General features: G+C 48.6%; 4 protein-coding genes and 1 long non-coding RNA gene across 18 annotated transcripts in view; 2 read left to right on the top strand and 3 right to left on the bottom strand.

The window, feature by feature from the left end:
- Window positions 1-1,928, bottom strand: part of LOC144143084 (neprilysin-1-like) — a 4,976-nt gene extending 3,048 nt beyond the window's left edge. Inside the window, exon 1 of the mRNA XM_077674900.1 lies at window positions 1,787-1,928. Coding sequence (XP_077531026.1) covers window positions 1,787-1,928 — 142 coding nt within the window. The remainder of the gene's footprint in view (window positions 1-1,786) is intronic.
- Window positions 1,929-24,214: 22,286 nt separating this feature from the next.
- LOC144143517 (alpha-(1,3)-fucosyltransferase C-like) lies at window positions 24,215-41,377 on the bottom strand. 3 transcript variants are annotated; one of them, XR_013317106.1, is made up of 3 exons: window positions 36,157-38,300; window positions 25,078-25,140; window positions 24,215-24,532 (listed from the first exon to the last, which is right to left on the bottom strand). XR_013317106.1 is itself a non-coding variant. In XM_077675296.1 (2 exons), exon 2 carries the CDS (start codon window positions 37,980-37,982, stop codon window positions 36,855-36,857), a length of 1,128 nt encoding a protein of 375 aa, XP_077531422.1. In that variant the 5' UTR covers window positions 37,983-38,088; window positions 38,345-41,377; the 3' UTR covers window positions 35,218-36,854. The 3 variants fall into 3 exon arrangements, 1 of the variants encoding a protein (XP_077531422.1); XR_013317107.1 differs by lacking the exon at window positions 25,078-25,140; XM_077675296.1 differs by lacking the exons at window positions 24,215-24,532; window positions 25,078-25,140 and adding an exon at window positions 38,345-41,377 and having other exon boundaries at window positions 35,218-38,088.
- A 6,948-nt stretch (window positions 41,378-48,325) lies between these two features.
- On the top strand, window positions 48,326-57,689 carry LOC144143516 (uncharacterized). Of its 7 annotated transcripts, none has more exons than XM_077675295.1 (4): window positions 48,326-48,733; window positions 50,645-50,973; window positions 51,091-51,219; window positions 57,584-57,689. In XM_077675295.1, the coding sequence occupies exons 1-3, from the start codon at window positions 48,676-48,678 to the stop codon at window positions 51,181-51,183; spliced, it is 480 nt and encodes a 159-aa protein (XP_077531421.1). In that variant the 5' UTR covers window positions 48,326-48,675; the 3' UTR covers window positions 51,184-51,219; window positions 57,584-57,689. The 7 variants fall into 7 exon arrangements, 2 of the variants coding, with proteins under 2 accessions (XP_077531421.1, XP_077531420.1); XR_013317102.1 differs by having other exon boundaries at window positions 48,338-48,733; window positions 51,041-51,219; XR_013317101.1 differs by having other exon boundaries at window positions 48,338-48,733; window positions 51,038-51,219.
- Window positions 57,690-65,032: 7,343 nt separating this feature from the next.
- On the bottom strand, window positions 65,033-66,552 carry LOC144143515 (uncharacterized). Of its 6 annotated transcripts, none has more exons than XR_013317100.1 (3): window positions 66,048-66,552; window positions 65,458-65,983; window positions 65,033-65,353 (listed from the first exon to the last, which is right to left on the bottom strand). It is a non-coding gene; the product is annotated as an uncharacterized LOC144143515 (long non-coding RNA). The 6 variants fall into 6 exon arrangements; XR_013317098.1 differs by having other exon boundaries at window positions 65,033-65,516; window positions 65,604-65,983; XR_013317099.1 differs by having other exon boundaries at window positions 65,033-65,670; window positions 65,757-65,983.
- Window positions 66,553-68,449: 1,897 nt separating this feature from the next.
- On the top strand, window positions 68,450-140,741 carry LOC144141688 (uncharacterized). Its single transcript, XM_077673210.1, has 3 exons — window positions 68,450-68,634; window positions 138,276-138,440; window positions 140,459-140,741. Exons 1-3 carry the CDS (start codon window positions 68,462-68,464, stop codon window positions 140,739-140,741), a joined length of 621 nt encoding a protein of 206 aa, XP_077529336.1. The 5' UTR covers window positions 68,450-68,461.
- Window positions 140,742-143,592: the final 2,851 nt, after the last annotated feature.

Genomic DNA, 143,592 nt, shown 5'->3' with positions numbered 1-143,592 from the left:
CCGTATGTTCGACGTTTCGGTGCGCATTAAAGATTCCCAGGTGGTCAAATTTAATACGGTGTCCTCCACTACCTGCCTCATCGCCTGTGAAGCGTCGGCGCGTTAAACCCCACCATCAATCAAACAATTACAGATATAAAGAGAAAAAAAAGGAAGAAAATGAGAAAAAAACATAAGGCGTGGTCATGGTAAGTACAAAGAGAGTACAAAGCACGCACAAAAATGAAAATGCACGAAACTAATGCGGTAAACTGACAAAATTGGCGAACGAAGGACGGTGCACTGTAGTAACGTCCCTACAATCATTCAATTTTCAAGTAACGATCAGGGCGCAAGTAGCGGGTTTCAGATCTCATTTTTTTAGGTATATGTACTGACAAAAGCTAAGATACTCAGCTAGAGGACTTTCTTTTTTCGGAAGACTGCTTTAATGCAGCTGCTGCGCATGCTCACACATCACGATACTACTTTTTTTACAGCACAGCCTTATGGCATTTACTTGTTGATTACAACAAAAATTGCAGCACAGAAATACATGGTTTACATAGAAAACTAGTTGATTCCTCTGTCATACGAATCGGTAAAACACGAAAAAGAAATGTGCAGCGAAATCTGCAGCTGAGCATGATTTGCGGGTCCGTGGCTGTCTTGGCGAGCGACGTCCTGCTAGCGGGTCGCTTCGGCAAAGGTGTACTGGCGTCATTTCCGTCACGGATATGACGTCAGTGAAATCTTGGTGTATCCCGGCATAAAACACTTTCGTGTCAAAATATAAAACCCGAAAACGAACAAGCCTAAGTATAACGTACTCTTTAGTACTAAAGTTTGCTTCTCCGCGAGAAGGCCCTGTGTGCAGGGATGCGCCCTTTACAGGCCGCTTGCTTTGTTGTAGTGGCGTCATTTCCGTGACGGATAGGACGTCAGTGATATATTCGTGTATCTCGGAATAAAACACTTTCGGGTTAAAAAGGTACAGAAATTCTGAAAATTCACCAATATGGAGGCCACCTTACACGGCTCCTCCTACTGTCACTAGATAAGGTATCAGAGTACGCCACTGATGCACGCAAGTCAGAAACGGCGGCCATTTTGGTGGTTATCAGTGTTGCGCGATTGCCGCTTCTGCAGCCTCGCCGGTAACTTCGACAGAGGGGTCGTTTGTTAACCCTACCGAGGATGCAGCAAAACGGCATTTTCGGGCACAGTTCTGCTGCCGAAATGCTGTTACACGCGTTATCGTTTATTTAGAGTCGCGCGCAGCCGCAGAGCAGGGAGGACAAGTCAATCTACCAGAGTTGACCGAGTAAAACGCATCAACAGCAACATGGCATCGCCCAAGAACCGTCGCAGTGTAAACAAATGTCACGTGATGCGAACTGACCAATCATCATGGCGGCGGGAAGCAACAAAAGAGAAATGAGTGCCGATAGTCTGTGCCCTTATCTAGTCACACTAGCTCTTCCGTTTCAGCAGCCTTGTAGACATCCCTTGTAGACATCTCTTGTAGACATTCGCGACACATTGCCGAAGAGTGCAGTCATATAAAACTACCATTGAACCTCTACCTTACGAAACACAACTTTAAAAACTTTCCGAACTAACGAACAAATTTATATTTCCCCGCAGTTGCCCACAGGCGCAATCCAGTCTAAAATGACAACAGGAATACCTATAACAATTATTCCTGTCGTACGACAAAAAAACGTCCGTGTGACAACAGAAGCCCTGTTGTTACGACAGTGGGACGACCGCAGATGGCCAATACCATGCTTGTGCGTAAACTTACTCTTGGAGACGAGTACACTGGCTTCACCCAACTTGCGCGAGCCCCGAGACAAGAGCACGGGACCGCTGCTGGTTGAGGGATCCCCCGTCCTGGGCGATTCAGTGGACAGGGAGAACGGCTCCGTGCCAAGCGGCAGGGACATGGCTGCAGCTGACATGAACGGCGCTTCTTCTTCTTCTTCTTCTTCTTCTTCTTCTTCAGGGGCTGCTACCGCGTGCTGGGGTGATTCATCTTCTTCATCTCCCTGTTCCTCTTCTCCTTCTTAAAGTAATAACTCATTCCCACAGATAGGGATTGGCCAGGGCCTTTGAGCAGGCATATTTAGTCAGGCAACCGATTTTTGCCAAGAAGGCTACACCTCATATTCCCGGAGCAGTAGTCGGCCGAATGCAAATTTGATTAAAAACCTGGATCACTCCGCGACATAATTGGGGAGTGCGTAAGCTAGTGAGAAACTCTACGCCTTCTCTATCCCACACCCCCTCTTTTAGGGAGCAATGTGAGATTTGATGTTCAGCTCCTCACTGGCGCCCCAGCTGCCGCTGGTCGACGGCACGCCGGCCGCCATGACGTCATACGTGCTCCAGTGAATAAGGAACCACTCCCAATGGGCCACAATATCCACTTTAGACGCTCAATAAATGTGTTCTCTCTCTCCCTTCTCTCTCCCCTCTCTGTCTCTCGAGTATATTTTCTTTATCCCAAATGAAAGGACATCATTTAAAACACCTTAACCCGAAACGGTCTTGCTGATAGCTCCCTAGAACTAGAGAGAAACTAAAACGTTTTATGGTTGTTTCTTTTTCAGGCGCGAAGCAACTTAGGGGCTCGGGCTGTCGGCGTCTCATGTAGTCACGGTACTAAAACACCGGGGCACTCGTTTTCCAACGCCTCGAGCTACTTCTTAGCATACTTCCTAGCATGCTACGGAGTGTGACACGAAGACAACTTACGGCCAGTCTGCCCCTCATTTAACTGCTTAAATCCGGTTCAACGCAAGAGAGGGCGCCACCACCTCAGCAAGCGCGCGATTGCTCCTCCCTCTGGCGCCCAATTACCGCGCGCCGTGCCGCAAGAGATGCATGCAATCTTTAAATACACTTATACACTGCATGCTTCGCCTCTCCCCAGGTTTCACGTTAGTGGAGATGGGGAGTTCTTTATTTCGCCAAGGGGGTGGGTCCCTTAGTACAGAACCGCCTGTATCCTGACCCCCTCCAGTACCCGGTATAACAGCGTTCGCTGAGGAATCAAGATGGACATTTTCTCGAACTAAGGAGATATCTTCGTAAGCGTGCCGCATCCAGCACATCCACCTAAAGCAAGAACCGCGAAAGAATCCGCAGTATCGTTGAGGCTTGAGCACGATACCAGCATTTCCATGGACCCACACAACGCGCACAGTGATTAAAAGATTTGAGAAAAAAAAAAAAAAAAAAACATGCTGCAGGCATTTTCAAAAAAGTTGCTTCGCTCGCTCGCCGAAAATATTTAGAATAATAGATCGGTGCTCGATGATCATGATCACATGTTCGTAGTGCGCGCGGGCGCATTTAGGTTGTTATCCGGGGCTCGCTAATTATCGCTCATGGAAGTGAACTATGGAGGCAATAAGCAAATAATGTAGGAGATGTTGGATAGAGAAAACAAAAATTCGACTTTGAAGGTTCCTTAATCACAACGTTCATGAGGCACGAAAGAAAGAAAAAACTGATTGATTCCTCTTCATAGGAATCGCTAAAACAAGAAAGTGAATTGTGCAGCGAAATCTGCAGCTGAGCATGATTTGCGGGTCGGCGGATGTCTTCTGGGTGGGCTTGGCGAGTGACGTCCTGCTTGCAGGTCGCTTCGGCAAAGGTTTACTCGCGTCATTTCCGTGACGGATATGACGTCAGCTAAATCTTGGCGTATCCCGGCATAAAACACTTTCGTGCTGAAATGTAAAACCCGAAAACGAGCAACCCTAAGTATAACGTATATACTCTTTAGAACTAAACGTTACTTCCCCGCAAGAAGACCCTGTGTGCAAGGTTCACCCTTTACAGGCCGCTTGCTTCGTTGTACTGCGTCATTTCCGTGACGGATATGACGTCATTGAAATCTTGGCGTATCCCGGCATAAAACACTTTCGTGCTGAAATGTAAAACCCGAAAACGAGCAACCCTAAGTATAACGTATATACTCTTTAGAACTAAACGTTACTTCCCCGCAAGAAGACCCTGCGTGCAAGGTTCACCCTTTACAGGCCGCTTGCTTCGTTGTACTGCGTCATTTCCGTGACGGATATGACGTCATTGAAATCTTGGTGTATCCGGGAATAAAACACTTTCGTGTTAAAATTGGCCTGGAAAACAGCAGAGCTGGCGGCCCCTCTCCCTCCGTCGGAGAACCGGCTGTTGCACGGCGCATGGATTTCCGATCGAACTTGCCGCTGAAAGTTCTCCATGAGTGGCAGGCTGAGCTCGTTTTGTCCGCAGGCTTTCCCATCTCTCCCAAGGTGGACCGCGTTAGCACGCGCTAGAACCGGCGGCAACCGGCTGCGCGAACTCCGCGTCTGTAGCGCGAATTCGGCGTCTGTGCTCCACACTTCAGGCGCGAAAGCACGTGAACTGGCGCAGAGAAGAGCACGCGAGAAATCACGCCACGAATGCTGGGGGGGAGAGTGTTCTCGAATGCCGCCGGGCCAAGCTCAAGCTTGGAAAGCTCTCCTGTAAGAAGTAAGGGGCGTACAGCAGCGTGCTTTTAGTACTTTAAACTCTGTGCTAGAATTTTTCGAACACAAGTCCTGAGCTCGCTAGAACCATAGAGAGTAACGGATGTGTTTATGGGAACCATTTCTGCAGGGGGCGGGGAGTACTGGCAACATTAACGACGCTCTAGTTGACAGAGCTTTGCGCAGCAGTGTATGGTGGGGACACGAACAGGCAACCGAGCGACGTGTCTTCGGCGAGCCGCTTTCACAGAGAACGAAAAAAAAAAAAAAAATTGGCCGCGTATCTGCTCCTTTCGTTGCAAATGCCGTCAAAAGACGATAGTCTTTATCGGCTTTTGCGAAGTAAATGCCTCCCTTCACTTCCCTGCTCACCTCTCATGTTGTTCCTCTTGCGTAGCGCTCCTCCCAAGGTAAAGACGCCAAAGGTTTGCTCAAATCACTTTAAATTTCCCGCGTTCCACTGGTCCAAACCGGGTGTATCGATGCGAACGCTGCCGTACGGCGAAGACGTACGGCGAAGACGCGCGTTAATCGAGGCGCTCTACTTCAACGTTTATAGAACCGCGTTTCCCTACTCCACGTGCGTTGCAAGCAGAACGTGGAACCTATCTAGTGGAACCTTGCGTAACTCTTGCCACTTGATTTCTTCAAATGCCGCCAGAAGCTATATGGCGCGAGCGACAGCAGGTGACGGCGGAGTGACATTTTCTTCTTCAGTTGATGAAGTATTTAATCTCACCAATATCAAACATGTACGATTTTTTATAAAGGAACGCTGCAAATATCACTTCTGTATCAATTTGTTGTCTTACATATGCGTAATGTCTTGTTGTTCTTCAACAATATTGACAAGTATGAACATTACACCGGACTTTGACGGGCGCATTTAGCTATGACTATATAAGACTATTGCGCAGGCATTGAATTACTTTGGCCGGGTGGCTGAATTGAGTCACAGACAGACAGACGGACAGACATACAGACACACAGACATACAGACAGACCAAAATTTCTGGGTTTAAGGAGCCCAAGAAAGACTATCGTCTTTAAAAATTAGCAGCGGCTTAGCTCGGCTATGCCAGGATACACGCAGCGTGAGCTTAGGTTCAGCTGGTTATTCTTAGGTTTCATGGTTGTCTAAGATTAGCTGGTAATCACGCTTACTGCTGCTAAAACGATTTCCAATCCAATCCAGTCCAGTCCAGTCCGATCCAGTCGCTGCTCCTCGCGCACGTGCAGCACGGCTCTCCAGGAGCCACGCGATCATCTATCAAGCGGCATCGGGGCACCGTCAGACTTGGCTACTGCGCAACGGAGGCGCACAGCTGGGCACGCGCCGGCGCCAGTGCGTCTGCCGCGGCTCTGACGTCACTCTTCTGCAATGCGCAGGCCGGCGAATGTGCAGACCCAATTCTCTACACACCCGTACTCCAATTGGAATGGATCATCCATTCCAATTGGAGCATTGTATTGGATTGGATTGAATTCAATACAATCGAATTTAATCCAATCCAATCCCATTCAATCCAATCCAATACAATGCTCCTCGCGCTTGCGCAGCACGGCCCTTCAAGGTCCACGCGAAACTGCTAAACCTCGGCCACTGTAGCTTACGCTACAAAAATTAAAGCCGTTCCACTCAATGTGAAAGCTGTCGGAAGGGCAGAGCAGTGATTCGTCATAATGGGCTGCAACGCCAATATGCGGCCACTGCTGCCATCGAATGCATTTAAAATTTCCCGCCTTCGCTAGAATTCCTCTATATAGCTATATACAGGAACTCTAGCCTTCGCAGTCCTCGCGCGCCCCCTGCCTGAAACTGTGCCAGCGGGAGTTGTTATTTTTGCGCCTGATTTAATTTCGTATGCTGGAGCCTTTTTGCGTCGTGTCCGACTCGCCATTTCTTTCTTGCGCGGCCGCTTTTTTCTCTTCTTTTCGTAAAAACCAACCCAGCGAGCGTTCCCAACTAAATTAACGTGGGCGCTGCCGGTTATATACAGAGATTTTGTCTAAATGTACCAAGTTTTCTTCGCGCTAAACGGGGAGATGCATGACAAGCGCCAGCGGTGCAGGAGGTTCGAACGGTTATTACTAACGTCACTAAATAAAGGCTTTTAAAGAATCGACACTCTTTTCTCTCATTGTTATGTGCCACCTAGATTTTCATTGGTCGGTCGGCACCACGTGATATTTGTTTACTTACGGACGCAGCCATTTTGTTTCTGGGTGCCTCTCCTCTCGCTCTCTCTGCTGCGCGGACGCTAGAGCGGCCGGTCACACTCTGCCCGTCCCAACCGGCGGCGGTTTCGTTGGGGAAGACGGCAACCCGGCAAGCCAGAAACAAAATGGCCCCAGACGCTTCCGGGAGCACGAAATGGCGGTACTCTTAAGCGTAGCTTATTTAGTGACGCTAGTTATTTCTATTTGAGCCGCGTGGCTTTCGAAGCCTCAGCGTGACCCCCTAACGACGGTACACCATGGCTCTGCTTGGGTCCGTTATCTCGCTGCGCCGCCTGATTCCGGCAGTCGCATCGACCGTTAGCGAGCTACGACGACAGGGCGAGCCCATAAAGTGCTCTGCACATAAAAGATGTCCCGCATCACGTGTGGAATGCGCCACCCACGTGGACAAACTGAAGCATGCTGGGGAGGGGGGGAGGGGGGGGGGAGTAGGGGGAGGAACACGTGCAGTTTAGCCACGTAGCCCTAGCATCCACTGCTCTCGCCCACTGGTTAAAGGTGCAGAAACGCTCCAAAGGGTATTTCTAGCATCAGTTTTAACCTAAAACGCACTGCACACAGAGAAAGGCTGGTTGTGACAAAAGTAAGTAAGACACGTCACACGTTTTTATGCCCAGTATTCTTGTCAGTGTCGAACGTGCCACCGGTGAAATTTAACCAGTCGAGGTGAAAAGCTCCTCTCGCGATCTATAATTTGTATTCGCCCGGGTCTTTCTGCACAAGAAGTAGTAAGTTTTCTCCCTTTTTTTAGTGGAGGGACTACGCAGTAATGTACACGCCCAATTTTTGGGAGGCCTTGCCCGTTTGGGCGAGGCCTAATACCTAAATCCAAAATAAGATTACTTCTTGCGGCGGCGTCTCTCGAAGCGCTCGCAGTGCCCCTAGCGACGCGTCGGTGCTTACGTACAGTGCATTGCAACAATGAACGAGCCACTTTGTAATTTTATGCAGAAATGCATTATAGTCGGGGGTTGTCGTGCGTCCCTTGGCCGGCGTGCGCAGCGCGTCTGTGGCATGACTGTGACATGATGCTCCTAGGGATTGGCCAACCAAACAATCCATCACGAGATAGCTTCGCGTTCAACCACCATCGTCATCTTCCCGTAGGGGAACCGCTGAAGAAGAAGAAGGAGAAGAAGACAAAGCTGCCAAGAGGAGGGCTGCGTGAGTTTTGGCTACCGTTATCCTCCTCGGCCGGCGCATCTTCCCGATCTGAACCCGGTCGAAGAGCGGCTCATCGCGCCTCGACTCCCCTTCATGAGCATCAGGCGGCTGACTCGAGCGCACGGGCAGTTTGGAATCAAGGGACAGGCGGTGAACGTGCCCATCGACGTATCGAAGGTTGTGCGGTGCCTTCCTCGCATGGTACCCGAGGACGTTGCGTTCGACGTTCACATCAAGCGGAGGCTGATGAGTCCGGCAACGTACAAGCGCGGGTTGGTGAAGCGCGGCAACATCCTGGCTTGGCTCAAGCACCTGGAACACACCCCGCTGTATCGCGCCATCAACGTTCGGGTCGATTGGAGTCGGCTCGATCACTTCGATGACGGCGGCGAACGAGAGGAACCGCAGGAAGACGACGTCGATGATGCTGACGGTGAGTTCGAAACGATTCCCGACGACTTTGACGTGAACGATCCTCTGCAGTTGGAGGTTGCGTTCAACGCGGTCTCGAAGACGCTTCTCTATAACGAAGCGGAAATGACGGGTGTGGGAAAAGAAAAAAATAAATGATTACGCTCACACTCTCGCCTCTCTCTTCGCCATTAATCGCATCACACTCATCGGTGCACCCAATGCATTTCTGCATCCTCACAATCCCCCTCGGGGAGGTGCGGGGATTTTTATTTATGATGGTAATGATGCTACTTATACCCATGCCACACATACACGAAAAATGACATTATGTGCTTAATGCCTTAAGATAACGAATGACATTAATTTGGCGGGCCGTGCTACTCGCGAAAACGCAAAGGCATTATTAGATGCGAAGTATCTCTGATTGATTGTAGGGTTTAACGCGCCGCCGCAACGCAGGCGACGAGGCGCGCCGTAGTAATGGCCGATTACCTGGGGATCGTTAACGTGCGCCGAAATCTCGTACACACGGGCGTTTTTGCTTTTCGCCTCCATCAGAAAAGCGGCCGCCGCGGCCGGGAATCGAACCCGCGACCTCGTGCTCAGTAGTTCAACGCCTTAGCCACTGAGCCACCGCGGCGGGTGCGAAGCATCTCTTCCTCGGGGGCATGTCACTCGTGCCCCGTCCGCAGCGCCTCTGATGATGATGATTGTGGCAGGATACCTCTAGGGATTGGCCAACCAAACAATCCATCACGAGATAGCTTCGCGTTCAACCACCGTCGTCATCTTCCCGTAGGAGAACCGCTGAAGAAGAAGAAGGAGAAGAAGACAAAGCTGCGAAGAGGAGGGCGTGTACGTTGCTCTCCCCCTCCCTCCCTCGCCTGCTACGTCGTTTTATGAGTTCGACCGGAACCAACAGTCCCGTCAGCGTGGGGTGTGACGCAATTACAAGCAACAGCATCACTCCCAACGCTCACGGCAACGTTAGCCCTAACGTAGAAGAAAAAGAAGAAGACAAGGCTGTGAAGAGGAGGGCGCGTGAAGCTGAACGTAAGCGTCAGCGTCGAGCAGCAGATCCCGAAATCCGTCTTTGCAAATTTCAAGATGGAGCCACTACTGCCGCACCCACTGACACTGCACTTCACGGACCACAAAGCCGTCATACTGAAGGCGAAACGGCAGCCCCAAATAGATGTTACTTACATTGCCTGAATAAAGAGACACATTCATTCATGCCCCCCACTACCACTCGTCGGTCCTCCTCCTTACACCCCCCCCCCCCCCCCACACGCTCAATAAAATTAAAATTATTTCCAGAAGGTTATGCTGACGGGCCAGTTGGTACATTGTTTAGACTAAGAAAAACAGCGCAAACGAAAGGGTCGAAGAAAGGTTAATTACACCATCTTCCCGCGGGGACCCTGGGGAGATGTGAAGCATCATGGGGGGTGCACATTACGTTCCCATTCGGGCTCCGATAAACGAAACAACACAATGGAACCACACGGAACCCCCATTATGCTTCGCATCCTCCTCATGGTTCCCCACGGGAAGATGGTGTAATTTTTTTTACAGCGAAGCTGTTAGCCTCTCGTTGGTCGGGAAATTTCGTGTCGTAAACAAAAAACCCAGGCGGGAACCAGCATTTCTCGCCCAAGACACCGAGCGTATGCGTCAGGTCAATCAGGCGTGCAGCATAAAGCTCAGTATCCATGTAAAGAAAAAAACACAAAACAAGCATAGAAACCGCATGACGGATGTTAAGGCGCCGTTGAACAATGAGTGCCCCCCCCCCCCCCCCCCCCCCCCCCCCATGTGTTCTGGTAAAGATTAGGTTTGCAGCTGCTCTCGAAAGGGGAGGGGGGTTGACGTCATTCGAGGGCTAGCGCACATGCGGCAGGCTAGGCAGGACCCCGCAGTTCCCGCCCAAGACGCCGCTTGTATGCGTCAGGATCCAGCATTTGCCGCCAGAGAAGCCGAGTGAGTGCAAGTGACAAGTACGCCGAGACAACGAGGAAAATTTCATACCTTCCCGCATCAGCATGTGTTGTGGCTTACAACAGCTGCACTGGGCAACTTTCGTAGGGCGGGATGGCGACCTTTTTTTAACGTCTTTATTTCGGCATTGTACAGGTTATAAACCTTGCGACAGAAATGGGGGGAATTTATGGTGGAGGGGGAGGGTGGCCGCTGTCCACGTCTTCGAGGTGGGGTGGTCCCGAGGTCGGCTCTGCAAAGAAACGGCCGGGTCCTTTCTCGTCCTTAAAAGGCATTAAATGATGGTGATCATGACCAAAACGAGAAATTCACTCATATTTTAGAAGTCTTTAACGTGCAGAAAAACTTAGAAGGGTTAGAAATATTTTTGTGAAAGAAAACGTTATGAGAAATAGTGTTTTTTTTTTTTTTAATGGTGGGAGCTGTTTCTAAAAGTGGCTTCAGCAGCTGCGGTCGCCTCCCAGTGGTAGCCAAATCCGAAAAATTTAACACGACGAGTAACCCGATGTTTTGCCTTTTGCCGCTGTTCTAGTGTACTTTTGTCTTCTTCAAAACTTCGCCAACAAGAGTGCACAAAAAAATCGCCTTATTTCGAAGTTCACCTATGTTTCCGCGTCAACACTTTGGTGTTGGGAGTTTCGTTGGTTTCATTCGGTGCTCATCGCATTCGAGAGTAGGCAGATTTAGGGCGTTCGTGAAGGTGAGTGAGTTGTGCGGAACTCCTTAAACCAAAAATGACATTAGAGCGAATATCATTCGATTTTTTTTGCGTGTAGCAGCGAATCAATGGCAATAAAACGTAAGGCATTAAGCACTCAATATCATTTTTCATGTGCGTGTGGCACGGGTATTAGTCATTTTTGTGGGCAAACCTATTTCTCCTTTGTGCTGAAAATGAGCCCGAAGGTGGCGTTTCGTGTGATCTGTTAAGTAAACACGTCTGGGCTTAGGGCTGGTGAGGCCTGACATTAAAAAATAGCAGTGTCATAGCTCGGCTATGCCAGGATATACGTAGCGTGAGCTAAGCTTCAGCAATCCAATCCAATCCAGTCCAGTTCGTTCCAGTCCAGTCCAGTCACTGCTCCTCGCGCATGCGCAGCACGGCTCTCCAGGAGCCGCGCGAAACGGCTATCAAGCGGCTCCTGCGCAGCGTCAGACTTGGCTACTGCGCAACGGAGGTGCACAGCTGGGAACGTGCCGGCGCCAGTGCGTCTGCCGCGGCTATGACGTCACTCCTCTGGAATGTGCAGACCCAATTCTCTACACACTCATACTCCAATTAGATTGGAGTTCCTATTCAATCCAATCCAATCCAGTTTAATCCAATCCAATCAAATCCAATCCAATGCTTCTCGCGCTTGCGCAGCACGGCCCTTCAAGGTCCACGCGAAACTGCTCAACCTCGGCCAGTGTAGCTTACGCTACGAAATATGGCTCCGCTTTCTTTTCGTCAATGGCGCATTCGTGTCTCCGGGACACGCAGTGTAGTGCGCACGATGCTGCTCGGTGAAGCGAGGTGCTAATTGCAGATGCAAAATATTTGTGACAGGCGCACCAAAACTTCGGGCGCGTTTCAATTTCCCCTTTAGACGGCTTCGTTGCCGTAATCGCGGACAGTCCGCCGTGTTGAGCCCCGTTCCAATTCGAACGAAGCAGTCCGCAAAGACTGCTTCGAGGAGACAGCATCAAAATAAGCAACGATGCAGGCTACCTTCCTGCCTAAACATATAAGTGACGCCAGCGCCACCTTTCTGCGTATTAATGTTGTAACAAAAGCACCTGTTCTTTTATTGAAATGATTAGTATAATTTACAAGTGGTGAAAATGATTTTGCCTAATTTTTAAATCCCTTAATGTTTGTACTTAAAACGGTTATATTATATACGAAACCTGTGGCTTGCGCTTCTCAACATGTCTGCTGCGAGTTTGTCGTCTGCGTTGGTGCTGCGTTCGAGACATCTGTGCCGTTCCAATTATTATTCCTTTAGATGTCTAGTTAGACTGCTTCGTAAGCTGTCTACCAAGCTGTCCGCGAATTGGAACGCAGCCTTCCTCATGTGATGCCGATGGTTTGTTTCGGATTAGACCGAGTTGGATTTTGGGAGGAGTTCGGGTCCATGGCAGGGTTGCTGGCCGCTTTGACGCCAAATTAGGTTTTAAGCCCGATTGTAACGCGCAGAGAAATTGGAAGGCTGGTTCGTGAAAAAAAAAATGGTGCGCGTTAGAATCGCGCAAATACGGTACGCCAGGACCAGCCCTTGTAGTGTCGTTTTCCTCTATCCCGTCCTTTCCCAAGCTGTAGAAATAAATAAACGAGATAAAAAGTAAACAACAAACAAAAAAATATCCCGGGCCACCTCCACTAACGTGAAACCTGGGTAGGGGTGGGGCGTGTTTGGGGCGTGTGGGGCGTGTTTGAAAGGCGCACGTAGTGGCTGCGCCGCACAGCCGAGGAGTGATGAAACGAAGCCCGACGGCGGGCCGATTCGTAACACCACATAAACCCACACGTCGGCACAGCACGGATCAACCCGGACAATGTATCCATCATGGGAGCCCAATATCACCGTATTCTCAATATTACTTCAACGGACACGGAGCTCATCGCTATCCACGATTATCTGGACTACTTCATGTACGATTGCCATCTCCCCATTCCCCCCAACCTTCGCATAACGGGCTCATATGAAGCTCTCCAAGAACTTTGTCATCCCAGGTCCACCCACCCTTCTGTCCACCACATTATTCATCAAATCACTGCGCTCCAAACATCAGGCTGCCACAGTGGCGGTCCGGGGGGGGGGGGGGGGGGGGGGGGGGGGACGTTGTATAGACTGGAACTAGGACGGGTTGCTTTATGAAAGACTTCATTGTAGTGACTTTTGGTTTGGTTTGTTGGCTTTTCTGGTTTGTTGTTAGGGAGTTTTAGATGCGACGCTGAGAGCATCTCTTGTCGGCGGCCCTGTCCTTCCTGCCTGCGTCCGTCGTCGGCGTCCGCACTCTCCTCCGCTCACCCCCCTCTCCTCTCCGATAGCGAACTCTCTCTCGCGAGGGGCATTGGATTGCATTCGCTTGGCTTGGCTTGGATTGGATTTGGATTGGATTGGATTAAAGTGGATTGTGTTGGATTGTGTCGCGTCATAGCCGCGGCAGACGCACTGGCGCCGGCGCGTGCTCAGGTGAGAGCGAACACTCTCTCTCAACATCTGCGGGTGTGCGGCCCAGCGCGCTCTCACTCCGCTGCGCATGTGCAGTACTCTCTCTCTCCGCGGTCTCCTCTCCTTCGTGCGCGCTGCGCATATAACCGGTGTGCCGCTCTCCGGCGGCCTTTCGGTCGACGGTTGCTCTCCGCTTGCGCTTGAACCCCCCTCAGCGTCGCATCACACCAGGGTTCCCGCGAGGGAGGTGGGCGTAATTTTTTAGGAATTTCTTTGGTTGAGTTCTTTGTTTGCTTTGTTGTTTATTTTGCTTGGAGGTTGTAGTTGTGCATAATAAATGTGTGTTGTGGTAAACGTAAACGTGTTGCGACCGTCAGAAATGCGGGCTCGAGCCAACCGTTGTACCGCCTAAGGAGGGCCAAAAACCACTGTGCCACCAAGTGATTGTGCGCAAGCGGGTTACTCCGCATACGCGCGCAAGCCGGCATGGTTATCACCTCCTCTGAAAAACTAGTGCAAGGAGGGGAGCAATACTCTGTTGCCCCCTCCCCATCCCCCCCCCAAAAAAAAAAAAAAAATTCGCCGCCTCAAAATTCGCCCCTCCAAAACCAATCTCTGGAACCGCTACTGGGCACTCACCCCTTCAGGCCACCTCACCTGCTTCCCCACCCTGACCCGGGCACAAGAAATCGTCTTGAACATGTTCCTGACCAACACCTGTACGGCACCAGCGACCACTCGACAATGGTATTATCCCCAGCACGCCCCCCGACGTCCCTACTGCCACCACTCCATCGCAGCCGATCTCCACCACCTCATCTGGCACTGCCCCGTTTTCTTGCTTTCGTACATTCACTCCCCCTGACCCCGACACCTCAACTTACATCGACCCAACACCCCTCTCACACGACACACTCTTCGAATTCATCATTTATGCCACAAAAAGCGGCCTAGTACGGGCAATTTAGCAGTGCTCTGCACGACTTCTGAAGAGATCCCTTGAAGACGACGTCATAAGGACTGTGCTCCACCCTCCCCATTCTTTTCCTCCCCCCCCCCCCCCGGCCTCTGGCCTTCCTTTTTAATAAACTTAACAACAACAACTGTCTTCTTCCGCCGTATAGGTGGCGACCAGGAGCCTTTGGACCGTGGCGGCGACTTCAGTCATCCGGACAAGTTGGACTTTCACGTCCGGGTCAGAACCGCTGTCCCCACTGCATCGTGGTTCTAATTTCTATGAGTATAATTTAAATGGATACTGGATGACGATGCTAGCAAAGCATGGCCAGAGGGAAGAACTCTGGCATGTCGTTTTAGCTTGGCCGATGCTTAGGCCTAACGGGACCGCGTGAATCGGTACACGCAGCCAGACGTAAATGGGCACTTTTTTCCAATGGCTATTCCGGTTGACGTTAGACCCCTAAGCATGACGTTAGGCCTAAATTCCCAAGTTCAGGCTTAACGGAAGGTAATCAAGTTAAGCCTTACGACTCGCCAATACATCGTACGTCTAGTTGCGTGTACCGGTTGACGAAGTTCGACCTCAAAACGTGACTTCAGGCCTAACGTTGGGCCGTCGCATATGCATGTCACATGTTCACTTTTCTGCGCATGAACCTTTGCGCAGGTGAGTTACAAACCGGATTATTTGGAAGGCTTCACAAATGAGGCTTCGCGAATGAGGCTTCGCCGAGTGAAATGAAGGAAGAGTCGTCAAAAGAGTTTACAACAAAGAAGCGAAAGCCAGCCAATCGAGAGAGCCGCGGCTTGCGATAGCCGCCTTCGCATCTTTTGCGCGGTTGATGAGCGTTCACGAGGCTGCCCCTCTGCAGTTGGCTGCTACGGCGCATGCGCATAAGCTCACCGACTCTCCCGGGCACTATCGTAGGCTGCCGCTATGGGCACAGGCTGGCGCCTCTTTCTTCGGTGTTGTTATCCCTTCTGACGATTGTATGCGCACAGTCTAGGAGAAATTAAATGAGAACCCGATAATCTGAATTAGAACACGTGAATCAAACAGTATGAATAGTGGAAATAAAATAATGGCTCGCTTGAAGGCTTGTGTAAATAGTAATATTTTAGTTTGAAGCGAATTCGAAGCGAATAGTGCTTGCGGTCGAACACGTTCGAAGCGAATTCGAATTTTAATTGTCACTGAGCTTCCTGTCACTGAGACACTGAGCTTCCGGGCCTGGTGGGACTTTAATAAAAAGTTTTACATCGGGGTGGCACCCGTGGACGCATTGGCCGTGTTACTTGACTGATTGAAGCAACTGATGCCATCCACTGAAGTTCAAGCGCGGAGTGCAATCAACACCTGCTAATTGCACGCGTGCCACACGGTAACCAAACAAATTGTTTCGTTACCGTTTCATTGTTTGAAACAATGAAACGGGAGCCTTGACTACCTTGACGAACGTGCGCGCGAAAGATGGCTACGACAACGCTCTGAATGTAGCTTAGCTTGTCTTGGCTGCACATGTAATCAAGATGCAGGCCTGATGTCAATGGCACTGCGACTTGCCTAACGAAACCGAAACTACTCATAGTACTTGAACGCAGTTTTGATATTCGTTCACCCCGAATTACTTCGAAATATCGGAAATTTTAAGTTCGGGTCGAAGCGAATTCGAATACTGTAATATTCGTTCGAATATTCGGCGCGCTCGAATATTCGCACAAGCCTACTCGCTAGTGGTTTATTTGGAAAGACACGTTTTCAATCTTTGGTACTGTAATAAAGCCACGCGACAATTTCACTTGCACGGCAAGGAAACGCGCTGTTTGTGTGCCCGGGTTCATAATTTCGTGTTCGCGTTTCATGTGTTCATGACTGCACATCCCCACGGTAACCGACCTAGGCATCAGCGGATGTAAACGCAACACCGAAGTTCAACGCAAAAGTGCAGTAACCGCATAGATGCCGAAGAAGGTTTTATGCAAGTGTCTCTTGCGTAACATGCCATCGACGGGAAGTTGCGTCATAGCACTAAAGCACTCCGCTTCTTCTACGGTTCATGCACTTGTCGTGCCGCGTTCATTCAAAGCAATCGTACACTCTCCCTACATTAAAGGGACCCTGCAACACTTGCCATCGACTACTAGTAATGTATTTTGGGATAAAGTCTATTGTCCCAGAAATCTCCTCCCGCAAGAATTATGAAAATCCGTTCACAATTAACGAAACTACGCGCGATGAGAAAGCGCGCATAATCGTTCCCTCTCAACTCGACCGCGGGCAACGCGACGAAAGCTGCGCGCTCTCTCCCGGAGAGGGGGGCGGCTCGCGGCGTTCTCTTCGGCGGCCATCGATATATCACATGCCGGGTAGTTTTCTCCTTTTCTCCGCAACGCGGAGGGGCCTATTTCCGGTCTGGTGCCACAAAAAAGCAGGCATGGGTGCCTGCTCGCAAGTGCGCGCTCGGGCTGGTAGGGCGTTTTTGAAGCAATAAACGTTTGTAGTCGAGTGGTTCCGTTGAAAGGGAAGTATTGAGCTCATCACTCAAACTCCGCGCGCACTCCAAACACAAAATAAACGGCAAAACTGTGCCTCCAGGTTCAGGCATAGAAGAGGTTCGTACACAGCGATGACGATGACGGAAATGGGGGAATCTAGCCGCGAAGTTGACCAGTGACAGCCGATCGGGCAGCCATGGCCTATGTGACGTCCCTCAGGCCATGCCAGGGGTTGCATAATGAGGACAACTGAAGAGAGAGCGGTTTGTTTTTCCGCGTCTTTCACATCGATTTGCGCGCTCACCGCTTCACGTGCAGGTGTAATATTTGGCTCAGGTATTCCTGGCAGTGTAATCTAAACGTCGCGCAGGTTTACTTGCACTGGTCAAAGAGTGTTGCAGGGTCCCTTTAATGTAAATAAATATACGCAAAAAAAGAAGGCGCGGCAAGGAAGCGCTTTGTCTTGTTTACACGAAATGAAACAGACCACAGAACTCTCTTCGAAGGACACTCCGCCAAACGGCAGTGGAATAGCTTCGAGCAGGAGAACCACCCACTAAGCTACAAACGCCGCACAACTGGTGCGGCCAGCTTGAAACCAGCCACACGATATCATAATGGCGCCGAGGTATGACCGCCGTATACGCGCTGAACTTTGAACTTTAAACTTTCCATTTTTACCAGAATTGCAGCCTTCGTTTCGGACGACGAACCACAGCCGAGGCTTTCTTCTCATATTGAAGGTGTTGACAGAAGCCGTGCATATCGCATGCTTGTACAGAATCCGCCGACGTGTTACACCAACCCCTCCCAGATGCAAAGAAAGCTTAAGGTGTCATCGTGGTGCGATCGACGACAGCCGACGCTCAGAGGTAAACAAAAACATGACCAAGGTATGAAAGGGTTGCTCAACCATCCAGCGATATAACTGGATTCAAGGAGCTAATGGCGGATGCATTCTCGTCTATTAGGTGTCGGTCACCAACACCTCTAACATGCGAAGAAAGCCTGCTCAAGGTGTCATCGCGGTGCCACCGATTACTGCCTACCAATTTCTCTCGCTATAAGAGGTAAACAAACACGCCATCAAGGTACGAAACGGTTAGTCAATCATTCGGTGTCATTATACGAGGAAAGGAGCAAGTGGCGATGCATTCTGATCTATCAGGTGTCGATCCCCAACATCTCCGAGATACGAAGATATTTCGCTCAAGGTTTCACCGTAGCGCGTTCGATGACACTCTGTCACTTTCCCTCGCTGTCAGATGGCAAGGCACGAACAGGGTTGCGCACTTCACCAACGATGTTATACGATGCGGGTAGCCGATGGTAGATGCATTCTCATCTATTGGGCGTCGATCACAAGCACCCAAGCCTGCCAAGTTAGCAAAAAGGCGGCAGAGGCGTCGTTCCTCCTTTGGGACGCGAGCACCCAGCGCTTGCTATGGAAATTCGCGGGCTTTCAGAAGCGAGGAACACGCTTCGTCGTGGCTCGTTCGTCGTGGCGCGAGGAGAGAGCGTCGAGGGATGATTAAACGAGCATGACGTCACTGGCGAGGCTCCGCGCGCCATTCGGCGTTCCTGCGCTCGGGCAATCTGTCAAGGGCCCCCCCCGGTTTTCCTCCGAGGGAAGATTCCACCACGGCTTGGCACGCGTCGAGAGCTGCTGAGGCGGCTGGTTGCTCGAAACGGTTGCAAACGTAACGAAACAAATACAATGGCAAAGTTTATTTATTTACTTGTTTTTATTTACCTATTTATTTTTTTTATTTATTAACACGAAAGTGTTTTATTCCCGGATACAAGAAGATTTTGCTGACGTCCCATCCGTCTCGAAAGTGACGCCAGTACAACGAACCAAGCGTCCTATAAAGGGTGCACCCCTGCACAGAGGGTCTTCTTGCGGGGAAGCAACCATTAGTACTAAAGAGTACGTTATACTTCGCGTTGTTGGTTGTCGGGTTTTATATTTTAACACGAAAGTGTTTTCTGCCGCGGCACCCCGAGATTTCACTGACGTCATATCCGTCACCGGAATGACGCCAGTACACCTTTGCCGAAGCGACCCGCGAGCAGGACATCGCTCGCCAAGACAGCCCCCGACCCGCAAATCATGCTCAGCTGCAGATTTCGCTGCTCATTTCTTTTTCGTGTCTTACCGATTCGTATGACAGAGGAATCAACTAGTTTTGGCGCGAATTGCGTCAGAAAGCAGACGGTCACACGCCACAGCTTTCGTAGAATCAGGTATTTGCGTGGCTGGTGCGCACCTGTTCCACTCCCATGCCGTTAAGTTCCTCGGTCACGCGCTAGGACGTAAGCGCCGCATGCACTGGAATGACTGTTTCTCGGCCGATGGCAATGCGCTGATGCATAGTGCGGCGGTAACTCACTCGGCTCTACACTTGAGGCTCGGGTTCATCCACGTATATGAACTCAAATGTGCTCTATTAGGGGCGAAGCTCCGTAGGGCCCTGGGCTCTCGGCGTCTCATGTCTTCGTCGTCTCATGTCATCGTAGTATTCTGTGGTCACGGTACTAAAACACCGGGACACTCGCCTTCCAACGCCTCGCGCTATAAAGTAATCCGTGCTAAAACACACCGGAACACTAATTTTCCAACGGCTCGCGCTAGAGCACTTCATCTCAGTGGGAAAAACGCGTACTAAAAGAACACAACGGAACACTCGTTTTCTAACTCCTCGCGCGAGAACGACTTACAGCAAAGCTGTATACCTCTACCCCCCAACGATTTCATCTCCGTGGTCAAAAACGCCAATTGGCCAAGAATACAATTATACACTGCATGCTTCACCCGTCCCAGGGGTTTCACGTTAGTGGGGATCGCCCGGAACTTTTTCTTTTCAAACTTATATAAATTGAAAGCTTTCTTGGTGAGACCGACGGCGATCTGCCAAAAAACTAAAGCATTTCCCCATAGACCGATTGGTTGACCGAAAAGCTCTCGTAACACCTCTGGACACACGGCACTCGTGTGAAACCGGGTTTCCATTGTGCCAAAACGGTTACTGGAAAATCGCGAAGAAGGAACGGTTTTATAGATAAGACAGTATACATGCATCGATCATGAACAAGAAGTACGATAGTATACCGTTATCTCATAAACCCCGTATCGGTGCACATTCATATCGTTCGTAGATGCGTGAACTTTGTGCGGGAAAAATGGTCGCATGGGTTCCTTCTTCGTTTGCGATTTGGGCCTTTGAAAGTTTGACGATCGATTGGACGCACTTCGAGCGAAGGTTGGACGCACTTTGAGCTTTCGCGCTTTTCTCAACTGGCTTCATGAAAGGACGGTAAATTTTTATTGATTTACTTCATTGAAATAAATTCAAATACGCGCTTTGGCGAAAATTTCGACACTTTTGTAAACGTTTTTCCTCTTTACAGCGGCGACCATTTTCTGCGCCAGAGAAGAACGCCGCTCAGTTTTCCGATAGTGGGGCGCTTCAGGCTTCCACCTAATTAATTATTTCGCGGAACACCGATTTTCTAGCTGAAATAGCTCACGAACTTCTTGCTTCCGCAGTTACCTCAAAAGAACAAAAAAAATCCCAGACCATCTCCACTAACGTGAAACCTGGGGAGGAGCGAAGCGTGCAGTGTATAAGTGTATTATTGGCGCCTTGGCGTTTTTGCCAACAGAGATTGAACCGTTTGGGGGTAAATGTAAACAGCTTTGCTGTAAAAGTCTCTTGTCTTTGAAGCACGAAGCTCTCTTGCGCGAGGCGTAAACGAGTGTCCCGGTGCTTTTTTTAGTACGCGTTACGAAGTGCTCCAGCGCGAGGCGTAAACGATCGAGTGTCCCGGTGTTTGTTTAGTATGCGTTACGTTCTAGCGCGAGGCGTAAACGAGTTTCCCGGTGTTTTAGTACCGTGACTGCATGAGGCGACGATTACGACTACGAGGACGACAGGAGGCGCCAACAGCTCCAGCCCCTAAGGGGCTATGCCCCTAAAATCTATTCACGTGCTAAAATACACCGGCAAGACATCGCACAGAGATCGCAGTCTCTTCGCCTCACCCTCTCGTGGTACAAGGCAAGCCTCCAATTGCAATTTTAACTTTCCCAAATGTAACAATGTATATGGTGAATGCCTGATCGAGTTCAGTGGACCAAGATATGCGACGAACTACCGATAGAGGTGAAAACAGCGAGAAAACATTAAAATGACAACTAAGCTGCACAAGCCTACTGAAATTTTATCTGAAGCTCTTGTCATGGGGATTCTGTTTTTTGATGTCATATTTTTTCTTCGATTTAGGTTGCAAACGTGTACAATTATAGTTGTATGATATGTAGTCTCGTATACATCTCAATTTTTCTTCAGCCCTCCACGCTCTGCGGTTGAATTGCTGGTAATTTTTATATCGGACCGGCCACTAGCCTTTGCAGCTGCCGGTATAAGCAGTGTCTTGTACATAATTCGTGTTTTATGAAATAAAGTTTTCCATTAAGAAAATGTGAATCATTGAAAATAAGAAACTCCCGATGATCTGCATAGTTGGCGAATATAGTGCGTTATTGGAACCCACAATTCGAGGTGTACAAACAATATTTGATTAAACAGAATATTTGAATTTGACCAACATCGTCTCAGGATTATTGGCTAGCTAGTTTGTCCCAGATTGTCAGACAGGTGAGGAAGCATCGCTTTAATCTGGTCCCGACGGCATCAGGCAAATCCCTGTGAGTTGATTCCCTCAAGCGGCTCAAGATAACTCTGGATCCTTCATGTCCCGTGCAAACGTCGTGCACGGGCACGGAATATTTTGTCTTCGCAGCAATCAGAAGTTCCGGGGTGGCGTGAAGAAATATATAAAGCTGTCGCTAGGGGCGCAGCGGGGTCGCGAAAAGAAATATAAAGCTTCCACTTCTGGCGCAGCGTATACGAACCCCTTAGCTAGTCACCCCGTAGGATAATGCATATCCGTATTTATTCACGCCTCGCCAGAAATATTGCGGGTGGGAGTGGATTTCGAAGTGTGTTCATATTTGGCGATAAAAAGTGGGGAGCCCACTACGCCGCCTTGCGGAACGCCGTGTTCTTACACGTGTGCGTGTTCTGGAAAGTGATGCTCCGGCTCTTACCGAGCGTGCGTATTCAAAATTCCTTCTCCGGCACTTCATTCGTGTGTTAACCAACGAATGCATTTTGACTACCGCAAACATCTTTGCACGACGCAGTGAAAGGGAAGGAGAAAGAAAGAACACCCCATCATCTTCGTCCGATCGGCTCGCAAAGCAGGTGCAATGATAAAACTAAAGCATTGGAGGTCTTCAAGCGCACGACGCAGTAGCAGTATGGAGGCAGTGCCAGAAGAGACACATAATCCCCGACCGCGCTCCAGCCTTCGACGTCCGTATCGAGCGTTAATCGCAGAAATCTTCAAGCGCGGCACGGCCAAGGTCTCCCCAACTGGACAGTCCGGTTTCCACCGGAATCGCACTTCGAAGCAACGATGCGAAAACAACACGAGCGTGAAGAAAGCGCGGAGGAGCAACGAAGGACCAGCGAGCCGAAATAGAGCGCTCCACGCCGACTGATCTTGCCGATCAAAACTTACGAACCCCGCCGTCTCTGCGTCCCGTATTCCGTTTTAATTAACGCGGGCTCCTCTGGCGCCAGACATTCTGCATTCTGGCGCGGGGAATGGATCTTTTCTTTCTAAGGCGCAAGCATTAAATGGCGAGTGGGGAAGCTGGCGTCGGCGTTGGTGCCTGTAACAGCGGAACGGCTCCTTGAGAAGCGCTCCATGCATAGCACGAGGCATTCCATAGCGGGAGCTTACGGGAACCATGATGACAAAAAAAAAATGACCACATCTTTTCGCGGGGGGAAACCATGGGGTGATGCGACGCATCTGGGCGGTGCTTGTTACGGTTGCGCCGACCATCGCGGTAGCAGACCTGTTAGTCTCCATTCAAATCATCGGTGGTCATCGGATGTCATCGGAGCGGCAGCGGTGGAGCGACTGAGCGGAGCGGCGCAGTTATCGCGTTTATATGTACCGCGCGTTAACGGTGAGGGGAATAAGAGAGAGAGTAGCGCATGCGCATGTGTTAACCGAGCGCTAACGCAAGATGGCACTGCGGTGAGAGCGGCGTTACCGCGTAGCTGGCGTGGCGAGGAGAATGGGGGAGGGATGCGGACTACGGATGGACGCCGGAGGGACAAGGCGAGTTAAAGAGATGCGTCGCATCTAATACGTTTGGGTCTTTAAAATAGGGTTTGTCAAGATAACAATGATCGCAATTTTTTTCGCAAACTTCTAACAAAGAAATCCAGGAAAGCTTGCACTCACGCGCAAGACTTGAATGGCGAAGTTGTTGTAGGTCAGCCTTCACAGACTCCTAGTTTTAGTATCATGTTTATTTACATAATGTGGTGCCAGCACTCGTTGTCATACACGAAGAAGAAGACGACGTATTGGATGTAATGGCTTCAGGAGATATGCGGTGGCCGCGGTGAGCTTTCCCGAGCAGGGTGTGAGCGCACGCGCACGGCGACACCAGGATGCACGAACAAGGGGCGTGCGCTATGACGCGTCTTTCTGGTTCCGAAAAAGTTGGCCACGATTACGGCAAACGCTGGAGTTATTTTTTTTTTAATGCAGAGCATTTCTTTAACTCACGATGTCACCCGTTCTAGTTGTCCGTAGTAGTCCGCACCCCTCCCCCTACACTATATAAAAAAAATAATACGTACCGGCGCCTGGTTTCGATCCCACGACCCTGCGGGCGGAACGCAAGGTACATGGTGCTCTACCCACTGCGCCACAAAGCCGACACAGAATGAAAGGCTACGAACGCGCCTTATATCCTTGACTCATTCAAACTATACGTCAAGAAGCTGCTGATACAACGCATTCACTACCACAAACTCCCCAAACACTAAACGTTAACGCAATACACCCACCCCCTATGCGACGCATTTACTCGAGTCCCCCTCGCGGGGAGATGGGCCCAATTTTTTTTCTAGAGCCACTGTGCGAGCCGGGGCTCAGCGGTCTACACGAGGCACGCGCTGACGAGCGCTGGGACATTTCTTGGTATTTTTTTTTCCGCCAAGGACGAACTTACGGCTTGCAAAAAGGCTCCGCTGTTAATAATGGAGATATTAAGAAAAAATGGCGAAGCTTGGACTAAGTTGACCAAGGCTTGAAGCATAGTCAAGCTGAAGGATTTATTTCTATGTAAGCACTGAAGGACACACCACGCATCGCATTAGGTTTGGAATTGTTTATTTACACGTTCCGTCGTCGCTTTTCACTGTGGTAGTAGTAGTCATCGTCATATCCATCTTTACCGTCGTTTTCCTCACGCATGACTGGCGGGCCCGGGTCGTTTCGTCCGCAGGCTTCCGCATTTCTCCCAAATTGGAACGCGTCAGCTCGCGCTAGAACCGGCAACAACTGTCTTCGCGAACTTGGCGTCTTTAGTGCGAATATCTAGCTGTCTTGTGCTTCCCCCCTTGAGGCGCAGATGCGCATGACCTGTTTTCTTGGTATTTTTTTTGCAAGCGCCACGCGCAAGCCTGGACGACGCCGGGCGCTCCTCGTAAAGGGCGTGCTCACCTGTGAGGTAAACGAGAGGAGTAACTATGACACAATTACCTGATGATTCCGCGCACATTACGGCCAGCAACAACAGCTTCGCTGTTGAAATTTATTAAGCAGTGGTTACTCCCCAGCCCAGGGCAAACAAAAAACGTAGAAAAGGAGATTCAAGGAAACGTATCAAGCAAAGTTTGAACAGATTGATTGATTGTGGGGGTTTAACGCGCTGACGCAACTAAGGCGATGAGGCGCGCCGTAGTGGAGGGCTCCGGATTAATTTTGACCACCTGGGGATCTTTAACGTGCGCCGAAATCTCGTACACACGGGCATTTTTGCTTTTCGCCTCCATCAGAAAAGCGACCGCCGCGGCCGGGAATCGAACCCGCGACCTCGTGCTCAGAACGCCTTAGCCACTGAGCCACCGCGGCGGGTAAAGTTTGAACAGAAACATAATTTGAAAAGAATACCGTAAAGGTAAACGCTGAATAAAATGCAAAGAAAGGGAAGAACACCAAACCAAGAAAGACCTCGCGTAAAATAACGGGCAACTAAGACTACGTACCCCGTAGACAAGGATAGAAGGGGTTGCGGGAGCACAAGTACTCTTGCAAAGCATGCGGCCGTCCTGAAACGGAGCACGAGCTTAAAACAAAATACAAAACAAAACAAACAAGCAAAAACAAATGAAAACCCTGATATCAGTCTCGTTGATGAGACTACAAGCACGCTTTTTGGTCTAGAGAGTGTTGCGGTTACGTGGCGAGCCTTACAACGCAGACAAAAAGAGGATACGCCTTGAAGCGAATCTCACCGCCTCACTATAGTCTGGCGTCGCCGGCCTTGACATTGTTATTGCTTCTACGCTTATGCTTCTCTTTTCAGTCATTTGGTCTCGGTTCCGCTTCGCCTAGTAGACGCTTTTCTCAGGACAGGTGCACTCTTGTTTCTAGTCGAGATAGCTCTCCTTTCGCTTCCGCTAGCGCCTTTAATTACGTCTCGTGTCTTGCCGCTTTCAAAAAGACAGTCCCCGACGGTGGCTGCGGAGCCCACGCGAAGAAGACTTTGAGGCCGACGGTTAAAATTTGCATAAACGCTCGGGTTGAGTTACGCTGCCGTGTTTTTCGTCTCGAAGGCGAGACGACCCGAGCTACAGGCGACGTGCCGCGAAACGCGTTTGACGCAGGCACGTTCTAAACGGACGACGGTATGTAAAGCGGTTTCCTTTCCTCTCTCGTCGCATTCAGGGGGGAAGAAGAAACGACGCAAAAAGAAACGACGCAAAGCGAGCCTGGATGGAATCATGACCTAGCTTTTTCCTGCGGCGTACGTGTTAAGAAAGCAGAAACAAAAATATTGCGGGGCGAATGCGTAAGCCACTCTGCTATACACCGACTCCCTTTAAAGTCGTCTTCACTACTACGCAATTACATTTCTGGGTGGGAATTTTTCAAGGTGTAATATAAGTATAATAATATCAAAGTACGCAGGCCCTTGGACGTTTTAATAAATGTTTCCATAAAACCCTGAGCACCAATCTTCATGAAAGTCGGCTTCGCTGCTGAACAGACACGCATTGCTGCAAAGCCATTTTAGACGCAATGTAAGCGGTATTGATATTCAAACATGACGCCCATAGGTAATTTTATTGATAAAATTTTCGTATCCGGCGAGAGTTTGACACATCAGGCGTTACAGACGCACGGACGGGTTTTATTCTTGAGTCCGCATCGAAATGCCTACGCGTCTAAAATTGGCCGCGTACCTGCTCGCGTAGCTGCAGATGACGTCAGAAGATGGTAGCTTTGCGGTCGCCCTGCCTTATAAAAACAGCTCTCTTTACCTCTTCTGCCCTTCCCACTTTCCGCCTCTATCCCTCCTGAGATTTGCCCCCCCCCCCCTCTCTCTCTCTCTCTCTCTCTCTCTCTCTCTCTCTCTCTCTCTCTCTCTCTCTCTCTCTCTCTCTCTCTCTCTCTCTCTCTCTCTCACCTGTCTCTCTCTCTCTCTCTCTCTCTCTCTCTCTCACCTGTCTCTCTCTCTCTCTCTCTCTCTCTCTCTCTCTCACCTGTCTCTACAACACCTGAATCAATCTCACCATTCCCGTCCCCTTATCTGCACCTCCCCTCCGATCCTTCTTTCCCTAGATTTCCCCTCCGCTTTCTCAGTCCCTCTCTATCTCCCGATGATCCCTGTTGTCATTCCTAAGGACGACGTTTCCCTAAGATGATTCGTATTGTCATTACTAGAGACGAAGTTTCCCCATAACAATTCCTACCTACGTTCATAGGGACGACGTTTCCCTAAGTTGATTCCTATTGCCATTCCTAGGGGCGACGTTTCCTTAAGATGATTCCTATGCCATTTCTAGGGATGGCGTTTCCCTGAGGAAAACGGGAGAGAGAAGTACCATCTTTATTTATTTCTCAGCAAACAAGGCATAGCTGGCGGTCGAACAAAAAGCCACGAAGATACAAAACGCGGGATCTTCCATGATGTTAATAAAGCAAGAAGTCATTCCGGTTAGAGGACACTAAAGATTAGAGGATTGTCCGTTTAGAGGGCAAATAATATTATTCGAACGTAAGGGATATATATAATTTTTTTTTTTTTGTAGAGGCAAATACGCTTTGTCAGGAACTACCAAGCTTCCTTTTTTTCTCGCTGGTTTACTCCTAGGAAGGCTATAGCCTTCTTAGCATTGACGCAGTAATAACTTTATTAATCGAGAGAAGTGGCTAAGCCGTTGTGCTGCTGAGCACGAGGGCGCGGGTTCGGTTCCTGGCCGCGGCGGCCGCTTTTCTGATGGAGGCGAAAAGAAAGAACGCCCGTGTGTACGGGATTTCGGCGCACGTTAAAGATCCCCAGGTGGTCAAAATTAATCCGGAGCCCTCAACTACGGCGCGCCTCACCGCATGCGTTGCGTCAATCAATCAATCAATCAATCAATCAATCAATCAATCAATCAATCAATCAATCAATCAATCAATCAATCAATCAATCAATCAATCAATCAATCAATCAATCAATCAATCAATCAAAATTAACCGAAAGAAGGCACAGACACCCTGTGGAGGGAGTGGAGGGAATTGAGGAGGATAAAACACCTCAGGAATTCGCAAGTTCACGTAAAAGTATATCGTTCATATTGTTGCGGAGCATGGGTGGACAATTGGTGGTACTCCATGGTGCCATGGCCCACCATTAACGACGACGCGGGGGTGGTTGGCGGGCAGCCTGCACGAGCTCCCTCTTGGCTGCTTTCTACATACTGTAAATACAGTGTAGCCCGCTTATAGCGAACCCGGTTGTATCAAAATCGCGGCTATAACGAACAAATCTTCGTTTCCCGTATACATGAATTTTATGCCCAGATATAGCGAAAAACGGATGCAGTCAAACCCTGCTATAACGAACCCGGATAGAGCGAATTATGCTATATATCGAACAAAAATAATTCAGTTACGGAAATACACGGGAAACATATTCCTTATAACGAAGTTCACATCCGATATATCGAACTCTGCGCGCCTAGAATGGCCGCCGAAATGCATGGTCTTGGAACGGCGATTGAGATGTGTATTGCCCGCGACAATGGAGCAAGAGTTGCGACTTAGACATTGCGTCTCGCAGGAGCCACATAACGCCCGACACTTTCCGTAACTGTTTCCGACGCGCGGGACTCACGACGGAACCCGCGCAGTCAGCGAGTCCGGACAAAGACAGCAGCATCGGTGAACTGTGAAAAGATCCCTTCCATATTCCCGATGATGTCGCGAGTGAAAGCCGTCCGACGCTTATAATGAAGCGCTTTCGGCAGTCAATGTGCTCCGCCAATGCTTCTTAGATTTTGGAGGACGCGGACTCGAACTGGTGCAAATAATGTTTCGTGTAGAAAATGCTATGCTAGTTGAAGCCGCCAAAACGAAAGTGAAAACAAAAATCACCGCTTTTTTCTTTGCAAAGTAGGCAGTTCAGGCGGAAAGTAGCTTTAATACTTGCACTAAATGGATTATTTTGGGTATGGTAACGGCTACTTTACTGTGTTCGTTTTTGCATGCGGGGATGGTGGAGTTGAGGAGGGGGAAGGGGGCTCCCGCGGATTGCGAACTTGTAACGATAAGTTCGTTATAGGCGGGTTCGGCTATATCGAACTATTGGATATATCGAACTAATCGCGGTGCATATTGCGATTCGCTATAAACGGGTTTGACTGTATAACGAACTGATTTCCGTTTCCCGATGTGTTCGTTATAAGCGCGCTGGACTGTGTATCGTTCACATCCTCCATAATTCGTCCCATTTGTTCTACCGCCACGTGACAACATTCAAGTCCACTCATCACTGGCAGGTCTCACATGGCTTCTCGTAGAGGAGCTAGAATACCACCGAACTATGTTTTTCCTGGGTTTCGTCAGGCGTCGGGTTAGAGCAGCAGCAGCAGCCACCAACACCGATTTAGTTGTCATGCAACGGAGGCACTATCGAGCGAAGCCAGTAATATCCTGCGCGGAAGCGAACGCGCTTGCGTGAATACATTATCCCGACATCCTATATGCGATATCCGCCCAGAACGGATGGCTGCGAGCCGCTCGCGGCCCACGCGCCCATATGCGATCACGTGTCCGCTTTGGTTATTTTCGTATTTCCCGCGCTTTGTCTCGCAGAGCGGACTCGCTCGCAGAGCGGACAGTCGCGTCATTGTCTTCCGTTCTCTCCTCCCGCGACTGTCTGAGATGCCGCCTCTCGCTCAAGTACGATATCGAGAGTTCAACGCCCTGACGTCAGGCCGCCTACGACGATAAAGAACAAAAACAGCGTATTAAAAACGCAAGAGCGCTTAAACAATAAAAAAAAAAGGACGGGAACAAAAAGAAATGACGGGAACACAAGATGGTGGTGCAACTAGCCCCCACTGACGCTTCACTAACGTCACAGTATAAGCACTGTGCCAAAAACGCTCGCAAGGCGCTAACTCACCCACTAAAAGCTTCGCTTATCGTTTTTTTTTATCGCTCATAGGGGAGTACTTTTGTGACAATCGGGGAATTCGGAGACTCCACTCGTATATAGTCTAGGAGATAATGGCTTTGTTGAGACCGCAGGATGAGCATGCTGAGTGAAATTAATATCAGCAGACAGCGTACCGATGGTCCTATGTCAATCGGCGTGCGTAGTGGGCAGCGAAGATTAAATTAATAAGTGCCTATACGCAGCTCAAAATGAAATACGCAAAAACGAACGAAAAAAAAATTGGCCACGTACCTGCTTCCTTGGCTGCCAATGTCGACAGACGATAGTTTACCGCTGTCCCTGTCATATAACTTCCCCTTCTCTCTCCCCTCTCCCACCTCTTATGATCTTCTCATCTCGTTCTTACAATGATGAATGCAGTGGAAGTTGGCGCAATTCAATTTTCCCGCGTTCTCACTTCTCGCCCGCCCTCTCCCCGGACCTTTTGTTTATGTTGTCCTTGGAACAGCTCTAGACGACACATTTATTTTAGTATTTGATTTTATCTCGCGTGCCTTCGGCAGCATTTTCATCGCGTTTTTTTTTACCTTAGCAAGGTGTCATGACGACCAATGCAATGCATACATTTAATTAAAACAACAGTGCACAGTAGTACCCTCTGTTAGGTTCTTGTTTATTGCCCTAATTATGCCGTATTTTTTTATTTGCCCTGTATAATATAGACATGTATGGCACATGGCTGCAGTTTCAATAGTTTGGAACGGTCTGGCATATATGTACTTCATGTTCAAGTACTCTTTCCCTTCGACTGGGTGGTCGAATTAATTGACAGACAGGCAGACAGGCGAGCCAAAATTTTCATGTTTAGATAGGAACCCCCCCCCCCCCTCAAAAAAAAGAAAAAAAAAATCTTTCGTTTCTTAAAGGGGCCATGAAAAAAAATGGCCGCGTATCTGCTCCTTTCGTTGCAAATGCCGTCAAAAGACGATAGTCTTTATCGGCTTTTGCGAAGTAAATGCCTCCCTTGGCTTTACCGCTCACCTCTCATGTTGTTCCTCTTGCGTCGCGTTCCTCCCAAGGTAAAGACGCCAAATGTTTGCTTAAATCATTTTAAATTTCCCGCGTTCCACTGCTCCAAAGCGGGTGTCTCGATGCGAACGCTGCCGTACGGCGAAGACGCGCGTTAATCGAGGCGCCCTACTTCAACGTTTATAGAACCGCGCTTCCCTACTCCACGTGCGTTGCAAGCAGAACGTGGAACCTATCTAGTGGAACCTTGCGTAACTGTTGCCGGTTGATTTCTTAAAATGGCACGAGAAGCTATAGTGGCGCTGGCGACAGCAGGCGACGGCGGAGTGAATTCTTTTTCTGCAGTTGATGAAGTATTTAATTTCGCAAAAGTCAAGCATGTTTGAACTTTTATAAAGGAACACTGCAAATATCACTTCTGTATTGATTTGTTGTCTCATATTTGCGTAATGCCTTGTTCTCCTTCAATAATGTTGACAAGTATGAACATTACACCGGACATAGACGGGTAGATTTAGCTGTGACTATATAAGACTATTGCGCAGGCATTGGTTTGCTTTGGCCGGGTGGCTGAATCGAGCCACAGACAGACAGACGGACAGACAGACAGACAGACAGACCAAAATTTCTGGGTTTAAGTAGCCCAAGAAAGACTATTTTAAAGGAACTTTCTTCAGTTTGAAATGACCGGCCTTTGATAACTGACTCGGCTCCATTCCAGCAACAAAAGGCGTTTCAACAGCGGAGCTCTTGTACAAGCCGTAAGTTCGCCGTCGCAGGAAAAAATACCAACAAAATGCCGAGCACTCGTTAACGCTTCGTGCTGGAGTGCTTGGTAAGGCGTATTACAAAAACACCGGTACACTCATTGGCGCCTCGCGCTGGAGAGCTTCGTGCTTCAAAGACGAGAGACTTCTGCAGCAAAGCTGTATACCTCTACCCCAAACGGTTTCATCTCCGTGGGCAAAAGGCGCCAAGGCGCCATTAATACACTTATACACTGCATGCTTCGCCCCTCCCCAGGTTTCACGTTAGTGGAGATGGTCCGGGGCTCTTCTTTTCTTTCTTTCTTTTTTTTTTTCAACCGATAAAACGCACGCAACATTTGAAAACTTTCAAACGTTCCGCTATAGTGACGTAATACGACCAGGAGTGACGTAAAGTTGGCCATCCAGCGCTGATAGCATAGACATCAGGGTGTTGATTGATTGTAGGGTTTAACGTGCCGACGCAACACAGGCGACGAGGCACGCCGTAGTGGAGGGCTCCGGATTAATTTTGACCACCTGGGGATCTTTATCGTGCGCCGAAATCTCGTACACACGGGCGTTTTTGCTTTTCGCCTCCATCAGAAAAGCGACCGCCGCGGCCGGGAATCGAACCCGCGACCTCGTGCTCAGCAGCGCAACGCCTTAGCCACTGAGCCACCGCGGCGGGTAGATATCAGTGTGTTAACTGCACGTTCGAATTGAAGTGGTATACGCTCCAACAGAACCGGAGTCCCCGCTACAACCGCCGAGTAATAGAGAGTTCTAGCACTCCGTATGCTCCGTCTCATTCGTGGATATTGTATTGACCGGGACCCGCCAGGCCATTTGCGCATTCGTTTTGGTAGGGGGGATTACTTCCGCAGCCGGCACTCGCCATGCCCGCGCATTCGTTACCGTGGGGTGCACCCTCCTCGCCGTGCCTGCGCGCGCAGGCGCAGTCGGGTCCCTGTTAACACAGCAACCACGGAACTGACGGCGCATACGGAGTGCTAAAACTCTCTAATGTTCATTGGTGGGAACTTATGTCGGCGTCCGCCAATCGAAAGTATAGGATTCTGTGACGTCATAGCGAAGTAGCCAGAAAGGGGTTGGGAAGCCGCCATTGGTTTATTTGTTTTTTCAGCCTCCTCTCCCTCCCACCATTCCCTCACGCTACCACGACAACCTGCACCATTGTGGCAACCTTCGCTTGACCTTGCCTCAACCTCACCCTCAACTAACCAAGGAGGAAACAGTCATCTGGCGTCGATTGCAAACAAACACCTACAGTTGAACCTCGTTATAACGAAGTAGCATTGGGGCAGCAAATTAGTTCGTCACATCCGATATTTGTTGTAGCAGTAGAGGAAATATCGGCTCTAACAAATGGGCAATCTGGCTCGCACAAGAATACATCATACAAAAATGAATTTTTAGGCTTCTAATCCAGTATAAACAAGGTTACCGTCACCTTTCTCCTTGTTGCATTTCGACATCAATGAACCGCAACACGAGCACGTGAAATTACAACAGAGCAACGTTCACTTGACGAAGCACGGCTGCGTCCTTATTTATTTGATGAGGGATGTGATCTTTGTCTGGTGGCTACTCACAGCACTGAGCAGGATGAAGTTTTCCTCAGTAGTTACGAACAAAAGGGCCTTTATACTACTGCAGTTTCGGACGCCGGGAGTTTTTTTTTTTTTTGAGTAGCTCTTCAGACTCTGGGGCAAATATTTCTTCGTTATATCCGATATCGCGCACGGCTCTCACGGTTTCAGTTTCGTTATAAAGGAATAAGTGTCATCGAAATAAAGCGTGACCAACCAAAGTTTGTATTTAGTTCGCTACAGCCGATAACTCGCTATATCCGTGTTCGTTATGACGAGGTTCGACTGCATTGCAACGCACCCATCCTCCACGCTGTTTCGCCTACCCAATACACCATCACCTATCACTTCTTCTTCCCTCTTAATGCTACCCACATGATGTCGGTCTCTCAAAGCACGCACCGCTCACCCCCAATCCCAGGCCTTCCCCAGAGCAGTGGGAGGGCCTGCTGACCAGCTCCCATTACGCTGACCAGATCTTTCTGGTCACCCGTGCCAGGGCTGCAGCCAAGGCCCATGGGTAACAGGACTGAGGCGAACCTACCCCACCGAGTGAGTCGTGACAGCTCGACCACCACGATGCTCCATTCTCTCTCTCTCTCTCTCTCTCTCTCTCTCTCTCTCTCTCACAAATATCTCGATTATTTGCCGCACTTTGCGTTAAAAGTGGTATCATTGCTATAGGGACAAAGCAGGGTTTTTAACGAGCCAAAGCTGCATATTGTCTTCGTGGCGCCAATCTAAATAAAACGATAAAGCAGTAGGGGAACCACTACGGCAACCTTGTCGCGTGAGAGCAAAGCCCTCCGTGCCAAAGACGACTGTGATCGCTCATGTGTCGAAACAACTCCTGACAAGGGGCAAAGAGAAAGGAAGGTGTGCGCTTAGTTCTGCGAATCGTCGCTGTGACGTCATTTGCTCCCCCGTCGTTAGAAACCGTTGCTCCCACGGCTGCCGTATACGACTCCCCGATGGGCCTGCGCAGAATGAAGGGTCGGGAGTTGACAGCGCGCGGATACGTATACGTCAGCGCGAAGGCTCCCGAGTGAAAGTGGTGACAGGCCGAATAGGGGTATCTAGGTTAAGAGTTCCTCCGAAACGTTTCGGTGCCGCGAACACAAACGCTGAAGAAGGGAACACACACACCGAACGAGCGTTATGCCTTTTTTTTGCTTTTGGAGTACGAGTATTTTTTTAGTACAGCAGCAACTGTCAGGCCGACGTTCCGCGTCGTGATACAAGTTTCCCGACACGGCGAGGGTATAAAAAAATGAAGGAAGCTCACACTAACACGTAAGACTTGAAGGTAGCGAGCTCTACGCAACCTTTACAACCATGACGAAGTTAAAGTACACGATTGCAGCCGATTTGCTTCTTCGCTGCCGCAACGACCTTTACTCCATCATTGTTGCTATCAGTGTGAGCTTCTTCTTTTTTTTTTTTTGGAAGTGATAATCATTGGACATCACCTAGGACATCACATTGGACACCACATTTTACGCTATGATATGTCTTTCTCCTTCCGAGCAAGTGTTGCCGCGATTACGACGAACGCTGTTGTTTCTTTTTTTTCTCCAACCTTGGCCAATCTCCCTAAGTGGGTATGCTTGGCTTGACAAACGTGCGCCGGGGACGCTGGGAGGCCATCGCGAGGCACGCATACACGAGCGTTAGGAATTTTCTTGGTTTTGTTAACTGCCGGGCGGTCGCCTCGAGGCCCACGCTCACGTGGGCGCGCTCGGCAATTTATTGGTATTTTTAACTGTGCAGACGAAAAATACGACTCGCTAAACAGCTTCGCTGTTAAAAAATTTGCCATCCCTTTCTAAAGAAAGTTTAGAGAAGCGTGAAAGCTTTTCTAACATCAAAAATTCGTGAAAAGGGCGTAGAAACCTTCGTTAAAAGTGCAAGCCTTCAAAGACGCAAATCGCCGGCGAAGAACGAACCCATGCGTCGATTTTTTGCGCACTAAGCAAGCGCATCTATGAACGATCTAAATGCATATCGGTACGTAGTTCATGAAGTACTCCTTCTTCATAATCGATGTGGGCACTGTCTTCCTTTTTCGCCATTTTGAAGTGACCGCTTGGACACAACTTAAACCCGGTTTCGCGCACGCGCCGTGTGTACTGAGATCTTATCGGAGCTATTCTGTCGACCAACCGGTCTATGGGGAAACGCATTACATTTTATGGCAGGACGCCATCGGTTAATGCTATCGCACTAAAACCCAGCCACTGGAAGACATTCGTGCAGAAGGCGCAAGTGTATACCATACGGCGTTAAGTATAAAGTGCTTGAGTGAGTTGTGGTTGCTTGAGTGAAACAGCACAAAAACCAAGGAGAGAAAAGAAAAATTCAATTCCATTTCGCCCTTCGAATGTGGACGACACAGAACTGGTGTTTATTTAAACTCACACGAGTAGAATGAGGAAAAATGTTTGATACAATGGGATTAACAGCAGATTACGCGCCGCGTATCGTGACGTATCTTTCCGGTGGAGACAATCGCGACGCATCGCTCACTGGTGATGACAGCCTAATCTTTGTACAATTTTTAACGACAACGTGGGTTTAAAGATGCTTCCAAGTGAGGAGGAAAGTGGAAGGCTTCGGAACAACTTTTTATCAGACAACTTCTTATTTTATCAGAGAAATAAAATCTATACACTTAGTGTGCGTGAAGCCAAGGGAGTGTAGGTGCGCTGGAAGACGAGGAGATGACTGTCTTCCTGTGACAGTTTCCACCTTGTGACCAAAAATGGTGGCCGCGTACGAAAACTATAAAAACTTGTCACTACTCTCTCTATCGCTGGCTTACCACCATTTGCCTTTTGTTCACGCTGCCAGATGGTATCACATAATTACTACAGGGTATGGCACGCCGCAGAGTATTCAATTTTGCGTTCCAGTACCGGAGCAGTTCCACTTCTAATTTTCGCAGTCTAATTGTTCTTTCCCGAAGTAAGCAACTGGACCCAAGTATTCTTGATACCCGCATCGTTTACTCTGGTGTAACCGACTGGGTTTTTATATTTGTGGGTTGCATTAGTTACCATTTGTCACTTAAGAAAAATCATTACGATGGTTATTTTCAATGGTCATCGTTTAAATTTGTAAGCAAACAGAAAATGGCATTCATGTCGAGTTCACCTTCGTTTGTAAGTTCAGAAGATGAAGCACAAGTCACTGACCAAGTCAAAAAAATAAAAAATTGGCTGGCGATTACGATACTCCCCAGTGCGATATCTAGGCGCAGCAGCAGTGCGCTGAGGCAGCACTCACTTGTGGGTTCTCTCGACGGCAGCGATGATGAGCCTCTGCCACGGCGCCGCGAACTGCGCCTCAGGAAGGGACCGTGGACTGCGTGTTAAGCGAACGCACATCATAGTCACGCGCACTCCCCCCTCACATTTTCGCCGAGCGTCACGCCGTCGAGCGCCTCGTGCGGGCACAGCATACTGCCACCACCGCACACTTTCGGAGAGCGCTGGCTCGAGCCGCCACGGCGAACCGCCCTCCCCTCCCAATTTTGCAACACTCCCCTCCTTTGCTTTCTTTCATCGTTCGCTTGTTCGTTCACTCGGTTACGCCGAAAACGCGGCTCAGCTCAGAGAAGGCCGCGAAAGGGCTGCGCCCTTAAAATTGTGTTTCGGTAAACTACGGCTTTTATCTCACAAGGAGAACTTCAAGGGAAGGTCAATGACCTTTGCTTCATCTTCCATGCTACCTTACCAGACGATATGACACAAATATCAACCTCAAAAATCACTTCAAGCTTAAATATAAGGATCAGCTTGTATAGGTATACTGACGTTGTCTCCTCATGCACTGTCCAGTTATTTGACTCAACTGCCTCACTCCACACTGTGAAAAAAAAAAGTTCCACAGAATTATACAGCACGGTAACGGTATTATCTAGCGGTTCAGAATCCCAGAGCCGCAAACCACAAGCACGCTCTTTCGATGACCAGCACACCCTTTCACGGCGCACCTCCCCCACGTGACCACTTCCTTTTGAGCATGCCTTTCCAGGTCGTGCACTTGGCGTCCTCCCAGAGGAACTTGTACAAGCTTCGGGGAGGCCGCTTCACGGGCGCCGAAAACAGCCCGTGAATTTGTTCACACATGACACAGCTAAAAACGGGTCTTTCGATCGCGTATTCACTCTTCCATCGGAAGTACTTCTTGTACGATTCCGGGCTCCGCTGCACTTCTAGGAGGTACTCCCCCAACTCTCTAGGCGTCCTGAAGGCCGAGAAATCGATGTAGGAACCCGGTGGCGCCACCGCGGAATAATTTACTCCTCCCATCACGACGGGGACCATGTCGTTAAGGAGCGGATGAAAAAGCTTCTCCGTGCTGTAATCCTTGCATATGGAGTTCTCGAAGGCCAGGTAGAAGGAGTAATTTCCAGCGATTTCCTTGTAGCAACCAAAGCGTCCCTCACGGCAGCGATGGTGCCCGCATTTTCCGTAGATGTCAACGGGAACTGTCTTCTGGAGTTCCTCCACGTACTGCTCCCGACGGCTGAAGCTCTTGCAGTTGGACACGATCCAGGCCACCGGCTTTGGCTTCGGTTCAGGCGCTGGGATGAGCTGGCTACTTCGTCTTCGCACCGTTTTGAAGCTGTGCCGGTGCACAACGTCGGCGTCGAATCTGTACGACAAGGTCCAGTTGATTCCGAGCGTGTCCAGCTTCGAAGCGTTCGTGGGCAGCCTGTGTGGAGGCTCCATGGCGTACAGCAACCAGGCCTGGTTTGGCCTTCGACGAGGTGGCAGGCTTTTCCAGAACGTGTTGAAGAACGTCTGCAAGACGACGACGTGGCTCTGGTCTAGCTGCTTCCGGTCTTGGGTGAACTTGCAAGGGAAAGAGCACCTGGAGACGACGTCGTCCGCGAAGATGCGGTCGAAGAAGTCCTTCCCGAAGCTGTGCCAGATGAGAATGCGAAATGTCTTACTCGTTCTTGCCACGTTGTAGGCGGAGTGCACGCCTTCCGCTGATTCAGACGCTCCGCGGGCGTTCAGCACAAAGTAGATCACTGCACAAAGCACTGCGCATGGAATCACCGTTTTGAAGAACACTGTCTTGCTGTTTCTTAAGCGACGCATCTCGCGCCTATAGTCGCAGCAGAGAACGTTGTGTAGTCATCCCGTTCGGGGTCTTCGTAGAACTCAGTCGTGCCGATCAGCGGAGGCAAGAACAAACACTGGCGGCCTGCGGGGAAGAAGACACTGTTATGAATGGGCCAAGGACCACGCAGGCAGGCAGTAGACGAACACTGTTTAACACATCGAAGACTATATTTAAAAGGACGGAGGACAAGCACAGGACGTGAGCATAGTAGAGGTCGGGACGTAACAGAGGATGGGTTTCGGTCACACGTACACACAGTCTACAGTTCAAAGATACACAAAGTAACCTCGGAGTTCACAAGGTCCGAGAGCAATGCCTAATAGGCCAGTCTGCTCACTCTCAATCGATCACGCCGCGTTTCTAGGCGCTGCAACAGCAGGAACGGCAGCGCCCAACAGCCGGAATGGCGCGTCAGCAGTCGGCGCACCAGCACCTCAATGACGGCGCCCAGACGAGCTCTCGAGCCTTGGCGGAGGGTAGCGCGGTCCCGTCCAGGGTGGCCCAGGCGTCTCACGGGGTAGTTCCCACGGACTGCGCCCTGTTCCGCCGCTTCGCTTCCAGCCGTTGCCGCGATCACTTACGCCCGGTTGTTGTTGTTGTTGTTGTTGTTCCTTCACAAAATGGCGCATACCCAATCAGGGGATCGGCCAAACATCAGTTGCTAATTCGAATGAGATTGCTGCCTAGGTGGATGATTCAAGGAAAGTTAGAAAATTTTGGAAGCTTTTTCTTCTTGTTTTTGAGGAATCGAGATTGGAAATTAGTCAAAATTGAAACAAAATAAATAGAGAAAGAAAGAAAGAAAGACGAAGAAGAAGAAGAAGAAGAAGAAGAAGAAGAAGAAGAAGAAGAAGAAGGAGGAGGAGGAGGAGGAGGAGGAGGAGAAGGAAAATTCCTCTTCTTTGTCATCGTCGTTGTCTTTCTGCTGGCTCACTTTCATGGCCAATCACTCTCGTGGCCATTCGTCACAGACACTTCCACAACTTACGCCCGATGCGTGCGTGGAAAATGACTGGGACAGCGTAAGTTATATTCCACCTGGCGCACCAATATGCCGCAGCCGTCACGACGCACCGACGCGGCGCGAGTGTTCATGCTCGCGAATCGCAACTGAGATTCGCTTGTACGGAAGGTGAACTTCGAGCAACGGAGTCGCGTCACTCCCGTGCGCCGCGACAGAGCGTTGTCACTGCTCTCCCGCGACCAAAATGCCTAGTTATTCAACTCTTTCCCAGTTATTGAACCGTTCAATTTTCCCTATGCGGAGCCTCTCCCGTTCTTTTTTAATATGAGTATCGGCAAATCTGCTTGGTCCAAAATCACTGCTCTTGCGTGTTTTTTGCGGTTGCTTTTGCGGCTTCGTTAATTAGCTGCGGAGCGTAGTTGGCAGGGAAAGCGAACTTAGATGTGCCGGCGTGACGAAGACTTTGTTTGAATGACGGACAATGCTCCTTAAACAGTTAGCCAGTTAAAAAAAAAAGGGTAAGAGAGAAACGAAAATGAACTTTTTTGTTGTTAGTATGAACCGAGCTATGACAAATAAAAGGGCAAATATGATGGCCGATGTACAAAAACATAAAAAAATGGAAAGGCGACAGTCAATAACGGTGCGATTGAGGTAAGTCAGAAGTTCAAGCCATGTCCACAAATCTGTCTACACAAATTATCTACTCATGGACGTTACCTGGTTACTTTGCGCTTCTTCAGCTGCGTGCCTTTAGGATTCTGCGCTCGCCTTGATCACCCTTGCTGAATTATGGTGTTTCCACAGTGGTTTTAAAACTGTAAGAACCCTGGAACGTTCGCTTAGGTTCGCACATAGCCTAAGTTCTTTTTTTGACAATGGCCAAGACTGCTTGAAAAAGCACTAATGCAAACATACGCAATGCATTGGATGTAACCAGGGCTCAAGAGTTTACGGAGAGTTTGCATTGAAGCAAAGCTTTGCTAAACCACCGATTCCGAAGCTGTCATCTACACCCGATGCTGCCAATCAACAACGGACTTGACTAGCCGCATCACGTATCCTCTATTAAGCAAAGATGTTTGGATTGAATTAAACAACGCAAGGCACAAACATCTCCATTCAGGCTTTGCGACTCTCCCAACCACGGGTAACGTAAGGATCAATATCTTATGCGACTGCCGAACATTAGAGTCAACTATGTGAGAGAATGAATGCTCCAAGGAGTGACGGAAATTGGACAAGCATAATGAACAGATATCATTTAGCTAAGCCTAAATCATGCGTGTTCATGCAACAAAAAAGAAAAGCAACTTTGAGTTTCTACTGCACAAACTGCCCAAAAAGCACCTTGGAGTTTCTATTGCACAAAACCCTTGGAAAAGTAGCTCTGAGTTTTTCTTGCACAGAACTGCTCGAGAAATACCAAGTAATTAGTACTGCACAAAACAGCTCAAAAAGTACCTCGGAGTTCGTACCGCACAAAATTACTCAAAAAGTAGCTCTAGGGTTTGTTACTGCACAAAACTGCTCAAAAAGTACCTCGGAGTTTGCACTGCACAAAACTGCTCAAAAAGTACCTCGTAATTTCTGCTGAACAGAACTACTCAAAAAGTACCGCGGGGTTTGTACTGCACAAAACTGCTCAAAAAGTAGCTCAGAGTTCGCACTGCACAGGACTGCTCAAAAAGTACCTCGGAATTTCCGCTGAACAGAGCTATTCAAAAAGTACCGCGGGGTTTGTACTACATAAAACTGCTCCAAAATACTTCGGAGTTTGGACCGCACAAAACCGCTTAAAAAGTAGGTCGGAGTTTGGACCGCACAAAACCGCTTAAAAAGTAGCTCGGGGTGCGTACTGCACAAAACTGCAAAAAAAGTAACTTATACTGCTGAAGACTGATTAGAAAGTACCGATAGTCCATGGCACAAAACTGCGGAGATCAACAATGTCAGTTGTCTTGTAACTTTGAAATCCATCACAAGAGGAAGGATATCCACTGCTTCGCTTCCTCCCAGTCACAAGAATCCTTGCGCCAAGCTGTCCTTGTGCTGCTGTCCTTGAGCTGCTAGCTGACCTCAAGTAGATTTTTCTACTGCCACACAGTCGCCAGGGTCAACTACAGTGCAAGCTGCGTTAAGGTTCAAATGACAGGATCGAAGATATTAGCACAAACGTCAGCCTCCAGCAGCACCCACTAAAAACACGCACTCACACAGGCACACGAGTAACAACACTTGAATCACTGTCCGTAGCTGTTGAATAAAAACAGGCGGGAAATTCAAACAAGCAAAACAGCCCACGAACGGCAGGTGTAGGCCTCTACGGCGAGCCGCGCGTATCTCCTCGAAACAGACCCCGCCGTTAGGCCTAGACCGGAAGTGGGTGACCGCGCGTCACTTCCGTCTGGGGCAAACAAAAGGAAGCGAAGCGCGGCGGCGCGCCGCGCCGGTGAAACTCCCTGTTCTAACATTTCCCTCGCTATCTGGCTGGCATCCGGCTGGCTGCCGGTGCATTTGAGGAGCGGCGATGTGACTCCGTTCTGCCTGCACGGCCGGCGAAATGTGTCATGCTCCGCTATGCGTGCAGTTCGGCACAAATACGTGACCGGCTTGGATGCGACAGTGTTTGTTTTTCGCGAGTACGTTATGAATAGGTTAACTCAGTTGTGGCTGTATTTCGGTACGCTGGAAGCCGCTTTCGCTGGCTTCTTTGCTATACTAAATTTGACCCGGCACCAGAAATACTTCAGAGACACACTTAATGCTGATTGCTGATACAGTCGACTTCGACATGGTAAAAAGCGCACTAGACGGGGGCAGAAGAAAAACAGTGACACGGGATAAGCGCTAAACATCAACTCAGGCTTTATTGACAAGAAAGGCAACATACACATTAATTCTCAGAAATGCTAAAAAAGATACGTAAGGCGCAGCTTTCACAGATAATGTGATTGAAGCTGTAGATAGGCTTTTTCTTTTGTGTGGAAAGACAGAGAGTCAAAACAATTTCTTGCTTCCTAACATTCGAACTAATTATGGTAAGCATACAATAGTTTTCAGCGATATCTTTTTGGAATTCCTTACCCAGCAATATTAAAACAAATTCTTTTTATAAGTTCAATACTGTACTTAGGAACTACCTGCTTGACATTTAAATTTCTTGTGGTATATTAATGTTCCAACTCTTGATTGTATCCAGTTGCTTATATTTTGCTTTAAACCTTCTACTTGTTATTACTGTAGCTGGAGTTCTATTTAGTTTTATAGTTTGTGTCTGAATACGGAGTTATGTATTGTTCAATAGTTCTGTATAGAGGTAGTTCTTTATTGTTCAATAGTGCTGTATAGTTTGTTTTTTTTACGTCGCTCGTAATATTTTGTGTATCGTCATCGTAGGTCCCGCGTACGGCTTCGGCCTTGGGACCTCCGTCTGTATTACAACCCATATGTAAATATGTATACATCACTGAATAATAATTGAATTGAATTTTAAAAAGGGCCCATCTCCCCGCGAGGGGGACTCGAGTCAATGCGTCGCATAGGGGGTGGGTGTATTGCGTTAACGTTTAGTGTTTGGGGAGTTGGTGGTAGTGAATGCGTTGTATCAGCAGCTTCTTGACATAGTTTGAATGAGTCAAGGATATAAGGTGCGTTCGTAGCCTTTCATTCTGTGTCGGTTTTGTGGCGTAGTGGGAACAGCACCATGTACCTCGCGTTCCGCCCACAGGTAGTGAATGCGTTGTATCAGCAGCTTCTTGATGTAGTTTGAATGAGTCCAGGATATAAGGCGCGTTCGTAGCCTTTCATTCTGTGTCGGTTTTGTGGCGCAGTGGGAAGAGCACCATGTACCTCGCGTTCCGCCCCACAGGTAGTGAATGCGTTGTATCAGCAGCTTCTTGACGTAGTTTGAATGAGTCAAGGATATAAGGCGCGTTCGTAGCCTTCCATTCTGTGTCGGCTTTGTGGCGCAGTGGGTAGAGCACCATGTACCTTGCGTTCCGCCCGCAGGGTCGTGGGATCGAAACCAGGCGCCGGTAAGTATTATTTTTTTATATAGTGTAGGGGGAGGGGTGCGGACCTGTTGTTGAGAGCGAGGAGGGTAGCGTGATGCGGGAGAGGAGGAGTGGGGGAGAGGGCGCACCTGGAACGGCTGTTGCGGACGCCGAGGCACGCCAACGCCGACAACGCCGGGTGACATCGTGAGTTAAAGAAATGCTCTGCATTTAAAAGCCAGAGACGGGGAGCGTGAGCGCTCTGTCTGTGAGCGCTCAGTCTCTGGCTTTGCACACAAAAGCTTATCTACAGCTTCAATCCCATTGTCTGTGAAAGCTGCGCCTTACGTATATTTTATAGCGTTTCTCCGCATTTGTGTGTATGTTACCTTTCTTGGCAATAAAGCCCCAGTTGAAGTTTAGCGCTCGTCCCGTGTCTCTTCTTCTGTCCCCGTCTAGTGCGCTTTTTACCATGTCGAAGTCGTATCACCAACTAGACTAAATTTCTGCGTTGGATACAGTTGATCTTCGTTATAGTGAACACTGATATAGCGAATTATTGGACATAGCGAACTAAATTCGAAGTTTGTTTGGTTACACTTCATTTCAATGACACCTGTTCTTTTTATAACGAAACCGAAACATCGAAAGCTGCGCAATATCAGCTATAACAAAGAATATTTGGTTTCCGCGAGGCTCAAAACTCGACAGCCAGCATAATAAGAGCAAAATCTAAAGAAAGTGAGACAAAACAACCATTTTTTAGTAGCTTGAAAAACTGGAGAAGTAGAAACGGCCTTTTATTGCGCGGAATCTGTGAGAAACTTCATTCCGCTCAGGCTGTGAAAAGCCACCAGGCGAAGGCCACGTCCTCCTTCAAGTAAATGAGAACGAAGGCCTATTTTGCCGAACGAACTTTCTTCCGTTGTAATTTCACGTTCTCACGTTCGGGTATGTTTAGTTTGAAATGCCGCAAGGAGACAGATAAGGATTACCTCGTTTATAGGGGGTACGAAGCCTAGAACAATGCGTTTTAATCTATAGGATTGTTGCGCGAGCCAGATTGCAGATTTATTAGAGCCGATTTTTACCGCTACGGTTACAACAAATACCGGATATAACGAACTAATTTACTGCTTCGCTACAGCGAGGCTCAACTGAAATATCTTCTTAAGTGATGAAACTATGAAACATCAGTTGTTACAGGTCAGCAATTTCCTATTTGATTGCACGTACAAATGCTTATGCATCAAGAAATTCCAAACAGAAGCCATCTTCGGTGGCTGTCAAGGTGATACTCTTACCCCTCTTTTGGTTGTGTGACAGATGTGTGTTGATGAACTGCACACGTATCCAGATTTATTGATTTGATTGATTGTTCTGTTTAACACGCCGACGCAACGCAGGCGATGAGGCGCGCCGTTGTAGAGGGCTACAGAGTAATTTTGACCACCTGGGGATCTTTAACGCGCGCCGAAATCTCGGACATACGGACGTTTTTGCTTTCCGCCTCCATCAGAAAAGCGGCCGTCGCTAACGGGAATCGAACCCGCGACCTCGTGCTCATCAGGGCGACGCCTTAGCCACTGAGCCACCGCGACGGGTTGCACATGTTTCTCCATACCCTCCTTTCTACGATCTTCACGCCTTCCACCATCCTCGGTTAATTTTTGAAGATTGGATTTCTTCTGCACCCTCTTCCACCTTCCACCCTCTCCTTCGAGTACCTCCAACCAGCCTGCCCGGTTTGGATGACAAATTGATGCCCTAGCACAAGAAGGGGATCTCACGAATGCCGACGTACAAAAAAAAAAGTAGATGGGGCGCCTGTATGAATGTTCTCACGAGACCTCCGGTCGCCTCATTCATTCATAAATCTATTCAGAGCACTTTGTATTCCCCAACTAGAATACGCTGCTGCCGTGTGGAATGGAACCTATAGATCTAATTGTCAACTTACAGAGCGGCTCAGAATATTTATGAATCGTTTTCCCTCTAAGTCATCCAGTCTTCTTTAGTGTCGAGTGTCGCCCAGATTACCGATAGCTGTTTTTCTATAGATCCCGGCGAACCCATTCAGACCTTCTTCTCTTATACAAACTGCTTCATGGTGTTATTTCATGTGAACTCCTTGCATCAATCAGTTTTTGTGTTCCGCAAGGCAACAAGGCGTAACCACCCTTTTAACACAGCTGGAGCACGCAGCACACGTTCTCCTCTTCAAAGACTGCAGCGTGTATGTAACTTTCACTCCGGGAAACATATTTTTCAGAGTCCCCTTCGGGTTTTCGGCCGGGTTGTTAGCTGAGGCACACTAACATTATTTCGGCAGTACTCCTTTTCTTCACTTATCTTCCTCATGTGTGCATCGATTTCACAGAGTTTGTTCTAATTTGTTCATATTTTTGTTCAACGTTTGTTCATATTTGTTCAACGTTTTTTATTTTTATCTTGATCCTGTGGCTGTCATTGTTGTATGTATTCGATAATAACGTGCGCTGCATATTTGGACGGGGGACACGGACAGTGAAAAAGACAAACCATACGATGGTATGGTTTGTCTTTTTCACTGTCCCCCGTCCAAATATGCAGCGCACGTTATTATCGAATTCAAGACTGTACAAACTAGCCCCTAAACATGCCTTTATTAACTTTGTTGTATGTACTTATGCCACACTCTTATATGCCTTAAATCGCACATTTTTTAAGGTTTCCGGGGAAGCTACAGTAGCGTATTTGTCTATAATTTATTATTTTCGGTCATTATTATTCGTAAATGTTCTCCTGTACTTTGTATTTCATACATTCATGTGAAATTGAAGCCTCATGTTACCTCGCATTGGAGAGGTTCTTCTTCCATTTGCTTTCTCCTATTGCTATGCTTATTTTACGGTGTCTTTTTCAATGTACCAGACATTACAGTCTCTATTAATCGTGTTATGTAGGTTCGATGACATAATTTTATTTCAATTTCCGTAGTTTTTCCAGTTTTTTTTATTTTTATTTTGCAATCATTGGTCTTTCTTGCTGACTGTTTATCTGTCAGTCGCTTATCTATTTCAGTACTGCCATTAGTTTCCCTCTCAGTGCGCCAGCACGAAGGCTTCGGTGTTCCTGGGCACTTCAATAAAAATGGAGTGATTGATTCATTGATTATAACAACTATTTAGTTTGAAGTGGTTACTCAAGGTCTAGTCAGGGCTTGGAAAGACGCTAAAGCAGGTGAGAGCGTCTACATGCTCTTATGTATCTTCGTAGACGAATGACGAAGTTGATCACGCGATTTCACTCAAAACTTCGCTCTGCGCTGTCGCATCACGCAATGCAAGCATGACGTTGTGCACTTCGCAGTGATACAGAGCAGATATATGACATTTTTGAGTCAAATGGTGCGTACGTTGCGCTCATTCGCCGAATTCGCTTTGTTGGCTACGTGGATTGGTTCAATCGAGTGCATCTCGGCGAAGTTAAACCACAAGATTGCCTTAAAATGCAGCGATAGGCTAAGTTTCACTCCGTGTACTTTTCCATGCGACGTCACAGCCGAGGCCAGCAAATCAGCGTGGAGATTAATGCCTCAAGGGAAACGCGCGACTTTCGAACGTACTTTTTGTCGTTAAAAGGTTTGCATGAACAGACCGAAACAAACTAGCAACACGCCCTACGCATCCGAGATTTTTATCTGGTGAGATAGTTAAGTTGTCTCATTGCAGTGTCACAAATACTCGCAAAAAAACAACTGTTTACTGACGCGAGGAGTTAAAAAGCGCTGTAAGTAGGTGTGTACGAGATAATGGCGACACCATGTTTATAGCTTGCTAGCTTGTTTGCTTAATAATTGCGTTGTTTAAATTGTCAGTATTTGAAGTTAAAGCAAAAGCAGGATCACCTGAAATGTTTAGGGAATGGGTTTTGCTGTGTTCTGTTTGATCTTATTTTAGGGACGAAGCCCCTTAGCGGCTCGGGCTGTCGCCGTCTCATGTCGTCGTCGTAACCGTTGTCTCATGTAGTCACGGTACTAATTACAACACCGGAGCACTCGTTTACGCCTCGCGATAGAGCGTAACGCGTACTAAAAAAACACCGGGACACTCGTTTACGACTCGCTTCAGAACGCTTCGTGCTTCAGAGACACGAGAACTTTACAGGAAAGATTTGTGTGTACCTGTGCCCCCCAAAGGTTTTATCTCCGTTGGCAAAAACGCCAAGGCGCCAAGAATACACTTATACACTGCACGCTTCGCTCCACCTCAGGTTTCACGTTATAATATATTTTTTACCATTTTCTTTTACCCAGTGACGAGTATAAACAGTCACTCTATGATGACACGCACACATTTACAGCATGCCATCAAAGGAAACGCCAAAAGATAAGAGCATGTCGGACTCTCCTATAGCTAGCGGGTGACTTCCCTCGTTAACTTCCAGGCTTAACTGATGAATAAGTGAGTCATTACAGGGCTCCAGAAGATTCACCCCACAACAGTTCAACCATAATCTATTACGAACAAGGTCATTAGAAGGCTGTGGGAGATACACACGCTCAAATACAGGAACCTCAAAGAAGCGTCATTTTGAAGGGCTCATTTGGCCGGACGTTTGCGAACAAATGCAAGAGGGTGACGCCACGCCAAACAGCGCTGCGTGCCCGACATGGCCAGCTCGTATTTCTGTACAACAGCACGAGGCGGTGCGTCGACGCGTCTGCCTCGTCCGCGTCACCGTTTTTTTTTTTTTTTTTCCTTTCTGTCTGCGCCGTCTGCGTTCCAGGCTGTGGAAGCGCGGCCGCAACTCTTCCCAGGGCTATCCCATTTCTCGTCCCACGAATGTCATCAGACGCAGCTGGAGCGGTGCTCGTCCGACGGCCTGGCTAACGCGAGGCACCATGCAGGGCTGCGTCCCCGTGGACACCGCCCATCGCGCTACTTCGCTGTTTTGTAGCGTAAGCTACATTGGCCGAGGTTGAGCAGTTTTGCGTGGACCCTGAAGGGCCGTGCTGCGCGAGCGCGAGGAGCATTGAATGGGATTGGATTGGATCGGATTGGAAATCCAGTCCAATTGGAGTACGGGTGTGTAGAGAATTGGGTCTGCACATTCGCCGGTCTGCGCATTCCAGAGGAGTGACGTTATAGCCACGGCAGACACACCGGCGCCGGCGCGTGCCCAGCTGTGCGCCTCCGTTGTGCAGTAGCCAAGTCTGACGCTGCGCTGGAGCCGCTTCATAGCCGCTTCACGTGGCTCCTGGAGAGCCGTGCTGCGCATGCTCGAGGAGCAGGAACTGGATGGACTGGACCGGACTGAACCGGACCGGACCGGACTGAACCGGACCGGACTGGACTGGACTGGACTGGACTGACATCCGTATAGGGGGAGAAATGGCTGGAAATGCTGATTGGTCAATGTGTGTGACGTCATTAAAATATGCATGACGTCATTATTTTTTTGGCGTTAGATTTGTTTGTTTAGTTGTTGTTTCTCCCCAGAAATTTTTCCCTAGTCTTTGGTAAAGCGCTAGAATGCCTCCCTAGTCTGCCTAGTCCCCGCGCTTGGCCAAAATGGCGGAAAGCTCTTGCTTTTCAAGCGGGCTTCTTTGTGTTGAGATTGCAGAAGTTAGCTACTGAAGGGAAAATGTGTTAAAGACATGCATATACCTTAAAATTCGACCGATGCAATCGTCGCTTTCACGCAAGAAGAATCTGGTTATTCATCATGGTGTGGTGTGTTGAGTTTCAGCACACTGTAGATGCCACTGCCCGCAGTAAAAAAGGTGAGGCATCCATGTGCTCTGTTATTAGTGCTCGGTTATTTTTATTTTGGCCTTCTTGTTTACTTTAAACATTCCTTTTACGTGAACTTTTGGGTCCGGTTGTTTTTCTTTTGCAGAAGGTGCACGCTCCACGTGCGTCATTCCATGAACTCAGTGTGTTCAGGGGAAAAAAAAGGGAGATAAAACAAGTTTTGACGACAGATTTGTTCGTGGAGCGATCGCATTGTATTCCATATTTTTCCTGCGTGGCGTGTGCAGGTATTGTTGTGCCTGTGCACTGAAATGACGACCGTCCCTGTGGAAATGACGATCACCCCCTTTGTCCACCCTGTTCAGAGCCTCAACCTTAGCAGCAAGGCGTACTTTCTAATAACATTTCGAGACCGCTTCCAACATTCCACAAATAATAAGCCTAAGCGCTTGCCTATCGTGAAATTCCTGATAGCAGATTGAAATGTTGTGTTGACATGAGCAGTGCATGCTTTAACGGCGGCGTGAATCACGAAAAATGGGTTTAGATTGCGATGTGGTGTGGCTACGCAGCGCAAGTGTGAAGGCCCGTTCGCACTTGCGACTGGAGCGATAGAAGCGACGCGATTGCTGTCCGCGGCGACAAAAATTGGTCGAGACCAAACGAACAAGGAAAGCGGCAGAAATCTCGTCGCTTCTACCGCTCCAGTCGCAAGTGTGAACCACTTGCGACTGGAAAGAAACATATGTAGGTCATGTAATTGTCCTGTATTTCCCATGAAATACTCTGTGTTTGATGCCTAATAAAATAAGCTGTATCCAAAAGCTGAACCTAATCGGCGGGGGCTTACAGCGAATGTATGGCACGCTTCTATTTTTGTGCGCCTTCGGAAAACCCTGTTGCAGTAGACTATTACTTGTGGCTTCGCCGGAATGTTTTTTGTTGTTGTTTTACTCACAGAGCCTGCCTGACAGTACATCCGCCAGGTGGTAAGTGCGAGGCTCCTACAAAATAAGGCAAGAGCAACTCGCAAGCCTTGCCTAATTACCTGGCATAGCACAAAATCTGATATGGCTGCGGCAATTCTCATTGCATCCGTGATAATCCCTTGTATAAATTTTTCGCGTAAGTTGTTTCTCGTTAGCCGACTGGGGTCCGCATGACAACCTGCCAGTAAATTTCTTTTGAACCCACTCTTCCGGCATCCGTGAAAATTCCTTTTTAAAATTTCAGTCGGCTCCCGTTTGCTGTCTACAGAGATGTTTTTTCCACCAGCAAGACAGATAGATCTGCGCTGCTTTATGCACAAGCGATAAAACTATATGTTTCAATGGAGCCAGGCATACATCGCATTTTGTGATAATGTGCTCAGGCAGCCCGGACATGGGCCGCTTTAAATAAAGTTTGATCTCTCTCTCTCAGGCAAGCCGAACAACAAAGTGCATAGTGAAACTAGTAAGGCTTGAGCCTGGAGATTAGCTATGTTATGGCTAGCAAGAAATGAGCAACCGCGGGTAAATGTAACAAAAACGTTTTCAAGGAGGGACTTGCAATAATTTATGTGCACGCCGCCATTATTGCTGCTCACGAACTTCATGCCCCCATGGATGCAGCACTAACGTATCTGGTAATACTTCAGGGTCTTGGGCATCTTGCTATCAATCTTTACATCACGCTTTTTCACTCCTGTGATAGTTCTAGTGTCTCTCTTCCAAAGCTGCACGTGGTTTGCAGCGCGGTATGCAGACATTTTTGCCATGAGCTCATCAAATGTGGCAACCAATGGAAAGTACCTCGTGGCCAGTTTCCTTCATTCCTTGCGATGGAGCACGTTGGTTGTGGCATCAGTCATTAATTGAGGTGGTGTGGTGGAGCACTGAACGAGTGCAGGTGGATGCGCAGCTACTGCAGAGGAGGCCTCCCCCTTTGGCGCGCTGCAGCCAGTCGATGTGGCCCAGGGCCTGCTGCTCTACCGCCATCCCGATTGTCCACACCCCCGCCTTGGCCAGCGTCTTGTGGCACTGTGAGCTCCAAAGCAGGCACGGGCGCCTTTGCGGCAGTCACCCTCCAACTGCCACCAATTTGGTTTCGGCAAGGTGACCAGCGGCAGCGCACACATCAGCAGCCCTACAGCCAAAGGCTGTCTGTTGGGAGCAGCCACAGTCTTGGGCGGCCACCTTACTCACAGCCGAGGTGGCCATCCGGTCCTGGCACGGAGCTGCTTGGCGGCCTGGCAGAAGCCATCTCGGTGGTCCAGCATGAGCACCAGGTAGCGCACCCTGGTCTTCCACCCGAGCTGCTCGCTGTCAATTTGCAGGCATGTGACCCTGCAGCAGGCCTGGGTGTCCCAGTGAACAAGCATCGCCTCCATCTCGGTGCCCGACAGCTGCAGGCTGACATTGGCGAGCTTGGCCCGCACTGCATCCGGGGGTGCCTGCAGCTGCAGAACGACGCCTCGGCAGCCCGCCATGGGGCCTAGTGCCTACAGGGCTGCGGCTGCGGCGTACACATACAGGTACACCCTGTGCGCCCTTCTACTGTGCAGGCCGTCTGATAGTGCCACTGTGACCATGTTGAAGAGTAAGGGGCTGACGACTGTGCCCTACAGGGTGCCCACATCCACTGGTTGAGGCACCGACAGGGCGTTGCCTACCTGCCTTTGTGCCATGAGGCCCGTCACGAACGCCTCGACGGAGCCCCGCAGCTTGTCCGCAATGCCGGCCTCCTTTATGGCCAGGGAGATGACAGGGTGCTGGAGGTTGTTGAAGGCACCCTTTATTCCCCCCCCCCCCCCCCTCCTCTGATAGAAAAAAAAAGCGCGGAAGTTTGCAAGCGCCCTTAACCCTTTGAGGGTCGAATTTTTTTTAAAAGAACTTTCCCTGGTGGTCAAATTAGTTTATTGCGGATTTGGAATGTACAAAATGTCTAAAGTCATGATTAAATGGTAAAAAATTATCAGGAACAGTATTTTGGGGTCAGCATCACTTAGAACTGAAAAATGTTCAATAGTATTTCAGAGTGTGGTATTCCTTGAAACACGGGTCTATGCACAGTGCCTTATTGAAGTCTGCACACATACAGCGCATGTCCGAAAATGAGCTGTCTTCTTCCGAAAAAAGGCTGTCTTCCGATTCAGATTCGGTGAAAGGAGTAAACTCAGAGTCAGAAGAGTCATCGCGGTCGGTGTCATCAGAGCGGGCAGTTCGTTGGGCCATATCGCTGCTTTGCCGTGCATCTGAAGAACTCGAAGGCAACCCAGTAAACGAGGAGAGCGAGAAAACGCCGGTGATAAACAAGCTAATAGCAGCGCCAATATAGATAGAAATCAACTTCCGCCGCCCCCACAATGGAGTCTCCGATTAGGTTACTTCAGTTCCAAGCAAGGAGGGCAAGAATACCTAGTGAGCGTGGGTAATAAACAAGATAAGAGCAGCGCCAATATAGATCGAAATCAACTTCCGCCGCCCCTGATAGCGAGCGTCGATCAAGTTTCGCGCGCCTCCGATGCGATCACGTGGCGAAACTGAAACCACGAAACGCGTTAACACGTACAGACGCCGTAACGCGCTGAAGCCAGAGAGTTCTGTTTTTCACCGCAACAAGGTAGCACAATCAAATTTCAAACACTTCTTGTAAGTCCCAGGAGGTGGCAGCACCTCCCAGGGAGCATGCATCGTTAATATGGCGCGAAATTTCAAACGGATGCTCGAAATCGTACCCGTACGGCAAAGACCTTGCGGGACGGAAAACCACCGCAGTACACGTACGGCAAAAACCCTCAAAGGGTTAAAGGCTATGAAGATAAAATACATGTTTGGTTCATTAAAAAGACTTTCTTGTCTCGATAACAATGATATCAGTCTTACAGCAAACTTCGAAGGAATTATCGATATATTAAATTAAACATTTGAAGCAATGGCGAATCCCCGCCCACTTTCCGGCGGCGATTTCACTATGACAGCACAGGATCTTGTTGGATGATTGGTGCCCAACGACCTAAGTCATCGCCAAGGAACATGATTGCGTGATTTTTGAGGGGCCTTCATTGATCTTATCATTTGATCTTATCACGCGCAAGAACAGCGCTGTTAAGGGCGAAAATTACATGAACCTGGCAATATTAGTCCACACGCAAAGCGGAATAATTCAGCCATCGGCATTTGTTAAGTCATGCCAGTTTAAATTTGCGCTTCTGTTTTGTGTCTCATCGGGGCGGAGAAGCTTGTGCTTTTGTAACATAATGAATCTGGTTGACATTTCTGCACAACCCAACTTAGAGTCTGCTGTAATGAGCTTGGTGTTCTCAAGTAGTTGCATTCCTAGCGGTCACGTTTTCAATGCTTCGTGCATAAATGCCCTATAATCTGCCTGAAGGCGTGTACTATCAAGCTATACCTTTTCTGGAGCAGCCACCCCCTTTAGTTACCACTCCCAGATGAGGTAGAGCAAGTCACTGCAAAGTTCGCCATTCAATGCTGTATCGAACTTTATATTTAGCAAGAATAAATAACGCAAATACGGCGATGTCTGACCATACTCTTGCGGGCAGGCATGTTCTGTGCAAGCTGAGCAAAATATTGCTACGTTTTGAATTTTGTCGTGAGATCTGATGAAAGAGTTATAATGCGGTCCTACCATTTTGGTTTCAAACTTTAATGAAAGGACATACTTTTTTAGCTGACGCGTGCGCTGCCATTTTTCAGCCGAGTACACACTGCCGGTTTTAAAGCTAAACGATAAAAAAAGTATTTGCAGTTCATGAGCATGGGCGGTTCTGGAATGTATAGGGCGCACAGAAGTTTTGTAGTTTTCGTTGCAGACGCGGGAAATGGAAATTATGTTTGAAATCTTCTTTGTCCACCAGAAAACGGAGGATTGGGCAGCTGTGCAGAGCCAGCATGACCTTCGGGCATGGTGCGATGCCCGAAACAAGTCAGCATTTTGTTTCCCGGAGTGCACCAAGAAAACATGCGTATTGGCATGGCCCCGCATACAGAAAGACCAAAGACTACCATGCTTTAGCATGAAGCGGACAGTAATGACGCAGTTAAACTATTTCCTTGGTTGACAGCGACCGTGATGTTCAAACTAAAGCATGGTTTCAGGCTACAACAGGATAGATTTGTTTCCCGGAGTGCACCAAGAAAACATGCGTATTGGCATGGCCCCGCATACAGAAAGACCAAAGACTACCATGCTTTAGCGTGCAGCGGACAGTAATGACGCAGTTAAACTATTTCCTTGGTTGACAGCGACCGTGATGTTCAAACTAAAGCATGGTTTCAGGCTACGACAGAATAGATTGGCTAAAAATTGCAAAGTTGTTTACCGTGATAATTCCTTGGTTATTTCGGTTACTTAAGAAATGCTGACGATTGCTCAAAATGTGCTTCATGCAACATTTTAGAATGTATCAGTTGTGGATCCGGGAAGAATCACATTGGCGCGCACCCGTATGTGTGTGTGTGTGTGCGTGCGTCGAGGGGGGGGGGGGTGAGGGGAGGAGGCTGGCGGAGGTGTGCTGGTGCTCTTGAGAGGGCCTGTTGTATGTGGCCGTTTATTTAATTAGGAAATTCTGTTGTCATGCACGACCGATTGAGCCTTGAAAGAACGATAGTCCTGCGCCCACAGAACTTCAAAGGCCAGGAAGCATTAAAGGAAAATTCTACCAGAAAGGCACCCCCCCTACCCAGCGATGGAAGATCTTGATGTCCAGCCCCGACCTGTCGACGCAGCAAGAGCTCGCGTCCAGGGGCCAGGAGCTATTGGACTCATATGGGACTCGTGAATAGGGTTCCACCCCGTCTGACGCCTGCGAGCGTCACCTGAAATGGGCTCAGCGAAAGTTGCTTCTCTCTCTCTCTAGAGCTCTTCTTTGCCACCAGTACGAAAGTCCTTCACTTGCGCTGCGCACACTGCTATGGTTTTAAAATTGGGTGTAGCAGTGGATTGCAGCCAGAACAAATATATATTTCATTCTTCATGTACTGATGCTACGCTGTCCCGATACACTCTGAGTAATCCTCTCCAACTTCGTGCATAATAAAATATTTGGGCCTTTACAGGAGTTGAATTTACATTTTCCCTCATTAAAAGTCACCTATCCGCTCCACCGTGGGTGCATTCAATTACCAATTCAAACGCAAATACTGCATTCGGAATAAAACAAGATAGACATTTTTTAGCTCGGAGACACAAGGTACTGTGGCATCGTGTAAATATTACGAAGTGAATATTTAAATATCAAAGAATGCACAATTGATCTGCACCGCACAACTTAACGTACTATGCAACCTCCATCGTCAAAAGACATCAGTGATCATGTAAGGATTAGTGACTGGAAGAAAATGACTTACTATTCGATATCGCCGTTGTGACTCCGGCCCCTGAATATACACTGCTCTGGGCAGCCGAATATGGCTATCTGATCGTTGTTACTGTCGCTGATGATTGATTGATTGATTGATTGATTGTAGGGTTTTAACGCGCCGACGCAACGCAGGCGATGAGGCGCGCCGTAGTGGAGGGCTCCGGATTAATTTTGACCACCTGGGGATCTTTAACGTGCGCCGAAATCTCGTACACATGGGCGTTTTTGCTTTTTGCCTCCATCAGAAAAGCGGCCGCCGCGGCCGGGAATCGAACCCGCGACCTCGTGCTCAGTAGCGCAACGCCTTAGCCACTGAGCCACCGCGGCGGGTATTGTTACTGTTACTGTCGCGACGCCGTCTGCCTGTGGCAGGGCTGGTGACCGTCGTGCCTTCACATTTAGGATAAAGTCTGGAACTGGCTCGGGGAGCCGCAGCACGCCCTTTTGTCGACCCGCTGTTTTGCACTTTCCTAGGTTAGGGGAGAATACCGCCGAACAAATCTGCCTAATCGCGGGGGTGAAATTGACTGTCGCAACATCGCCGTCGGAAGGGGACAACACTCAGTGCGCGCAATCTGAGCCCACTCCAACAAAACCCTCCGGGCCTCGACAGAAACGTGAAAAAGGAAGAATGAAGGGCTGACGCGAGGAAGAGGGGCGTACCTTGCGGTGTGTCTCAATCGCAAAGGCCCTCTGCCCGCGCACGGCATTCATTCAGCTGGTGAAATGGGTGAAACTGCACGTTTCACCCATTACGTAGCCCATCGCATTCTTCAGTTATCTTGCACGAGTCTTGAATGTGTGCCCATGGCCACTTGATCTCCCCCTTTCTAGGAGAGGGAGCAGCCGTGATCAGCCACTGCCGCTTGCACATTGTTCTGCTTAACATACAAAGATCGTCTGTTCCCGTTCGGGCCTGCATTGTACCAGTCTTCAACCATCAATGGCCGGCGGTCCCTCTTTTTTTCCGCCGCGAGTTAGTGCGGACCGTGGTGCAGACCACTCCATGCTTCCCCGGACGAGTCAATCTCCTCTGCTGAGAACAACTCAGCCAACCAATTATTCTCGGTCTCGCCGCATGTCTCCACAAAGGGATACAACGCATGCCTTTGGCGTCCCATGCGCTGAGCTTACCCGAAGGCACCGTCGCTTTTGGGGCTGCACCCCTCCAAAATCATCCTTCAGCGGTTCGCACCCCTCAGGCGCTTCGTTTTGTCACGGCCGGACTCGGCTCCCTTCCATGCGAAGGGTAGACATGCACTTTCGTGGCATTTTCATAGCATTTCGTGGAAAGTGCCATTAGTGGCACTTTCAAAAATATGCCGCTTTGTTCACAGGCGACGTACCAGGCATACAGGCAGCATGGCGATGGCCGGAAAAATTTCGGGGGGAAGGGGGGGGTCCTGAAGCCCGGTCAGCCCCCCCTCCCCCCTGGCTACGGCACTGCATCAAGTAGCACGAGGGCTGCCACCTGCCTGGTAGTCTGGGTGTGCTCTAGCTCTGTCATTACGTTGGCAATGGAGTTCATCGCAGCCTGGTGCTGCCGGAAGCCTGTGAGCTGCTCTGAGATGTACATGTACTCCATTTCGTGTGCATGCTGCCAAAAACTTTTGCCCTTGCAACAGCACTACGATTGGACTCGGCTTATCCACATCAAGTTGGTTTTTATCACTCTGAGTGCTTACCGGAGTAACTTCTTGCACAAGAAGTTATTGCAGTAAATCCCACCTTGAAAGCTTTTTTATCGTATGGCTTTACGTGTGGTTGCTCATATTTTACTAGCTGTAGCATAGCCAACCGTAACATATCCAGAGGGGTGAGCTGGGCGAGTTGGTATGTGCCATCTTAACAACAGCACGAAAAAGACTGGGACGAACGAAGCAGACAAGTCGAGTGATGATTCACAACTAGTTTTTTGTGGAATGTGCACTAAACATAAACCTTGGCATCAACAGAAGAAAAGAGATGGAACACATTCCACTCGAACGTACTTCCTTGCCCTTCTCCCCCCGCCCCCTCACATGACAAACACTGGTAGAGCCTTTTACTTGACACACATGATCCTTCAGCTATGGACCACTGCCGAGCTGATAACAGAGTTTCATAAAGGAGGAACATCAAGTTCAATGCCGCACTTGTGTTTGGCGGCATGTACTGGTTAAGAAGGCGAACTCTGTCACAAAGTACTGGCAATGTAACACAATCGCCTCCCAGTTTTCAAATGTTGCACGCTTCGATTATCTCTCGGCCTGTCTGCCTGGCACGTCTGGAAAGAAGTACACAAATGGGTCCCACCGTTGGTGTGCATCGTATACACGACTATTGAGCTCTTCTTACAGAAGGTTCTCTGTGGGTCCACAATAGTACTGCATGAAACCTGCCCTGTTTCAGTGCCTTTTGTAGCAAAATGCCTTAGCAACCCATGCTGTTTCCTTGTCAATGAATGATAAGCTTGTCATTACAGAACACTTGTGGGTACCCTGTATTTTGTTTCCTTTCAACATTACAGGTTTGCAGCATGACGGGAAGGAGTGCAGAGACGCCTATGTTGCGATTGCTGGCGTTGTGCAAACAAGGGTACAATGAACTATTGCCTGCAAGAGGATGGCACTGCCTAAAGTTATTCTTTGTTAGAGTATAAATAAATTTCAAGGTCTGAACCCAATACCCATGTACCCTCGATAATAAAGTGTACCTCAATAATAAAGTGTGTCTGTTTACTTTTCATGCAAACCTGCAACCACTGAATATGTAGCCATGCATGCAAGCAAAAAAGAAACTACACTGAAAATGACTGTGACTAAAAGACGCATCCCGTTCCCATCAAGTGCAATTTTCAGTGCACTACCACTTCTAAACGTGCTGACTCCTGTTAATCATTTCAGTTTGCACCATGCTATAAATGGCTGGTCATACATGTGTTTAAGCGAAGTCCTGGGAACAAATAGAATTCTTTTATTCAATTTACAATTTCCTGTTGGCCTGAGTGGAAAAAAAAATACAAACCAACTGATTGGTATCAAAAAACCTGCGGTGTCCTTGGACGTATCCAACTGAAGAATGGTGTGCCACAAATGCGAAACTTCAAACAGAATTTTTTGCTTTTGAACACTGAATAGCATTATTGACAAATGGATTAAGTGAAAGTAACCTTGGCAGCAAAAATACGAACCTATTTTAGGAAAGATCATCAACACATGGTCAGAAGTAGAGTTCATCAAAGAGTACAATTTCCCAGCATCCACTATGGCATTCCCTGTAGCCATTTCTAGTTTCAGCGTGTAAAACTACCTTGGCTTTTTTATCCGAAGACGGCAATTACATTTTTGCACACAATGGAAGATCAGTGCAGTTCATACTTGCATATGAAATGAGTGAGTATATATACTGTTCTCTTCATGCCTGACCAGAAGAAAAGTGCAATTTGCTTCACTTCAAAGTAGGGGCTTTAGTCTGAAATATCCTGAATGAGTGGAAGCTGAATTGTCACACAATTATAGTTTTACTGCAGCGTCACAGAAGAGTTTAGGTTGTCGATTGGAAGCTCATCACTGCTGACTGAGGGCCATCTTTCAGGGAAACTTGCACAAATATTATGAGCTTCGTATCGTCTAAAGTCACACTAGTGTTTTCTAGTTTCGCTATGCTGCTGCATTCTTCAGAAATAACACTTCCCTGCAGAAACGTCTTACTGTCATTGAGAATACCCCCATGATGGTGGTTATGGCCATCCTAAGAGATTGTAAGAATTTTTAAAGGAAACTCTGCAGCGTACCATTTTCTTTGGGACTTTACAAGGCAAATTATAAATTATGCCTTCTATATCAAGCAAATGCGTACTCAGAATATGTACAGATGCTGTGAGTAGCCGTACTGGGAACTGTATGCAAATAAAATATAAGGCATATTTTATGACTGCAGTTTCATAGCACATTCACCATGACTGGCTTCATAGGTCATGATCTCAATGTATATTTTACATCTGTGCAAAAGGAACGTAGTGCACTGAACACACTTAAAATCAATTTTAACTCGGTTAAAGTAACTCACTTAAAATCAACTCTACAGTTTACTTATATGTTCAAGGTAGTAAACCCCTGAGTTTATGTTCGGTTGATTGATCAGTTGATGGACTAACTGAAAGAAACTGAAAGTAACTCAGCAAAAAAGTGCGAACCTATTTCAGCAAAAGCATAATGCATCATGGTCAACAGTACAGTTGTCATCCAATACTGCGATATCTCTAGCACTTTACTGAGGCATGCCTCATAGCCTGTACCTGGCTTCATCGCATAAAACTCCCTTAGTTTGATCCCAAGACTGCGGTCACATTTTCATACGCGTTACCTGATAGTGCATGTCATAATACGTGAACATGTATTACGTACCTCAAATAAATGGTGTCTAAATAAGTAAACCTCTAAATAAAAGCAAAATATTGCAATAACTGTAGCATTGTTTAAATGTAATCTGGTAGCTTTCGTGGCACAGAGCACCTGTATCAGTTCCCTGTGAAGAGGGAAGCAATTTATGTTATTACATGTCTTATTTTTGGTAACACAGGGGGTTTGGTGCCTCGGTTTGCCTCCCCCCTCCACACTTTTTTTACTCACATCCATAGGTGACAGTGATCGATTTGCTGTGGTGAGAGACCCAGGTGGTTCCCTCCATAGAGCAGCAGCATTTGCACATAGCTGCCCTTGTCTGTAAATTAGCAAATTGAATCGTGGTGCTTTTAATCAAACTTATCTTACAAGGATTATAATATAGTCCTCCTTGCTATAAATTGTTTGCATAGTTTTTGGTATGTATAGAGAATCGCATTTTGCTGACATCAGTGGGATAAACAGGATGAGGTAACAATCAATTACACATCCACAAAGCACACAGATTGTGCCTTAAACTGAATTAGCTTATAAAATAGCTAGCGAGAAGCATATATAGCACACTTTTTAAGTTGAAACTTCCTAATTAATCCACTCATGTTCAAACATAACGCCGAATGCAAGCTATGCAGGCTATGCAAGAGCTAAGCTAGCTCTTACCGTTTAGCATTTACACTTTATTTTTATCTGAGTAGAAGATTTTGGAGCTTTCTTTTTGCTGCAATTGTATTTGGTGCACTTGAGCCCCACGATGTGCATCATGGGACAAACTCTCGTATCATGATTTTAAGGAATATATGCGCAACCATGCATGTACGTTGGTAACTGAGGTATGTTTTGAAATGCTGATGTTTTGCCATCTGGCCCTTTTATCACGTTTTAATAGCGGTCGGTAGTACGGCTCATCTTTCGCCCCAAAAATAGAAGAATTATGCAGAACTGGGGCTTATTTTGCTGAGGCAATCGAATAAAATACAAAGCAAACACGTGCGCGCTCCGTGCTTGTTGACGAAAAGTCGGAAATGCTGATGAAAAGTGTCGTGTCAGCTCATAGGAACCCCAAAACTTGGAAAGCGATGTGCAGAGCACGCTTGACGCTCCTTTGGGGTGGGATGTATGCAGAAACGGAAATGTTATTATTCATTTTTTTGCGTTAGGCTTAAAACACGTGTGTTTACTCAGCGCCCCCAGTACCACAGCCGATAGTTTATTTTTTCACCTAATAGCTAGGAATGAAGGCGGTATTCTGTACACTGTTTATACCTCTCGAAATTACGATGCACGGCGACCACTGAAGGTCATCAGCTTCAAAATGAGTCAAGGAAGTTTAAACTGAACAAAGCAAACTCGATCATCCTGTCCAGACGCTTTTTGAATTTGTAAAAAGCTTGCATTGCACACTGCTAAGACGAGGGAGGACGGGGGGAGGCTAGGTTGGTGAGTTACAGTGTCATTACTAATACATTATAAGCGTCGCGAGCGATGAGCGAGCGATAGCTTCCGATCGATGCATTCGTGCACGAAGCGAAGCCGACTTTCTGGAAATCGGTGGGAGCGGTGGTTGTTGTATGCTACCAACTGTCCCTGTTCTCGGTTCATTCGATGTCCAAACTATTTAGGAGTCACTGGCTCTCCTTTCATCTAAAAATGGCTCCGTCTGGGAGTCCAGGCACCAGGTCAAACAAGCATCTGAACGACGTGGGTCCAAATTGGAACTAGTTTTGTTTTATATGGTCCCAGCAGATAGGTTTTGCTCGGGGATAACACCTGGCCCCTTAATTTTACAAATATTAGCTTTAGGAATTGTCATTCTCAGACAAAGCAGCTTAACTTTTTTACCAGCATTGTTAGCATATTTGCATTTTTTATTTCCCATATTCATTAGAAGTAATTCCAAACACTAGTTGATATTACGTTCCAGCCAGTTTGAGTTCAAACAGAAGGCACCGTTGCAGCGCTTACACAATAGGCAATTAAACAGCATTTGCGCACCTTGATTGTACTGTTAAACTTGCTCCACTTTCGTCAGAGTTTTTTTTTTTTATTGTGAATGATGCGGTCCCACAGCTGCAACCACTTGTGAAGGACCATGTCTAGGGCCATAACAATTGTATGATGAACTAGGTAGTAAAGATAAGAAATTGTAATATACAAAGGATAAAAAAAGGCAGGAAGTTAAGAAACATCTTTAGTTGGTGTGAGGTATACTACTACTCATTAACTTGGGGATCATAATTGAAGAGCAGGATCATGATGCTACGCTCATTTGGTGAACAGTGGTGTTTAACAATGATTTATCGTGTGATGAGTGGGATTCCCTTCTCAGCATCAAATAGGAAGAATCTGAGCCAGTTAATTGTTACATGTTGAATTCTACGACAGTCAGCCTGAAGACTCAGACAAAAGGAGAAAAAACAGAGCCGTGCACGGTGTTGCATGGTGCATATCATCCCTTCATTTCCTTGCCTTTTGTTTGTTATTCGAGGCTGACCATTAAAGAGTTGAACTGCTCCTCATGATGGACTTTGCATTTTACCCAACTCCTTGCTAGTATGATCAAGGAAGGAATTGAGGAGCAGGATCTTGCTTTTTGTGGTAAACAATGGTGCTTCGTCTTGTTCCTCACTTATGTGAAGAGTGGAATTCTCTTGATATTGCTCATCGGTAGCGTGAAGAACAGAATGAGCAGAGAGATCATGACCCTTCTCTTATGAGGCACAGAAATCATTCGGTGTGGAGTGCAATACTCATGTAAAGAATGGGATGATGCCCCTTCTGATTTGGTACCAAGAGATACGTGCGGATGCAGAGGCATAAATTTAACCTTTTGATAAGTACGATACCCAGAAATGCTTCAGCATCACAAGAGAAAAGAAAAAAACAGCCTACAGTTGTGCATGCTGCATTGAGACTAGGCGTTTCATCCTCTTCGACTGTTTCAGCTGTCGATAGCTGTGTGAGAAGGCGTTGTTTTTTTAACCGGCAAACGATTTCACGGGGGAAGTTCCAGAATCAGCTGTATTGACTTGAAAGGATGTGAAAAACAGATGGGAAGATTCCTGTCTACGTGGCCAAAACTGGATTTCCTTTCACTTCTGTACTTGTTCATCCCTATACGGTGAAAGGGAGCCAAGCAAGAAAGCCATTCATTGATGGCTTAAGGGGTGCGTGACCCTTCTCGTAGACAGCAGTCATGGACAAAGTCTCCTCACAGTTCAAGATTCAGAAAGAAAAGAAATGCACGTAAAATGCATGTTCAATAACTTGAGGAAGAAAGCATCACATACTTGTGACATGAACAAAAATTAGAAGTCAATGTGCCTTCTCGTAATTCCTGTTCCCTCACTTTCACTCCTATAAAATAAAGTTTTGATTTGATAATTGAATTCAAGAAGCTCTAGTCAAAGAGCGTATATAGGTGTTTTACAACGCATATGTTGTATGTTTTATTGTCTGAGCACACCTAGAAGCAAACATCCAGCTTCAGTACTGCTTTCACGCTTGAAGGCACAGTTGACTCCCAATAATACGAAGTCCACAGGGACCACAATTCAATTGAACAAAATGCACCTGAACAGCATTGTCATTAGTCCGCAAATCGATCTCTTTTTCATTTCGTTCAGAATATTGACTTTTGTTGTGAAGTGGAGCTTATATGTCATGGGTTGTCATGGTAGTGCAGACTTATCGCTAAAATCAAAGCCTCAAATGTTCACCTAACTGCTCACACAGTGCTGTGAGAAACAAAGAAGGTTGAGGGCCTCACAAGAGATGTGAACATTGGCGCGAGTCTGAACTAGCCTGCTGCTTTATCAACAGTGCACTACCTTAGTTGTGATGGCACCGACATCAGTAGAGAACAATTAGGGCGCTGTTTCGACACTTGAAAATGGTTTTTTATCGAGAAATGACAGTCACCTTGATGTTTCTATTCAATATAACTTCCAATTAACTAATATAATGGGTTCTAGCTTCAAATTATCGAGCAATTTCTTCCGTGGAATTGCATGTAAAATTGCCGGAACCAGCACATTACTTCCAATTAAGTGACTTCGAGTTAGTGAGAGCCTACTGTACTGTCAGTGACAAGATATGTCAGCCTGGGCGTTCTGTATCACCCAAAACTCCTTTTACTTGTTCAATATATAATTACAGCAGAACTGGAGCATTGTGTTTCAGTATGCATCAACATTATCTTTGTTAAAAGTACCATCCAACAGCAGGCAGTGCTCAACCGTGAATGTTCAAGAAAGCCAATTTGTGATACCGCAAAAAATTTCCATTGATTTGATTGATTAAAGGGTTTAATGCGCCGACGCAACACAGGCGATAAGGCATGCCGTAGTGAAGGGCTCCGGATTAATTTTGACCACCTGGGGATTTTGAACGTGCGCCGAAATCTTGTGCACACGGGCATTTTTGCTTATTGCCTCCATCAGAAAAGCGGCGGCGGCGGCCGGGAATCAAACCCATGACCTCGTGCTCAGCTGCACAACGCCCTAGCCACTGAGGCGGGTAAATTTCCATTGATGCTTAGCATTCACTTCTTATCGCATTTGGACAGTGGAGCCAGTAAATGTGCCAGGTTGGCCTTTTCGGAGTGTGCAAGATAACGTTAAACTGCCCTTGTTGGGGCACGGTGCCTGGCAATGTGCCAGCAGGAATGAAAACACAACACATGAAGGAGGGTGTCTACTACTCAGTGTTAAAAACTAATGACAACAAAAAAGAGGTGTGAGGTTATATGGGCAGATGCAAGCATTTTGGCTAGAAATGCTCCTCTGCAGTTATTAGCATACTCAGTCATGCATCTTGGTATCTGATGGCAGGTCATTTAATGGCAAGCTTCCCAAAAAAGACTCGTTATAACACGAAGCTTGCAAATTCTATGTCAAACAGTGCTATGAAACATTGCCAATTCTGCATTCATCACAGATGGCTAAATTAACTCCAAGGATTTGTGTTTAAGTCGTCAATGCAACAACCACATGCTATGAGCTTGTGTGGCATGCGCTTTGCACGATCAGGTACGTGTTGCGACTGAAGTACCGCTAGGTTGTGCACCAAGATGATGTTTTAGGTTCGACATGTTCAATGAAAACCTCTTATTGAACAAAAGAATTTAAATAAAAGGGGGGGTGGCTTGCCAGCTACGTTTTTGTGCTCTGTTCGGGACACCACAGGGACTAGGTGAAGTTGCAAGCCACCAACAAGCGATTGCATTATTGCAGTGGGGCATCTGGTTTCATTCGATAGCTCTGCCATAATGCTAGCATGAAGTTCACACGGTAACAGCATGCCTGCAGCCATCCTTCTGTGCCAGAATAAAGTGCAGCTGGCATTATTTTTCCTTGCCATGTTTATCCCATATAGAGCTGGCCGGGGGCCATGGGATAGAAACGGAAGCGCAATAGCTCGTTTGTTGGTAAGATTAAATTAGGCAAAAAAAAAAAGCATTGCAGCAGCTCATAAGTTCTTGCGGGAGTGAACTGCCTCTTCTGACTGTCATAATTATATGTGGAACATATAAACCCCCAGTGGGGCTCATCATACCACGAAGGAAAGACCACAGATAAGCACTTGACAGATTTATTGTTCTCAAGTACACCAAACAAGCAAACACACAAATTCATTCCGACTAACAAAAGTGCCACTTTGCCTAAATCGCCAGTTTTCAGCCTGCTTTCCAGAATTTTGTTGCGCGTAATACCAGTTGCTGGGGTGATAGCCGTACTCCAGGTGGCACCTTGAAAGGGAAGGAAAGCAATAAAACAAAAACAATATTGTGTACACACAGGAGTTTCCAGCAGCGCGGGCTGCTGTGTGGCTTAACTTTGTTTTCGGATTTTTGCGGTCCTTCGCTGGGGCTGCTTAGGGAACGCCACGTGCTATACCTTGAAAAGAAGAATTATCACCGCCACCAGCTCCACGCAAAAAAAAAAAAAAAAACTTCGTTCACAATGCCATGGTCAGTTTGCAGCAGCATAGCGTGCCTTACCTTGGTTTTTAGATTTTTGCGGTCCCCTGAGGCCGCCGATGGAACGCCACGTGCTACACCTGGAAAAGAACAAAAGATCACCGCCGCCAGGTCCACGCACAACGTCAATTTTTAAGCATATCGTTGCTGCGCAGGCTTTACTTTACCTCCGTCCTAGGTTTTTGGATTCTTGCGGTCCCCTGCGGCCGCCGATGGAAGGCCACGTGCTACACCCTGCAAAGAACAAGAGATCACCGCCACCAGGTCCAGGCACAACGTCCATTTTTAAGCAGATCGTTGCTGCGCAGGCTTTACTTTACCTCCGTCCTAGGTTTTTGGATTCTTGCGGTCCCCTGCGGCCGCCGATGGAACGCCACGTGCTGCACCTTGAAAAGAACAAAAGATAACTGCCACCAGCTTCACGCGCAACGTCCATTTTTTAGCAGATCACTGCTGCGCAGGCTTTACTTTACCTCCGTCCTTGCGGCTCAGGCTCAGCGCGCGAAAACCATCACGGCGTGCCATGGGGTGGCACGTTTTGCTGCAGCTGAAAAAAAAAAAAAAAAAAGGCAAAACACAAAACCCTTTCGACGGGAATATGTACTGCTTACCTTGAGATTGTTGTGCGTTTCCGGCAGAACCATAATTTCGTTCCGATGGGCTTTCGCGCCAAAAAAGGGGCACTGGCGAGCAGCACGTCGTGCACCTGCTGCAGCTGGAAAAAAAAAAAAAAAAGGGGGGGGGGCAAAACCCTTTTGCCGGGAATATGTACTGCTTACCTTGAGATTGCTGTGCGTTTCCTGCAGAACCACGATTTCGTTCCGACGGGCGATGACAAAGCAATTTTCGCGCCAAAAAAGCGGGCACCGGCGAGCAGCACGACGTGCACCCGCCCGCCGCAAGCACCGGAGCCGAATGAATGAACCGACCGGCAGGCCGGCAGGCTCGGCTCGTTCGCGGCCGCAGCGCGGTGGCGCCGCCGTACGGCCAGGGACCTTTCTGGGGACCTTTTTTGGTTCCCTAGGCACCCTGGGTCGCCTAGGGAGACGGATCGCCTTCTTGAGCGTTGATTTCTGTTAACCAATCAGCGTTTCCAGCCGTTCCTCCCCTTATACGCTACTCTGGACTGGACTGAACTGTACTGAATTGGATTGGATTGGATTGGATTGGATTATACTTGACTGGCTTGGATTGGATTAGATTGCTGAACCTTAGCTCACGCTCCGTATATCCTGGCATAGCCGAGCTAAGCGACTGCTAATTTTTGACGTGCTGAAATCCTGAAACGCTGTCACCGAGAGTATACTCTGCAGTCGCACGGGGCAAGAGAAATAGTTGCGAGTGGTTCAGCGCACTCAAAAAATTGCTCCAGCTTCGCTGACTTAACGGCGTGAACGCTGAAGTTACCACCGAAGCTGCCTGACGTTCCCTAATCGCAAGGCTAAGCTTCATAGAACTTTCAAAGCCAGCAGATTGATTCCTGTTTCCGCCAATTCTTTTGCAGTGTTCCCTGCTCACGCCATCTGCCGGAGCCTTTTGTTACGTTTGAACCTGAAACACTGCAACTAGAGGACGCCGCGAGCGCTTTTTTTCCCTGCGTATTTTTAACAGCAGAGCTGTTTTGCTTGAGCTTGGTCCGGACGGAAAGACAGACGGAAAGACGGACAGACAAACCGAACTTTTTGCGTTTAAGTAGCCCAAGCAAGACTATCAGCAGACTTTTTCTGAAATGACCATGTTACATAAAAACTGATTGTATAATTTTGCTGTTCTTAGGGCAGCGCTGTTTTCACTAGTAGCCGCGCCCTGATATGTGGGTTATAATAAATTCCCTATACCCCCCCCCCCCTCTCTTCGCAAGGCTATGCCCTCTCCACATCGCTGCAACCGCGTTGCCCCGTTCCGTGCCTTGAAAGCCTCTAACAGCTTCGCTGCTAAAATTGGCCGCGTATCTACTTGCTTTACTGCGAAAGTCGTTGAAAGACGATAGTCGTCTGCTGCCCCTGTCACGTGACTCCTTCTCCACTTCCACCACTCATGTTCTTCCCCTCCACTCTCTCTCCTCTTGTGATGAGTTGAATGGAATGTCGTTCAATGCGATTCAATTTTCCCGCTTTCCCACTGCTCGAACGCCGTCTGCTGGGAAGCACGCGTCTCTTTCTTTTCTGTTTCATTTGGTTCTGCCTGAACAGTACGAGCGGAAGCTCTGTTCTTTTTGTGCTTGCTTTTGTGTCGCACGAGCGCGAGCCTTTCTGCGCCATTTTTAACGCTTCGCTTTTTTTTCACTTGCCATCGCAAGAACCAACCCAACGTGTATTTTAACTCAAAGAACGCGATACTCACCGACTAAGTACTTACATTTTGCCAGACATGTGCTTGAGGTTAACTTTTCCCTTGCGGCCAACAACGGTGTCACACAGGACTTGAGCCGCGAGTTTCAGTAGCCTGGAACACTTCTGCCTGTATATACTGCTTTTTGACGAAACGTTGCAAGTTTTGGCAGGAAGACCGAGAGACAGATAGACAGACGAGGAGACAGACCAAAATTTTTGTGTTTAAGTAGCCCAAGAAAGATTATCGCGTTTAACAGACTTTTCTGAAGACACAAGCATAATTATGATCATGATGATGAACTCTGTCAGGGAACTGTCGCAACGTGTGTCCAGTCACCGTGTGATCAGCCAGCCGTAGCCCTACAAAATAGGTCAATGACAACACCACCGCGGAAACGACCCAGCTCGGAAAAAAGATACCCGCGTCTGTAAGGCTGACCTCAAAAAATTTTGCCGAGGGATGACTTCTGCATCCTGCCCAGCGAGCACATTATGTTTGTCCCGCACGAAATGCGTGCTAGTCTTGTGCTGTGACGTCACTTGTCAAGTTACAGCAGGCCTCCGTGGCTCCCCCAACACCAGACCTTCTTGTCGCGGCTACGTCTTCTGCTAACTTCATGATTTAAAAACCTTATTGATCTTCTGTCACTTAAAACGATGTGCTTGTCCCTTCCAGGTTTTCGAGAACGGTGATGATGACTCAGCCCTTGTTGGCGCGGCACGGGGGTGATGACACGGACACGAGAAAGAAAAAAGGCTTCGAGAACCGGCGATGCGGCGTCACGCGACACTGTTCCGGTTGTTCCACAAGGCCGGCCCGGCGAGCTTCCTGTTGCACGCTAACGACTTCCGGCGAGTCCGCCCGGTACGTGCCGCGGCGCGATCACGAGATCGATTATGTGCGGCTCTCCAGCGGCACCCAACGCAGCGCGCCCCGACAGTCCCCTGACTGCTGCCGCGAGTTATAATCACGCGCCCGGCGTCGCATGCCTGCACGTCCGCGGCAAATATAGGCCACAACACACCCGTGATGACGGATGCGGCGCTGTTTGTTAAGCGGTATGTCTCAATGCTGCGCGCTTTACTAAACCAAGCCCCGCAGCAGCCTGGCTAAACTTGTCAACGGCTTATCGCTTGACTTTGCCTTGCCCCAACGCACAAATGAGTTCACAGGAGAGAGAAAAAAATGGCCGCGGATCTGCTTCTCTCGTTGCAAATGTCGACAAAGACTAATTCGTCGACATTTGCCAAGTGCCAAATGCCTTCCTTCCCTTTCCCGCTCACCTCTCATGCTGTTCCTCTCCCGTCTCGTTCGTCCCAAGATAACACGTCAGAGGATTGCTCAAGTCGATTTAAATTTACCGCGTTCCACTGTTCCACGCCGGGTGCCTCGATGCCAGCGCTGCCGTACGACCGAGACGCGCGTGAATCTAGGCACTCTACTACAACGTTTATAGACCCACATTGCCCTACTCCACTAGCGTTCCAAGCGGAACGTGGAACCTATCTAGTGAAACCTTTCGTTGCTACGGCCGTTTGATTTCTTAAATGCCGCCAGGAGGTAGCGCTGGAAACAGCAGGCGACGTTTTTCTGCCGTTGATGTAGCATTTCATTTGCTATCGTAAAAAACCAGGCATCCATGAATTTCTTAATAAAGTAACACTGTAAATATCACTTGTGTATTGATTTTATGCCTTATATTTGCGTAATACCTAGTTCTTGTTCAAAAATGTTGACGAGTATGAACACTAACACCGGACTTAGACGTTTAGATTTGGCTGTGAGTATATAAGACTAATGTTGATTGATTGATTGTAGGGTTTAACGCGCCGACGCAACGCTGGCGATGAGGCGCGCCGTAGTGGAGGGCTCCGGATTAATTTTGACCACCTGTGGATCTTTAACGTGCGCCGAAATGTCGTACACACGGGCGTTTTTGCTTTTCGCCTCCATCAGAAAAGCGGCCGCCGCGGCCGGGAGTCGAACCCGCGACTTCGTGCTCAGCAGCGCAACGCCTTAGCCACTGAGCCACCGCGGCGGGTTATAAGACTAATGTACTGCTTTTGTTTCACTTTGACCGGGTGGCTGAATCGAGTCTCAGACAGGCAGCCAGACGTATACAGACAGAGAGACAGACATACGACAGGCTAAAATTTCTGCGTTTAGGTAGCTCAAGATAGACTATCGTCTTTAAAAAAAATAGCAGTGGCTTAGCTCGGCTATGCCAGGATATACGTAGCGTTAGCTAAGGTTCAGCAATCCAATCCATTCTAATCCAATCCAATCCTTTCTAGTCCAGTCCAGTCCAGTCCTGGAGAGCCGTGCTGCCTGCGCAGCACGGCTCTGCAGGAGCCACGCGAAACTGCTATCAAGCGGCTCCGGCGCAGCGTCAGACTTGGCTACTGCGCAACGGAGGCGCACAGTTGGGCACGCGCCGGCGCCAGTGCGTCTGCCACGGCTATGACGTCACTCGTCTGGAATGCGCAGACCAGCGAATATGCATACCCTATTCTCTGCACACCCGTACTCCAATTGGTTTGGATTTCCAATCGAATCCAATTTAATTCAATCCAATCAAATCCAATGCTCCTTGCGCTTGCGCAGCACGCCCCTTCAAGGTCCGCGTGAAACCTGAGCTTACGCTACAAAATGGCCGCTTATCTGCTCCCTTTGCTGCAGATGTCGTTGAAAGACGATAGTCTTCTCTCACCCCTGTCACGTAGCAGCCTCTCTTCTTCCCGCTCACCTCTTACGCTCTTGCAGGGTGGCGAGTTGGGCGAGTTGGTGTACTTGCATCTTGGGGATCAGCGCGAACTAACAGGGACACAAAAAGAAAGAAGTGGACAGGACTAGCGCTGACTTTCAACTACGCTCTTCCCGTTTCGCTCCTCCCACGATAAACACAGTGAAGTTTTAGCTGAAGTCAATTCAATTTGGCCGCGCTGCACTGCTCGCGCCGTCTATTGTTATATAACAGCATACCGAGTCCACGGCTCCTTTCTCGTTTTGCCGACTGTCGCGAACAAGCCTTCAAAACTGTAGGATTGGCAATCCCACCGAGCCTTAATGATTGGCTTTATCCAGGCAGTTCCAATCAGAGCGAAGAACGGCGCCTGCTCGACGCTCTAGGAAACTTCGTCGAGAACTCTGGTCTTCGCCATTTCCTTTAATTCCACACCCAATTGGATGTACCATTGGATGTTTCCTACTTTTTCCCCAACTCCCATTACCTAATCCCTCTCCCCTAGACACCAAAATTCGCTAAAGCGTAACATGGCGTCTTTGTATCCCTTCTACATAAAATAAATGCGTGTTACCACCACCTTCCTATAGTTACTTTTGAACTTGAAACACTGACACGAGGGGGCGCCGCGGGTTCTTTTCGTATATTGAGGTCAAAACATTTTTTTCCGATGCGTACTTTTTATTTGCCATCACAAAAATCAGGCAGCCGTGTATTTTAAATTAAAAGAAGGTCGCAAATATCACTTATGTATTGATATGCCTAATGTGTTTTTTTTACTGTATACGATGTTTACAAGTATGAAAATTGCCGCCACCGTCCCATAAGGGGGAGCTCTTTGAATAAATGTCATCTCTATCTCTCTCTCTCTCTCTCTCTCTCTCTCTCTCTCTCTCTCTCTCTCTCTCTCTCTCTCTCTCTCTCTCTCTCTCTCTCTCTCTCTTTCTCTCTCTCTTTCTCTCTCTCTCTCTCTCTCTCTCTCTCTCCCTCTCTCTCTCTCTCTCTCCTCGCGAGCAGAACGTCTTCTACACTAACAGAACTGGCACGCCAGACGAGTAAGGTTGTCTTCGCTGTGCCCCATGCCCTAACTATAAATTACGTCAGCCTTCTTTTTGTTCCGTCAGGATTTATGCACTGAACATCAATCAAAACGTTAGCTTCTTTAAACGCAAGAGAAACAACGATTATTTAAGAAATTGACATCATCTTACATCAGGACTGTTAGGTACAACTCTGGCAATTTACTCATATTTTTGTGCTTCGAAAGCCCTTTATATCTCATCTAAGCGAGTGGAGAGTGGGACTAAGGGCACAAGCGGCGTGGAAGTAAGAATCCTACACGGGCGTACATCTGTTCTATTAAACAGCACTCGCTAACCTTCGAGTCAATAACTTTCGGTTCGTGTTTGTGCGAGAATGTGACAGGCTACTCCGACGCACGCATTCAGTAACTCGTTCCTATAGCAGCTGCAGCATCGTCACGCGTTCAATAAGTCTATAACTGAAATAGCTGTCCTTGCCACGGCGCTTCAATTAAGTCCTACCGTAACGAGATTCTCCGCGATAATTTAGCTAGGGTGAACAAGTCCTGCAGTTTTAAATGCAGAGCATTTCAGTAACTCACGATGTCACCCGCGTTGTCCCGTCGTAGTCCGCACCGTCCTTGTCCGCACCCCTCCCCCTACACTATATAAAAGAAAATACTATCCGGCGCCAGGTTTCGATCCCTCGACCCTGCGGGCGGAACGCAATGTACATGGTGCTCTACCCACTGCACCACAAATCCGACACAGAATGGGACGATACGAACGCGCCTTATATCGTTGACTGCTGATTATATCGTTGACTGCTGCAAATTACTGCTGACGAGCGCTTTCTCGTCAGCAGTTGCCACAAGTGCAACAACATTAACGTAACGCAAACTACTTAACGTCGTGCGCCCCCGGAAATGCTCTGCATTTGATCGTGCCCCTCGCGAGGGGGATGTTTATAGGCATAGATGACACCTGCTCCTACGGGAGACGCGTAGTTGCCGAAGGTGTGTTCAACAGATGGCGACCGCTAAGCGAACGCGGGAAAACTCAACTGAATTTTTTGAAGGACACAAGCCTATGTGAAGTGATTTGCCGCCTATAGGTTTTAAAGGTGCTCATTGGACGGAGCAAGCACATACACACTTTGCAAGTCTACGTCCGCCCGTTAACTTACTAACTACAACAACAACGACAACGACAGCAACAGCGACAACACCACCAACAACAACACCGACAACAAAAACAACAACGATGACACCACCAACAACAACGACAGCAACACCGACAACACCCCCACCACTACCACCACCAAGAACACCGACAACAACAACACCACCACGAACAACAACAGCAGCCGACAACACAAACAACACGGACAACAGCCACGACAACGACAACACCGTCGATTCGCTTATTTTGTTAATCTTCCTAAGGGGGCCATGCAGACAAAATACAAGTTTGTTTCATTCGAAAGATTTCGTGTTTTATAATGCCCTCAGTGCGTGTCGGGCCGCGAAAGATGCCGTATTCACTGAGAAATTAATCATTCAGGGTAAACTTCCCGTACGTCATTCAGCTCTGCTGCCTTGCTTACCGTCAGTCCTCCCAGATGGCGCTACCATAGTCAGCCGCAGACCGTTGTCTGCCGTTGCTTTGTATTTTATTGTATTTGCTCCTGTGTTGTTCTTGTTACGGTAGAAAGTAATCGTCTTGTAAAACATGAGGTATGCTCGACAAAGAGGGTCAAGTAAGACAACGTCGCTTACGCCAATCAGCCAGTGCCGTGTAAGACAACTCCAAAGCGGCGGGCTGCTGTGCAGCTAAAACAAGCAGAGTGCGCCCAGTACCAACAGCAGTGCGCATCGGTACTTCTACGTTTACGTGTATTTTTGTAACTTTCGTTGTTTACCTCACCGTTCTTACCCGCCGCGGTGGCTCAGTGGCTAAGGCGTTGTGCTGCTGAGCGCGGGGACACGGGTTCGATTCCCGGCCGCGGCAGCCGCTTTTCTGCTGGATGCGAAAAGCAAAAACGCCCGTGCGTACGAGATTTCGGCGTACTTTAAAGATGCCCAGGTGGTCAAAATTAACCTGGAGCCCTCTACTACAGCGCGCCTCATCGCCTGCGTTGCGTCGGCGCGTTAAACCCTTAAATCAACCAATCAATCAATCACCGTTCTTACTGCTGTAAAATGAATATGCATTGCATTTAAGCGCAAATAGCTCCTTCAGCAAGCATATCAGCCCTGCCTTGTTTGCGTTTGCTTTTGCCGGCCTCAGCCAATCGCACAGCTGGGCATATGACATAGGTTCTGTTGCGGGAAATTAGCTGGTGGGTCGCATGGCCCTTCCCTTTTTTCCTAATCATATAACTTATTTGAGCGAAGTGTGCGTTAAAAGTGATGTCAGTATCATTCTAAAGAAACAATTTTTCGAACTTGTGTTTTGTCCGCATGGCTCTTTAAAGGGCCCCGCCACCCGCCCATGCACATTCTCACTCTTTATTTCGCGCTTGGAAGCACTGATAAAGCTACAGTCATCGCACGCGCAGAGCGGCACTGCGTGATTTTCTGACCGCAGCCGATACGCTCTACAGTTTCTGCTTTGCTTTTTTTTTTTTTTTTTTTTCTCTTTAAGCGGCTATCGAATGAGTTCATTACTGCCGCTGAAAATAAGCCTGCAAACAGACACAATACCGCTTGAATGACGTCGTCATTCAAGTGCGGGAACAAATAATGAGAAAATTATCTTCGAGCAAGTTTTCAAGTTATCTGCGCCAGTGTCACTGGGAGCCAGAGGTCAAGTCAGGCGACATTTACGTCGCCTTTAGCCTCGGCACCATGTACGCCATTCTGCCAAATAAACTCAAAATTTCAATAAAAAAAAAAAAAAAGAACATCTGGTTGGAGTACCGTGTGACCTCCTTATCTAAGCACCCGACAGATGGGAAAGTACATCGGCTCCTGAAAACAGTTGAAGAAAGCGTTTCAGGGTCCCTTTAATGAGCCGTGGCGCTTCTATTTTTTGCTCAATTCAGAACCCCCTTTTCAAAGGTTACTCCGCATACTATGTATAGCAATAGAGCTTTATATATATAACAATCGAGTAATTTTAAATTTCTGTATTTGAACGGTCTAGAAGTGTGTTGGCGGCATGAAGCTTATGGCATGTTGATAACAGCAAGACAGATAGAATACAGTACTAATGCCAGCATGATCGTGGCGCGCTCAACGTAAGAATTTGGAAGAATACACTATAGACAGAAAAAAGAAATGCGCGAATCCAAACATGAAGCGCCAACAATGCCATCCAAACGGTTATTACGGCAAGAAGGCGCGTATTTGAGCGTCCGCTGACGTCACCCGCAACACAGGTCTGCCGATGAGCCGTTCAGCGGCCCAACGCCAGCCGCTCATGCAATTACGGCTGCGCCTTTGTAGCCTTCCCGAACGCTTTCGTTCACACGAACCTCAACTAAACGGTGCGGGAGGCGGGAGATATAAACGGATGCAGCGACGATGACTCACCTTACATCATCCCATCAAAATATAATCGGCCCCACACTGCGCCACCGTTCACTGATAGGTAAGAGCCCCTTTTATCTCTCCTCCCCCGTGTCCCCGACCCCGGCGTCACGCCGCAACACAAGCAGCCGTTCTATGTAGTGGCGTGAAGGCTAGGTTAACGTGCGTATCCCACGCTCATTTTGCCTTCGTTCCTACCAGCGCGGATGGCGGAAGCGCAACAAAAGCGCGCGCCACGGACGTCGAACATCACCCGTCGGAAATGTTCCCCCACCTCGGAACGTCCCTTGCTACATCAACCGTCAAAAAGCGACCACCGATGAGTACTCGGAGTACGAAAGCCGCGTAAGTGGCGCAAAGCCAATTGAAAAGGCCAATTGCTGGCCAACACGTGCGTCCCACGCGCCCCCCTACAGGGGAGAAAAGATACACCTCTGACATAACAAGCCCTCTGTGCGTCCCCCTCTCCCTCCTTCAATTTTGTTCCGGTGTAAGGAAAGTATCAGTTCAGTCACGTGATACTGACGTTAGTTTTCACCCCCACTGCCCACTAATGCACGATCTGACGGATATGACGTTTTCTTCAGGCCGTGTTGTCTCTGGGGTGTCGACTCGAGTTGTGAGAGGGGATGATGGTTCGTTTAAGCCCACCCTTCAGGCGCGCACCTCCCACAAGCAGGGGAGCGTGCGGTGAAGCCTAGTTCCGCGGGAATTACAGACTACCGCCCGCGCCTGCCCCCAACCGCGGTGCGCCGTTGTCTAATAACGCACCCACGGCACCCGTCTCCCCCCGGTATAAAAAAAGCAAGAAATGTCATTTGGTTACTTTTTTTACATTTTCTTCATCCCGTGGGTCGTTTCCGCGATACGTAGACTGCGGCGACGAAGCGAACGACGGGCAACAAATGTTACTCGGCGGGGAGTGTTATTTGTAGCTCATTGGCTGACATTACGTCGGCCTTCGCTGACCGTGCAAACGCTTGGGGATGATGGCAAAGGCGATTAATGGCGGATGCGCGTTCTGGTGCCCTGTTTCACCTTCCTTTTGTGCGTGTGCGCGCAGTTCTCGTCGCTTGGGCGAGCAGTAACAACGAAACGGGCACTTTTTCTTTTTGTTGCGTTCTTTGTCCAGTTGCCTATTGAATGCGACGTTTTTTGAAGTACCAGCCAATTTAGTAAAAGAATCATGAGCCACTCCACTCTGTGGAGGTGGATGACCAGCGAAGCCTCTAAAAAAAACACAATGTAGATGGGACACAGAATTTAGGTTAAAGATGGGAGGCCATTTAATTTTCCTTAAGCGTTGACAGCGGTCTACCTTAAGAAAGACACATACAAACGCGCACAGAATTTTATTTTGTCTCTGCTGATCTTGAAAATGGCGCTAATTGATAGGTAATCTACTCAAAATGCATGTACAATACTCCAGCCGATCGATTTTGCGGAAATGGAGGGGAACGAAAAATAGTCCGAGTAAAAGAGGAGTCCAAAAAATCCGCGATTCTTGAGAACTAACCTTATTTCATTTAAATAGGGCTGAAGAAGTCACGAATGGTTCCTCTTCGTTTGAGAACGCCTGCTCGCATCTCTGCAAGCGGCGCGTTTTCTTCGTAAAAATTGGCTTTCGAAATTGCTTCTCCCCTAGACTACATGCAAAAGTATGGTATTGAAGATCAAAATTTGTCACCCCACCGGGAGTCAAGTCAATCCCCATCCAATCAGAAGCTAGCCAGGTGGCTTAGTATTCAAAATGGTGTCGTTCTAAAGTCGCACCGTGGCTCTGTCGCAGAAAATTGTGTCCTGAAAATCGAACTTTTTGGGTTTATTTTGACCGAAATATCCGGTGTTCGTGTACATTACTCCTATGGGGCGAGCGGCGGTTCCTCGGCTAAGTCCGGAATATTGGGCAAGTCCGAATTTTTGTAGTCCAAAAAAACGTCGGCAACCATGCAGACGAGACGCATAAGCTTGAGGTATACGTCATGTTTTTATCTTGCAAATGGTGCCTGTTATTAAATCTGCTGAGGATGTGCGTGTCAAAGTGAAGTGTTAGTGGGGTTTCGAATGGCGTGCGACTTTGGTGGCGAGTGGGTGTTAGTGTCATGCACGCCGGCGCGCTTGTTTTCCGACGCCTTCAAGGACACGCGGAACCCCCGGAGTTATTGTTTTCGGACATAAAAACGCAGTAGACTCCGGTTAAGACGAACTCGGTTAAGACGAACAACACTTTTACTCTTTCGTAACGTCCACAATGCAAAAAACCTCCGCTTAAAACGAATGTCTGGTAATACGAACAAATTTTCACGGTACCTTCGAGTTCGTCTTCACGGGAGTCTACTGTGCATGGAATCCTAGCCGTATAACCGTTGCTTATAAGAACTACTGCCATTAAGAACGTGCTCTGCCATTGCTACTGCCGTTAGTATCACTGAAGTAGTAGTAGTACCACAGCCATTAGTAGTACTGAACGTGCTACTGGCAGTAGTACTACTACCATTAGTAGTAGTGAAGCAGTAGTAGTACTACTGCCGTTAGTAGTACTGAGCATGCTACTGACAGTGGTACTACTGCCATTAGTAGTACTGAAGTAGTAGTACCACAGCCATTAGTAGTACTGAACGTGCTACTAGCAGTATTACTACTGCCATTAGTAGTACTGAAGTAGTAGTAGTAACACTGCCATTAGTAGTACTGAACGTGCTACTGGCAGTAGTAGTACTGCCATTACTAATATTGAAATAGAAGTAGAACCACTGCCATTAGTAGTAGTGAAGTAGTAGTAGTAGTGCCACTAGTAGTACTGAACGTGCTACTATGATCTTTGATCGTCCATTGTCCTTGAAAAAGAACATGCATTAAAGAAGAGTAAGACTAAAACATCATATTTTTTTATTCGAAAGTTTGCCCTGCGGCATAACGGTGCACGATTCACAGGTACACGAACAAGTTTGCTTCGCGTATAAAGTTCAGAAGGTGCCCATGAAATGGTCCATGAACCCAGCGCTGCAGGTCTAGAGGGCGGCCAGGGTGGAGGCCGGTTAGGTTGCACGAAGGTGCCGTAATCGGATCTGATGCAGGTCCACAGCAGATGCTGCACATTCACATTCTGTACGGCGGAGTCGCAGAATGGGCAGGTAGATTCGTATGGGCCGCGGTACTGCGATGGCCAAGAGGCAGTCACAGACGGCGTAGGGGCCATCCCAACGCGTATTCTCCGCAGCGCAACCTCCTCTCGGCGAGTTAAGTCACCAGGGAGGTTTGAACCACACGGGGGTATGAGGGCTCGCGTGGTGCGCCGGAGAATTTCCTTCTGTTGTGCCAGGTTTCCACTTGGATCTTCGGGGGAAAGTGGCAGTGGTCGCATCAAGGTATGCGGGCGACTAGCCGTGTCTGCCTCCCTACTGCCGGGTACAGCTGAACGGGGTACCCATTCATATTTCAACGGAAAACGCAGGCTGGTATTTGTTTTTGTATGTTATACTAGCGTCATAATGAGCTGTGAATAGACCAAATAAGTATTTCACCAGGAATTTACCTTTGCACACACAAAAAAAAATCAGCTCATCTTCGGAATGCTACGCCTGTTTAGAGCACAATCATGCGGTCGTACCTGAAATATTTTCACGGCGACTTATTTCAACGCCCGCTTTACTAACTTCTAAAAACAGTTTTAATGCGTGGAGATTCGCACGCTACTTCCCTTCAAAATCTTCCCCACTGTAACTTGTAACACGATGTGCTTCAGCGGCACAAGGTGTCTTACGGCGCTATTTCATACAAGGCCCTGGCGCCTCCATATTTTGATGCAGGACTACTTACACTTCGCCTGGAAGAACGTTTTCCAGCAGGGCATTTTGTCATAGCAGCTAAGCCGAAATTAAGGAGGCCCGGTGTATAAAAGTCAAGCCCACTCAGAGTGGCTTGGCCTGTGTGAAGTTGGCTTTTCCACAGTAATTTTGCGTATTATTTTAACAATGTCTTTCCACCTATTTTGATGTGTATGCATGTCCAGCCGGCCTTAAAGGGACACTGAAGTGATATGTAAACATTGCGGTATTACTAGCGCAAATTGTAGTCCGGAGTCCCCGGGCCATGTTTCGACCACTCTAGGCGCGTTTACGCGATTTTATTTAGTAGAAAAACTAATTCGAAAATGCTGTCCTCCTCTCTTTACGCTCGCCCATTTTCTGTGGCGTTTTCGTGTGATGTCAGGAGGGGATGAGCTGGCAATTGGCTGCGCCACGGCTGCGCTACTGCACGGCTCCCCGGCCGACAGAGTCAGTCGGCCCAGCGTTTCGTCTGCCGGCCGCCGGCGGGTCGTCGCAATCAAGGAGGTTAAAAAAAAAAATTGCTTGGTCGCAATTCGTTCGCTTAGTTGAAACGAAGCGAGGACACGTTTGTGAATGGAAGAATGTGCTTTTCTTTACTTGGTTTGTTTGTACACTGTATCCAGCTCCAAGTCAAGGTCGCTTCACACAAGCGCTGCACAAGCGCACATGCGACGCTTCGCTGACTGGTACGCCAGTAGGGAAATATAAGGCCTCTTGAAGGCGGGAGAAGAGTCAGCGAAGTCAATATAGGTACTAAGGAAATAAAATCAACTGATATTTTTACCGTACAGCGTAAAACTAGGGCGCGGGAAGCACTTTTTTGCGCTGGGCGAACAAGCACAGCGGTCAGCAGCACGACTACGCATCTGCGAACGCTTTTCCGTCTACGAAATGCAATTGCTAGACGTAAGCTACTGCGGAAACTCGGGCGACGCTTACTGCACGATCGCAGTACAACAAATAGTCACCTAAGCTGCTTTAAATGCCAAAACTAAATAAAAGTGTAAACCGGTTGTACAATATATACCCTATATTAGCACGGTCTCGCGTCCCGCTCCGTGGCTCAGTGGTCTGGGGCGCTGGGTATGTCACCGCAACTGTTTTGCAAGTCATGAGTTCGAATCCCCGCGGGTACGTGCTTTTTTTTTTGTAAGTTAGCTTTTTTGTTTTCCGCCGATGTTTTCTATATTGAGTTCACCTTTTTTTGGGCCGCAACGTTCATGGCTACACGAACTAGTCACAAAACGCGCGCAAGCTGGCACTGGCGCGCTAGCGAGTTCTCGTTGGCGTGCTGTTGCCATAAGCACCGACTGCTTGCAGGCAGTGGGCACAGGCCAGAATGAACAGACCCTTGGCCTGGTGCGAACACGCTTTCTACGATACAGGCATGAGGGAGGCAAGCTCCAAATATGGGGGAAAAGCGCATGACATTTGGGCGTCTGCGGGTACGCGGAGGGCGTTCATGCACTGCGTAGGTCTCGGCTAGTGAATGCTACGACTACAAGCCGTCCTGGGAGGCTTATCTTGTGCATTTTACAGCCGACAACATGGCAGAGCGCGGTACGATGATTACTGAGATATTGAGAATGCCCATCCAACAACGCCATTGGTTATGTTTTACAGAACCGAAACCGAAACCGAAACTTGTGTGATTGCTAACCTTGGGCATCGTCCAATCACGGCGCCCCTCCTCCCAACGTCACAGCCTTAGTTGGTGCGGCCGCCGCAAACCGCGCATGGTAGTTTTTCTTCTTTCGCGCTTTGTAAAATAATTACCGATTTGTCAACCGGATAAACTATGAAAAGTGTGCTAATTTGAGCCAGTCTACGCAGTGCAAGCAAAAGCGGGAGCTTGACAAATTCACTTCAGTGTCCCTTTAAGGTGTCCCGGTGCATAGTACTATACAACGGCTGGGTTTTTGTAAAGCTGTCTTTCCCACTTTTGATTTCGCGCCTTACGCTGAAGTCTGACAAAATCAGTCAGAACACCATAAAAGTTTTAGAAAGGAGTCACGTTATATCGTCGAGGCGCGCGCGCATGTGTGTGAGTGTGCGTGCGTGTGTGCGTGTGCGTGCATGTGCGCGGAGATCAGTGGCTGGAAATAAATTATTGCTCACTATCCGTCAACTATCACTTTGGTGCTTTTGCGAATTTTCGCACAGAGAAGGAAATGCGGGTACAATGTTCTCGTTATGTGCGAGGCTGTTTTCCCTTCGATCCGATGGAGCCATCCGATTCCAGAGGAGATGGTTGAAAATAATGCAGGACTTAATAAACGGGATTTCTGGAATTTGTGATATGGCTTTGTTTTCCAATGGGTCGCGCTAACATCTCAGCTTGCTCAAAAGTAGGCAGTTGAAAAGCAAGGCGTTAAATCCTGATTCGCATCGCCCACCCATGCTTTAGCATCGTCGGCTGAGTTTTCGGCGTGCAGTTACGGACCAGTAACGGACTTGATTTGTAATTCATTTACTCAGTCTATTTCGTCACCGTGGCATTCTTTTGGAACAAATAACCACAGAGACAGATTGGATTGGCGTGCTTGAGAGCCTACCGCATTTCCACCAGTCAATATCCGCGGATATGCCGCCATCAGTTGTCGCTCACAGCTCATTCAAGCGTCCGAAGTGAGGTCCTTCCACCTGCTCAAGGATTTCATCAGCACACACGACGGGCTGACCAAAGAAATCCGATGGTGTGTTAACAAAGGACGTTTTTGTTTGAAGACGAAATGGAACGGACAGAAAGCGTTTGCACACAGGACAAAACAAACAAAGAAAGCAAAACAAACTCGCAACCCTGGAGACACGTTTCCTTCTCAGATGGGACATTCAGCGTCGAGGCAGCAAGAAACATGGCTTTGCCGGCCACAGGGAATTACGCATGTCAGACGCCAAATCGCAACACCACGAACAGCTTGAAGTAGCGCCTTCCCGCCATTTCTTTCTACGCAGCCGAATCAGACAAGAATAGCAAAAGAAAACTAAAGCTGCGCGTTCCCCAAGCTTGCTTCTAGTGCGCAAACTGTCGAATGTAAACACGACTCCCATTTGCATTTACAAAAGGCAACCCACGCTGCTGTCGAGGGCGACCTCGCAGGCAGCGGCGTCGTCTGCTACGCCGCGCGCTTTAGCAGACGATCCGAAAGAGCGGACGACGCCGAAAGAAAAACAACCCTCGGGGAGCGAAAACGGTGAAGCAACGGAGGGGTGGGGGAGAGAGGACGCACAAAAAAGAAACACCGAACACGCGAATCGTAACAAGCCGAGGTTACGCAGAGGTAATAAGAAGCAAAAAAACGCCGAAGCAAGCAGGAGAGCGACGTCGACTGGCCTTGAATTCTGCTCGCGTGGAGCCAGCAGGGTCGAAGCACCTGGGAGTCCTTGGGGCGGGCGACGTTTCGGCTTCTCGCGGCCGATACCTGCGGGAGAAACTCGATTTTGGTGCCGTCAACGAGCGGCACTTGCAGGCAGGCAGGCAGATTCCCAGCGGATGCTTGTGTTTGCTTCGAACACTTGCCGAGATGGCGCTCGCGCGTACGGGCGCAACCGAGCCGAAGCCGAGCCTCACGATTGATCGTATTCTGGGCGCGCACGACCACGCCGGACCGCAGAAGATAGCGTGCGTGTACACCGCCGCCCGCAACGAGGGCTTGCGAGCGAAAGGAATCCTCCCGGCGAGCTCTTGAAAATAATCAATATGAAAAAGAAAAGAAGAGGAGAAAGAGCGCGTCATTGAGGGACGCCAGTGTGGGAGGCCTCTCACTCCTTCTTACTGGCTGGCAGTGGGGAGAGCTTAGAACACTGTACGTTAAAACCTACGAGGAAAAAAAAAAAAGAAACACCAGGAAAGTGATCAGAGCGCTGGATTTGAGGCTGCTTATACTCCGAGGGCTCCTTCTTAAAAACGTGTAGCTCTGGTCGCCTCCCCAGCTCGGTGGCATCTTTCCGATTCCATCGCCGTGGTTCGAAGTACATGCTAGCTGGATTACTGCGAGCCATCGCGTACGCAGACCGGCCGGATACTTTAATCTCTCTCGGCCGGCCAAAGGTTGTTCCTGCGCTAGGCCACTAGCCACCTTGATGTTTAAGAGGGACCCTCTATCCCCGCTAGCGAATACAGTCGCTGGTATTTACTTTATACTTAAGTGGGGGAAGCGAGAGGAACTTGTGTCCTCAGACGTGCCGGCTATCAGCGAAAGCCTGACTCCAAGGATTCCCCGGGAGGGGGTTCGCAGTATCCGCCTTATATCTCAGCAAAACTGTGTCACGAAGGGGATGATCAAGCGGCTTAAGCGCATAAATAACCAATAAATAAAACTGAGAAAGTAAAAAAAAAAGTATCCGTAAGCCGGATGTAAGACACACCGCTCTATGGCGCGGTCCACACAGTCCAGTTAAGATCACCACATTCCCCTACTCCCACGAACCGCAGTATCTTCGCTATCGCTTGCTGTTCCTCTGGCCGTTTCAGCGAAGACCCCTACGGACACATGCTCAGTGCGTGACAACGGCCAGCCTCCTTAAAGTGGCCATGCAGACAAAATACAAGTTTGTTTTATTCGAAAGATTTTGGGTTTTATAGTACCCCCAGCACCTGTCCGGAAGCAAACGATGCTTTACTCAGCGAGAAATTAATCAATTTAAGTTAAAATTTTGATTCTCCCGCCAAATCGTGTGTTTTCGCGACGTTTGCAATTACATCACAAGAACCGCTCTGCAGCCAATTTCGGAGCCTCGTTTTTAGTCAACCTAGACGGCGCCACCATACCGCGAAGGGCCGTTTTCTGGCTTTGCTTTGTTTTTGACGGTATTTTTAGCTGGCTGCTTTTCGTTAAGGTAGAAAATAATCGTTTCGTGAAACATGGTGTTCGCTCGGCGAGTATGGTCGCGTAAGACACCGTCGCTTACGCCAATCGGCCAGTGTCGTCTGAGACAACCCCAAAGCTCCGCAGTGCTGTGTAGCAAAAACAAGCATAGTGGGCGCAGTGCCAACAGCAGTACGCATCGGTACTTCTATATTTACGTGTACTTTCGTAAGTTCCGCTGTTCCCCCGCCATTCTTACTGCTATAAGAATAATGCGGCCTTAATTTAAGCGCAAATAGCTCGTTCGGCAGGCCTGTAAGCCCTGTATAATTTGCGTTTGCTTTTGGCGGCCTCAGCCAATCGCAGAGCTGGCTGGTATGACATCATAGCTTCTGTTGCGGGAAATGAGCTATTCGGTCGTATGACCATTCCCTTTTTTCCTAATTTTATAATTTATTTGAGCGAAGTTTATTTTGAAAGTGGTGTCTGTATGATTCTAATGACACAATCTTTCGAATGAATTAAACTTGTGTTTTGTCTGCATGGCCCCTTTAAAAGAAAAAAAAATGGAGACAAAAAGTTGTAACCTTTTGCCTAAACTGCAATCCCGTTTGCAGGAGGAGTGTAAGTTGGGCTTGTGGTGAGCACCGTGGTATAGGGAGCGAAGGAGACGTAGAAGAAACGAAGTTTAAAATCATGCTGCAATTGAGCGCCCTTCCTGAGTTTTAATTCCACTACATTCGTTCTTTTCGAACTGATTTGTGATATGTATAAGCTTACACCATGTCTCACCAAGCCTCACAGGCACGGGACATCCGCAGTGTAACAGTGTGCAGAACTGGGTCTAGAGCACAGCGTTTTTGTACTCCAGTGTACACTGGGTGCAGTTCCTGACCTTTTGGCAATTGGGTGCAATTGCACTAGTGTGAGGTGGAGTCGACTGAGGCTTGTTAGCAAACGTTACTTTCATTAGGATGCACCAGCACCGGCCAGGCGTGACTACGTTGATATACAGTCGAACCTCGTTATAACGAACATTTATATAGCGAATTATCGGCTATAGCGAACTAAATACGATCTTTGGTTGGTCATGCTGTGTTTTCGTGACACTTATTCTTTTTATAATGAAGCCAAAACCGCGAGAGCCGTGCGAGGTATCGGCTATACAACGAAGGAATGTATGGTTCGCGCGACGCTCGAAACTCGAAAGATAACTTTAAAAAGCAAAAAGAAGGAAACTAGGAAACTAGAAGATAGCAGTTTGTAGAACTACAGTCGAAAAGGACCGTTCGTGGGTAGACTGTGGAAAACTTCCTCTGCCGTGCTATGAAAAACCGCCAGACGAAGATCACATCCTTCTTAAAAAATAAGAACGCAGGCCTGTTTTGTCAAACGAACTTTGTTCTGTTGCAATTTCGCGTTGTCATGCTCCGGTCCATTTTGTTTGAAATGCCACAAGGATACAGATAAGGATTGCCTTTTTTATGGCGTGTTTGAAGTCTAGCATAATGCGTTTTAGTACCCAGGATTTTCGCGCGAGCCAGATTGCCGATTTGTTAGAGCCTATTGTTACCTCTGTATACTGTTACAACGAATATCGGATATAACGAGTAAATTTACACCCCGATAATACTACGTTTTAACGAGGTTCCACTATAGACCATTGCGGTGGTCCGTAAATTCTGTTGAAGCTTTCGTTTGAAAAGTGAATGAATGAGGAATGGTGAACTTGCACAGAAACTCTCTGAATCGCAAATGTATGGTTGGGGAATAAACTTATGGGGTAGAGACTCGGTGAAGGTTAAAACATTGTCAAAAGAAAAATAAAATGGGTCAAATGTGTCATCATGTAGAAAGTACTGGTTAAAAACTGGGTAGCGGAGGAGATAAGATACGATTTATTTAGCTAATAAATGTACAGCCATATAGTCGCGAGTAAGCCTAAGCTTTAATTTAAGCGTAAGCGTAAGCCTAAGCCTTAAGGCTTAGGTAAGCCTCCGCCGCAGGTAAGCGTAAGCCTAAGCCTAAGCCTAAGCCTAAGCCTAAGCCTAAGCCTTAATGCTTAGGTAAGCCTCCGCCGCGGGTAAGCGTAAGCCTAAGCCTTAACCCTAAGCCTTAAGATTAAGCTTCAGTATGCTTAAGCTTTGTGTGCTAACTCCATGCAGGATAGGTGTTTACATACAGCGTGCAGTTATAGCAAACCAGGGTTATCAGCTTACAATACTGATAACTCGCGTTACGTGTTATAAGTGTGCTATGTTCTCCCTTTCCTGTAAAGGTGATGTTGAACTCTTTTTGTGACCAGTAACGCAATAAAGAAAAAAAGAAGAGGGTTATCAGATTATCACGTTGTCATTTTTGTTAAGTTCTCAACACTCCAAAAGCGTTTAGCAAGAGACCGGAACCTCCTGCTCGAAAAAGTTAGATATGGCAGTTTCACGGTCGTTAAGATAAGCTTTAGTCACGCGCACCAACAATCGTGAGTTTTCATTAGGTCCTCGGTTCGATTCGCATGCAGTCACAAATTTCCCAATTTTTCTTTCCAACTCAATTAAATTCCCTATATCTTTGCGCCGCGGGAGGCCTAACAACACCACCTAACAATACCACCATCTGTTTTTTATTAAATGTTTTATGAACTCATCGATTCTATGCGCCATAGGCCGTTTTAACATCCGTTTCGCAGATACAGGTGTTAACGCCGCTAGGTGGCTTTTGAGGCCCAATGTATAGTTAATTCTTTTCGTATTAAAAACACTGCGCAAGGTAAAGGCGGAAGGCAGTTATGAAAAACGCGGCCATACGCGCCTAGCGCGCGGCGACCAAGCCTGACCCGCTGCAGTCGCGCCGGCGTTGTTTTGGCGGGAAACGTAAGGCCGGACGTAGAGGAGAGAAGCGAGGGAAAAACGCTAACTTTTGGCGGGAGAAAAGAGCGAAAGCGCTCCAAAGGCAGGAGAGAAGACAAGGCGGGAAAAGAAAAGCGCGCCTAACCAGCGGATGGCGAAATGGAAACAAAAAGAAAGCGCAAATGACGCCTGGTAACGACAACAAACAAAATGGCGAGAAGAAAGGGGGGCCAAAAGCGGCGGAAAGCAATTGTTCCGTGGAAACAATTGTTTTTGTTTTTAACTTCCCTCGGTGAGCGAGTGAGATAGAGGGAGAGATTTCCGCCATGAAGCGAAGTCGTTGTGCTTTTTTTTTTTCTTTTGCGCTCTTCGTTACCTCCTGCTCTGCTCTCTTGCTCGACTGGTCTTTTCACCAGTCTAGGTCGTGGCTGGCGTGGTACAGAAACGTGGTCGTCGGGCCGATTCCGTTCCCTCCGCTGTTCGCCCAGCTCTTTCCCGCCGCTCTCGTTCAACGTTCTCCGGCCGCCGCGGTGGCGCCATCTGTGGCAAGGCTTGGGCAACTCAGCACGTCACTTCCCCACGCAACGCGGTTCACTCACTGGTGACGGCGCGCATGCTACCAGTGGTAGCCGACCGTCGCGTGTGGTGTAAATAGCAGCCCGGTTCTTTCGGTTTATTTTCTTTTGGCGCAGCTGTGCGTACGAACGCATTCCTGCACAGCTCACCCCGTTCTTCTCTCGGGCTGTTTCCCCCCGTCCAAGAGCCGAGCAAGCAGCCACGAAAGAGACGCAAGTGCCTCGAGAGAAAGGGCAGTGGGCCCAAGGTCAGGCCCTTGAAATACGGAGCACACTTTTCGCGCCCATCTGTGTTGCGCCAAAGCTTGCGGCGTGTTTGCAGTCGGTCCCCATCCTTTCCGGTTTAGATTCGTGTTTTTACCGCCGTCGTTCCTGCGGGTGCTTCGCGGATTGCGTTCGGGGAGCAAGAGGGCAACACGTGTTTTCTGAACGCACGGCTGTCCCTAGAGTGAACGCTTTTATTTATTCCCTATGCTCTAGTCGGCCTGCCTGTTGCGGCACGCGCTATCTCGACGATAAGAAACACGATAGCCGTGTATGCGCGTAGGGTGCACCACTGCGGAGCCTTTGCAAGCCTTGCCTGCAGCCTGTGGATGTCCTCCAGAATATGGGTTGCCTTCAACGACGCTAGGGAGATGTCGCTAATGGGGCAACGTCGGAGAATTTTAGGCTTCCCACTTTACTCCGTTATTCTGCCTTACGGAGCAAAATCTATACAAAAAAACTGTGGTTGATTCCTTTGTCACAGGGATCGGTAAAACAGAAAAGCGAAATGTGGAGCGAAATCTGCAGCTGAGTGTGATTTGCGGGTCGGCGGCTGTCTTGTGGGTGTGCTTGGTGAGCGACGTCCTGCTGGCGGGTCGCTTCGGCAAAGGTGTACTGTAGTCATTTCCAAGACAGGTATGACGTCAGCAGGGGTTTCCCCAGGCATCGAATCAAGGGAGGGTGTCTCAATGGCTCTGGGGGGGGGGGGGGGGGGGGGGGGGCTCATAAACTAGAAAAGCTGTTTTTTTATCCCACTAGTTAAATAATAGACGTATTTTAACCAAACGCTCATCCCCGTGACGCACGTTTTTCATTTTCTATATATATACATACATATAGCAGAACAGAAAGATACGGGACGAGGGACTCGGTAAAGATACATATCAAGGTTGCAGTCGTCATATATATATATATTGTCACGAAGACAAGGACGATGCAGTGGTGTTGAATGATAAACACGTTTATTGGAGCGAACTTGTGCTCCCCTAACAACTCAAAAGAATACAGAGGCGGCGAAGCAGCGGTCAACAAAGTGACTTGCACAGGCGAGTGTCGTCGAATCGAATGCCCCGGCGTCCGCACTGCAGGCTTTTTATCTTTTGGCGCGCGTGGTTCTCGAAACGTCGATTCGCATCGAGAACATAGTAGATCCAAGAAGATTATTCTGGGCTGTTCACGTTAGATCGGAATGCTCTCCCTATCACAACAGATAACACATGCGGCACAGAAAGAAAGAATGGAACACGCGCTTCCCTTGGCGCAGAGATAACACAGACCGGCGCAGCCGGGCGGTAAAAGCAAAACACAAATAAACAAACCCAATGTATGGTTCGCGGCATTACCCCCCCCTCTAAGAGTGCATCGACCCGATGCTAACATAAGCGACAGTCCGAACAAATGAAAATAAAAGTTCGTCATCGTCCGTAGAAAGGTTTTAAGCGAACCACGTGGACGACTTCAGGCCGCGTGCGTCGTCGTGATGTACCGGAGTCACCATCGGGGATCACTTCGTAGGTAAGTTGGCCAACACGTCGTAGAATCTGGTAGGGTCCGAAATACCTTCGCAGGAGCTTCTCACTGAGTCCGCGTCGTCGGATGGGAGTCCAAACCCACACACGATCCCCTGGTTGGTACTCGGCGTTTCGGCGTCGGAGGTTGTAGCGGCCCGCATCCACCAGCTGCTGGTCCGTTATACGAACTCGAGCGAGCTGGCGGGCCTCCTCCGCACGTTGAAGATATCCGTGGACGTCGGCGTTGAGGTCGTCGTCGTCTACGTGCGGAAGCATGGCGTCGAGCATCGTAGTCGGCCTTCTACCGTAGACAAGCTCGAACGGCGTCAGCTGTGTCGTCTCCTGGATAGCCGTGTTGTACGCAAACGTGACATACGGGAGCACTTCGTCCCAAGTCTTATGTTCAACGTCAACGTACATTGACAGCATATCTGCGATTGTCTTGTTCAGACGTTCTGTTAGTCCGTTCGTTTGGGGGTGGTACGCCGTCGTTCTTCGGTGATCCGTGTTGCTGTAGCGTAATACTCCTTGCATCAGCTCCGCAGTAAATGCCGTTCCGCGGTCTGTGATTAGGACTTCCGGGGCTCCATGTCGCAGCACAACCTGGCTTATAAAGAACTTCGCCACTTCTTGTGCAGTCCCCCTCGGAAGAGCGGCGGTCTCTGCGTAGCGCGTCATGTAGTCTGTCGCTACGACAATCCACTTGTTCTGTGATCGTGACGTAGGGAACGGGCCTAAAAGGTCCATTCCAATCTGTTGAAATGGTCTCGATGGGACGGCGATCGGTTGTAGAAGTCCGGCGGGTCTTGTCGGCGGCGTTTTTCGTCGCTGGCAGTCACGGCAGCTCCGGACGTAGTGGGTGACGTCAGAGGTAAGGCCGGGCCAGTAGTACCTCGCCTTGATTTTTCCGATAGTGCGGGCTGTGCCCAGATGTCCGGAAGACGGGTCGTCGTGGCACGCTTCCAAAATTTCGTCACGAAGGTCCGCGGGGATGACGAGAAGGTAATTCGCTCTTGTTCCGGGGCTGAAATTCTTCTTCACAAGGACGGAGTTTCTCAGGCTGAATGCTGGTAAACTGCGTTTAAAGGTCCTAGGAACGGCAACGTTGCATCCCTCGAGGTACTCGATTATGACGCGTAAGTCGGGGTCGGCACGCTGCTGGGCGGCTAGGTCGCTCTCCGTCACGATCCCGAAGAACGCGCTGTCTTCATCAGAGTCTTGTGGTGGTGGGTCGACGGGGGCGCGGGACAGGCAGTCGGCGTCGGAGTGTTTCCTGCCGGATTTATAAACGACTGTAACGTCGAACTCCTGCAGGCGCAAGCTCCACCGCCCAAGACGGCCAGAGGGGTCCTTCAAATTGGCGAGCCAACACAGCGCATGGTGGTCTGTTACAACCTTGAATGGCCTTCCATACACGTATGGGCGAAATTTTGAAATCGCCCATATAATAGCCAGGCACTCTTTCTCAGAGGCAGAATAGTTTTTCTCCTCCTTCGACAGACCACGGCTAGCATAGGCGATTACCCTTTCGCAGCCGCTTTGCTTTTGGACAAGGACGGCACCCAAGCCTATATCACTGGCGTCCGTATGCATTTCCGTTTCGGCATTTCCGTCGAAATGAGCGAGCACGGGCGGGCTTTGCAGGCGTTTTTGCAGCTCGCCGAATGCTTTTTCTTGGTCGTTTTCCCAGCTGAAAGGGGTGCTATCTTTCGTCAAGCGCGTGAGTGGCTCTGCAATGCGTGCGAAGTTTGCGACGAAGCGCCGGTAGTATGCGCACAGCCCGAGAAATCTCCGCACGCCCTTCTTGTCTTTTGGCCTTGGGAAGTTCGCAATGGCTGAAGTTTTTGCCGGGTCAGGTAGGACTCCCGCGGCGTTGACGACGTGGCCCAAGAACTTGAGTTCCCCGTATGCGAAACGGCACTTTTCAGGCTTCAGCGTCAACCCCGACGTACGAATGGCCTCGAGTACAGACTCCAACCTTGCAAGGTGTTCGTCGAAAGTCCGGGCGAATACCACTACGTCGTCGAGGTATACGAGGCAGGTGTGCCACTTAAGGCCAGCTAGCACAGTGTCCATGACTCTTTGAAACGTCGCTGGTGCTGTGCACAGCCCAAACGGCATCACCTTGAACTCGTATAGGCCGTCTGGGGTTATAAATGCAGTCTTCTCTCGGTCTCTCTCGTCCACTTCAATTTGCCAGTAGCCGGTCTTCAGGTCCATCGATGAGAAGTACTTCGCGTGGCAGAGGTGGTCGAGGGCGTCGTCGATTCGGGGGAGGGGGTACACGTCCTTTTTCGTGATTTTGTTCAGTCGCCGGTAGTCAACGCAAAACCTTAATGTGCCGTCTTTTTTCTTTACGAGTACGACGGGCGCAGCCCAGGGGCTTTTCGATGGCTGTATAATGTCATCGCTCAGCATGTCGTCGACTTGAGTCCGGATGGCTTCCCGTTCGTGTGAAGAGACGCGGTACGGTGACTGTCGGGTAGGTCGGGCTCCATCTTCGGTTATTATTCGGTGCTTCGCTAGAGGGGTCTGACGTAGTTTTGCGCTCGACGAAAAACATTCGCTATAGCGACGCAGCAAAGCCAATAATTTTTTCCGTTGTTCTTGCGGTAGCGCCGGATTCACGTCGAATGGCTGCGGGAGCTTGAATGTTTCTACGGGTGTGCGTTCAAAGTCGGCGACTGCGATCACATCACTTGCTTCTTGCGTTTCTTCGAGGAACGCAATTGCAGCTCCCTTGTTTAAATGCTGGTACTCTTCGGTGAAATTAGTGACCAAAACGTGAGATTGGCGTTGCTTAAAGTGCGCAATGCCTCTTGCGACGGAGACACCGCGGTCGAGAAGCAACCTTCGATCACTCTCTACGATAGCGTCGATGTCAGAAGCAGCATCCTCACAGTAGACGGCGATCATCAAGCTTGCGCGGGGTGGCAGGGTGATGTGATCGTCGGCGATCCTGACAGCAGCACGGTGATCGGGGTTCGGCTGCGGCGTCGTGGAGTGATTGGAGGAAAATGTTATCGACTTGGTCTGCAGATCAATTATTGCGCCGTTGTCCATCAAAAAGTCCATTCCGAGAATCACGTCGCGGGAGCAGTTAGGCAGAACGACGAACGCCGCAGGGTACGTTGTGCCGTCTATGGTGACGCGCGATGTGCACGTTCCACTTGGCGTCACGAGGTGGCCTCCTGCTGTGCGTATGTGCGGACCGTCCCATCTGGTCATAACTTTCTTCAGTTTAGACGCAAATGGTCCGCTCATTACCGAATAGTCAGCTCCCGTGTCTACGAGGGCGACTACGTCAAAGCCGTCGATGGACACCTTGACGTCAGATGCAGTCGTCCTCGAGTTGCGGGTTCGTCGGGGCGTCGTATCTCTGCTTGTACGTGTTGATGGTCGGGCACTGTGCATCGTCGTTGTCGTCGTCTTCTCAACGGACGTCTTGGTCAGGTCGGGTACGCGTCGCGCCGTGTAGCTGTCGTCGTGTTCAGGAGTCTCGTTAGGGCTAGGTCGGGTCGTCGGGATGAGGACATGTCGTGAATGATGGTCTTCAGCGAGTCGCTGCGTCGTTGGAGGGTTTTCATTTTTCCGCCGTTGTGCAACTTTACCTCCCGAAGTTGCTGCTTTTAGTTTCCCCCGCGTGGGCTGGGGGACCTTCCACGTGAGAAGTCAGCAGTGCTGCGGCGGTTTGGTGACTGAGACGGGTAGGGCGACGGTGAACGGTTGAAGCGGGCTGGTCCTCGGTTGGTGTTGGAGAGGTATTCTTCGATCTCAGCAGGGCGCTGGCCGTATCGGGGGCGTGGGGCGTCGACGGAGAACCCTCGCAAACCGAGCCTCTTGTAGGGACAGCGACGGTAGATGTGGTCGGCCTCTCCGCAGTGGTAGCACAGCGGGCGATTATCGGGCGTTCGCCACACGTCGGTCTTCCTTGGCGTCTGGTATTGGACTACAGGGCGTCGGGCGGGCGGCGTTGGACGGCGGTATGGCTCAGCCTCTTGACGACGGGTTGGAGCAGGGCGGGGTTGACGAACAGCCGAGGAGTAGGTCATGGCTTGTGGTTCGCGGGGTGCTTCCGACGGCGTAGAAGTTCCCAGTGCGTTTTGGACTTCTCGGATTACGTCGGTCAGGGAAGCCACTTGAGGTTGCGGCGTCGTTGGAAAAAGCTTCCGAAGCTCCTCCCTGACCACTGCTCGGATGGTCTCTCGCAATGTATCGGAGCTTCCATTTGCAGCACCGATGGTCTCCGAGAACAGCGCGTTGACAGGGCGGTCGTACTGCCTGGTTCGAATTTCTAGCGTCTTCTCCATCGCGGCCGCCTCAGACGCGAATTCGGCCACTGTCTTCGGAGGGTTACGGACTAGACAAGCAAAAAGTTCTTGCTTCACTCCTCGCATTAGAAACCTGAGCTTCTTTTCCTCGGTCATTTCAGGGTCCGCACGACGAAAAAGTCGCTTCATCTCCTCAACGAAAATCACGACTCCTTCGTTGGGGTGCTGCGTTCGAGTTTCAAGCAAAAGCGCAGCTCGCTCTTTTCTCACCACGGTAGTGAAGGTCTTAAGGAACTCCCTCTTGAATTGAGTCCAGTCGGTCAAAGAGCTCTCATGGTTCTCGAACCAAGTTCGAGCAGCATCTTCTAAGTAAAAGAAGACATGCCGGAACGTTTCTTCATCGTCCCACCTGTTGAAGATGCGGACGCGCTCCAACTTCTCCAACCATTCTTCGGGGTCTTCAGCGGGGGCTCCCCGGAACGATGGCGGTTCTCGGGGCTGCTGCAGGATGATTGGCGACGTCGTTTCTTGCACCATGGTGTTGGTTGCAGCGTTCCTTCTCTTGGGCCCTTCTGGCAGAAGACCGAACTCGGGCGGTAAATCTTGCAGGCGGGGGCTGGCTCTTGTTGGACTGGCTTGGCGGCTTTTCGAGGTTGTAGTGGGCATGAAGGGTGCGTACCCAGCACCTCCACCAGATGTCACGAAGACAAGGACGATGCAGTGGTGTTGAATGATAAACACGTTTATTGGAGCGAACTTGTGCTCCCCTAACAACTCAAAAGAATACAGAGGCGGCGAAGCAGCGGTCAACAAAGTGACTTGCACAGGCGAGTGTCGTCGAATCGAATGCCCCGGCGTCCGCACTGCAGGCTTTTTATCTTTTGGCGCGCGTGGTTCTCGAAACGTCGATTCGCATCGAGAACATAGTAGATCCAAGAAGATTATTCTGGGCTGTTCACGTTAGATCGGAATGCTCTCCCTATCACAACAGATAACACATGCGGCACAGAAAGAAAGAATGGAACACGCGCTTCCCTTGGCGCAGAGATAACACAGACCGGCGCAGCCGGGCGGTAAAAGCAAAACACAAATAAACAAACCCAATGTATGGTTCGCGGCAATATATATATATACAGAAAGTTAGGTCAGCAGTCTACAACGCCAAAGGAGGCATAGGGGTGTGGTTAGGCTCTTTTCTTTTTCACTACGTTTAATGAAATAAACATTTTTTTTTAAATATACAGAAGAAAGAAAGAAAGAAAAACACGCGCCCAGAGTGGGGACCGAACCCACGCCTTTCGATTACATGCCGAATGCCTTACCAATTATATACACCTGAGAGGCGGTACTTTCTATTCAATCTAAGAAAAAACAAATTTAGAGAAATTCATTTTTTACCATGAAAGGTCCGTATTCAGTTTTTTTTAATTTCTCGCCATTTTTCAACGTATAAGGACATTTTCGAACTTGTTACCAGGGCCAGTGACGAAATTTGAGTTCTTGAAACAATGTTTAGGTAGTACACGAATTATGCAGCACTTATAAATCAGGCCCCGATTGTACGCTCCCGTTTTATTAAAACATCAGGATTAGCTTCTGTAGCGCTTTTCGCTACTCCCTGGCCGGTAGCAATGTGCTCGCAGCGTGGTCAGCCTCAAACCACTTTGCCCCTTTCCTTTGAAAGCCTTTTTTGTGTGCACATACGAACTTGCCACGAGCTGTCAAAAAAAAAAAAGGAAATAAATGCGTGCAACGCTAACAGCAAGCTCAGGGGGCGCACTCTTGTTTATTTTGCCCGAGGCTACTGCCAAGAATAGCAGACGGGCAGCCCGCGCATGCGCAGATCGATACTGAAAAAGGTCCATACAAGGACTGACAAGAGTGAAATTTGGGGATTCAAGGGGGGGTGTCCAGAAAAACTAGGGGGGGTCTACACACCCCCTAGGGGGGGTGTAGGGAAATCACTGGACGTCAGTGAAATCTTGGTGTATCACAGCATAAAACACTGTCGTGTTAAAATATAAAACCTGAAAACGAACAACCTTAAGTATAGCGTACTCTTTAGTGCTGAAGGTTGCTTCCCCGCAAGAGGACCCTGTGTGCAAGGGTGCACCCTTTACAGGCCGCTTGCTTCGTTGAACTGGCGTCACTTCCGTGACGGATATGACGTCATTCAAATGTTTGCGTATCCGGGAATAAAACACTTTCGTGATAAAAATTAAGCAGTTTCACTCAACGTGAAAGCTGTCAGAAGTGCAGAGCAGTGACTCGTCAGAGAGGCTGTGGCGCCGTTAGCAGCTCATTGCTACCACCCGTCACTCTCTTCCCTGCCTGTCTTACTCCTCTGTTGATGAATTGATTAAAGGTTTGTGCAACGCAATTCAAATTTCCCGCCTTCGAAGTGCTAGTGCGCCCCTCTGACTGGAACAGCAGGAGTGGGAGTTCTGTTCTTTTTGTGCTTTCTTTAATCTCGCACGTGCCAGAGCCTTACTGCGCAGCTTTGAACGCGTGTCTTCCGCGGCCACTTTTTTTTTTCGCTTACTATCGTAAACACCAAACCCAATGAGCGTTCCTAACTAAATGAACGTGGGCGCTGCCAGTTAACTACGCAGATTTTGCCTCAAATGTACATGCAGTTTTCTTTGCGCTTGGGGAGATGTATGACCAATACCAGCGGTTCAAGAGTATCAAAAAGTTATGACTATACAGACAGCTTGTTTTTCGAAGCTTCTGTGTTACGCCACTACGCCGTGGGGCTCTGCTTTACTAGTACGCGAACATGCAGTGCTGCGAAGGCTTCTACTTTTCAGGTGCCCATAAGCATTCTGATGCCAAAGTAGGAAGCCGCTGGGTACTTTTATCAAATACCTCCACAGTGCTTTACGTACTCCCATTAAACAGTATGTTTCTTGCCGTTTAATTTCGGCTTCACTAATAAGCACAAACGCTTTGCTGGAAAGACGTGTTTTCAGGGAAGTATTATAGGTCCTCTAGTACTAGTATACACTAGGGCCTTATAATAAGTACTTCCCTAAAACTAATGCATTCCTAAAATCGCTATACACCCCGCGCTCTTAGAAGTCGGCTTCACTTTTGTACACAAATGCGTTGCTGGAAGGTGGTGGTGGTAAAAAACATTTTTTTTATTGAGAACTTTTTTTTTTCAGAGGCAACATCTGATATCTAAGTATGAGAGGCCAGTGGCATTTTATTACAGGGGTCCTGGAAGAGGTTTTGCTGATACATGGGCGTACGCATTTTCAGGTAAATCAATGTCCTTGTAATCACCAACTTCGAGAATTTCCTAAAGGGATGAGTATTAGTGGAGTCATTGCAAATCAAAACATCGCATTCTCGCCCGCGCCGCGATTCTCCCTCGTTTCATTCACCTCCTCGCACCGCGCGAGCGTGACTGCCCATGATGCCTCGCTTCTCGGTGACGTCTGCAAGAACATCCGGTTGCGCGCGTCGTCTGCTTCTGCGATATTCTGCGCCGCAGCATCACCCAGGGACAGGGCCGTCTGACTTCTTGCGTTCCGTTTGGGCCTTTCTTTTATCATTTTGCTTATGAATCCTGCACTCCGCTCACGGCTGGAAAAACTGGTGGGAGGAATAGGGCAATGCTTAATAAAATGCCTTAGGTTATTCCCACTTAAATGTCAGACTGCTTGTATTTCTCCTTAAAAATGCCCTCCCAGCAATGCATTCGTGTGTAGTAGTGAAGACGACTTCAAAGGGGTTCTGTGTATAGCGCGGCATATTTCCGTCTTATGGAGGTGTTTAATATTAGGGTCTTTCTACTTGGATGTCAGACTACTTATATATTGCGCCTAAAAGACGTCGCCTCAGCAACGCATTACTGCGTAGTTGTGAAGCCCACTTTTGGGGCTCTGTATGCAGCATTTATCCGCATTCATCCGACAATATCCACTCGGGAATTTCTGCGGTATTGTAACGGCGTATTTTGGTTACTGCCTGCCGCTACGGTAGCATGTCGATCGGAATGAAGAAGTCAAGGCGTCGAAGAAGTTTTAAGGTTAACTGATTTAATTTACGGGTAACATTGAGGTCATTTAGCACATACAAACTTGAAACAATTACACTTATTACATAGATGAAAAAGGCAGTCGAAAGATTAAAAGTACTTAGCGGGACATGGCTGACTGGATCTCGGTCTCCCGGCGGGAGGGCACGACGACGGGCGGCAGAGTGTGGCTCTCCTGGTGTGCTCGCCCTCAATCACCGGAGGCGCCGCGTTATATTTACTTCAAGTGGTCCGGTGGGGGACGTATTGGGGGAAAAAGCGCATCCTGGCGTGTGCGGACTGCGTGGAAAAAGGCTAAGGCACACCCGCAGCCAATCAGGAAGACGCTTGTAAACACCAATCAGACATGTCCCCGCCAAAGTGAAAAGGAAAAAAATCACACACAGAAGACACAAAGTTCAAACTCGAAGGCGCCCGTTTCTGGCGAAAGAATTACTGGTGAGAATAAAGTAAAGCTATACAAACTCGAAAACGAGAAAAGACAGGCCTCCGTTTGAACGAGACCGAGGGTCGGAGAACATAGCGGCCCGCGTAGGCGCGCAACGGGGGGGTCGGAGACGCCAGTGCGCGCGGTAACAGAAGCCGAGGCGATGGTTCGCTTCCCCAACAGCCGCGACTCTCGGTTTCTCTCTCTCTCTCAGTCGGTCAGCGCTCAGAGACAAACTTCGCATGCTCTTATTAGAAAAAAAAAAAGGGGGGCCAAGGCATCGCCGCGTCCGAACCGCTTTCACACAAAACACTCGGGAGGAAGAGCCCCGGCGGCGGGAACAGAACTCCAAACAAACAGACAACATCAAGATACCTCGGCTTCGCGACAGTATTAAAACAAATTTACCATTTTCGTCCAGCAGTTTCGCCGCAGATGCGCAAGTTTGCCTTTTGACCGGAGACGTAACCCCTGCAACACATTCCTTGAAGCGCATCGCGTAATTCGCCGGGCCCACTTTTGGCGCTGCGCATAAGGCCCCGTTTTCAGTCGTTCTGTTGAACTAGCGGCAGCAGCCGCCGCGGTTGCGGGCGCTCAGCTGATTGGCAGCCGACCAACCCCGCCGCCTCCCACGCATGCGCCGCTGCGTCGTCTCGGGCTACGTGACTCGTCTTGCGCCCGCGAAGAGCAACGCCGCATTCGCCGTGAATGAAAGCGAGGCGGCCCTCCTATGAGCGTTGCGCGGGACCGAACGGCGTTGAGCCGTGGTCGGCAATAGAGCTAAATCAAAAATTAACGAAGCGAAAACAAGACTCAACCAGACTAAGCCAAGCTTTTGCTTTTCATATCCGAGGTTAGCCGAGCTAAGCCGCAGCCATTTTTTTATATATCCTCCCTTATACGAATATCCTCCCCTATACGAACCTATACGAATATCGTCTCAGCGCTCAATTTAAAGTAGAAACATCTAGGAACATTAATTACATCCGAAATCTGGTTATACTGGTTAACAGGGGGTTATACCCCACTAGTTAAAACTGGTTATACCACACTAGGCAAAGAGAACAATGGATTGTGCCTACGGCACGAACAAACTCCGGAAAGGCACTTGTACGACACACACTTCCATCCCCTTTAAATAAATACGTTGTTGAGAGTTTCAATTTATCTACATGCTCATTTCGTGAATTACGTAGTATATATGCGAAAATGTGACATTGTTCATTGCTCTTTGTGGTACTATACACGTGACGTAATTATACTCCAGATATAACTGTGTAAAAGTTCTTTGTATCTTTTTGTATCTTTTGTATCTTTGTATCTTTTTTCAATGAGGCACTTTGGGCCCCTTTTACAAATGTATCCTGATGCAACTGTGTTTCTTTTGTTGCGCTGCCCAACTGCTGCTAATAAAGGGAGCTGCGGCTTCGTCAAGCTGCTTTAGACAGCTTTTTTCTGCAGTTCCCCCTGTCTGTATCTACAAGGCCGAAATAAACATTCTATCTATCTATCACTCCCTCAAAGTTTCCTCTGATTCCTCCCTCGTTACCTTGTGCACTTTTCACATCTCTGAGATCATCCACCGAACAGGTAAGATTGCTCCAGAAAAAAAAAAAAAAAAACGCAGCGGCATTAGCCGAAACGAATTGCCCGAAATAAATGTATAGCTGCAAATTTCGAAGACTTTCCCACGCGTCGTAATGTATTAGGCGTCTCACCAGTCGCTGGTTTCTCGGCTATGAAGCAAATAATACACTACGCAAGCATCCATCGAAAACACTTCTCTTCACAGCGTTCCTGCCTCGCAGTCGGCCGGCTCGGATGGAAGACGCGACGCATGATTAGCGAGGCTGCCCAGTGACCCTCTAACGACGTCCTACAATCTTCCCTGCCTACCTGCGTGCAAGCCGGCCCGCGCAATTTAAATTGGTCATTACGCGTGGCGCGCTGGCTGCTTGCCTACTTTCCAGGTACGCCTAAGTGGCTGGACCGGTAGTTACGACGGTGGACCGCAATCCTCGACGTCATCAACAACAAAGGCAAAACAAAACAAAATAATTAAACTGTCAGTCCACGTGGTTATATTTATATAGAGAAAATAAGTGGCTGAAGCGAAGCTAAGCCTAAGAAAACAAGCAATTTAAACAAGACGTTATTGAGAAAAGAATTCTTAATGCTTAAAGGATGGCGAGAAATTGGACGAGGGGGCGAGATGGGGTGCGCGGCCATTTTGTGGTTCCTTTCCTGCTTAGTTTAATGATTGGAAGCGTCGTCGGGCGCCGTCCTTGTTTGAAGAGCTTGGGCGCCTCTGTGCACCCGTCCGGATTCGCCGCAACTTCGGACCGCACTTACCGTGTAAGCTGAACTATACTTGCCCAAACACAACTTTCCATTGGCGTTGTATGTACAGTCCTTACCAAAATTTTCTAGGCCAAGCCGGAAGCGCGTAGGGCGCAAAAAAAATCAATGTACAAGCTTGCTTCCCGTGCGAGGCTGAAGCTTTTTATGCCGGAAAGCTGGAAAAAACACCTTCCTTTCTTGCTGTCATAAAAGTTTTTTGTCACACTTAAAGGCGAAGCTTACTCTTTGAATTCTTTGTGGTCTGGAAGGCATAGGATTGGCCTAAAAATATTTTACAAAGGGTGTATACGCATGTCTGAAACGTTAGGGCGACCAATCGCAGCTGCTCCGTCGTTTTATTGGCCCAAATAAATAAAAACAACTTATGGTGAGGCCTTTTACACTCAGACGTGTTGGTCGGGGCCGAAGCGCGTTACATGCTACTACTAAACAAACCTAGGTCACATACTTACACAAACGCACGCACTCACAACGCCGAACTTGCACGGGGCTGTCGCGAGGTTTCTTCTAGTGCATTACTCCATCCTGAAAGCAAAGTGCGCAATGAAAGTATAAGAGGAAAAGAAAAGAACGTTGCGAGCGTTGAGGAACGACCAACACGAATCCTCGCTGGGATGACAGATAAAAACATAAGCGACGCGTTCAAGGATTCGTTTTTGTACGCGAAGCACGGCCAACAACACAAGATACAAACCCGCTCCCGCTTATTCACACCCAGCCTACAGCTGCTCAGCCATTCTCTTTTACCCTTCTTTTTTTTCTCTTTAATAAGTTCTCGCGTAGTCTCGTCGTGTCTACCTACACCCGCAAAGTGTGCATCGCTGGTGCTTGAGATGAAATATGTACAAAAGATGGCGAGAAACAAAAACAACAAAATGGCGTACAGACATTCCCTGTACTCATAGCGAAAAAGTTGTCCGCGCCCTCCAGCTAGCAAGTTTTAGTGTTCACACTCTCTCCTGCCGCCCAACCCTCATCACATTGCAGCATGGCGGGCGGCGTCGCCTTCAGGCATACAAAAGCGGAACGAAAAACTAAGAAAGTAAGGAGCAGCAACATCCCCGAGGGCGTATGTAAAGTGACGCAAACAGTCTTCAATCTAGCGATCTCCTCCTCCCTGGCATCTCCAGTCTCGTCGTAGGGCGAGGCGCAGTTATTTGTTTACTGCGATCGCTCAGCGCAGACGAAAAACAGAAGCAGACGATAAGCTCCTATCCCGACGAGAGAGGGCGCATCTTGGCTTTGACCGACAACGCCTCCGCGTAGTTGCATGCAGCGCGCGAATACACGTCCCCTGAAAACGGAGTATACACGCCTCAGCGAAACGCTGTGTTTAGAAATAATTGTTCCATTTGAGGAAATTTTACAGGCCTCCAGAAGATCAAAATAATGCTCAAAACTCTTAAGTAAGAATTGTTAAATGGCTGTTGCAGTCTTTGTAACCACTCGTCTCCGCACGTACTCATCGACGTATCCACCGTATATGCGAACTAAGTGAACGCGAGAAGACGTAATCCCAGTCATAATCATAAGTCCTTCATAATCATGACTTAGCATACTAATAAGCAAATGTCGTGTATACCTCATACGACTCCAGTAAGCATAGCCCAGTCATAGTCATGCATAGTCATGCACAGTCGCGAAAACACAGTCATAAGTCATAAAATAGTGGCATTCAACTGAGTACTCATAGCATAAATGTCATATATATTCCGCATGGCCGCATCTATACCTATAAAGCGTATCGTACGTGTCAGGACCACGTTCATGAAACGTACCATAAGTGATAGCACAGACATTCACACCATAAATTTTATTTATGCCCATGTCACCCCATGCACAGCTATAAAACGCATCGTTTCATAAGTAATACCCCTGCTACACTAGCGTCCGAATGTCATTTGAACCAAATGTCATTTGAATCAAATGCCAAGTTGTGCTGCTACACTAGGTTTCGAAATGTCATTCGGCTCAAATGACATTCGAGCCAAATGAGCACCGAGGGAGACATTTGGGATTTCGAATGCCATTTCTAGCACTCTCGCACGCAGCGTCTCGGATCGGCAATAAAAATATAATACACTTGCGTGCGTAAAACGAACAAAATATTTTTGTTTGTGGAACTTTGTTCACTGTTCATTTACTTAAAATATGAAATCAACTTATTTAATTTTCATACTCCAAAAACCAGCGGGTCAGTCGCAAAAAATAAAAATAAAAATAAAACTACGCTAGACAGCCGCCACATTATAGCCAAAACTGGTGTCGCTTCTAATTTGATATCATTTTACTGCCTTAGACTGCTCCTAAATTTGATTGTTGTATTATTGCACGAAACCGGAACGGGGCGACAACAGCGCCACTACAGCGCGGCGAGCAATTGTGAAAGTTTTCAAGTGCCATCGAAATTGCAGTGTAGCACGGCGGATTCTGAATGGCATTCGAAGCACCCCATTTAAGTCAAATGACATTTGGTTCAAACGACATTCGAACCCTAGTGTAACCGGGGTATTATACGGACGGACGAACAGATCTCGGAGGGAAGCAGCTTTAAAGATCTCCCCCATTAAAAACATAACCACAAGCCATAATATTTGTTTCGGAAATGTACTTCAGGCACTGAAATGTGCTAAGTGATATAAGACGTTTCTCTGTAAACAACACATTGTCTTTATCTAGTGCCTATAACATTAATATGTTCATCTATTTTCTTGCTGATGTGAACGTGTATCCAAACTGCTTCGACAGTATCGGGATGGCGCAATCGAATAGACGTCGGTTTCATAGCGGGAGGGACACAGGTTCGGCTCCGACCACTGCAAGCGTTTGTTTTAACAGTGCACGGATGTAATGCTTGGCATGGGGAACACGACGATATCGATGCATATGACGGGGACTACTACTAGCGCAGTGCTTAATAAGCAACGACGGAACATGTAAATAAAGAAATTTCAAACTTGTACAAATGCGCGGTTATGTTTTTTCAGTGCTCACGTATAAGGGAATCCTGCAGCTTCTCCATGGTTCAAGCCTTGCCCGGTTTAGTGCAAGTTCCGCCAGTTGAGCTGGTGGATGTCTACGATGCTGATGATGACTTTGCATACTTCTTCGATGCATGAGACGACGATTATTAGCCCCGCGACTATGCAAATAAACAAGGATACTTAAACTTAACTATGTGTCCGGCGGTGTTCACCTGTAACAGCTTCGCCATTCAAGTCTTGCGAGTGAGTGCAAGCATGCCTAAATTTTCTTCTTTTGAAGCGCTTGATGTAGCTTTGCGACATCATCATCATCATCACCATCATCATCGACATCCCCATCATCATGTGCCCGCTCATTGTGTGCAAAGTTGGCTTTCCTGCAGTACAACACCGCGGACGGTCGCTATCAGTGTGGCAAAGAAAGTCTGGTTCTTTAAAGGGGTCCTGAAATGCCTTCCGCCGATGCACGGATGTACATGTAACCAAATAAAGCAATGTATTAGCAATCTCCTCCTGCAAGAATTTTGTTAAAGCGATGAGTATTAGCTGAGAAATCGTAAATCAAAAACCGCGAATTATCGTCGCGCCGTATTTCCTCCTCCTTTCAACTGTTTCTTCGCTGTTGGCCTCCCCTCCCATGATGCTCCGCTCCTCAGCGGTGACGTACTTCCGCTATTGCGCTCCCACAGACTGCCGTCTGCTACGGGCCAGCTCTTTCGGCTTTTTCATCTCTGTAGACACCATGGACACAGGCTGGAAAAGCGAACGAATGACCTGGCCGCATGTGTGCGGCCTGGCCTTGCCCTTTCGCGGTGTACGTAGCTGCAGGGCTGCAGTTGGTATCGGCGGCGAACTCGCAGCCGCGTGGGGAGAATCGTGCGCTCGTTCCCTTTGGTGCACCGCGCACTGTTTATCCAAAAAGCGCGGTCTCAGATGTGGCCCCGCTGGTGCCGGGTGTTATTTTGCGGTGGTTGTAATTCCTACTACCGGCGGCATGTGAAAAAAGACATTTTCAACCGACACAGAACCCGTGCACAAAACGCGCCGGATCGGATCGCTTTATCAGCGGCGATGAACGTGAAGGCGAAGAGCAAACCAACGCTGCACTCGATCAGCGAGAACCCGTGTTCTGACAAGCTGCACCCATGTGTTGCATTCAACACTGACGGGAAAGCGTTTGTTTGCACTTGTTTGGATAGTCGTAAAATGTCCAAACACTCCGGCACTCCGCTAGCAGATCAGCCGGCGAGACATTTCGGAAAACATTTGACAGATGGCGCCGTATGCATTAGTGTGTCGCTACGCAAAACTGATGAGACGCTCTACTAAAACTCCCATCGCGGTGTCACGTAGCGGGAGGCAAAAAATTAGCGTTTAGCGTATGCAAAGGCCACAAACGCTGTACTAAAACTCTATTAGCAGCAAAATAGCGTGCGTATGTGAAACCGCTTGCGTTTACAAAGCTGCACGCCGAGCGCGTACGTTTCAAACCTAGTGACATCGTTTAAATACACTGTCAAGCACAGTGTAACGTAGTCAGATATCAACCGTATGCTCAGGCGACAAGCAAGAGCTTGTTTTATGTGGGGCGGAGATTGCGCATAAAGGCCCGTTCGCACTTGCGACGAAAGCGAGTGAGAGCGGCAGGAATTCTGTCGCTTTGTCGCGCGACGATCGTTTTTGTCGAATGGTCGGGACAAATTTTGGTTGCGCGACAGAATTCCCGTCGCTTTCGCTCGCTTTCGTCGCAAGCGGGAATGGAAAGTTCTGCCGCTGCCGTCTGCTACGCAGCTCGGAGGTACCGCGCGATCTGCTCGGGCCGGATGAACGCGCACACTCCCGCACGGCAGCGCCCCAAGCGGCAGACGGCCGCGTACATCGCTCCCGACGCCCGCCTGGAGCCCGCCCTCGGCACACTAGCCAGTATATTTCAGGCACTATAATGAAGGAAAGATTTTTTGCTTCCGATGAACCTAGTTCTTTGCCCCTGTGTTTTTAAATACGTGAAGTGGCTAGCACGCCGTCCTCACGCAGCTCTGTATCGTCGTAGCATCGCTGATTGTCCGAACGAAGCTTGCAGCTAAGCCAATGCAGCGACTGAAGCTGTGTGTGTATGTGTGCATCGCCTCCTGTGTGTTGTGGACGCGTTCGTTTCGCGGTGAAATGCGACATTGTACTTCTGCGGGTGGATAGTGCTTCCCATGGTCTGGATTATCTTTCTCGAACGACGTACCACTCAACCTCGCATGAGGTATGTGCAGTGTGCCTGGCTAAAAGCCTTCTCGCTTGCGCGCCAGAGTTGTGACTTGCTGCTCGTCCCCGCAAACCGGGTGTGAGGTGAGTGCCGAATTTACGACGGGCAGGAGGAGGCAACTCATCGTCTGTCAATCGCGGTTCAGACTTGCAACGCATGTTGTGACGTTGCGTTCGTTCGAAACGCATCTCTGGATTGTTTTGAAGTTGAATAAAATGTACGCGTCAAACCCGGGCATTCGGCTGAGGGCGTTCTCTGCGATTGCACCAAAGAAGTGCCACGGGACTTTCTTTATGGTACGTACTCACGTAAGATAAAATCCACGTCGTGTTATGGCCGTGTTGCATTCAATACAAACGGTTAAGCGTTTGTTTACACTTGTTTCGTTTGTCGTAAAATGTCAAAGCACTCCGGCACTCCGCTGGCAGATCAGCCGGCGAGCCGACGCTGAGCAGACGACTCATCTCTTTGCCGGAAGTGCGTGAAAAAGCCGCCCAATAGCAGGATGTCTAGCTCATGACGAACATCTGGGAATCGATGATGTAGACATGTGAAGATGGCGGCGTCCAAAAACACGAAGGAAAGGGTGAGAAAAAAGCGACAAACTTTGCAACAAAAGTGTGAGCTTTCCGCTGCGCGTAAAAGAGTAATACTTGGCACAGGTGACGTTGGCGACCCAATCTAGCGATTGCGCTAGTTCATTTAGTGTGCTCAAAATGCCTTTCAGGGCCCCTTTAAGAATACTGCTTTGTCCAGACCGAAATGAAATCAATCTTGTCGCTAACTTCCAAGTAATAACGGAAATACTAACGAGAACAGATGAAGCATTGGCGAGTCCCCAGCCACTTGTGAGGATTCTCAATGACGTCACAGAATACTGTCTATGCGATTGGCGGACGCAGACCTGCGCCGCCACAGAGAGACATGGCCGGGTGATTGCCGGGGAGTTCTGTTTGATCGTATTGCTTGAATGCTAATGTGCAGTCACCACATTGTGCAGTTAACTGATGTGCAGTTAACTAGTGTGCAGTTAACACTAGTGTGCAGTTAACACATGTGCAGTTAACACATTTTCATTTCTGGCCCATAATATGTCCCTCCTGCCGACATCACGTCACTGTAGCGTGAAATTTATACATTTTCCTATATTTCTTGCATTTATTCGGCTAAAAATTACACCATCTTCCCGTAGGGGAACCCTGAGTAGTATGCAAAGCAGCCATGGGGCCGATTCAAGTGCCCATTAATTTTCAGTTCTTCGTTTCTTTTTTTTTTTTTGCGAGAGTTTGCCCCACGGCATAACAGTTATATGTACAACATCACATTTGTTTCATGCAGAAACGTAAGCAGAGACCGGTACTGAGGGCCCCAGATCCACCGTTGTAGATCAGGGGGTCTCCCAGGATGGAGCCCTGTGCCTCGGAGGTGTTGCAGGCGAGAGGTTTGAAGGGCAGGGCAGGTCCATAGAAGGTGGCTCGTGTCGGCTTCGGACGCAGGGACCGTACAAAAGGGATAGGTGTCCGCAAACGGTGAATGATAGCGGGCAGGCCAAGGCTGGGTTACTGCTAAGGATAAGGCCACCCCCCCCCCCTCCCCCGTTATATTTACAGTTTGGTTTCCATGGTAACTACCACACATTTCACTTACCGGAACTACGAAATGGGAAATTGCGTTGAGCCCATGGCTGTTTCGCATACTACCCAGGGTTCCCCTACGGGAAGATGGTGTAATTTTATTAGATGCGACGGGGCTATGTCCCTCCCTTGTTGTTGCGCCGTCCACACCCCCATTGCGCATGCTCGGCTTGCTGAACGCTTGTGGTGTCTTACCCTTTAATGGCTCCTGGAGCGACAGTGTTACCGGTGTTTTCCTGGGCCGGCCCGAGATGAGCCCAGCATGCACAGTGGTGCATGTGACGGTGCGGACGGCGCCACAACGAGGGAGGGACATAGCCCCGACCATGAGATGGAGATGCTGGAGCGACAGTGTTGCCGGTGTCTTCCTGGGCCGGCACGAGACGAGCACGCTTCCCCTTAAAGGGCTCCTGGAGCGGCATTGTTGCCGGTGTCTTCCTGGGCCTGTGGATGGACGGACGACGGACGACGGAGCCGAGAGCAAGAGATGCTTTCCATCTAAAATTCCCCCCCCCCCCCCCCCCATTTTGGGACCGCTACTGTCAGGGATGCGCAGAACAGCAGACGACTAAACTCTTTCCGCATATGCACTCTGGAATTTCTGCACTCCTGGGCTCGGTGGAGCTGCGCAGAAGCACATACCATCGAGTTACTTAGCAAGTATACTAGAGAGAAAACTGCGCCTGGGAGTTCATGACGGCGTGGGGGTTTATGGGAAGATGAGTGCTGCTGGCTGGGGCTTGGCATGACATTTGGATTCTAAAGCGTCTTTTGGGGGTCTGCTTTCTTCACTATGCATTGATATGCGAAGACAACCATTCCGACCCACTCTCATTAAAAAGAAATACGCTAGACTTCCCTTTTTCTTAGCTTTAAAGCAGCGTGTTGTTTTCTACATATATAACAAAGCGCTAATCTTGGCGTTTTTGTGGCACTGCGTTTAAATTTACGGCCACTGAAACGTTCCAATCCAAGCCAACGACGAAAGTAATGCGGGCGTACGGTGTAGTGGTGTCCCGTGACGACACAGACGGCCTTGATGTGAGCCCCATAGACGCTAGCGCCAGATTCCTTTCTAGTGCATATAGCAAGAAACCTGCATACGACTGGGCGCTTTACGTATGTGCACTATCCTGACGACTGTTAATCTAGGCTTTCCGGCACTCCGGCGGTTGCTAGGGCTGCGTAGACTGCGCAGAACTAGAGAAATACACTCTCGTGGTGACCTTCCTTTTCGCTTTCCTGCACTCCGGGGCTTCTCTGGGGCTGCACAGAACTCCCAAAGCCAGGTACGCCAACACCCCAGTGGAGTGTGTGCCGGTTACCTCGATAGAGGGAGGGGAAAGCAAGCACGCCAACGAAAAAAAAAACAAGCCCGAACAAAAACACAAAAAAAGGAACACTAAACCGGGAGGGACCCCGCCGTGTACACAGGCAGGAGGGTACACGCAGAGCAGGTTGTCGAAGCAAATACAAACGTTGCAAATCAGAGAGGGGAAGCGGGGCCCACTGAGACGCCTCAGAGCCAATTTTCTCGTTCAAGGCCGCGGGAGCGTCATCGTCATCAGCGTCCCTTCCATCGCGCCCCCTTCGTAGTTCACTGTAGCACGCCCGCTGCGTTCCGCTAGCTGTCTTTTGTGTTGGCCTGCAAGGGGGCGTTTTACCTTTTCACCGTTACTTTTTGTTTCCAGGTGTGCGCGGCGTCGCTCCTTCGCCTTTTTTTTTTTTTTTTTCTCTTTTCTGCGCTTCACTGGCATGGTGGCGTGCATTGCGATGTGACGGCGTATCGCTTGCCAGCTCGGATGGCTTTCCTGGTTGGTCGTAGGATACGTTTACGCGTCATGTCTTGCTGGTGGCCATTCGCTGCGTGAACTGACGAAGGCACCACTGCAGGTTTGGTTCGTTAAAAAGGCTTCTTTGTCCGGATAACATTAACGCTAATTTTATCGCGAACTTCGAAGAAGTCGCGGAGATATTAAAGGTACCCTGCAACACTTTTTTCATCTTTTCTTGAAATCCTAAATGCTTGAAGAACGTAGTCACCCAACACACCCAGTACTTAGATTAGGGGTTCGCAGAGTACTTCACCCAAAAAATTACTGCTCTATGCCCATCAGATAACTTGGAAACTCTCTCAAAAGATTTTCTCTCTTTCCCGGTCTTGACGTTCTTCGACGGCCCGAATTACGTCACTGAGGCCATGTAGCGGCTGTTGGCTGGTTTTCCTTCAGTTGCAGCAATGAACGCTTTTCGATAGCAACTTAAAAAAAAGGCCACAAAAACAAAGCAGAAATGGAAGGAGTATCTGCATGGTGCGACAAGCAAATCATGCAGTGCCGCTCCGTGCTGGCGAGAACTATAGCTTTCGCAGTGGTCCTAGACGCGAAGGAAAGAGTGAAAGCGCTTATCGAAAGTGTTGCAGGGTCCCTTTAAAGGAGCCATGAAAAGAAAATACAACTTCGTGTAATTTGAAAGAACTAGGATTCAGTATCTCACTCAGCTCCATTACAGCCACAAAAGATGCTTTTTTTAACGAAAAAAAAAGCGAGAAGTATTTGAAACTTTCAAATTTTGCGCCACAGTGACGTGTTATGAGCAAGAATGACGTCATACGGGCCAACAATAAGACATATTTTTCAGTGCGTCAACTGCACGTTAGCATACAAGTGATGCGGTCAAATGGAACTAGAGGCCCCATTACAGACGTCCAGTCATGCGTCGTCGCGACAGGTCAGTTAGGCGGCCGCCAATCGCACAAACAAGGTTCCATGACGTCATAGAAAAGTTGCGGGAAATTTGCTAGGGGGTCGCGACTGCTTCACACGTTTTCTATAATATCTCCGTTATTTGTTCGAAGATTGCGATGATATTGGTACCATTGTTATCGGGACAAAGTAGTCTTTCTAATAAACCCAACTTGTATTTTGTCTTCATGGCTCCTTTAAGGAAAACATGTGCAGCAGTGGCGACACCCTAGCCACTTTCCGGCAACTTCTCTACGACGTCACAGAATCTTGTTTGTGTTTGGCGGCCGCCGTCCCAAACCATCGCCAAGAAACATGACTCAGCGATTGTAGTGGAGCCTCTAGTTCTGTTTGAGCGTATACTTTGAGTCCGGTGTCAATGTTCATACTTATCAACATTGTTGAACAAGAACTAGACACAACGCAAATATAAGACGGAAAAATAATACAAAAGGGATATTTACGGTGTTCCTTTATAAAAAAAATCATAGATGCTTGATTTTCGCAAAATGAAATACTATATCCACTGCAGAAAAAAAAAAATTCACTCCGTCGCCTGCATTCGCCCGCGCCACAACAACTTCTGGCGACATTTTAAGAAATCAAGCGGCAGCAGTTACGAAAGGTTCCACTAGGTAGGTTCCACGTTCTGCTTGGAGCGAACGTGGAATAGGGCAACGTGGTTCTATAAACGTCGAAGTAGGGCGCCTCGATTCACGCGCGTCTCCGCCGTATACTGCAGCGCTGGCATCGGGGCAACCGGCCTGGAGCAGTGAAACGCGGTGAATTTAAATTGTCTTGAGCAAACCTTTAGCGTATTTGCCTTGGGAGGAGTGCGACCGAAAAGAAACAGCATAAGAAGTGCGCGGGAAAGCGAAGGGAGGCATATACTTGGCAAATGTCGACATAGGCTATGGTCTTTTGACGACATTTGCAACGAAATGAGCAAATGCGAGGCCAACTATCTTTTGTCACAGTGAGGGTTTTGATTTTCTGCGATTTCAAATTTCCGGTCATGCCCCATCACGCGCTGTGGGCGGCAGAGTCTGCAGCAACGCGCGCTGCGCGATGTCCTACCGGCGTGGAATAGTCCGTAAGGCGTCGGTCCAGGATCCTTTTTACCCGCCGCGGTGGCTCAGTGGCCAAGGCGTTGTGCTGCTGAGCCGAAGGAGGTTGGTCCGATTCCGGCCCGGGTGGCTGCTTTTCAGATGACGGCGAAAGGCGAAAAGGCTCGTGTGGCGAGGTTCCGGCGCACGTTAAAGGCCCCCAGGTGGTCTAGAATAATGCGGAGCCCTCCACTACAGCGCTCCTTACAGCCGAGCGCAGAACGATAGACGCGATTTGGGAGACGGGACACATAGCACGTACGAGCTAAAGAAAGCGCGATGCTCATCGGATCTTCAGTGAATTCACCATTTGATAACGGTATCCGCGTTACATGTCTTCTTACTTCCTCAGGGCACTGGGCGCTGAGCGTACCAACTAAATTTGGTGGGAATAAATGCAGTATACTTAAGAGTGAAAAACCTCCGAAGAAACCTAAGCACTTATTACTGGTTCTAAATGAGAAAGCATTAATGTCCAAATGAACGCCAGGGGGCACTTCGCTTCAGCCCTGCAAAGCGGGCTTCGATGCCAGCGCTCCCGTACACCCTTTGAACGGTCCCGTACCGCCGCTAATTGGGTGAAAGGGCGCAACGCGGTGTTCTTCTCGTTTCCCACAAGGCAACGTTCAACAGATGAGATGATTCAAACTTCGCAAGTAAACCGCCTTGCGGCGATAATTTTAGCGCGGTTTCGATACAATGGCTTGCTTCGGCGGCGAGCGAGTGACCCAAAATGGCGGCGCCAGCGTATACGTGTCTCCACCCTGTACGGCGGACGCGTGCACGGCCGTCGCGTGAATCGAGGCACCCTACCCCTGCATTCTCTAGGGATTTGTTTTCTTGCCGCTTGAGACGCTGTGATTAGCCATCCGCTTCGGCCTTGACGCTTTCGAATGGCTTCGATCCGTCTCATACGGGTTGCACCGTTGCTCGCTCCTTCCGCCATGCAATGGGGGAAGAGTTGACGACGATGGTGGATTTCGCTGCTTGTCTGCTCACTGGTTTAGCTGCTTACTTCCGCTCTCTTACCTCATCCGCGGTGCTACACTGACGGGCACAGCCACCTTTCGCTACTGGCATAGTTCAAGGTCGCGCTATGGAACCCTTTGCGCTATGGAGCGCCTCCCAGACACGCTTGCCAGGAGCCGTTTCACTGCTTCCTGCGTGCCGACGCTGGCTTTTTCACTCAACAGTCCGTCTAATGCTTTCGTATCAATAACCGGGTTTGCGGCCATTTAAAAAAAAAATGGACGTCGCAATAGTTCCCAACAATTCATAGTGCACCAAAGGCCGTGGTGAGGCTCGTTGTTGAAGTTCAGCTATGAATTGACTATAAAACAGGCGATAAATATATATATAATATATATATATATATACATATATATATATATATATATATATATATATATATATATATATATATATATATATATATATATATATATATATATATATATATACATATATATATATATATATATATATATAGATATATATATATATATATATATATATATATATATATATATATATATAGATATATATATATATATATATATAGGGTTTGTAAATGAGGGGCTCGTTAAGAAATTTAGAAAGAAATGCCGGCATTTCTTTCTGTATATATATATATATATATATATATATATATATATATATATATATATATATATATATATATATATATATATATATATATATATATATATATAGAGAGAGAGAGAGAGAGAGAGAGAGAGAGAGAGAGCAGAAACACCCCAGGCACGACTCACACCGTTTAAAGACGACCTCTATCCATTACGCGCCTCTCTTTTCCTCTACTCCGGACCCCTAGTTCCTCGCTCCGTGCAAACCACCGCTGGCCTTATCCATAAAACATGAGCTTTCGAGCAGTACACGCCACGAGCTGCCCCCCGGGGGCATTCGGAGAAAACAGCCTTGACCAGGAAGGTAAGCGGACGGGGCAACGAAGAGGCAACGGCGCTGCCCGCCTCACTTTTTTTTTTTTTTTTTGCGGCTGTGCGGTATAAACGCGTCGGCTGTAAGGGAGCAAAAAAATACGCAACCGACGAGCGCCCTTAAACGCGGTCACGCTTCGTGGTGGTATCATCACGGGACGAGTATGTTGTCGGTCGGTATACCGAATACACGCGTGTACTGGCAACGGAATTTAACTTCCCTTCGTTATTTGTGGGCGAAAAAATTAGAGGTGTGTGTCCGGCGCACCGAGAGGCGAATGGTGGAAAACGAAGCGGCGAAACATTCCTAAACCCATGTGACTGCGAAGCGTATACCGTAGTGCAGCGCTCCTCAGCCATGAGTGTGCCGGGAACCCCTCTTGGGCTTGCAAAATTATTGATGGGGGACGCGACGACGAACAATGTTGACCTGTGTCATCATGTCAAACAATTCGCAAATGGAGCTGACGTCGCCCACGTACTTATTCAATGCCTGCCTTTCATTCTTAACTTTGATTGATGCTGGTGCGTGTCGTAATGTCAAACAATTTGGTCTTGCATCTAGAAGTCTCCCAAATACCTATACGCTTCCTTTGCTTCTGCTGGTGCAGCTTTTCCGTGTGTGTGTGTGTGTGTGTGTGTGTGTGTGTGTGTGTGTGTGTGTGTGTGTGTGTGTGTGCGTATGTGTGTGTGGGTGTGCGTGCGTATGTGTGTGTAAGTGTCTTTTATGTTACACCATTGTGTTCTGTACGTTGCTGTTTATTGTATATCTGTGGTGTATATGTGTGTTGACATGTATTCGTGCTTTGCTCAATTGCTCAACTCTTCGTTTTTTTTTTACCTACACGTTGTGTATATGTTGCTTGTTAATCATGCCTATGTGTTATATATGATTCATGTAAACTCTCTACCCTATCCTCCTATTCCAATGTACTCTTTCCTCCCTATCCTACGTACCCTACACCAGCTGGCGTTTCGGTGTGCGCCCCTAGGTGAGACAATTTACACCCGCTGGTGGACCTTCCTCACTTTCTAAAGAACAATAAGTACTATTATGAGCAATATGAAAGGGAACACAGGAACGCGTGGCAAACAGCCTCGAAACAGACTCGGAGTGATACGCGGATGGCGCTGTGAAAAATAAAGGTGGAAAGGAGGGCGCTCTTCCACTAACTGTTGGCACTCCCACCACGCTGACATTTCTACAAAGCAGCAGCTTACGTCATTTCGCCGATAATATGGTATCGTCCGACAGCCGATAAGACGCACGGCGGGATGGGGAACAGCTGTTAGAACACCGTCCCCCTTTCTACTTTGTTTCCGACGGCGGCCGCTGCGTATCACTGATAGCTGGGTTTTAGGGTGTTTTTTACGGGTTCCTGCGTTCCCTTTCATATTGCTCATAATAGTACATGCATATCTACTTTTCTGTGTCTCGCTTTTTTTCACAGCTGTCGTGTTGTGCAAGCTGTCGTGTCGTTAAAACGTGTGCTTTGCGGAGAAACTAAACGATGATGATGATGGTTTTTTGTTTAATGGCGCAAGGCCGACGAGGGCAAAGAGCGCCAGAGAAGTTATTTAATGAAAAGAAGTGATTACCACAAAAGGTAGGTATAAAACGTGTAAACTGGACATAGTAAGATCAATAAAGATGATGGTGATGGCTGGTGTATAGGGCCAGATTTCATGATGCGTGATAGGAAATGAGGTTTAAAAACTTGACGTCTGACAAATATTTAAAAACGCGTTTCACAGAAACCATGGCATCGTCACCTAGAAACAGGGATGGGTGTAGGGAAATATGTTGTCTGTACAGTTGTCTGAAGTGTTTGTGTCGTGTTGTGTCAAGTGCCTTGCATTGTATGAGTATGTGGACTACGGATAGGCCCTCCCCACACCTGCTACACAGGGGTCTTGGAGATCCCGTGAGCAGGTGCGAGTGCGTCACATGTGTATGGCCTATCCGTAATCTAGCTAAGGTAACTTCAATGTGCCTGTTGTGTGAGTCAGTTGTGTATTGTCCCAAGTGTGGTTTTATTACGTGTAGTTTGTTGTCTGTCTGTTCGCTCCAGTCTGCTTGCCAAGTTTTACGGAGTTGTTGTCTAATGTGTGGCTTGAGGTCTGTGTACGGTAGTGTTGCCATGTCTACAGTGTTTCGGAGTGCAGCATTGGCGGCCATTTCATCCGCCACTTCATTACCGCCAATGCCAGAATGGCCTGGCACCCAACACACAGTAACCCCAAGGTTTGAGGAATAAGCTACCATAATTGTTTTGAAGACAAGATTAATGACATGGTTTTTTGATGACTTTCCGGATGATAATGCATGGACGACGCTCAACGAATCTGTATAAATGACGGATGTAGGAATACGATGTTCAACTATGTGACTTACAACCAGGAATATGCCATATCCTTCTGCCGTAAAAGTACTTGTATTAACATTCATTGTTCTACATGCTTCAAAATTGGGCCCATGCGCAGCACAAGACACCGCAGTGGACGTTTTAGATGCATCGCTGAAAAACTCTGCAGCCTTGTATTTATCCTGTATATACATGAAATGCTGCAAAATCCCACTTTTTGGTGTCCTGTTCTTATTGTATTTTAAGAAAGACAAGTCACATGCAACAGGACGAATATGCCATGGTGCTACAAGATCGGTGATAGATGACTTGAATGTGTCTACAAAGGAGACCTCATGAATAGTGACCTCGTCCCTTACTCTGAGCGAGAAGGGAACAGGAATGGATGGGCGATTTAAAAAGAGCTTTGATGTGGATGTATCATTAAAAACCGGTTTAAAAGGATGGTTGTCCATTGATGAAATTTTAGAGGCATATAACAAGTCAACATAGGTTCGCTGGTGTGATAAGCACCATTTGTCACACTCTGCGTAAAGACTCTGCACAGGGCTCGTACGGAATGCGCCACAAGAGAGGCGAAGCCCCAAGTGAAGCACTGGGTCGAGCATTTTAAGTGCTGTTTTAGTGGCTGACCCATACACAACACTCCCATAGTCCAATCTAGACCCCACTAGGCTTCTGAAAATACGTAACAGGAGTTGCTTATCCGTTCCATACGACTGGTGGGACAAGATTTTAAGAATGTTGAGAGCCTTTAGACATTTATGTTTCAATTGTTTAATGTGAGGGATGAACGTAAGCCTTTCATCCAACACCACACCCAAAAACTTGTGTTCCTTCCTCACAGGAATCGATACCCCATTAAGGATAATGTCTGGGTCCGGATGGATCCCACGCCTCCTGGAGAAGACAACACAGGTGCTTTTTTCTGGGTTAAGTTTAAAACCGTTCTTGTCTGCCCAGCTGGCAAGTTTTTTGACACCGAGCTGGACTTGACGCTCACAGATGGACATATTACATGATTTAAAAGATACCTGGATGTCGTCTACATACATTGAATAAGAAATTGTAGGTGGCAGTGCCTTCCCAAGGGAGTTCATCTTAACTATGAACAGAGTGCAGCTTAGCACTCCACCTTGCGGAACGCCGTTTTCTTGCACATGAACTCTTGAGAGTGTGCTACCTACTCTCACGCGAAACGTTCTTTCGGACAAATAACTAGCAAGGGTGTTGAGCATATGGCCCGAAACACCGAAAGACTTTAGGTCACAGAGGATCCCGTAACGCCAAGCGGTGTCATAGGCCTTCTCAAGGTCAAAAAATACCGTTGTGCAAAACTGCTTGTGAATGAAGGCGTCCTTTATATAGGACTCGAGCGCGACGAGTTGGTCGTTGGTGGACCGCCCCGCCCTGAAGCCTGCCTGGCAGCTCTCGAGAAGACCATTGTACTCAAGAAAGTACATGAGTCTCCTGTTTATCATCTTCTCGAGGAGCTTGCACAGGCAGCTTGTGAGGGCGATGGGCCGATAGCTAGCGGGAGAGGAAGGGTCCTTTCCTTCCTTCAGGAAAGCCACTACTATGGCCTCTCTCCAAGAGCGAGGAATGTGCCCCGAAAGCCATATGTTGTTGTATAGATGTAGGAGTGTTTCAAGAGTGTCTGGGTGTAGGTGTTGTATCATGGTGTATGTGATTTTGTCTGCACCTGGAGCTGAAGGCTTACATGTGCTGAGAGCAACCTTCAGCTCATGAATTGAAAAAGGACAATTGTAAGAAGTCTGCGACTTGTTGTGATCACGCAAGGACTTCTTTTCTACAGATGTTTTGTGTTTCATGAAAGTGTTTGTGTAGTGTGCTGAAATGGACACGTGTTCGAGGTGTTGTGTAGGTGTAGGTGTCCTATGAATGTGTTGTGTAGTTTGGATGTCTCTGTAAATGTATTCCAGTTAGCTCGTGCTTCATTGAACCTATTATGGGAAGATGAGCTGCTTGGGCCTTTACCTATATATGTAAGTGAGGTGGGGAAGTGGTCACTGCCATATGGGTCAGTGCCCACACCCCACTCAAGACATGGAAAAAGAACTGCGGAGCCAATCGCCAAGTCAAGACATGAGTATGTGTTGTGTCCTATATTATGGTATGTAGGCTGTTTAGTATTGAAAAGGCATGCTCCTGAAGATGTAAGAAATCTCTCCATAAGGCGACCTCGGGCATCCGTGCGAGAAGAGCCCCAAAGAGCGTTGTGAGCATTAAGGTCGCCTGTCAGGATGTATGGTTCGGGCAGCTGGTCAACCAGCGCCTCGAAGTCAGAGCTTAAAAGTGAAACATCAGGAGGAATGTATATGGAGCATACCGTTATCAATCTATTAAATATTATTGTGCGGACGGCTACAGCCTCAAGGACGGTGTTCAAGGTGACAGGGTGGCATGCTAAGGATTTGCGGGTGATTATGGCAACACCGCCAGAAGAGTGTGTGCAGCCATCCCTGTCTTTCCTGTATACCATGTAACTATTCAAGAAATTTGTGTTTTTGGAATTCAGATGTGTTTCCTGGACACACATTATACTTGGCTGATTGGCATGCAGAATCTCATAAATGTCGTCAAGATTATTCAGAAGGCCTCTGCAGTTCCATTGAACAATATTTTCTCTTCCCATTATTATCTGTTCAGAGCTACTGGAGTGTGACTATTTATGTAGGGTCTTTCGGGGCTTGCACTCTTGGAAGGGGTTTTCTGACCTTCTCTACTGACCTGGACGTCGCAGCCCGTTCCTTCCGCTGCGATGAAAGCCGGAAGGGCTCGACGTCCATGTCGTCATCCGAAGGCAAGGGGGTGCCCAGCGGACTGGGCCCCCTTGACATGGTACCCTTTCGGGTGTTCTTTGCCTGCACTGCCAGTGCCGAAGGCGTGGGGAGCACCCCAGATGGCACAGGCAGTGAGGAGAGAGAGGGGGTCGCTGCGACTGCCTCCGTCTCCATCTCGTCCGGGCCCTCGCGTGTGCTTCGGGCCGGTGGAGAGGGGGAAACGGTGGGTGCAGCAGCATCCCCACCGGACGTGGATGCCACCACAGCCGCTGCTGGCTCAGCGAGCGGTGCGGAGGCGGGTTGGGCTGCCAGAGGCAACCCAGGGGGGGGGGGCGGGGGCGGGACCAAGTCCGACTCGCGGTACTGGGTCCCCGCCGAAACCAGACGCCGCTCCGCCCCCCGGCGAGCTGCGTCGGCGTACCTCCCCAGGGGAAAAGAGGCGAACCTCTTCCGCGCCTCTGGGAAGGTGATGTTCTCTGTTACCTTGACATTAATTATCTGTTTCTCCTGCTTAAACTTTTCACATTTTCGCGAGTACGCTGCATGGGATCCCTGGCAGTTGGCACAGTTGAAGGTTTCGGATTCACAATTTTCTGAGGGATGGTCATGCTGACCGCACTTAGCGCAGGTAAGTCGGCCACGGCAAGAGTTTGTGCCATGCCCGAACCGTTGGCACTTGAAACAGCGCCGTGGGTTCGGGATGTACGGGCGGACATTGCAATGTATATACCCGGCATTTATAGATTCTGGAAGGATGGATCTATCGAAGGTCAGGATAATGTGTTTAGTGGCTATTTGTTTGTCATCGCGGCGTATGAATATGCGCTTTACAGCCGTGACGCCCTGATCCCTTAAGCCTTCCAAAAGGTCGGCATCGGTTTCAGAAATGAGATCTGCCTCAGAGATCACACCCTGAGAGCTGTTGAGGCTGCGGTGGGGTGTGACCTTGATCTCCAAATCTGCCATGCGGGTTTGTTTCAGGAGGATTGCGGACTGCTGCTGAGTTTTTACTTCAACTAGTACTTCGCCTGTTCGTAGTTTTTTTGCCTCGAAAGATTTGCCAATGATTCCTTCAAGGAACTTGGAGACAAGGAATACAGACTGGGAGGAGACGGGTTTCGATTTATCTACTGATTCAAGGACCAAAAACCGGGGATAGTTGTCAGGTTTCGGAGTGTTGATGGTTGGTAGGGATGGAAAAGAAACTTCGGTGCGGCCCCTTTTCGGGGGCCGATCACGTTTGGGGGGGGGGGGGGGTTGAATTATCCATATGGCATAGAAAAAAGCAGGGAGACGGGGGTACTTTCTCCTTTGACCTTACCCTGGTAGCCAAAGAGGTCCCGGAGCTCCCTGCCTGGTAGACAGACAGGGAGCCCATCCGCCGGAGCTTGACCTGGGCTCCGACGGCCACCGTTCGTGGTTTCTATCCCTCCACCTATAAACACATCGCCACGGTTGGATCCAGCTTATGTTTGGGGGCTCGGGGTCCGCGGTATCGCCAGTACCGTCACCAAGATTGCTCAAGGTGCCCCGTGCGGGGAGAAACTAAACGTACATGATATGCAGCGAAGCCACCTTTTTGCATAATGGCCACCAAGTTCTGGCAAAAATGAGAAAATAACGGCAGAAGACAGTTTTGAGGAGGCGTTTACGATCCCCCGGTGTCCGCGGACCCCCATTTGAAAACTGCTTACGCGCGCTTCGCAGTAATGAGACATAAAGAAGTATACGGCGGCCGCAAGGCGACGCCTCGGCATGCACATTGGCTGCGTCTGTTCCATAGCCCGTTCTTCGCACCAATTTTATTGAAGAACTCGGAAACATAACCGGGAATGAAAAACTAGAAGGAGCAGTCAGCGGCGTTCAAATGGACATGAATGACTTCGGTGTCACAACTCGTGCTGAGGTGTGTTGGAAGTTTTCCTGAACGTAGTGTTTTCTCGAGATGTTAACTGTTTAAACAACTTCATAGCGTTGCCTATTTATTTACCCTTAGTTCAGCGAAACTGCCTTTAGTCGCTCTTCGTGAAGAAAGTATGCTCGCGTAGTTAAGAGGCGCTGGCCGTTAATCCGCAGCTGCCTCAATAAGTCTTGTCTGGGTTTCTCTGCCTTGGGCGGCACTGAAATTTCATATTTCCTCCGATAAGCGCCCCAATAATTAAGAAAACAACGCCCTCCCCCTTCCTGCTTTTCCCTTTCACTTGAAACGTAATCTGCCGTATACGCATTTTAAGGAGGTGTATATTTATTCAGAGCGAAAAAAAAAATTGTTTAGGTGCTTATTTCATCATACTCGTTGCCTGCTGTCTGCGGACCAGATGCTACCAGGGAAAGTTAACGCTGAATTTTTGGTAGATATGCCCGGTTCTTCAAATATGTTCTTCTAGTTTTGGTGTCATCTCCGCAAATACGTTCCTTTCTCGGTGTTTTTCTTTAAATAATTTTACTAATTTAAAAGTGAGCGCTGCGGCCTGTACCTTAGGACAGGTTGGATGAGACTAGTTTTTTATTCTTCAAGCTAAAAGCACAGCTTCTCTGCAGAGGTGCATGCGGCACTATAGTTCTCCCCTTAACACTAAAAAAGTTCTCTCAAGTTTTGAGGTCCTATCTTGCAATTACGTTCGCTCCCTCCATATTTACAAAACAAAATTCAAATTTAAAATTACCGCCACGCCATATACCTTAGAAGCGGTTGCGTGAGATCGTAAAGTCTTTTTTTCTTCTCTAAACTAAGGCCGCCGCTTGCGCACGAGTGCGGCTAATACGCGCGGAAATGCGGTGTGAACAAGCACACCACCTTATGCGCTTCCCGCCTCAACGTGTAATTATCAACGACGTACTCTTATATAGGCGCAGTTAGGTTTCCAACTAAGAGCCGTTTGACTGCCTTTGCATTTGATCGCAAGGTTCTTTTTTCCCTGTCTGGGCGGCTTCATTGCAGTAAGGGCAGTAATAGGCGGATGGGCATTTTTTGGCAGCGGTTCAACGGTGTCATTTTGGTGCTTTCTGGCCTGCCTCTGGCAGGCGGGGCGCGGCAGTTGGAGGAAAGATTGCTGGCTCCCAGCTTTTATTAAAGAATCGATAAATCAAACAATTTGAGTAAATAGTGAGATTTCATTTGTAAAAAAAAATGAGGAAATAAAATGTAAGGACTTGTACAGCCCAGCTGTGTATGGCGAAGATGGTAGGTTTTTTTTTTTTTGTCCGTCCGTCAACTAAAGCAGACCGTGACACATACCCGCTCATGAAGCATACACATGGGGGATTGGCCAATATTTGATAAAGGCTCCGCTCACCATGCTAGGAATGCTGACCTCCTATAGTACAAACTCTTACAACTTGGAGAAACCATTTCTTGCCTAGTTCAGAGGCGCCTACAGTTACGTCACCGACAAAAAAAAATCCCTTGACTTGTACCCAAACTACCCGTGTGGGGGATTGGCATGAATTCATTATAGATCCACGCACCGTGCTAAAAATGCCAGCCTCCTCTCGTCCAAACTCATACAACACGAACTCGATGAAGCTTTGTTGCCATGTTTGAAGACACCTACAGCGACGTCACCGACGAAAAAACAGCCCCTGTTCCATACCCCTTTATGCAACGTACAACTGAGAGGGATTGGCCAAAGATTAATTCATGTTCCGACCACCATGCTAGGAATGCCAGCCTCCTTTAGTCCAAACTTTTAAAACTTGAGTTGGATAAACCATTTCTTGTTTCGTTCGGAGACGCCTACAGTGACGTCACCGACGAAAAAATCCACTTATGCAACGTACCCGTGTGGGGGATTGGCATGAATTCATTATGGATCCACGCACCATGCTAGAAATGCCAGCCTTCTCTAGTACAAACTCATACAATACGAACTCGATGGAGCTTTGTAGCCATGTTTGAAGACACCTACAGCGACGTCACCGACGAAAAAACAGCCCTTATTTCAACTCTGCTTGTTTCATACCCATTTATGCGACGTACCATTGAGAGGGATTGGCCAAAGATTAATTCATGTTCCGACCACCATGCTAGGAATGCCGGCCTCCTTTAGTCCAAACTTTTAAAACTTGAGTTGGATAAACCGCTTCTTGTCTCGTCCGGAGACGCCTACAGTGACGTCACTGACGAAAAAACGCACTTATGCAACGTACCCGTGTGGGGGATTGGCATGAATTCATTATGGATCCACGCACCATGCTAGAAATGCCAGCCTTCTCTAGTACAAACTTATACAATACGAACTCGATGAACCTTTGTTGCCAGGTTTGAAGACACCTACAGCGACGTCACCGACGAAAAAACAGCCCCTGTTTTATACAAAGATTAATTCAGGTTCCGGCCACCATGCTAGGAATACCGGCCTCCTTTCGTCCAAACTCATCCAACATGAACTAGATGAAGCCCTTGTCTGGTTTGGAAGCATCCACATCAAAGTCACTGGCGAAGAACAGTCCTTGGTTCATATCCACTTATGCAACGTTTCCTTGAGGGGATAGGCATGGATTCTCCCGCATTTTTCCTGGCGCTATGTGGTGACAAAAGTGTAACTTTTTTAACTACATTATACTGGTGATTCTTGTTTGTATTTTATCTCTGTGATGACAAAGATGTCAATTTCTTTTGATTACATTGTACTGGTGGTATTTGTTTGTATATTTTTTTTAACTTCTCTTCTCTTTTTCTTTTTTTCTCGTCTCGCTGTCTTGCTGCCCTGTGTGTCTACCGGGCTTTTGGGCTGGTCAAGTTGCCTGCGAGCAACTTTTTCCCAAATCGTCCGTCGTACTGTTTTTGTAAACTTTACGAGAAAATAAAGTCATTCATAATGAAGGCTCCTCTCTCCGTGCTAGGAATGCCAGCCTCGTCTAATCCCAACTCCTGAACTTTCCAACGTGATCTGTATGAACCACTTCTTGTGTCGAAGTCACGGACGACTGTCCCTGCAGAGTGTGTTGGCCAAAGCGCGTGCATCTTCTCGATGTCCGCTTTGGATGTCTTCGGGCATAGTTACATGGTGAGAATTAAGATTGCGTCTCTTGTCTACACATCAGATACATTAGTACAGTTGGTGTCATTGCTGTCTCCTCTTTGAAGTGGTTTGGGTTCGAGGGTATGTGGTGTATACAGCTTCGCTGGCAATACAACTTCACGGAGGGGAGTGGCTCCTCGTTTTTTGGCTGTAAAAGTTTGTTTACTTGCATTTTTGTATAACAAGAGTTTATTTCGGGCTCTGGCCGCCGAAGAAGCGCAATGATTATTTAACCGCGCTGTATGATGTATGGCTTACTCGTGGACACTATAGAGTAAAGCAGCTTAGATAACAGCCAGCAACAAAATTGGAAGGAAACAACTGTGCTCATTGAGCGAAATAGACAGGTTTGTAGTCTTCGGGACAGCATGCTGTATTCCTCGGCCTTTTGGATAAGTACTTCTAGGATAGATAACACCTTGTACTGTAGGATAATATATACATACTTCCTTGCGGTAAACAAGAAGAGACTGTGGTTAGCCTTTAGTCACTTGACGCAAAATTCTGTACAAAAAATTGTAATCAACCGATATATTTTGCCTTTATGGAGCCTACAATCACGCTCAACATTACTCACAAGATTTGTGCTCACGTTGTACATTCTGGTTATTTACAGCGAATCTTGAAATGTATTATATTTATTTTTAATTTATAAGCTTCGTTTTGGCCTTTCCCATGGTCGGTACTTCGTACCGAGCTGTGGAGCCGAGCACGTGGCCAAGAGCGAATAGAGACCGAACGCGGACAACTCAAAGCTGTCGGGACGTTTTTTTGCAGTTACATCAGAATAATATCTTATATCTAAAGGATATCAATCTTCCAAAATTAACGGTGCCGTTGTATTATAGATATTTCTCAGCTGGAGCTGGCCGTAACTATCACAGACAACAAATCAATGGACCAGGTTCGCAGCGAAATTTTGATACGGGCAGAAAAAAAGCGGAACATCCCCCAAAACGAGAAAATTCGTGGCGCACGATATAGACGGTTTGAGATCTCTCGATTTTACCCAGATAAAATCAAGATATAGAGACACAACGCTATAGACGTGTACGCAACTAAAGATGGGGGGGAAAGGAAAAAAAAAGGCAGAAAGACGCACTCGAATACTGACCAAGGGAACTGAGGGATGCTCTCAATCTCTGCCTTTTTCGCAATATTAGAACGCGAACAAACATATTTGCATGGGAATGGAGCGCGCCTGTAGTTCACTGAATGGGTCGGCAAGTCTAGCTGCATTTACGTCCTGCGATACACACGGCTCTTGTGACGTCACTACGATAGCAAAAACGACATCGACACGTTGATCGCTGATTGCGCGACAGCCGTGTGCGTGGTCACGTGGTTTAATGCCATGCGGAGCGACTGGTGATTTGGGAAGGACCAATTTCTTTTTTAACAGCGGAGCTGTCCTTTTGTCTGCATGCTGTAGGCCATGCGTCACGCAGGAGCAAGTTACCAGACCCACCGGCGGCCTCGCAGAAACCGGTTCCTAAACACACCGATAGAGGGCGCAGTGGGATCGCAGGGGCGAGTTCACCCTCCCGCTAGGGCGGGGGGTGAGGGGAGGGAGGCTCCTGTCGCTAACGTTTAGCTGCTGATTCCTTTGGGCGAACCGTAGAAATTGCAGGGCGACGGCGCTGTCGTTCTTGGGCGAGCGCCTATTGACGTTCGAGCCGACACAAGAGATAAAACTCCGCTGTTTCAACCTGTTTCACGCTGGGTGAAACTGGGTTTAGTTTCTTCTACTTTTCTTCCTTTTACGGATCAGTGAAGAGCGATAATCAAAGATCTGCTCGACCGGAAGATTGAACGGACCGCGGATGGATGCTACAAAGTATACGCCCTCATTCCGTTGAAACGTGGCTAATTCGTCACTCCGGCAATCTCTCGCATCTGAAAGTGACGCCAACCGGATCGCGTCCGTGCCCCTCATAATGTACTACTTGCAACAGCAGAGAGCTTGCACAAGTCAATGATTGATAGGTTGAAAAGCGTTGGGCTTAGAACTCCACCTTGAGGAGCACCATGTTGAATGAAAACCTAACAGTCTGGAACGCCACTAAAGCGAGGGAATTTGCGCCGCCGCGGTCTCAGGGGCTCAAATTAAAGGACTATTTTCCCACTTAGATGAGTAGACTCATTATTGGTTTTTTAAAAAACGTGATATACGAGGAGCTATCCGGCAGCTTGCCTATTCTCGGCTGGGATACCAGATTTCGCGCCCGGCTTTCTCAGCAATCTGCTGCGAATAAACACGGAATGGCCACTTCATGTTTGTTCGCAGCAGATTGTGTTTGTTCGCAGCGTGTTTGTTCGCAGCAGCAACTGAAAATTTCCCCATGGCTGAAGTATTCTGCCAGTACTCCCGCACAAACATCTGACTGCGTTTTCAATTACTTTGTGCGACCAACCTTCACTCCGTATTCTTGGTGCGTCAGACGCCTGCTTGCTCTACTTTCATCTTCGGTTGCCGACCCAGCGCTGTGAGTCAGAACGCACTATAGCTCCTCCCGCATGCCTTTTAGGGCGCGATCAAGACGCAAAATTTGGGCTGGTCTTGAAAGAACGAGCCTGTTTTATCCGCTCAGGAGATGCCGCATCATTCAGATGAGGGGAGAATCAACAGTAGAAAAAAAAAGCAAGCAGACTATCAACAACGAACCCACCGGGAAAAAAAAAAACGGGGATTTCCCGCCAAATCAGTAACCCAGGACACGCTATAAAGAGGCACCCGTTGCCGTCACGACGCCGCGCAGACGACGCGTTGCCACGCACACGTGGTAACAGAGCAAAAATTAAGTGCAGTAGAAAGTCACGTAGCGCTTCTTCGCTCCATTAGCCATGCCAGTCGCAGTGGGGGAAACTACTCGAAGCGGCCGGCACGGTTGTTTCATCTAATCATCTCACGAACGAGTCGCTCCGCTGTAGTTACGTGCACCACTGACGAGGCCGGCCGCTTGCACTGCCTGAAGTTCCAGGCAACGTCCTAACGACCAGGGGTCACTGCCGCTGAGTTGTCCCGCGTGTGCAGTATGTCGGGCTCGTCACGCTTTCGGTATAAGTTCGCGGTACAATGTTTCACGGTACAATATTCCGCAAAAACAAAAACAAAACAACAACAACTATCAGGGCACTTATCTACTTACGTGCTTTGAATGCGAAAGCGTGGTGATACTTATTAACAACTGTTTGCTGTTGCATTTTATTTGCATCTCTTCGCTTTCCTTTTCTCGTCTTTTACTACGAGTTACTTCGACCGGCTTTTTTTCTGCTACGCCGTGTATGCGTCGTTTTCTTCGCTTTAGTTTCGTCTCACGGCGCGAATTACGTCGGCAAGCAATTTAGCATGCGCCACAGCTTCTCTGGGACCAGGGTTCTCTTCGCGGCTGGTGTGAACTTGTTCAACTGCGGTACCGTCACGTTCAGGTGACACGCACGTGGAGCGTAGAATTCTACAACTTTTACAGCGAAGCTGTTAGCCTCTCGTTGGTCGGAAAATTTCGTGTCGTAAGCAAAAAAAAACCCAGGCTGGGTCCAGCAGTTCTCGCACGAGAAGCCGAGTGCAGGCGTCAGGCTAGTGAGGCATCCAGCACAGAGCTCAGTGTTCTCCGTCTTGTCTTTATTAAAAAAGTTCGCGTGGGTACATCATCCGGTGTGCACACCGCGGACGATGCCATTAAAACGTTTTCCTTGTTTTTCACCGTTTTCCCCATTAATGGCATGCCATTAAAAACGTTTTCCCGGTAGATCGGCCGTACTTTTAGGCATAGCGTAACAATAGGCTTACCCTGGTTGGCTCAGAATCAACAACCAGATTTCGCGTCCCACAGTTAAGTATTGTCAACAACCAGATTTCGCGTCCCACAGTTAAATATTGTCACGGTGCGACAACTGATCAGGACCTGTATATAGAACGAGCGGAAACGAGGATGTATTTTGATGAGCTTGTACCAATGTCTGGACGTAGTCACTCAAAGGGCGAGCGCTCACGAACATCGAGTTTCTTACAATATACTTACTAAGAAACTCTATGCTCACGAAGGGTCACGTACTCCTCTTCTTCACGGCTTATAGCGGTGATCATCATGCTTGTAATCCCTATGTCGATGGTGAGGGTAATGGAGGGCCACACAAGAACCGGTTTCGGACGATTGGTGCGGCCAACAGAGAACTATGGTCCCTAGAAATATTCTAGGGACCATAAGAGAACGCTGCGTCGGCGCCGTCTGCGCTCCGGCACGGGTTGCACACGTAACAATATACATATTCTAAGGTGATACTTTAGCGTCCTCAATGATGCCGTTGTACGCCAATATGCCCAGCAGAAAAGCCAACTTTCTCTGCCGATGATCAGGAATAATCGTGGGTGAAGCGCAACAGAAAAAATTAGCAGTGGCTTAGCTCGGCTATGCCAGGATATATGTAGCGTGAGCTAAGGTTAAGTAATCCAATCCAATTCAATCCAATCTAATTCAATCCAGTCCAGTCCAGTCCAGTCCGGACCGGTCCGGTCCGGTCCGATCCGGTCCGGTCAGGTCAGGTCCGGTCCGGTCCGGTCAGGTCCGGTCCGGTCCGGTCCGGTCCGGTCCGGTCCGGTCCGGTCCGGTCCAGTCACTGCTCCTCGCGCATGCGCAGCACGGCTCTCCAGGAGCCACGCGAAACGGCTATCAAGTGGCTCCGGCGCACCGTCAGACTTGGCTACTGCGCAACGGAGGCGACCGTTCGGCACGCGCCGGCACCAGTGCGTCTGCCGCGGCTATGACGTCACTCCTCTGGAATGCGCAGAGAGGCGAATGTGCAGACCCAATTCGCTACACACCCGTACTCCAATTGGATTGGATTCCAATACAATCCAATTTAATTCAATTCAATCCAAATCAAAATCAAAATCAAAATCCAATCCAATGCTCCTCGCGCTTGCGCAGCACGGCCCTTCAGGGTCCACGCGAAACTGCTCAACCTCAGCCAGTATAGCTTACGCTACAAAATGCTTCCCGTGGCCGGGATCTAACCTGGGTCGCTCGCGTTATGAATCCGGCGTCTATCCGATTGCTCCTTTCGACATGGTCGAAGTGAACACCAAACCGCAGGTACCGATTCATGCCGTACACCCCAAGCCCAACTTTAGACCTACGCAGTGCACATCCGAGAGTTGCTGTGGGTATTCTAGAAAATTAGCGCGTACCTCCAGAGTAGCATACTCGCAGAGTGGGATTGGCGAACCAAAGAATCCATCCCGAGGAAGCTGCGCGTTCAGCCTTCGTCGTCGATAGAAGAAGGGATACGTGATTTTCTAATACACTTTCACGGCAGAAAGTGCTACGTCATCAATGTTCAGGTGCGTTTATATGCATTCTTCACTCGAGAGTTGTGCGTGCCGGACAGGTATCTTGTCTCAGATAAAGTAATCTAGATCACCTTAGCCTAATTTTTGCGGGCAGCTTCTTGGCCAATCCCGCGCGTGGATGCATGTCACCCTATTCGAGTATACCAACCAATCAACCGGCCTCGCGTTCGCTCGGGCGCAGGCTCCGCGAGCGCGAGTGTTCTACGAGAGAGAAGAAGAAGAGCGATCATGGCGTCGCCGTTGAAAAAACCGCCCCAGACCCCGTCGGATAGCTCGCCAGTAACCAAGCCGAAAAGCGTGTCTGGAACAACGCCGACAGGCCTTCCCAGAAGCCCGTCCAAAGGCCCACCGAAAGGCAAGGCCCCAGTACCGTCCAAAACCGCTCCTACGGCCCCACCGGAAGGCGCGCCCACAAGCGGGTCGAAAACCGGCTCCAGAATCCCTCCGAGAAGCACGTCTTCGAGGCCGTCGAGAAGCGCTTCCAGAAGCCCGACCAAAAGCCCCTCGCCATGGCCACCGAAAAGCGCTTCCAGAAGCCCTACGAAGAGCACGTCCTCAAGACCATCGAAAAGCGCTTTTAGGTGGTGGTCATACAAACGCAAAGCGATAAGCCCTTCAAAAAGCGCGTACCAGCCACCAACGAAGAGTCCTGGCGATGTGGGAACTGGCACGACTTCGCCCACCGCGGAGACAGGCAGCCCCGCCGAGGAATCGGAAGAGCCGTACAGCGGCGAAGGAGGGTCCCAGGCCGATCTGTTCACCAGCGAAAAGGTGGCCACCGAAGAAGAGCCGGTGCCCGCACTGCAGAGACATCGTGGCGAGGCTTACGTGCCTCCGGGCTGGTTCAAGCCTCGCGAGTACCACTCGGGCGAAGATGTGGACCGGATCGAGAGCGGAATGTCGAGCGAACCCGACGTCCCCGGGTCGCTGGGCATGGTCTCGTCCTCCGCGACGGCACAGTGAGTGTCTGTTCGTGTTCAATATTGATTCTGGAGGTATTCTGGTGCCCATTCTGTCGGCACTTGCAGAATAGGTTTTCCGGAATTCTACCGGCAGCTGCCGCCCATCGGCTGACTCGTCCTGTGTGCCTTTCTATCGTCGATCGGTTTGGTTAGGTTAGGAAAAATTATTGGCAGTGTCTATCCTGCCGGCAGCCGTGTAAATTACAGTAGGAAATTTCTCACGGCAGTTCCCGCTTGCTTTTGTGGAAACCCGATCTAACTTTGCCCAACCACTCCGACAAAAACCTATCTCAAACTCAACCCATTACAAAAACTGTGCGTCGATTCGCGATAATTGCTGGAATAATCCCACTGCAAAAGAGAAATCGCTAATAAAATCCTGATTAACGAAAAGTTGTCAAATTCTGAAAACCGCAACAGAAGTTGCCTCATTGTGGATTCTAGCCGAAGTCTCACCGGTCGCAAGGCGGCTTATCACACCGCCACGGAAGCGCTCGGTGAAATAGGTTTTCGCGAAATAATTGACCTAACGATGCTCCAGGTAGCGTGCTTAGCCAATCACAAGTAGAGTTTCCCCGTGAGAATTTCTGGAACGTAATTCTCACGGCTGGCGCGATAGTAGACACCGCCACAATTATTCTGCCACCAACAGAAGTGATGATGATGATTATGGTGCTGCTGAAAAGAATTTACGCGGGTCAAAAATCAAAACCCGTACTGTTAAGAGAAAGATGGTTAAAGCGCGAACTGAGCAAAAGTCCAGAATCCAAACTGCTTCACCCTGCCGCAATGGCGCAATCGGATAGACGCCTGCTTCATAACGCGAGGGACCCAGGTTCGATTCCCGCCACGGGAAGCGTTTTTTAACACGCAAGTGTTTTATTCCTAGATACACCAAGATTTCACTGACGTCATATCCGTCACGGAAATGACGCCAGTACAGCGAAGCAAGCGGCCTGTAAAGGGTGCACCCCTGCACACAGGGTCTTCTTGCGGGGAAGCAACCTTTAGTACTAAAGAGTACGCTATACGATAGCCTCCTGTGTAACCGACTGTGCCAGCTTTATCGCGCCGAAACCCATCGGAGCAGGCCGTTCACTGTGGTGGCGCCAAGTTCCCAGGTTTTTCGATGGCCATGCCGATGCGAATTGCTGTTTCAAGCGGAGGGGAACTGAAACGCACCTCGGCGTTGTCTGCTACGCGAAGGCGTCTTCCAGCTACAAAAGTCCGCAGAACGGCGAGCTTGGAATTCATGAGCCAATATTAAAGACCGAAGCTTTATGCTTGGCGTCGCAGAACTACTAAACGGCGTTCAGTGTACTGTTCCCGCCTGCACGCTCGCCCTTTTGGGTTCACTACGGGAGTTTCACAACAAAATGTATACATGTCCTCACGGTTGTCACTGCGATAAGAGCCAGTTACCTTTTCTCCCGCTCTATAGGAGTTAAGTGAAAATTAATGATGCGTAATTCGGTGTTTAGGGATAATTGAGTCGCACTAATTAAATTTTGTTGAAAGAAGTCCAAACAGTTGAGTTCCCCCTTTTTACTTACGAGCCCATTCAGTCGCGTTCTGCCGCTAATATTTTTTACGGTCCCCGAAAGGGTACGCGCCCACTCCCCTCCCCCCTCCCCCATTTCTCCGTCGTCGCTCCTCCACGAAATTGTGCCATTGCGCATGTAGTTGATATATTGACGTTGTTTTAGGCAATGCCGGGATGCTGTGCAACGAATGACGACTTCAAGCTTTAGCTCAATGCGATATTCAGTATATGTGGGCCCCTCTATAAGCTTAGGATAAACATTCAGCATGCACTTAGCTCGTTTCTCGCTCTACGTCTCCCCGCTACACTCGTTCTTGCCTCTCCAATCACATACTGAATAACCGATCAAACCCCAGCGGGTCACAAACCCACTAGTGATCTCACCCGTAACATTTCTAGCTGAATCGGGTGAAACGCAGAAAAAAAACTTTTGCGCTAAATTATTTACGAAGGGATAAGATAGCCCGAGAAAGACCATCTCTTGTGTAATTACCTCTGTCAAGTTCTAGCGTCACCCCAGCCACTTACTGGATAGTTTTATTTGTGGCCTCGTCAATTTTTATACCTTTCTTGTTCGAACAGGAGTTGCACGTCAGTGCTAGAGCCAGTCTTCTTTATACAACACGTATTTCTTGTTGGCAAAGGGCCTGGACAACTTTTAAAAAACCACCCATTGTTGCCAAGTGTGAAGACAAATGTTGACCGTGCCCTCGCCAACACAGGAGAACCTGGGATTAGGGCGCCACCAGAGAGGACGGCGGAATTCCTGGCACTGAGCAGGCCAAAGGCGTTATACAGGAGCCTGTAACTATAATTAGGGTTGTTCGTTTTTGGGTTTTATATTTTAAAACGAAAGTGTTCTAGGCCGATACACACCAAGATTTCACTGACGTCATATCCGTCACCGAAATGACGCCAGTACACCTTTGCCGAAGCGACCCGCCAGCAGGACGTCGCTCGCCAAGCACACCCACAAGACAGCCGCCGACCCGCACATCATGCTCAGCTGCAGATTTCGCTGCACATTCCACTTTCGTGTTTTACCTATTCCTATGACAGAGAAATCAACCGCAGTTTTTTTTTTTAGACGCCTGATGTGCCTCCGTTTATCATCATCGTCATCATCACTTATTTAAACCCATTGTGTATAGTTGGCTTTCCTGCTGTGCGTTTCGCTCGAACATCGACGCCGTCAGTGCGGCATAGAAAGCTTCGCTTTAAAACTATATTAGCATATCAATGTACCGCTTCTTCCTAAAGAAAGTTGAGAGAAGCTCGAAAACTAAGTGTGCCCAACCTTCGCTGAAAGTACGTCCTATCGATAGTCAAGCCTTCAAACACCCAAATTGCTAACGAAGAACGAACCTATATGCGACGACTTTTTCCGCACTGAGTAAACGCATCGAATGATCTAAACGTATACCGATACGTCGATTATGAGATAAAGGCATACATACTATTGTACTGTACTCCCATAGGGTTTCATACTAATATATACTGGAGGGAAATCTGGCGCTGCAGTCACGGGCCGTCGTAGGCGCCGCCGTTGCAGCTAGCGACGTTCCTCGCCTACTTGGCTTGGTTAGCCACATGGCTTCTTTTTTGTCTTGAAGCCAAAATCAACAAAAAAGGGTAACATCGTTTTCTTGCTCATCTTGCGTGAAGCTTCTCAATAATCCCTGAGAACTAAATCTTTATGGAGTTATTACAACAAAACAAATTCGATTGACTTTCTACAGTAATATTGTTGCTTTTTTGCAGCCAGAGGCAGCGTTCTAGCCTGTTCATGAGCCATGCCAAGGACAAGTGGAATGTGCCTGCCCGATGCATGACGGAACGCTCGCTGAAGCGCGGTTCCCCTTGACAGTGGCGCCAGACTTCCCTCTAGTATGAAACTCTGTGTTCTTCTTCATGATCGATGTGGGTATTGTTTCATCTAGAACCGTTCCTTTCTCGCGATTTTCTAGCAGCCGTTTTGACACGATGGAACCCCGATTCCACGCAAGCGCCGTGCGTCCATCAGAGCTTCTCAGTCGACCATTCGGGGAAGTGCATTACCTAGTTTTTTGACAGAACGCCATCGGCCTCAGTAAGAAAGCTTTCGTTTTAAAACAGCAGGCCGGTTTCGTTGCACGCGTATTATCGTTCCTTTCAATAGAGAGGTATAGCAGTGTGGAGAACCGGTCCCGGTACGATACCCAGTAGGCGACCGGTGCTACTGCGCGTGCGCAGAGGTGGATAAACTGCTTGCAGATGTACCGGGTACCGCACCGGGAACGGGTCTCCGCTCTGCTATAACCCTCTAATAGCGGAGTGGGGAACCGGTTTCGGTACGGTACCCGGTACACCTGCGCATGAGCACAACCAGTTGTTCCGCCTCTGCGCGTGTGCAGTAGTGCCGACCGCCTATACCGGGTACCGCATCGGAACCGGTTTTCCGCTCCGCTATAACATTAGGCATGCGCACAACCAGTTTTTCCGCCTCTGCGCATGCGCAGTAGCACCGGTCGCCCACTGGGTACCGTTCTTTCTCATCATCATCATCATCACCACCAGTCTATCTACGCCCACTGCAGGGCAAAGGCCTCTCCCATTAATCTCCAATTGCCCCGGTCCTGTACTAACTGCGATCAATTTGTCCCCGCAAACTTCTTGATCTCATCTGCCCATCTAACTTTCTGCCACCCCCTGCAGCGCTTGCCTTCTCTAGGGATCCACTTTGTTACTCTTAATGACCAACGGTTATCTTGCCTTCGCATTACATGCCCTGCCCACGTCCATTTCTTATTCTTCTTAATTTCTACTAATATGTCCTCAACACGCGTTTGTTCCCTGACCCACTCCGCTCTCTCCTTGTCCCTTAATGTTACATCTATCATCTTACGCTCCATTGCCCGCTGAGTCGTTCTCAATTTAAGTTGAACCCTCTTAGTGAGCTTCCAAGTTTCTGCCCCGTAGGTGAGTACCGGTAAGATGCAGCTGTCATACACTTTCTTCTTCAGGGACAATGGTAGGCTGCCATTCATTATCTGAGAATGTCTGCCGTATGCACTCCACCCCATTCTTATCCTTCTAATTATCTCTGCCTCATGATTGGGATCCGGGGTCACAACTTGGCCTAAGTAGATATATTCGCTTACCACTTCCACTGGCTCGCCACCTATCTCAAACCGCCGTGCTGTCCCGAGGTTATTGATCATTACTTTGGTTTTCTGCATATTAATTTTCAGGCCCACGGTTCTACCCTGTTCGTCCAGTTCGGAAAGCATGCTTTGCAATTTGTCCCCCGAATTACTTAGCAAGGCAACGTCATCAGCAAATCTGAGGTTACTGAGGTATTCTCCATTAACCCTTACTCCCACCTGTTCCCAATCCAACGTTCTGAATACTTCTTGTAAACATGCTGTGAATAACATTGGAGAGATTGTGTCTCCTTGTCTGACGCCCTTCCTTATAGGTATTTTACTGCTCTTCTTATGGAGGATGATGGTAGCTGTGGACCCATTGTAGACATTCTCTAGTATTCTTACTTAATGCTCATCTACCCCCTGGTTCCGTAAGGCCTGAATGACTGCTGAGGTATCGACTGAGTCAAATGCTTTCTCATAATATATTGTTACGGTGACGTGAAGGAAGACGTGAAGCCAAGTGATACAAGAGGCATCCACACAGTGTATTTACAGTACTGAGAGCACCGCGCAGGCAAGGTGAAAGATCCTCTTCTACTTCGTCGTCTAGCTCGTTACCGGAGTCCGAACGCGCTACCGTCATCTTCTTTTGTCCAGTACCTTGCACATGTCCCAATGTGCATAGCCTATGTATACATAGGCTATGCACAAACTCTTCCTCTGCGTAGCTATATGAAAGCTATATATAGGGGTTCAGAATACTCAGCGCACTTCTCAATCACCTGATTGATCGTGTGAATATGGTCCATTGTTGAATAGCCTTGACGGAACCCTGCTTGTTCTTTAGGTCGACTGAAATCTAAGGTGGCAGAAATTCTGTTAGCGATTACCTTGGTAAGTACCTTGTAGACGACTGACAGTAAGCTGATCGGTCTGTTATTTTTCAAGTCCTTTACGTTACCTGTATTATGGATTAGGATGATCTTCGCGTTCTTCCAAGATTCTGGTACACTTGCGGTCATTAGGGATTGCGTATACAAGTTTGCCAGTTTTCAAGTACAATTTCTCCGCCATCCTTCAAGAGGTCTGCTGTTATCTGATCCTCACCAGGTGCTTTGCCCCCTTTCATTTCTTTCAAAGCCTTCCTTACTTCTTCGGTCGTTACTGGTGGGATGTCTATCTCCTCTGAACTACTTTCTCGTTCGGCATTATCCTGGATGTCCCAGCTACTGTACAGATCCCTATAGAACTCCTCGGCCACTGTGACTATTTTATCCCTATTTGTGATGACATTGCCTTCCTTGTCTTTAAGTGCATACATCTGATTTTTCCCCACCCCAAGACGCCTCTTCACTGCTTTCAGGCTACATCCGTTCTTTACAGCGTATTCGATACTCTCCATATTATACTTCCGTATTTCAGCTGTCTTGCGCTTATTGATTAACTCCGAAAGCTCCGCTAGTTCTATTATATGTCAGCTGAGGTGAAGATTGTCATGGTTTGCCGTTTCCTAATTAGATCTTTCGTCTCCTGGCAAAGTTTGCCAGTATCCTGTCTAGCCATCGTGCCCCCGACTTCTACTCACACTCCGTGATAATGCGTGTAAGGTTGTCGCTGGCTTCCTGTGTCGTAAGCTCCGCTTTCTCGGTAAGAGCTGAGTATCGGTTCTGCAGCGCGATCCTGAATTCTTCTGCTTTACGTCTTACTGTTAGCTCATTAATCGGCTTCTTTCGTACTAGCTTGTTACGGTCCCTCCTCGAATCTAGCCTAATTCGACATCTTTGATCACTACACCTTACCCTCCCGAGCACTTCCACATCCTTCACGACGCCAGGGTTATCGCATAATATTGTAACGTAGTATTTTGGTCACATACTGCCGCTACTGTAGCATGAAGATCAGAAGGAAAAAGTCGAGACGTCGAAGAAGTTTTAAAGTTAACTTGTTTACTTTACAGATGACATTGGTGACATTTAGCACATATGAATTAGAATGAATACACTTGTTACATAGATTAGAAAGACAGTCAAAGATTCAGAGTACTTAGCGGGACATAGTTGGCGGGCGAATGGCTCCCGGCGGGAGGGCACGACGACGAGCGGCAGAGTGCGGCTCTCCTGGTGTTGCTCGCTCTCAATCGCCAGAGGGGCCGCGTTATATTTGCTTTGGGGGGACGCATTGGGGGAAAAAGCGCATCCTAGCGTGTGCGGACTATCGGGAGCAAGTCTTAGGCACAGCCGCAGCCAATCAGGAAGACGCTTCTAAGCTCCAATCAGACATGTCCCCGCCAAAGTGAAAAGGACCAAAAACACAGACACAAGGTTTCGACTCGAAGGCGCCCGCTTCTGGCAAAAGAATTACTGGGAAGAATAAAGTAAAGGTATACAAACTCGAAAAGGAGAAAAGACAGGCGGCCGTTTGAAGGAGACCGAGGGAGAACATAGCGGCCCGCGTCGGCGCGCAACGGGGGTCGGAGACGCCAGTGCGCGGTAGGGTTCGCTTCCCCCAACAGCCGTCGTCTCCCGGTCGGCCGACGGGCCGACACACGTGCCGGGGCCGTTTCTCAGAAAAATAGGGGGCCACCGCCCAGCCGCGTCCGAAGCGCTTTCGCACACAACATTTTGGAGGAAGAGCCCTGGCTGTGGGGAGAACTTAAAAAACAACCAGAAAACATCAAGAGATCTCCGCTTCGCGACAATATGAAGTATATTTCATTTTTATGCTCCCCCATTAGGGCTCCTCCACGTCCACTTCCGGCTCTCCCATTTGCAGAAGGTATTCATTATGCGTAGGTTATTCCGTTCTGCAGACTCTACTAGTAGGTCCCCCCTGCTATTTCTACAGCCCAGACCATAGTTCCCAACTGCCTTGTCTCTAGCCTGATTCTTGCCTACTTTAGCATTGAAGACCCCCATAACAACGGTATACTGTGTTTTTACTTTAGCCATTGCCGATTCCACATCTTCTTAGAAGCGTTCCACTGCCTGGTCGTCGTGGCTGGATGTGGGCGCGTAGCCCTGTACCACCTTGAGTTTGTACCTCTTATTGAGCCTAATTACAAGACCTGCCGCCCTTGCGTTAATGCTATAGTATTCTTCTATATTGCCAGCTATGATTTTATTGGCTAGAAATCCCACTCCCAGTTCTCTTCTGTCCACTAGACCCCCGTAACATAGGAGGCGTCCATTTTTCAGCCCCGTATAAAGGCTTCACCTGTCCTCCTAACCTCACTAAGCCCCATGACATCCATACCATTGCTTGTGTAGATGGGCCAGTGCGGGCGAGGCGGCCGTTTCAGTTTGACACCACGCCCAGCACAGTGCGATGCGAGCTGGAGGCGGTACTACTGGCGGCGGACCACATCGAAGAGCGCTACCAGGCGGAGGAGCACCGGGGCCGGCAATTTACCATATATACTGACAGCAGAGAGGCGGTGGCAAGACTCGGTGGCACCCCAGTCATCGGATCCACAAGCCACCTCATCAAGACGATTGCGAAGAGACTTCGCACAACGAAATCCATTACCGTGCGGGTGGACTGGGTGGCGGGACACGCGGGTGGCGTCGGGAACGAGGCCGCCCACGCGTGGGCGAGCGACGAAGCAAGTATCCGCTCCGACCCATTACACCCTGTTCCCCCAGCACGGCACGGCACAGACCCTGCGGACGACCGAGCCGCTGCCAAGCAGGAGAGCAGGGCGAAGCTCCGTGCCGCTACACCCCATGACCCACGACCACTGCCAGGAGGACTTCCCAGGGGGGCCCAAATCCTGCTACACAAAATAAGAGCAGGTGCTGCTCTTACGGAGGACGTGCTCGCAAAATGGCGTGCATACGTTCCCCGACGCTCACGACACCTGAGAGAACCCCTCGAGAACTCCAGGGAGACTACCATCGTGACCTGCTCCTCGTGTCACGCGCCAACAAGGCCCACAATGTAGCACATGTTGTGGGAGTGCTCGGGGCTCGCGGCGGAGAGAAGAGCCCATCTTCCGCCGTACATCAAGACCCTCCAGGAGTGGGCACCGCCTCCTCTGGGCCGGGCTCACCCAAGAGAGACTGTTATGTCCCTGTGGACTTTCGCTTGTACCACGGGGATACACAAGAGAATGTTAGACGCTCTCACCTTCTTTACCGCCTTCTCCATCCCTGACTAGACCTTGAGTCTCCCCTTCCGAATAAAGAATTATAATAATAAGGGAGTGCGTTACCGGAAATGGTCGCCGGGGTCAGGCCGCACCCCAAGCCCCATTCTGCAATTCCATGAATACGCGTATTTTTTTTTAATCCGGTGGGAATTGTCCGGCAGCGGGATTCGAACCACGGTCCTTCTGCACGCGAGGCGGATGCTCTACCTCTACGCCACCGCTGTCCTTTCCGTTCTCTCTAATGTCTCTTTAATTGCGCGAGCAGTAACTGGTACCGTCGCCTGGTCGGAAAGGAGGCCGAGCTGTCGCGGCAGGAAGTGTGGCTGGCCCGAGGCATATGCTGCTTCGTGGTGCTCTGCGTGGCATCGGCCGTGGCTGTGGCCGTCTTCCTACTCACCAGGCGCCCAGTGCCGGCGTACCGGTCCTGCACGTGAGTCTCTCCCCGTGTTTTCAGTATGCGAATATGGGATGACTCCGACGGGTCATTATTAAAGGGATAGACAACTGATTTTTGTCGAGTATATTTTCTTGATTCCAAATGAAAGAGCGTCGCTTAAAGCACCTTAACCCGAAACTCTTTCACTGATAGCGTCCTAGAACTTTTGAAATCGGATTTTTTAGATCTGGCAGCCATACATGTCCCGACAAAACGAATGCTGGCAACTATGACAGGGTGCCGTGCGGCAACACACTTTTAGCTGCACGTGAGACGAAAAGAGGTGCCTAAAAGCTTGTCCCCGGCTAAAACAACAATAACGGGCAACCTTTCCTGTTCCCTCATGCGGATTTTGAATGACGCGTTGAAATCGACGGAGATATTTGGACACGTAAGGTAGTGCCAGGTTTAGACACCACATGGCGTCCCCTTTTCAGACTTCGGAAATTTAACGCAAAATTAAAATTACTTCCGCCTGCGGTTGCTTCAGTGTATAAAACGCTGGCTTTCACATGAGCTAGAGGACATGCACCCTACAAAAATCGGTTGTCTGTCCCTTCAAGGGGTGCGCGCAAAGGGGCGACAGATTTGAAGCCTTCATTTCTTTCCAAAGGCGGTAGTATTTGAATTAATGTGTCGATGCGAGCTAGTTGGTACTTCATCATGGGAACAGGTTAAGCGCCAGGCACAACTGGAGGAAGTAAAACAGACAGGAAGTAAAACAGGAGGAAGTAAAACAGACAGTTGTTAGTGCGCCCCTTTCCTGTCTGTTTTACTTCCTCCAGTTGTGCCTGGCGCTGAGGTAGTATTTGATCCTCGATTAGCCATCTGGACCAAGTGAAAAAATTACCAGTGGCTTAGCTCGGCTATGCCAGGATATACGTAGCGTGATCTAAGGTTCAGCAATACAATCCAATCAAATGCAATTCAGTCCAGTCCAGTCCAGTCACTGCTCTTCGCGCATGCGCAGTACGGCTCTCCAGGAGCCGCGCGAAACTGCTCAACCTCGGCCAGTGTAGCTCACGCTTCAAAAGCGGCGCACGAAAAACTGGGACAAGATGGGGGACAAGGATAGTGCTGCATCCACAACTGACGCTGTTATTGAAAAAGCGAACTTATATACAAGAAAACCGCGCTGACCACTTTTGGTCAAACGTTCCGATCAGCATACCAAAGAAGTGTGAGAGGCGTTTTACGTTTCTAAATATAGCGAATATTGTGTCAGTCAACATTCAGCGACGTTGCACTAAAGGGAAGTTTCTTTTCTTGCAGAGCGTGTGACTTGTTGAGATACAGCCCTGCGCATTGTCTCTTCTGGAGTTGAACTAACGTGATATGCGCGGTCTTCTTATACCGCATTTTTGCGATTCTAGGCACCCTCCCCTACTTCCGAAAAAGAAACGGGAAAAAAAAGTTTCCGTGCGAATCTAAGCACCCTTTTTTTAAGCAACCATCGCAAGGTGTATTTGAGACGCCTGGAAGCGGGCCCGAGCTGACGTTGTGGCCAAGTAATTTATTAATTACAAACCGCTTCAACGGAACAGAAGACGACCTGCTGGTGCACACTGAGAGCGGCGGTCCAGGCGGCACAACGGGGGCTGTAATACTAGTGAGGGTGACTGACATTAGATGTAAGGGGTGGGTTCACTGTCTTTACCTGTTTTTCTTTTGATTTTTTGTCAAATAAAACGCTATTTCTTGCGCCCTTACGGCCGCAAGAAATGTTGTGATGGGAGGGGGGCGCGGTAATTTCCGTTTTTCGCATTTAAGCACCCCCTCGCTTTGACATCGCGATCGCAAAAAAAAAAAGGGGTGCTTAGAATCGATTAAATACGGTATGTTTTTTCTTCAATGAAAACGTCAGTTGTGAGTGCAGCGCTGGGTTTGTCCCAGTCTTTCTTGCGCTGGTTTTCTCCAGTGTGAGTGGATACCAACTTGCCATCTTGGCGCATTACAAGTGTTAAATTGGCCCACTTTGCCCCGAGGCTATAATTTATCACGCCTGGCCGCAGATCGGAATATTGCCGCGAGGCCAACGCCATGATGCCCGTCGCAAAGGACGCTAGCGAGCCGTGCGACGACTTCTACGATCACGTATGCCGCCCGTACAAGGACCAACACATACGTTTCACCGAGGCGGTGCGGGCCCTCCACAAGGGGGAGTACCACGAGCACATGCTGTCGATGCCCAACGCCACCGCCAGGGGCAACGTGACCCTCATGCTCGCGTTCGACCACCAGATCTGCGCTGGCTTCTCCCACAAGCAGGTACGACGCCTAGCCATAAGGCGGTAGCGGGGCGCGACTGGGGAGAGCAAATTCGTCACGGTGGGGTGGATTAGTTCCGCGCGGCCTGCCTTCGCCATGCCCGCTCTTCCCCTCCGCTGAGGGGCAACCTCCTCGCACTCCCCGCGCGCGCATGCGCAGTCCGGCCCCGCTACCCGCTAACCTTAGCGTAGCGTACGGGAGCCGCTATGCTAAATCGAGCGTTTTCTGCTCGCGAAAACGCGCCGCGCACGCCACAGGCGCGCTGACGCTGCCGCGGATAGGGTGCCTCGATGCGCGCCCGCTCCGCTCAGGGTGGCGCCACTCTTTGAAGGGGTCGCCGCCGCCAAGACCGGTTCTCGGGAGGCGCCGCCGCCATTTACTTGCATCCCGCCCCCGCCGACTCCCGCGCTAGGCGCGCGAAAAGCGGCGCTCTTCACAAAGTCTCTTTGCAGAATGTCTGGGTGCTGCGTTCACCAGTGTTCTAACAGCGCTACAAATGTCTGGAGGATGTTTTCGTTTCCTGGAGACCCAAAAAGGCGGCTTCTGCGGACGGGGAAGATCAACCGGGACAAGTTGCAGCCGACGAACCACTCCTGCATATGCCCGGCTCCTCAGCAATGCCAAATTCATTTGGGGCTATTATCAGCTGGTCTGTGTGGCGGTTTCTAGATACCAGACGTACGGTTTTATGTGTTTAAGTTGGAGTTTTCATCATGCTTTGGCGGCCTTTTTATATTTCATTGATGCAAACGGACGTGGGCTCTTAAAGCGGGGGGCCGATATTAAACGTATGGCGCTTTGTATCTTCAGTCATTTCGCTTTGTATCACGAAATAAGGCGCTCGTTGTAAGAAGGTGTGCCACCTTTCCCAGTCCCGAAGCGTCATCCCGGCGCATCACGCTTACTTCAGCAAAAGCCCATTTTTGGCAGTGTGAATGGTATATTCCGAAGCGTAAAACTGCATGCGACGCGTTATGCTCGTGTTTCTCCTCGTTGTCTCAACGTAAGGTCTGTTTTACATCTCGTTGTGCGGAAAAATTATGACATTTAAGACATTTATTCTGGCTTATCATGTCATAAAAGTAGCGCATGGAGGTGAAAAGTAATGTGAATTAAACCTCTATTTTGTGAATCATGTGCGGATGTACGCCGATACGTGTGGATGCCAGTTTGCTCGATTTGCTTGATTTCACAACATTTATTCTTATTTCTCAGGAGAAAAAGGCAACTTTATTGGAAATTTATCGTGCAGGCTCACTTTGAGGGATTCTGTTTTGAACCAAACCGGGCAGATGGATGGAAGAAGCTGAAGCCAAATGCTGTGCTAACGCCTTTCCCAATCAGAGGTAGACATTTACCATTTGATTCACTGCGTGTTTTCGTATAAGTGCGTACATTACTTAAAAATCGGTGGTGGCCGCTGGGAAACGTTCCAGCGGCATTTGAGCCGTCGGTCTGGCATGCTTCACTTCTTTTGACTTTACACGTTATTCATGCTTGCATGTAATTGTATATGTATCGATGCTCCTTCTCCTGCTCTTATCGGGAGTCACTTCCACCTATTCAATTTTAATGCCAATCAGCCCATGCAACAACCTTAACCTCACGCATCCAGTTTATCCATTTCCACTCCATGGAAAAGGCACAATCGCTCGACCTGGTTAGTGTAAATGATGCAGTGTTTCCGCTTTGTTTTTTGTCTTGATTTCCCGTCCCCGTGATTACCGCGCTTTCCCTGAACTTACTGCATATTTGATCATTGCTTTGCATATCTTTCTGCTTTTAGTTGCTCTAAAGCAGCGAAAGCCACCCAGAGAACGAACGCAGCCTGTGCCCACATCCAACAATGAAGAGGTGGACAACTCTGCTGAAGAACCTCACGCATCATCAGATACAGCGGAAATGCTCCCAGAGTAACTCACACGGTGTCACAAGAGACATCATCGCAAAAACTCCAACTCAACAGCGCAGGTGTCGAAGCTTTGAATACCGAAACTCGGCAAATGAAACTCTCACAAAAAATATAGTGAGACACAAAGGAATTGTGCTGAGTTGAAAAAGCAGTTGGCAGACCTGGAAAGAACATACACCCTACTTCAAGAACATCACACATGCCAACAACGCAATTCAAAACTTCAAAAAGCAAGTTCGAAAACAACCGAGCTTAATCATCGCTACCTGTTTTATAACCGCAGTGAAGTGTGTTTGTATCATTTTGTACATAATTTATTATCTAACAGCAGTGGGGTATGTTCTTCATCATTTTGTACATAGTGTATTTGTGCTTCTTCAAGGTATTAAATGATATTATTCCTACTTCCGTGTAACCTTTATGTTTAGATTGCAGCCCACGGACGCTGGTTCGATTCTCGGCATGGCGGCCGCTTTTCTGATAGAGACGAAAATACAGAACACCCGTGTGTTCGAGCTTTCGGCGCATGTTAAAGATCTATAGGTGGTCAAAATTAATCCGGAGCCCTGCACTACGGCACGCCTTGTCGCCTATGTAGCGTAGTCGCGTTAAACCTCATCAAACAATCAATTATGTTTAGATCGCACAGTGCATACATGACAGTTTGCCGCCAGGCAATCCTATGTAAGTGCCGCAAGTTTCAGTGTCCGTAAGCGTACCGGACATTCCTACATGAATATGTAGCAGTTCCCTTCCTTCGTGTACTTTACCTACTCTCTGCTATGTTTACATGTAAACGCAAGTTCACGGCGCCGGTTTGACAACGACGGCGAGAAGTTGCCCGCCATGTCACCTATCGTAAAAAAAGAAAGGCATTCACCATACCTTCGCTAATCATCTCAGAATAAAGAATTCTTCACCAAAACGTTACTCTCCTGTTCATCTACACTAGAAAAGCAATGAATA

This window comes from Haemaphysalis longicornis, unplaced genomic scaffold, assembly GCF_048455015.1.
Source record: "Haemaphysalis longicornis isolate Haplotype H1 unplaced genomic scaffold, Haemaphysalis longicornis Haplotype H1 scaffold_6, whole genome shotgun sequence".
Classification (NCBI taxonomy): Eukaryota; Metazoa; Arthropoda; class Arachnida; order Ixodida; family Ixodidae; genus Haemaphysalis; species Haemaphysalis longicornis.
Note: the sequence above shows the minus strand (reverse complement) of the source record. Positions and strands in the feature narration are given on the sequence as shown.

Bases quoted from the DNA above. Each gene is read 5' to 3' on its own strand.
- LOC144141688 (XM_077673210.1), top strand. From the start codon at position 68,462: ATGATGACTCAGCCCTTGTTGGCGCGGCACGGGGGTGATGACACGGAC. The intron at 68,635-138,275 runs GTACGTGCCGCG...TTGCGCGAGCAG, and splicing joins ACTTCCGGCGAGTCCGCCCG to TAACTGGTACCGTCGCCTGG. The intron at 138,441-140,458 runs GTGAGTCTCTCC...GCCTGGCCGCAG, and splicing joins CCGGCGTACCGGTCCTGCAC to ATCGGAATATTGCCGCGAGG.
- LOC144143517 (XM_077675296.1), bottom strand. From the start codon at position 37,982: ATGCGTCGCTTAAGAAACAGCAAGACAGTGTTCTTCAAAACGGTGATT.
- LOC144143516 (XM_077675294.1), top strand. From the start codon at position 48,676: ATGGTGTGGTGTGTTGAGTTTCAGCACACTGTAGATGCCACTGCCCGC. The intron at 48,734-50,644 runs GTGAGGCATCCA...GGCGCGCTGCAG, and splicing joins CACTGCCCGCAGTAAAAAAG to CCAGTCGATGTGGCCCAGGG.